The following is a 118,797-nucleotide window of genomic DNA, read 5'->3' on the forward strand; positions in this document are numbered from 1 at the left end:
TGAATACCTGGAAATTGTATTCACTTTCTTATTCTCACGTTTGTATTGTAAATATGGAGCTATGGCAGCAGCTGGTTAGCTTAGCTTTGCTTAGCTCAGCGCATGGTCTGATGATCTGCATCCATTTCAAACAACAAAAAAAAGTGAAACTCAAAAAAAGTATTGAAAAACGGTAAATAAATCACCAAACAACTTGTAACACATTTCTCATCTGGACTGAGTCTGTGTAAACCCATTGATTAACTGTGTAAATCAACTTAATTTTGATGCAAAACACTTCATAATAATGTCACCTGAGATGGAATGGACACACGTCTTCTTTAAAATGTCCCTCACCCTGTGTTTTCATGTTCACCATGTGTATTCTTTCCTTTGTCCACACACATGCATGTTTAAAAGCAGGCTGTTAAGTCATGCAAGGTCGTGCATGTTGCATAAACACATCGCTCATACCTCTAGGTTCTTCTCATGTTTTATAATGCCCTGAAGACATGAGCACTTTGGCACTGTGACTCTTTATTGTGCCAGCTCTTGTGTAACGCACAATCAAATGCCAACTCAAGGCCTCTGTTGCCTCAGTAAGAAGGATTTTACTGTTGTTATGTTTCCATCACCAACTTGGATCAGATTTACATACACACACACACACACACACACACACACACACACACACACACACACACACACACACACACACACACACACACACATGCACATTCCAACAAAACTTCTCCTCATGTTATCTTTCCAACAAAGGCCAAGGCAACAGGTAGATTCCTAAGCAAATAGTGAAGCATTCCAGTGACTGACTTGAGACACTGGGGTCTCAAACACATGTTTAAATCAGCAAAAGATTATGGACGAGTTCACTGTCCAGTTTGAATCAGCTTACGCAAGTGCCATCTTTTTCTATTGTATTCAAAACAAGACAGACATCTACAGTGGGGCAAAAAAATATTTAGTCAGACACCAATTGTGCAAGTTCTCCCATTTAAAAAGATGAGAGAGGCCTGTAATTTTCATCATAGATATACCTCAACTATGAGAGACAGAATGAGAAAAAAAAATCCAGGAAATCACATTGTAGGATTTTTAAAGAATTAATTGTAAATTCCTCGGTAAAATAAGTTTTTGGTCACCTACAAACAAGCAAGATTTCTGGCTCTCACAGACCTGTAACTTCTTCTTTAAGAGGCTCCTCTGTCCTCCACTCGTTACCTGTATTAATGGCACCTTTTTGAACTCATTATCAGTATAAAAGACACCTGTCCACAACCTCAAACAGTCATACTCCAAACTCCACTATGGCCAAGACCAAAGATCTGTCAAAGGAGACCAGAGACTAAATTGTAGACCTGCACCAGGCTGGGAAAACTGAATCTGCAATAGGTAAGCAGCTTGGTGTGAAGAAATCAACTGTGGGAGCAATTATTAGAAAATGGAAGACATACAAGACCACTGCTAATCTCCCTCGATCTGGGGCTCCACGCAAGATCTCACCCCGTGGGGTCAAAATGATCACAAGAACGGTGAGCAAAAATCCCAGACCCACACGGGGGGACCTAGTGAATGACCTGCAGAGAGCTGGGACCAAAGTAACAGAGGCTACCATCAGTAACACACTACGCCGCCAGGGACTTAAATCCTGCAGTTCCAGACGTGTCCCCCTGCTTAAGCCAGTACATGTCCAGGCCCGTCTGAAGTTTGCTAGAGGGCATTTGGATGATCCAGAAGAGGATTGGGAGAATGTCATATGGTCAGATGAAACCAAAATAGAACTTTTTGGTAAAAACTCAACTCGTCGTGTTTGGAGGAGAAAGAATGCAGAGTTGCATCCAAAGAACACCATACCTACTGTGAAGCATGGGGGTGGAAACATCATGCTTTGGGGCTGTTTTTCTGCAAAGGGACCAGGACGACTGATCCGTGTAAAGGAAAGAATGAATGGGGCCATGTATCGTGAGATTTTGAGTGAAAACCTCCTTCCATCAGCAAGGGCACTGAAGATGAAGCGTGGCTGGGTCTTTCAGCATGACAATGATCCCAAACACACCGCCAGGGCAACGAAGGAGTGGCTTCGTAAGAAGCATTTCAAGGTCCTGGAGTGGCCTAGCCAGTCTCCAGATCTCAACCCCATAGAAAATCTTTGGAGGGAGTTGAAAGTCCGTGTTGCCCAGCGACAGCCCCAAAACATCACTGCTTTAGAGGAGATCTGCATGGAGGAATGGGCCAAAATACCAGCAACAGTGTGGAAACCTTGTGAAGACTTACAGAAAACGTTTGACCTCTGTCATTGCCAACAAAGGGTATATAACAAAGTATTGAGATGAACTTTTGTTATTGACCAAATACTTATTTTCTCTCATAGTTGAGGTATACCTATAAAAATGACAGGCCTCTCTCATCTTTTTAAATGGGAGAACTTGCACAATTGGTGGCTGACTAAATACTTTTTTGCCCCACTGTATAATGGACAAGATCTCCAACAAGCAACAACTCACACCCAAAACAATCTCATTGAGTATCAGCACTGCTACATTTTGAGTTGAACTGTCCCTTTAAGCAAATGCTGACAGTGTGCTAACATGCAAAACTAAGATGGTGAATGTGGTAAACATATAGCTTACCTGATAAATATTAGTATGTTAATTCTCACCATGAACATGTTAGCCTGCTAACTTTAACTTTAAGTTCAAAGCACCACTTTGCCAAAGTAAATCCTCATTATAGCTGCTGGTTTGGCTGTTGACTGTAAATAATAGTAAGAATTGTGGTTTATTAGCTTTCCAGGAAAATTAGGAAAGTAAAAGCCGAGAGTAGAGAGCAGTATATGTGTCGTATCAATGTCTACATGCTACATTAGTTCAGCTGTTGCAAATATTTATTGCATCGTGGTGGGGACATTTGGCAACATGACAAAGGTGGGGTCACATAAGTTTGCAGGTAAACAGACAAATATCACCTTTGCATTCACTTTTGTTTGTGTGCTTATGTCTGGTTCAATGTGTGCCTGTTGACAGTCACACTGAGGACACTTTAGGAGCTTGTTTCCAGGAGTTGCCCCGCAAAATCCCAACCACATCTTTAAACAATATATGTGGTTGTGTTTCTCCTCTGTGCACTCCTGTATGATGTTTCCTATCAGGATTGAACCTGTTCAAACTGGCTGTGAGGTGGTTACCAGCTAGTTTTTACTGCAAAGCTGGAGGCAGTTACCCGACAGCAGGCCTGCTGTTTTGCTCAACAGGAATTTGAAGTTCACAGCCAATAAGAAAAACAAACGTGCAAGCTGACAGAAAAGTTTTAACTCATACGCATGGCTCATTATTCAGCTTGTAAATGTCAGTGCACTCAAAAGTCACCTGGTGTGGTTTTGATTTTGATCGAAGCAGAATATGACTTTCAATCTATACGATGTTGCACAGAGAAGCTACAAGACTGGCCACATCTCAGTGTGTATGGACCACTGGTTATTTGATCGGTTTGAGGATCATTGTCGAGTACAACAGCCTAATCAACACATGTGTCGGATGTTGTTTTGCCCTTTTTCCAATCAGTCTGACTGAAGGTAGCATGTAGCACCAAATATTTATACAATGGAACACATAGAACTACTTTTAATTCTTCCAAAGTCCTCAAGCTCTGATCTTAGATCAGTTAACAGATAGTTATTTAAACCAACGCAGAGACACTATGATAGACTTAAGAGATTGAAAATCCGAGTATTTGAGTCTCTTTCACAGCTGCATGGAAGTGCTGCTGTTGTTTAATTGTTTCCCTTCATTCTCCTCTCCTCTTGTGTCATTAAGTCTTAAAGACACAAGAGGAGGATTAAGATGGACATAGAGTTTCATCTATTGTTAACAGTTAACCCCAAGCCTTTACTCATCAGGGGTCAAGTATATCTAGTATCACTTTGTTGAGATGTCATATCTGCCTTGTGTTACATTCTTTGACCAGCAGGTGGTTTTGTGTCCGAATGAAGCCTCCAGAAATGAACCCTTTATTGTTGGAAGGATAAATTAAGCTTAATTTCCCCATCACGAGTGCCTTCCCCTGGTTGTCTCTGTGTGCATGTGTGAGTCCCGTTAACCTGCACCCAGCCTACCAACACACCTGTTTTCAATCAGCTAATCATCTCTCCTGTCTCACCACACCTGGCTGCAATCAGCTCATTAACCAACATTAGATCATTTGGCCTCAGTTGATAGAGTAGTAGATTCTACTTGTGCATTTGTAACCTTGCCTAATGTTTCTTGTATATTACCCTTTGTTTGTCAGATCATATGTTTGCCTGCCTGCTTGCAAACTCATTAACTCTGTTTCCTCTTGAAACACGGAACTCTCTATTTCTCTCTTTCCTTCCTGCCTTTATCCAAGCATTCACTAGCCTTGTCATCTCCTGCTTTTGTAACTCCTGCAATAAACCTGTAATCTTTATCTGCCTGGTCTATGTGTCTTGTCAACTTGTCAACAACACCCAACAGCCTATACTCACACCTGTCTTCAAAAGTTAACTCCTAAATTAAACTGCAGCCTGACCACTTAAAAAGTCAAAGGGTCTTCTGGCAGAGGAGGATTAAATGAATGGAATCAGGATGAAAGGAATGAGATGAATGGATTAGAAAGACAAAGCTGTCATTCAACCCTGCTGTCTCTTAGTAGAAATCATAGGTGTGAATTCTCCAGCAGCTACTGGTGTAAATGGAACTTGGGTGTCAGATGTGTTATAGATACTGCAGTGAAAAATCAACGGGGAAAGGGTTTATCCCATGCAGCAATCCCCAGCTTTTTTGAGCAATATTTGGCCAACTTATGATGTTTTGAAAAAAAGGGGGAAAAAACCCAAAATAAAATAGGATTTGGTTTTTCTCATTTTTGAAAAAACATCCATTTTTTAAACAATTGGATATTATCACTTGATAGCACAGACCACAATGTTACCTACCCCATGCAGCAATCCCCAGCTTTTTTGAGCAATATTTGGCCAAGTTATGATGTTTTGAAAAAAGGGGGAAAAAACCCCAAAATAAAATAGGATTTGGTTTTTCTCATTTTTGAAAAAACATCAATTTTTTTTAACAATTGGATATTATCACTTGATAGCACAGACCACAATGTTAGCTACCCAATGAAGCAATCCCCAGCTTTTTTGAGCAATATTTGGCCAAGTTATGATGTTTTGAAAAAAGGGGGAAAAAAACCCCCCCAAAAAATAGGATTTGGTTTTTCTCATTTTTGAAAAAACATCAATTTTTTTAACAATTGGATATTATCACTTAATAGCACAGACCACAATGTTACCTACCCCATGCAGCAATCCCCAGCTTTTTTGAGCAATATTTGGCCAAGTTATGATGTTTTGAAAAAAGGGGGAAAAAAACCCAAAATAAAATAGGATTTGGTTTTTCTCATTTTTGAAAAAACATCCATTTTTTTAACAATTGGATATTATCCCTTAATATTACAGACCACAATGTTACCTACCCCATGCAGCAATCCCTAGCACAGACCACAATGTTACCTACCCCATGCAGCAATCCCCAGCTTTTTTGAGCAATATTTGGCCAAGTTATGATGTTTTGAAAAATATGGGAAAAAAACCCAAAATAAAATAGGATTTGGTTTTTCTCATTTTTGAAAAAACATCCATTTTTTGAACAATTGGATTTTATCACTTAATAGCACAGACCACAATGTTAACAAGGCTTTCTTCAGAGCAGCAAACATTTCGGCAGACATCTTTAAAAAGAGCTATTTCAGAGTACTACACTGCTCTGGATAATAAGGTAAAAGGTGTCTTTATACTGTAGATGTTAAGCAGGACACCTGCACAGAAACTATGATATAAGTATAGGAGACTAACAAAAAACTCCCACATACATAGTTTTTCACTTAAATACTTTAAATGTGAACACTCTCAAAAAGACCAAGGTGTGGATATTAAAAACTAACATCTGTTAAAGCACTTTACATGTCACCATTATGTCTGTGGAGACCATTTCAGAACAATATCTTAATCTATTCTGGACAGAAAAAGCTCTCTGGGATCAACAAGGAAGAGCATATTCAGAGTTAAAAACGCAGCAATCAAGAGTTTATAATTTCCAAACCACCATCTATTCCCAGCTCTGTCTCCCAAAGCCGCTGGTATTTTTACAAACATTCCCCGACAACACAGACAGGAAATCAGCAGCTCACGGTCCCTGCTCCTCTCATGCAGTGGCTCAGCAAAAAATGTGCCAATGAAAACCATGTGGGGTGTTGAAACAACATTCTCAGGCTTTCATTAACAAAAAGGGTGGACTGGACTGACAAGTGACTTCAAAAAGGGGTACATTATTGTAGAAAATACTGAGCAGGTTTTGACTCATGTTGCAATACAGTGGGATAGTTTTTCCGCCACAAACGTTTATAGGAGGCTACTTTTTTTTAACCTGAAAAAGCTGAAGTTGTCACGTGAATGAATTCTTTATTTAAGCTGAATTACATTAGAAACTATTGAGACTGTCAAAACCAATCAAACTTTTGAAAGTAAAATAACAGACTACAATCAAGGCAGATGCAGTTGTTCAAATGTTATTCGAATTTGTAAATCTTTATCCTAAATTAAATGCTTTCCATATTTGATCCATTACTAGAAAGACAGAAGGATTATGTCCTACAGTGAAAATACTCAACTCAGCACCAGCTTTGTTGACTCATATTTTGTCATGCCTTTAAAGAGACAAGCTTGCGTGTCAGTGCCAAATGATTGTTCTCTACTTCCTTCTCCATTGATTTCCTTTTAAGTTTTGCAACATGATTTGCCAATGGTTCCCGCCATGTGTTTCCTGGTCGCATGATGAAAGAATAACTGGTATTTTTAGGTTGTGTGACAGACCATGATAGTTATGGTGTAAGATATAAAAAAAACAGATACAATAATACCCGGTTCTTTTGGGTTTGAACAACACTATTATTCTTCACAGCCATGCCTGTCAGGTGAAGCTAAATGCTAACGACAGAATACTCACAGCTGTAATGAATGCTTAACGTGTTTGTGCTATTATATTTGCCATCTTTCACCATCTTGTTTTTCTTGCTAACATATTTTTAAGCACTAAACAAAACTGAGGCTGAAAGGAAAGATTTAAGTGGCAAAGTGACCCACTGAAAAACATTGGTACAGCATGCCGCTAGCATGGCAAAAATACTGGAAAATGACTAAACCGGAGAAAAAAACTCCATAAAGTGCAATTTAAAACCATGCAATATGTAAAACAATGAATCAAAATATCTGAGCTGGAGTGCAATATGCCTACAGAGTTGCCTTTTTCCACATTATTCATTGAATAAGTAACACTACCTTGTTGTCACATGAAGCAGATTGTTAAAATGAGCAATATTTGGCGAAGTTATGATGTTTTGAAAAAAGGGGGAAAAAACCCCAAAATAAAATAGGATTTGGTTTTTCTCATTTTTGAAAAAACATCAATTTTTTTAACAATTGGATATTATCCCTTAATAGCACAGACCACAATGTTACCTACCCCATGCAGCAATCCCCAGCTTTTTTGAGCAATATTTGGCCAAGTTATGATGTTTTGAAAAAAGGGGGAAAAAACCCCCAAATAAACAATGAATCAAAATATCTGAGCTGGAGTGCAATATGCCTACAGTGTTGCCTTTTTCCACATTATTCATTGAATAAGTAACACTACCTTGTTGTCACATGAAGCAGATTGTTAAAATGCACAGTGTTTAATAATCTATTCAAGAGGTAAGTAGTCACAGTGTCAAATGTACATATTAAAAATCAGTTTTTAAACATTGGCTGATATCTATCACAAGTATTTCCTGTTTGTTCTGAATTATATGACAACGATTAGTGAGAGTCATAAGTGGTTATAAATGCAGTGGGGAAAAAAACCTTTGAGCCCATAAATAGAGAAACAAACAGCACTTTGAGGCCAGAGATAAGCCGCTTTTCAGTAAATTGTAATGAAAAGGAAGCCATAGGGAAATATAAAAAAAACAGAGTGAGATTACAAGACAGAACATGGCGTCCCACATCACTCACCCTGCGGTTTAAAGGGCGGAGATATAGGAGTGCTAACAGCTATAGCAAACCTATAAACCTATACAAGGCTTTAATTATACACTTAGCATTTCAAATTTGAAGGGGATAAAAGTGGATGCAGCAGTCAGCATATCCTCGATCTGACAGATATTGTGTTCTCTACAAGATATATTAAGATAAATATTTAAAGAAACAAGCTGCTAGTGAATACAATAATGTAGCTAGCTGTCATTAAATTGTCACATCTGTGGTTTAAACTAAAGTTGCGGGTCAGCTAGCATTAAACTACCAGATATTTATTCATTTTATGCATTAAGAAACATGTATTGAATACATATGATGAAGGTGACTTTTCAGCGGTATGCTTTTGACAACACAGTAGTTTATGAAAATACACAAGGCAAATATTAAATCTGAATATCTTTATTGAGCAAAAAGCAGCACATTAAATATGTTCACAGGTTTGCCTTGCAAGGCTCAAAACCTTCCTCTTCCACAACATCAGTACGATACTTTTTGAAACAAATAACAAATCTAAAGTGCTGAATTGCTTCTGATGAAATTGACAGTATTTCTTTATTTTACAGACTGTCTAGAATAAGGTCATGATTATTATACACAATTATACAGAAGCAACAAACTCTCCTACTGCTATACATATTCATCATGAACACATTGTCAACCTATTTCTTACAAAATCACTTCTTAAACATTGAGAATATTACATTTGACAGTCAACTGAGATTGAGCCTCACAGTCCTTGTTATGTTTCATACGTGTAGCTGCAAATTTCACCCATTTGTAAATAATATTTTAGCAAACAATGTCATTAAGGCCTTCACATTCATCCACCCATCTGCAGAACTCTGCTTGGTTTCAATTGGGGAGTCCACTTCTATCCCGAGTGTTCTCTTCCGCCACTTTGAGAGAATTCCCTAAATGTTAAAATGGATAAAACAAAGGAAATGGATCCCCCACTTCCATCCCTTCTAATGAACCTCATCCACATTCCCCCAGTCCCTTTGTCTCTGTGGCTCAGAACCAGGCCGATTTTGGTGACGCATCACCGGTTAAGCCAATGGGCGCCCAATGTTAAAGGTTGTGTCCTGAGCCTAGCATCACTGAAACAGCAAAGGGGGATATTTGCCCAGTGATGTGCGAGTGGGAGGGTGATGGGGAGGAGCTTGTGGCTTGTGGCGTGGGCAGAGGGGCACGTGGCGCCCAACGAGTTCTCAGCCTGTCACGCGACATCACATCAGACGGCGAACAGGCCTGCGCACTTTCTAAACTGCACGCCCTGCAAGAGAAAGCAGGACGTGCAAAAAAGCACAAACCAATCTGCCTCAAACATGTCCATGTTGCAGGGGGATGTCTTACATTACCGATATATACCCTATTCTATATTACTGAGGAAAGAGGTCTTTAAAGCCTCAAGAATATACTCTGTGGGAACGACTCCTCATGTGGAGGGCCAATTTCCCCAGACCTATTTGTTCTTTCATTTGCCATCTAGTGACATCACTTTAAGGCACATATACAAGTTAACCATACAAAAAGAATCCCTCATCTCTACAAACTTCCTATATCCTTCAGTTGGACCATCTTACTACTTGCTTTAACCCTCTTATCTTTATGCTCTTCTTAAAGTTTAGCATCTGTAATCCAAGCTCTAGTAAAGACGACAACATGCTCAAGTCAAAACTGAAAGACTTATGGAGTATTTTCTCCTAAGATTCCTTCCTCAAATACCTTAATTTCATCAATTCTCTGTTCTGACACTCAACCAAAACCATCTCTTAACCACATTTTTGCAAATTCTCTAAATTTGGGCTTGCATGTGAACATTTCAATTTCCTATTGGGTTTAGATGATAATAAAGATTCCCTGATACAGGAAATACTGCTGCAAGCCCCGTGCCAAACAAGGAACCATTCCAACTCAACTTCAGACTGACTTCATTTTGTACAGAAACTAGAGTTTGTTACTGATCAGAGTTAGCAATCAGTATTTTAAATAATCACTAAGTATCCACTGTACATCTGATTCAAAATATTCACAGCTTTATTAAATCATTACAAAATAAAGTAATACATTCATCATAAAACCAGGAAACATACATTTCGCATTGATTAAAATTCTGCACACCCATGCAATGTTCAGTGTAGTTAAATGTTTGCATTCACATGTAGCAGATTATATTGCAGGAAGGGTTCTTAACCAGGGTGCTTATTAAGGTAGTCACACATCATATAAACAGGACTTCATCGGTTTGTGTTAAAACCGTTTGAAATCACTGGAAACAAAAACTATTTAATAAAAGAAAAAAAAGGTAGTAAGTTTGAAAACCCAGTTCAGATCTATTGTTGCAGTTAGATTCTTTTCTGCACTGTTGCGCAAATATTCACTGAATTTCTGACACCTGGCAGATACATCTCACAAGTACATCATATTGACAGTTTGTGAAAACAGATACCCATCTGATATCAAGGCTCTGCAAGGTTCTCTCAAAGGAACATATAGAAAACCTAAAAACAGGGTTGGGCTAATTTTCATCCTGCTAAAACATGGGTCTGACATCACTTTGTTACAAGGTACATCTCAATTGCAGTCAGCCTTTTCTTTAGAAGAGGACATTACTGTTCATCATTTAACCTCATTTGTTGTTTCAGGCTTTGAGCAAAATTCACAGTTATTAGTGTACGTTTCCCTTTTTGTAGCTAAGAACAGTATTGCCAGCATCTTGCAAGCATGTACCTTTGAAGCAACTAACAGTCAGACCCAGTTGGCAGTCAGCTTGTTTTGATCACGCACCCAAACCAGTCCATAAAACCAGTCTTATCCAAGACCCCAAGTGATCCATTCCCAAACCCCCTCCCCAGGTCCCAACAGTAGAAACAATAGAAATCACTTCGCACGGGCCGGAAGTCTCTGCGCAGGTTGAGGGATCCCAGAAATTCAGTGTCTGTGTGCGACTATGACTGTGAGGTCGGAAAAGTGTGGTCCTGGAAGACACCGCTGTGTCTCTGCTGTGTCTTCCCTCCCCCCCCAAATCTCGCTCCAACTCCTTCACTTCTCATTGGCTCATCCATCATCTCTATCATCAGAGTAGCCGTGTCTCTTCAGGGCGCAGGCTGGACGTGGACCTTCTCAGTCATCTGTTTGGCACTGTAGTAGGACAAACTCAGGCCCATGATGGCCAGCATCATGGCTATCTGGTTGATGGCACGGTCTTGTGGCTGCGTCTGCACCTCACCGGCAACTTGCCTCTGTAGAAATGAAAACAAATAAGGCAAAGGTTAAAGGTCAGCCAACAGTGGAAACAATGAGCCATTCAAAACGGGTTTCTTGTCAACAAAGATGCTGAGGCCCAATTGGTCAAACCTGTAGAAAAGCAAACATTCAGCAAATATTTTGCCCTAAAAAGCTTCTGCCTGAGAATTAAAAAAACCTGCTACTTCACTGCTCTCTGCCACGTGACCCAGCTCTTTGGTTTGAAAAGTTATTAAATATTTAGGAGGACGCAGAGAGGAACCCTAGGGAACACAATGTTCTGTCCACAAAACATGCATCCAAAAAAACCTTGTGTTGTATAGAATGATTGCCTATATCAGATCAGGTCCTCCGTGTGTGTGGTCTCTAAGTGCACAGCTTTCTGGCCATTATAAACCCTGGGCCTTGAGCAGGGAGAAAGGGTCAGTATTTATAAAAAAAAACTAGGCTGCCCACACAATTTCATCTCAATATATTAAACACCCATTAGAAAAATGCTGTGGTAATGTTTCAAGATTAAATGGCATGCATGTAGGTCATTAAAAACAAAAGTATATTTTAACTATGAATTTTATTGATGGCATATTGTTAACATGGAAACATTTACTGCAAACTTTTAAATGGATTTCAAACACTTTTCACAGAAGTTGGCAAACTTATTTCGTCTAGAGATTTTACAGTAGAGCACAATGTGAAACTGGACATGATATAAATCCAAAGAAAAGCATAGTAGTACACTGGCCCAATAACTATACAGCATTAACAAAGAGAAATGTACAGTCGCACCAGGGTGTCAAATCTTATGTAAGAGCCAGTCACTTTTCTATGGTCTGTTGAGCTTTTGAGTCAATGCAAAGCCATATGAGCAGACACCCTTTGTTTCCAAATTAGTGTAAACGACCCAACAAAGACTTTACACAATGGAGGCGACATATGGCGTGTCACTACGGATGAGTAGATTAGGATGGCAGTAGAGGAACAAAAGAAACTTGGGGGAAATTATGTTACAATGATGAGTGTCACCCCTAATTATACTAGTGATGAAAGCAAATTGTGAGTCACAGAGACACCGGCCCCCTTGTCTGAACAGTGTGCATAATTATATCCAGTGTTGCCTCTAAGCAGAGGATACATTTAATGGGATTGTTAACAGAAACAATACAGTTTGCAAAAAGTGAACATGAGGCCTGTGGAGCTCCGAAGCAAGTATTTAAGCCCTACATTACTCATACATATGGCTTGGTGGAGACTAGTGATGGTGTGCCAATATGGAGCACCACAACAGAGAGTACTTCAAATACAGTTTGAACATCTCATCCATTATCAACACTGCGGTGAAGCTGCACATACCTGGAGGAGGCGGAAGTATCCAGGTGTCAGTCTGCCCAGTCTGATGATCATGTCTGTTGATGTGGTGCGAGTTGGGTCAAAACAGAGAGAAGAGCTGGGGGGGGGGGGCTCTTAAGACCTGCAAAGCAAAGGAAAAATGCGCTAAGTAATTGAGCAGCAATTCCACAGAAAACGTTGAGATACCAACGAAGAAATACAGCTAGAAAACAATTAGTCAGAGGTGACAGAGTGGTAAGACTGGTATCCAAGCATTGCGCACCTTCAACACATCTCCTTTCCTTGCCAAACGTTTAATTTAGTTTTTTTTGTTCTGCTGCCAAAAGAGGAAGAGAACATTGACTTGCAAATAAATGAAAGCCATCTGATCCATGCAATGGGGAGGAACATCTCTAGCCTCCAGCCATGGCACAAAGCGATCCAATGTGTACGGAAACACAACATATAGCGTGTGCTAATACATTTATTTTAGCACCGATCATGTTTCTCAGCCGGATTTCCCCTTAAGCCCCCTCTGTTATAAAATTAGTATTTTTTTTAAAAACAGATCAACAATGACTATTCATGCTACACCATGACATGAAGCAGCAATGCAAAGAACAATTTCATTTATTCACACATGGAAAGTCCCATGTTTAACAGATGAGAAAGGAATGTTCCGAAAATGTTGGACACTATCCGAGAACCAAAAAAAGCATATGGGACGGATGGATGTCCATCAAACTATGATGTTAGAGAACAAAGTAACCAACAGGCATGGGAAGCGATGCATTAACTTTTTCAAACTGGTGCAAGATTTGGGAAAGAGTCGCATCAAAAAATGCGTCTCCAAAAGATGAAGATGGGGGCCTTACAGAAGCAATCCCCCAGGTGTTCGTGGCATAAACGACTACCAGAGAAGTCCCTTTCAGGTATAGATAACTGCATTTGTGGTCAAGATTTGAGGGAAGGTGAGGACTGAGGATCAGGTTCAAACATCAGAGAAGCATTAAAATCCCAACCTGGTTGGAGTTACACCCCTAAAGAAATATGTAATCCAACCTTCAACATCCTGAAAAGTTGGGTTTGTTCGACAAAACCAAACAGGTTGGGATTCCTCACCTTCTAGAGGTCGTTTGATGGCAAAAGAAAACCCTGAAACAGACCAGCAGGATCTTCTACTTCCCAGTCACGCTAAGAATCCTGACAGATGCCAAACAGAGGGATGAACTTGAACTACTGTGAGTTTCTGCGCTGTGCTCCGCCTTTTTATACAGCTCCGCTCTCACCCAACCAGATCTACAGGCTAGGCTTCAGCACACACCCACCGTCAAACACACACATGCTGTCGAAACACATTACTCTCAGTGGGTCGCTTTCCCAAACACACCCCTTCCCTTCTCCTTCCAAAAAAAGAAAAACACTTTGTGAAATGTCGAGTGATTTGTTCAAGGTAAAGGGGATAATAAAAACAATACAGTTTGACTGTGTCTTCCTAAAGCAGCACGCATGTCAAAGTGTAGCATTACATAACCAGCATTTATTCTAAGATTGGAGCAGAAATGAATGCCACAGACCGCATGACCATCCAGCAAGAACACAACAAACCTCGAGTTTGGAAACACAGGACAACAGAGTTCCTCTTTTATGAGCATTGTTTTTTTTGGTGGGGGGGGTTTAATTGCTCCAATGGCTGACAGTGTTATATAACCCGTTTCCATTTTGCTGAACAAATAGATGCGGTAGCTTCATACATGCTTGAATGATTGAGACAAACCAATGTTTACATCACGCAATTTGAGTCCTCACTAACATCCACATGGCTTTTTTAGTGACGGGCTGCAATTTAAATACAGCGTCAAATTATCAGAATATTTGTGCTTTGGCAGACGAATTTGGTCACATCTTGAGCAAAAGACAACATGGATTTTACTCCAACTCAAAACATTGGCCCCAAGTTTGCATCTAGGATATATGTAAAACTTCTAATGTCATGTCAATGAAGAACCAATTAACCTAAAGCATATTATTTGCAAAGGCAAAATCATTTTCTGAAAGTCTTGAACACTACAATTATGAGATTGAGTCCATGTGAGTCTAAGCAAGTGTACTTTAATCCAATATTGCCTTAAGTTGGTGTCAAATACTTACCCTGCATTTTTGAGTTTGTAGAGACACATTGGAAGAAAAAGAACAGCTAGCAGCAGTTACTGGAGGTTCATTTAATTTCCATTCTGCAGATAACAATTAACCGTCTTAAGGTGATGCAGGCTTGTAGCAATGACACAGGGACAGCTCGGGGAAATGTGTTTTACCTCCTAACGAAACGCCCTCACATATTTTCTACAATGTTTGCATCAAATCATGATAAGATAACCCTAATCCTTACGTGTATAGGGGACAAGAACAAGACGTCTTAAATCTGAATACAGAAAATTCTTACTGGCAGCTGATTCAGCATCTGTGTCAGTGTTAAGGAGTGGATCATTACATGCGTCGGCAGAAGTCCAGGTGAATCACCTGTGAACTATTCAAGATTACCTGAGGCCTACCATAGAAGCAAGAGGGCGTTTCCCTATGTGCATATTGTTACCACATTTCAAAATACCAGCTGAAGACAGGCTCAATGAGTAAACACATGAACATCTTGGACTGGCGTTTGCCTTCTGGCAAAACTACTTCCTCTCAGAGGAAAAGCTTCTTGATTTTCAGTGACCAGATTTGGTCTGAATCTCATTTGCAGAAAGGAGAAACTGTAATGGCAGAACCATTTCCAGCAGTGGAAGCTGCAACATACAAGGAAGGTTGGGCCATGGATTCTGTTAATTAAATCTCTCCTGCTGATATTGTCAATGAAAACAAACCTTGAGGATGTCAATCAGTCTAAATCAGGCCTAAAACATTAACTGGGTACACCGTGTACTCAATTCTAAACAGCCAATGAAATGTCATCAGGACTCCTTTCCTCCTCGCTTGGTCCCGCCTTCCCATGTCACTCTCTCTGCAGCCGCCCCCCTCCCCCCCAGCAGGCATTTGTGACGGACGGAGGCATCAGAAGCTGCATCACAACCATCGACAAAATAAAAATCTCCTGCAGAGACACAGCAGCTAAGGATTACATCATCAACCTGACTAGTCATGCATTCGCTCTGCATCACAGTCTGCGCACACGCAACATTCCTGACTCTGGCGTGTACACGACTGTTACCATGGTTTTTCTGCTTCTGTGGTTTCTTCTGCCATGTGCACAAGCTTGTGATGTGATACTGTAACTGGAAACTACTGAGCTGAAGCCTATGTGTGGCTGAGTTCTCAAATGAGAGAATTAGTACTTCCAAAAAAGGTCCCTGATTGCAAATGAACACAGTGTTCCTACTGGAAGTGTAGTAACACTTCTGTATTTCCCTGAATGACTACTTTCTCTTCGAAGAAAAAAAAGGTCCCTGCTTCAAAGCACTGCATATACAATGTAATAAAAAAAAATTGACTTTCAGATCACTGAAACTTGCTCCATATTGGCTAAATGCCAATTGTTTCAGTAATCTTTTTATCCCTTTGATGGTTGCTTTAAGCGGTAGGGATAAAGAGTTGAGCGCCATGTCTTTCCCCTCATCCTGGTGATCTCCACATCTGGTTGATGACGTCGTACGTGTGGTGGCATGTTCGATACGTTTCCATTCACATCCCCTACAGCAGTGGAGCAACGCTAACCCAACGTCCTCTTCTTATACACAACTCTCTCTCTCTGTTGCTTATGCAGCTGACCGGGAACATAAGGCGGGTCTTCGCTCCAGCATTTCATTTGCTCTCACCATAATATGACAGTCTCGCACACCAATCAGCTTGCGAAACCAACTCCAGCACATGGTTATTGAAGTGTACAACTAAAAGTTTTCACTCTCTGCTCAACTTGCATCAACCTACATTCATTTCCATGACAAATTTCCAGCAAACGCCATACCTAAGTGCGAGCAGTTGAACATGTTGGTTTAGGACCTATCACTAAAAACACTTGTTTCTTGTCAAGAATGGAAAAAAAAAAAGTTACACCGAACTAAATAATTAGGTCTGTAAGCAACAACCACAATTAACAATCTCAATATGAATCAGCCATTAGTCCACTCAAACAAAATCTCAGAAAATAAAAAAAAGACCAGTGGAGAGTTCCTAAAGCTCAATGAAGGATCAGCTCATTGCTTTGATTTAAGATATTTGGTTGGGAAAAATGTCATTAACAATATGAGATTATCAAAAGGGTTGCAGTCGATCAAGTTGTCTTTATTTTTAGCCAGAATATCGACTACGCAAGACCAGATAAAAGCGGAGTTGGCATCCAAATTATTCTTTCACATTGCAGTCTTTGTACTCAAGGGGTGCTTGACAATGTCACCCAAGACATGACCTCCATTTTGGGCCCCAGCTGTGAAGAAGCAAACATGGCTGGCACAAAGAAAAAGTTGCATTTGGAAGGGTACAGGATTGAAGGAGGAAGCCTTTGTCACTTAAATTTGCCAGATCTCTTCTAAATTAGCATTGAGATAAACGGTTTGCCCTCCTGCTGTTAAAAGTCACCGCTTACACATAGTTGTCAATCAAAGTGAGAAAGTGACCTAAAGCACAGACTTTAATCCAATCAGTGATATGCAGATTGAGAAAATCAGTAGTAAAAACACAAAGTAAAAAGCAGTTTGGTCAATTTTGGTGGCTTTCTGTGCCAATTGGAATGCATACAAGTGCATTCAAAAGTATTGGATCATAAACATTGAAATGCAAAGCACATTTAACTATCTGATCACTCACAAGCTAAAACTGTCTGCACTATCAAAGAAACAGCCTTTAAAAGAAAGAGGAGGAGCAGTCTGTTCTGTGAACTGCTAGGGTACAAAATGTACAGATGACATGCCATGCACAGACCTCATAAAAAGGTCAGACAAGGTCTACCTGACTTTAAAAAGAGGCTAAATGACAATAAAACACTTTAACATGTGTCAATTTAAAATATTTGCAGGATTTTGGGCTGCAAAAAACAACAAAACCCAAGATTTCCTTTGTAGATATTTAGCTCAGACTTGCTCTCACCATGAAAAGCCTGATTAAAAAGATCAAAAATGACAATTAAAAATGTTCCCTTATGGACATTTAAAAAAACGTATGCATTTTTAAAATCAGGCAAAGTCACACTGCCAAAAAAAGAACAATTTGTTCAAGAAAGCAAAACGTCTCCAATCTGATCCCAGTCAGCTCCATAATACACCAAAAATAAACTCCTTTTGTTCACCTCACCTTTTTATTATTATTATTTTTTAATCTCTGCAAGACCAAAACAATGTTCAAGTTTTACTTAAGAAAATACAGCTTTAAACAGACAAGAGACAAAACGCTACTTTCCTCTAAAAAATAATAATCAAGAAACCGGTGAGGAACAAGCTGTGGACCCTTGTTCCTCTCTGGATACCGTTTTTCTTTTTTTAAATGTGCATTATTGTAAACTAATACGATAAATATACTGAAGTTAAAGAATCAAATTAAAAGCAAATTGCTTACCTACAGATGCACCTGGTTTCTGTGCGGATTTGGAGATGTTCAGTCGGCGTTAGGCTGGATAGTACAATGTGTCCACGATGTAAAGTTTTTATAGGAGGCCGGGACATGTTCTATATGCACGGGGGGGTGGAGCACTCTGAGTCCTGCAGCACACACAATGCATGCAGTTGTGCATGTGAAATACATAGACCCCCACGTCTGGGAGAAATGGTCTCGTCCACGTTTGGTGCTCACATGTTGGCGACTTGCTGGTACTATTTGTCACTTATTGTTTATCTGTGTCACGTAACGTAAATTACCAGCACTAGATAGTTTACCTGCAAATGTCATGTGTACATTTACGGAAATATGGCCTGCATAAAATGGCTAAAAGACGTGTTTATTAAGTTGAACGTTTAAATCTTTTTTTATTTAAAGCTTTATTTGAAGCTAAGTGGGTTGCTCTTTGGGGGAAAACAATTGGTTTGGGTTTACTAAAGTTGGTTAACTAAATGCTATTAGACTAAAGATACATTATGTTCCAGGAATGGGAGCATTGTTATTGCAAATACACAAGTGTTTGCAGTAAACCTACTGTCCAAAATGCATCTTAAAACAAAGGCTTCGTGTCCGTGTTGGCTTTAAAACAATTCCTCCGTTATCATATGAAATACAAATATGAAATCTAATTAATTGGATGTTTTGGGATCGCACAATCTTTCTCAGCAGATGGACTCTGTTTAAATGTATTTTATAATAACATGTGCATTTCCATTACAAGCTTTCAGCAAACTCCATGTAAGAAGGAAGGTCAAGAAAAGCTTCAGAGTGGATCTTATGGTGAGATGTTATATTAAATAACTAATGTTGGCACGTTTAGCAAGTGTATCTTTAAACCTACATAGAATTGTAAAAAGAAAAAAAGTGATGTGTGCAAAAATAATGCACTACAGGCAAATCAAAAAGTGGTGGTTAAATAACCTTTATATATTTTTTAATATAAATATATGTATAACAAGCTATGGTAAACACAAACAACGTGAATTGGGTTATATTTTGTTATTTTTGGGACAATCTTACATGTTTCAAATAGTCTTTACAAAAGTTTTTCTTGATACATCGTGTACAGTGTTTCCTGCATTGAAAATGCACCTGTACTTTCACATACCTCATAGTGCATTTATTTAAAAAGTAACATTTGATCCATATTTTGAACATAGTTGTTACTGTTACATTTGAGATGTTAAATACCAGAATAAACTCTGATAAACAATAACAAGAAGCAACCTCCATGATTTCAGCTGGGAAAAAGTTTCAAAACAAAACGCGTCATTTTTGACCTACTTTCACAGCTGTAGGAGTTAAAGGAGAGGGAGCCTCCTGCTGGAATGAGGATGATTATCTCGTGTGTGAGAAGCAGAGCAGTACTGACCTCTACTGCTGCTGCAGCGCAAAGACACCGAACTGGAAGTCGTCTCGGATTTGTAAACTAAATACAGATTATTATCGAGGTATTTACAGCTGAGTAACTACATTTTGAGGTGACATTGAGCTAACTGTCAGTAGTAATCTGTTGGCACATGCATGAACGGAGATAAACTATCCAAAAGACCACCTGAAAAACTTAAATGCAAAGATTTTATTCGGTGCAACAGTACTGAGTGAAACACAAAAACATGGGTTGTTTTGTCAAAGTAGTAGGTTCAATTGCACGAACTGGTGTGGTTATGACTTCATATTTTTGTTTTGCTTTTATTTGGTGAAAGAGCTTATCATACATCCAAGAATGTGATGGTTTTTCAATTCACATCAACCTGCCTAAGCAGCAAAGCACATTTATAGGATTGTTATGGATGTAACCTACTTAAGAGAATGAGGCTTTCAAAATATATAAATGAGTAGGTTGAAGATAAAGGTTGAGTAACAAAACTAATAAGAGTTAGTGTAGAATCATTTCAAAATGGACAACTAAATATCCCTGTGTAACGACATATTGGACTTAATACGGAAGGACACAGGAATGATCCTCAAACATCATTAATAAATAAAGCTATTTCCATTTTTTCCCTCCTTCTTCGTACAGATGTTCACGTCACAATGAAATAACGGCAAGAAGACATTTTGACAATTTTTATTGAACAACATTTAGATCAACCATTAAAGTCAGAAAAGCTTCAGTCAGAACAGAAACATAACTTAACAGGACTTTTCATCAGATGACTCGGTTCACATCATACATGTTTTTGGGATGTATCAATCTTTTGACCTAACAGTATTTTTGTGGTATTTGACTGACTGGAGCTTGTGTCAACATACAGTGCATCAAAACATTTGGTAAGCAATTTCTATTAGTTTTACATTAAAATACAAGGAGATAAAAGGTAAAATTCCTATTCTCCATCAAATTTTAACAAGATGCTTTAGCTGCCTTATAATGTTTAAAATTAAATTCGGATTCCAACTTGTTGGAATATATCTATTGTTCAGCAGTAACAAAAATAAAATAAGAACAGGATTAGACAAACTTTATCTGCCACCTCTACAAGATATGGACGGTAATCGTTTTTAAATGGATATAAAATGGATATGAATGTGACGACAAACGTTTTGTTACGTCAAGTGCAAGCCCAACACAAACCTATAAATGACATTTGTAATATAAAACTTGGTAAAAAATACTTATTTAAAACTGTACAATCACCAAGTACACAGAGTGAGCTCATAGTTCTTCATTTGGCTTCAGTGGCTTCAGCCTTTGGCTCCTGGGGACAGAAGAGAGCAGAATGTTCGCAGATCGATTGAATTACTTAGAAAACAGGAAAACATGTTTTGACAGAAAATATGTCCCCAGAGAAACTCCAACTTTGGAGCTTACAATACAAATTTGTTTGGGAACACCTTCTGTTGATATTCTTCTGACTTTCATTTTTTTTAGCAGTCTGTTTTTTTGTTTTAAATGATGTTTAGCTCAGCATAACACCAATGTGTAGATGCTTACATTTATCAGAACCAGAAATACTTGAGTCATCTCAAACTGGGACATTTTTTCGTTGCAGCAGCAAACTACATAACGAAGCATAACAAAACATTATATTATACATTTCTGCACTGGAATTAGGGAAACATTTATAATTGTAGGCATTGCTATATTAAATAATTGCTTAATATTACATTTATTGTCTGTTATCATTTTTAACAATTGCTCTCATCCCATGGAGACGGTTGATAGGTGTACAGACCCTGGATGAACATTATGTTAACTTTGTCATCCTATGATCCATTTAAACTTAAAAACTGTGCCTTTTGTTTATTTGCACATAGTACTTATTATTAGTCAAATATCACAACTAATCTACAAAATAGAAAAAGAAACAAACCTCGGCCTTGGCGCTCCCATTCTCGGCTACCTTGATCTTCTTCGCCTTGGCTGCCTTCTGCAAACAACACGACAATTGTTTACTCACAGATTCAACTTTCCAATTTAATGCAAAAGCATCACATGTTTAGAAAATGAAGGGTTACCGAAACATCCTAATTGTTTCTCAAACAGGTGTTCCGTTTTCATTAAAACTAGGCCACAGATCATTTCCCTTCAAGGGCCATGAAACAGTGTCACATGATATACAGAGCTTTGTTGTTGAGATTTACTTGTGTTATTATTTTTATACCTTCACAGCAGGTTTTTTCTTGGCCTCCACTGCCGGTTTAGCTGCAACTTTCTGCAAAACAAAAATACATTTTAAATAGTAAGTTACAATCGATTACACACAGGAACATGGTCTATAAAATAACAGGTGGTGACCTCAACCACATGATTAGCTTTGTGACCTTTCCTCAAAATAATCCCTGTTTAATATTGTAAATGAAAAAAGAACTAATTTTGATCCATTTATAGTGTAGCAAGTTTGTGTAAGGCCAATAGATGTATGCTAATTTAAATTAAAAGGTTAAATGTATGCCTGAAAGGAGGCTGCTGCTAGGAAACCAACTTCTTTATGCGGAACAAGAAAAATCAAAAAGCACTTCTGTATTATTAATGAAATGAGCTTACCACAGCCAACCGCGGGGAACATCTTCTCTGCAATTGAGAAAGGCGGAACAAAATATTTAGACACGATTTCAATTGAAAGTAATTCGCATAATTGTTAGCACATGTCCACAACTAAACATATATTTCACAGCAGAGTTCAACTACAACATGCAGGTATCAATGTATAGGAAATACTTCACTTCTCTTGCAATCACATAGCATTTATATATACAGCTCCGGAAAAAATAAAGAGAGGAATCCAACTGTTTCTTAAATCTTGATCTCTACATGTATGTCAGCCATTCCTGTGTTTGATGAATTTCAACACAGAGAAAGATTGTCGGTAGTTTATAGAAGATAATAATGCTGAATTGGTCTTTTTTCTGGGGCTGTATATTTTTATATATGATGAGAAAAATAAACAGTTTTTATTTTTAAACAAACCTCTGCGGAGACTGCCGGCTGGAAGAGAAGAACAGGAAAAAACAATATTAGCATTTTAATAATAGACAACTCAAACAGAACTATTCCTAAAATAACCAACCGGAAGGAAACTAAAAAAAACGCAACCTAAAGACACATTGTTTGGACGTCCCAAAATCTTCCCGCGCATATTTGAATTCAAATTTGTTCTGGTTGTCATTTGGCGCGCTGACAGCTTCCTTTGTTTTGCATCAACGCGCGCCGACAGACAGCTGTTGGGAGACTGACGAGATTACAACATTACTAATCTGTAGCCACGTAATAAACGACGGCAAACGAAACCCCCCAGAGTTTAGCAAATCAACAAAAAACATTTATGTAAAATTTTCATTAATTAAATATTTTTGTTTAATTAATTGTTTATATTAATGCTTAAAAGGTTGGGTATTTTTTTTTAACAATATACAACACGATGTCTCTGATGATGAATAATCGAGACACTATATCGAGATATTAATCAAGATTAATTAAAAATACGTTTAAAAATATACTTGGTTTTTTTAGGCTTACATTTGTACATGTCATAATGCGCACTGGCTATAGTAACAGTATAGTAAAGTCAGCTGACTTGGACTGGGTATTTTAAGGCCAATGTTAATTAAATTCAAACCGTCTGACGAGACGTTAAACCTGTTTTGAATCACTATGCATGGGCCAGCCGGACTTTTCCTATTCAAAACAGAGGGAAAAATAAATAAATCTGACCACCCCTCCCCCAACTGCTTCCTCATATTTGCAAGTTATGCTTTTCGTTATATGTTTATCGCTAGATTAATCACACACCAGTCGGTATAATTTTTCTCGATCACGAGTTATGCATTCATTTTGACCGGGTAGCTGCACATAAACAGCTTCGAGATTTCCCCCCAAAATCTGCAGCCAGAGACGGAAAAGAGAGGCAGCGCAATGTCAACGTCTGCACATGTCCTAGCTTTGGCGCAGGGTGTTAAAACACCAATGTGCACGTTTATAACTCGTGTGCAACTAATGCGAATATATTTTACGTTCCCATTTTGAATGCAAACTTTTTATTTTTCGAAAAATTGGGTGATGCCCGCCCAGATCTTTGCTCTGTGGCCGCCATGGCTGCAGCGTTTGTTAGTGACGATGACGTTCCTCTGATGCAGATAATGTCAAACGCAGACCAACGGTAACCTCCACTTAAGACGAGCTTAGTGCACCGAGTTAAAACAAAATGCATTAAAGATTCTTACCTTTGCCTTTCCCATGATGCTGATAGGGAATGAACAGAAAGCTCACAAAAATAGAACCTTAAAAACGGGTGTTTTTTTCGGAGAGATAACACAACAACCGACAAGTCGCTGCGTAAAATGGCGAATGTATAATGCAAACGAATGTTTTTGTAGTTTATACCCTGAAATATAAGAACGAAACCGGTTAGAACCAGTTTTGTGTTTCGCTGTCTGTCATTGGATGCAAATAGGTCACGTGTCCTCAGAAACCTCCCATTTGTTAAAGAGGCAGGACCGCAGCTGGGAAAATACCAGTCAGTGACGTGAGGGGGCGCTGTATAAAAAAAGGTTTCTTCTTGCTTTGCCGCTCAAATTGGCAAAATCGATAAAGGGAGAAAAGTTGCCGGGCAAATACTTCACCTTTTCTAGAATGTGAATTCAGAATATGTCTTTACATTTATAAGTTAAAAAAAAGACTAACATAAGTAGTAGAAAATTGAAGATTGAGAATTCATACTAAATCTTGTTTTTTCCCCCAGATTAACAAACAAAGGGTTGTTCATCTTTACCTGTGTTAGATTTCTGTCTGGAAGTCGTTGTTTACCCACATTTATATGTATTATCATTATTATCTAAACACTCACTTATATTTGCATTGAAAAAAAACTACTTTACAACCATATTGATATACCTAAGTGGAGCGCTCCAATATGTATTCAGACACGTTTCCATAGAAAGCATTTAAGGGGGTTACCTGAGATGCTTTATATGGACAGCATGGACAAGAGTGATATTTCAGCTGTTAAGTTAAAATATTACATGTCAATATATTAAAAAATAAAGCGCAAGAGAGGGCCAGAACTGGGGCCACTGTTCAAAGATACATCTAGTAGCATAAAAAGACCTGAGTCGTACATCAGTTATACATTTCTGATACAATTATCACTTTATTTATTCTGTTGAAGAAAGCTGGTCAAAATCTAGTTATTGTCTTTGACATCACACTCAACAAACAACAATTTCTTTGGGCCACAACATTAAATGCAGAGCTCTGCTGAATTATATTTATCTGGACGGCTTGAAAGGAACCCACATACAGGATCCCTGTTCTTCTCTCATATACTCACAATCAATAGCATGCATTTGGCAGAACATTTCCACAATAACGTAACTACATCTTGACCAGACATTTCCACACATTAGACTCTTTTTAAATATTATTTTTCTACAGCCCCATAGGGGTAAAATCGCCCTCTCTTGTACAAATCAGTAACACAAATTAAACCATTCCCATTTAGTGTTCGCTCTTCGGCTTTCCACACAAGCTCTTTCTGGTAGAGGACAGGACAGGTTTTATCCCTGCTTCAACATGGGGGTTGGTTTTTCACAGCCTCTACGCTACCACGGCATCGCTCAATAAGTCACTATAGTAAGAGTCTCTCTTGTGCTGCAGCACTCCTAGGAAGTCCTGAATCCGTTCTTCCCGGCAGGTGGCGTAGTGCTGTAGTGCCTCTTGTCTTCTTCGAGCGTCAGCAGGCTTTCCGTTCCCATGATGCTGCAAGTGCTCTGCCACACAGGCACGATCCGCCTCCAGCTGCAGCAAGGCCTGATGGTCTCGATGGAGGTCTCTGGCTTTCTAAAATACAACACACATTTAAAATACAATTAGCAAGGGATATGTAGGAATTGCTTTTTTGTTTGGTCACAGCAATGCTGATATCACAATTCTATACAATCATTTATCACATGCACAGAAAATGTTCATGTGACAGGCAACACAAACTTTATTACCAAGTAATGTTAGACCAAGTTATTTACTTTACGTTACAAAATAAAGCACCTAAGCTTCAGTCATAAAGACAAGGTTATAACGTTTATTTATTACATTTAAGTTGAATTTGATAATTCATTTCATGCCATTTGTGTTTTTCACCACAATAATGCATTGAGTGACATTCTGTAATTAAAAAAAACATACAGTCATCTTTTAACACAATAGTCTGCGGTAAATATAATACATTTGATAATCATCAGCAGTTCGTTGACATTTTTGATGTCTCTCCCTTGCCATCATTTTTTGAGTGTCTTAAGAGAGGATTCACGCAGTTACACAGTTTATACTTAAAAAAACATAGGATTAATTTCAGCAGCTACTATTGTGTTAAAACAAACTAGGTTAAATACCAATCCTAGATCCCAATATCTGATAGGGTCGTTTTATTGCAGAGATTTTTTAATCGCATGGGCCAGATTACTGAGGTCAGGTAGACTATGTGACTGTGAGCCTTAATACTGGCTGCCTTCATTTGACCAATTGTAAACACTGCAACATTGTTAAACGTTGCAAGGTCAAACATAGAAAAAGAAAAAACATGTGCTGTTTGCATTGCCAACTGGAGGCAGAAGTCACACACAGATGCGCACATACACTGATTGAAAAGACACCTTTCATAATACATAAAACTGTTGTCTCAAAAATGACAAGAATTAGGATTAGAGTTGATTCTTAAAAAACAGACATGACGCTCTCTAAAGCTTATTTGCTGCCAGATCCATGTATTCTGTGATGCTCTTAATATTCCACCCATCTCCTTGTAAACTGTGTCTCAAAATAAGCCTTACCTGAATAGATTTGTGATTTAATTGATATTGGAGTATGGCTTCACACAGGTTCCAGAACGAGTACTCTGGCCACAGAACTGACTGAAACACCAGACAGGAGTGGGAAGTCTGCAGAGCGGAAGAGAAAAGAAAATGTATTTAAGTTTGAGAGGAAAAGCAACAATACGATCAAATCATTCAGTCTATGTGGTTATTGATCATAGATTGCAACCAATTTGATAGATAATTTGTTGTTGTACGCATGAAAAGAGATACATCATGTATGCATTTTGTGTGACAAAACCTGTGTTCTTTCTTTGAAGATCATATATGATTGATATTAAAGAGAAATGCAAACATATTATTAATGATGTCTGATTGAGGTCAGGCCTCTGAGTGATATGGCTTTATAACACAACCCTTAAATCTAAAATGCATTACAAATTTAAGTTGTTTCGGTAAAATCAATTGGCCATTTCTTAATAACAGCTGCTACATTAAAGATAAAAGCAGTCACAGACCAGATGTAAATGCAGAAATCACCAAAAAGTCTTAATGGAAAAACTAAAAGTCTATTTGTATCATGTCTGCAAGCTGTAAAAGCACAACACATATTTCTAACTCTACAGATCATTTTGTTTGCATCGAAGACACAAATTGGTGTCTATATAAACCAGGAGCCTTTTAAAATCTTGATCTAACATCCTAAAGTACAAGTCTAACTGCCAGTGTTATAGTTATGGGGCCCTCAAAATGAGCCATTATTCCCTAAGGCAACAACTATGATCTTCATTTATTTTTCCACAGTCATTCTCCTCCTCACCTGCCAGAGGAGGAAGTCGCTGAGTCGCACTTCTCCAGAGGTGCGGATGAGCAGGTCAGGATTTGGAGAATTATTGCTGTACAAACACTCACTCAGCAACGCCTCTGACACATCACTGACAGAAGGACACAAAACATGTTGTTAGAGCATCTTTTTATATTCTGTGTCACATTATAGATGTTGGCAGAATATCAAGAAGATCTACTCAGTATTGACTTGGAGATTTTGTCTTTACCTTGCTTTGATCAGGCCTTGCTCAACCCCCCAAGCCATTTCTCTGACTGCATTAGTGATTTCATATCTGGACGTGTACGCAAAGCACACATTCAGGAAACATCTGCAAAACAAGCGTTTGTACATCAGTGGTTATTCATTATGTATAATATACAGTCTCTTTATGTCATATGCCTGGTGTGATGGTTAGATTGAGCCCCTAATTGTCAGGGCCATCGAAGCAAAGGTGCAAATGATTAAAACACATACTTGTTGTGCGACTTGGTTGAGACCACAGCTTTGGCAATAAGCTGCTGAAGGTCGAGAGGCAGCATATTCAAGTCGCCCAGCACCCGGATACACACACCATGCTTCTCAAGATTCTCCCTACAAGAGACAAGAGGTGTGTTGGGTAGCAGAAAAATCAAGGAAAGCATGAAGAACAGGGATAACAAGAAGACTACTTCATTAAGGCAAGGCTGATAAAACATGCCTGTCTGCATTTACCACCCTGAGATACACAAAGGTGTATATACACATTCAAATTTCCACTGAGACCACATAGGACAGTCTCTGTTGTCCTATACTCTGTGTGAAGATGGTTTGTCAAGTGTTGGTGTTCAACTCAACAACACCCGCCTTGCATCGATAGCCACCCTCATGACAATTTTATTTTCTGCTGCGTTACAGCCGTAAGGAATTTTTTAATTAAGCGCTGAGGTCCGCAAGCAAGTGGCAGCAACCAAAGCTGAGTATGCATGTCATACCAGATATACATACACAGTAGGTATGCGCCACTACAAACCAACCTTATGATAAAACTGAGATCTGAAAAGATTTAAATTTGATGATCTGAAATTTCTGGTGCCACAATGTCTTTTGGAAAGCATTTTACATTTTCAACCATAAGTGATCTACATAGATAAGTTTAAAAGCCAGATTGAAAAACAAAATGATTATGTCTCAAAAGGGCAAGAACTCTGCTAAATATTCCTCACTTTGGAAAAAACATAGGGAAAAACCTCGCATTCCAAGACAAAAGTATCACATGCCAGCATCTAGTGGTCATTTGTCAAACTGCAGATTGACACACCTAAACTTTCCCTGTGGTATTTAAATGGTTTAAATACATTTTTTAGCTTGCGAATTGGAGGCCAAATCTACAAGTGACAAGTTGATAATCTTGTGTATTGTAGGGAAGTCGGCTTCAGACAAAAAAACATTGGAAATAACTGATAACTGTGCACTCCTATTTATAAGTCAACCTTTCTTCCTCCATGTGATTCTGGCATTAGTCAACTGTATATACAGTGCTCATCGTAAATGAGTACACCCCCTTTCGAAAAGTAACATTTTAAACAATATCTCAATGAACACAAACACATTTTCCAAAATGTTGGCAAGACTAAGTTTTATATAACATCTGTTTAACTTATAACATGAAGTAAGGTTAATAATATAACTTAGATTACACATTTTTCAGTTTTACTCAAATAAGGGCGATGCAAAAATGAGTACACCCCACTGAAAGTCTCTGGAGCAAAAAGCTGCATTTTAAACTACAAATGACTAATTTAACAATAATCAAACACAGGTGAGTGTAATTATTCAGTACACAGGTGTCCAGCAGACAGCTGACTATAAAAGGGTGTTACTTAAAGAAAACCCCTTCCCATTTCATGTTGTTAGCAATGGCATCACATGGAAGAGAAATAAAATAATTTCTTTACACCGCAAAGGTGAAGGCTATAAGAAGATCAGCAAAGCTTTACGTTTCAGTCAGAATACTGTAGCAAAAGTGGTACAAAAACTTAAAAAGACGGAACTGCAACCATCTCACAGAGACGTACAGGTCGTCACCTGAAGTTAACACCTCGACAGGAGCGTCTTCTGATGAGAAGGGTGGAAGAAAATCGGCATGCAAGTTCACTGCAGTTATATAAGGAAGTACAAAGCCAAACTGGGGTGACTATTTCCCGTGACACAATATGGCGTACACTGCAGAGGAATGGCATGCATGGGTGCCGTCCACGAAGGAAGCCTCTCCTAAAGCCCAGGCACAAAAAAGCTGGCCTAGTTTGCCAGGGCCCATGCTGACAAAGATGAAGAGTACTGGGACTCTATACTCTGGAGTGATGAGACCAAGATAAATGTTCTTGGAACTGATGGCTTCAAAACTGTATGGCGTCGCAAAGGTGAGGAATACAAAGAAAAAGGCATGGTGCCTACAGTGAAACATGGTGGTGGCAGTGTCCTTATGTGGGGTTGCATGAGTGCTGCTGGTGTCGGGGAGCTGCGTTTCATTGATGGCATCATGAATTCACAGATGTATTGCTCTATACTGAAAGAGAAGATGCTACCATCACTCCATGCCCTTGGTCGTCGTGCACTTTTTCGACATGACAATGATCCTAAACACACATCTAAGGCCACTGTTGGATTTCTGAAGAAGAACAGGGTGAAAGTGATTCAGAGGCCAAGTATGTCTCCTGATCTGAACCCAATTGAACACCTATGGGGAATTCTGAAGAGACAAGTTGAGCATCACTCTCCATCCAGCATCCGGTCTCTAAAAGAGGTAATTCTTGAAGAATGGAAAAAGATTGATATAGCAAAATGTTTCCAACTTGTTCATTCCATGCTTAGAAGACTTGGTGCTGTCATTAAAAATCATGGAGGCCAAACAAAGTACAGATGTAGTACTTTTTGTTGCGGGGTGTACTCATTTTTGCATCGCCCTTATTTGATTAAACCTGAAAAATGTGTAATCTAAGTTATATTATTAACCTTACTTTCATGTTATAAGTTAAACAGATGTTATATAAAACTTGGTCTTGTCAACATTTGGAAATTTGTTTTTGTGTTCATTCAGATATCGTTTAAAATGTTACTTTTCAAAGGGGGTGTACTCATTTACGCTGAGCCCTGTATCTTACTCAATGGACAATGCAGTGGAAGGTGTTTGTCATTGTTTTCAACTGTTGCTCTATGCAAGTGCAGCAAAAATATTCAATAGCTCCTGGGTGTAGATGAGGTTAAATGCAACTATTATCCATGTTGATTCAAAAGGATTGTAATCAATATTGTTAAAAGTTGCTTCTGAACTGAAGCCCAGGTTATTTTGCAAAGACTTATACTGAGACAAGTACGTTCAATCTTTAAAAGACAAATACATTACTTTAAACAAACTGACGTAACTGCATTTGGTTTGCTCTAACTTCATTTTAAGGAAGTTGTGAATCATATGATGTAGAAAATGTGACATGTCCCACAAACAACAGCTGAGTAAAAATGCGTTTTTGAATCCTTAACTTGAAACTCACCGTTCCTCCAACAGCTTTTCAAATTTCTGCTTGGCCAGCACCATGAGCCCGTCCACCTCGTTTTTACTACGCTTGAAGTTCTCTATGCTGAAGGCATACACGGTAACCTCTTGGATGTTCAGATGCTTACACCAACGTAATGTCTGTGGTTTAGGAGACAAAGGGTCACACATTAGATTAGATTACTTTATTGTCATTACAAAATACAAGCACAGTGTAACGGAATTATGAAGTAAGCATCTTCTTTAATACCCAGGTTAAATGTGTTTGAGAAGACTAGCTTTAATCACCAATAAATCTCACCTCTGCCAGCTTGTTGAAGCCTTGCATGTGCCCTTCCTGGCGCTCCATGTGTTTCTTACGTGCAAAGCGGCGGTTACCATCCATGATGAAGGCAACATGTTTAGGCATGGGTCCAGCCTGGGAGACAACAGAGATTTGTGTTATACTGATGGATACAGTTGTATAGAGATGACATTAACAGACAAATACGTAGCAACAATGTGATTTTTTTTTGAATTTTGTCTGGTTTTAGCTTCTAAATGATGAAAATTTCTCTGACAAATGCTTCATCATTACCATTTAATTCAAGTCACAGAGCTAAACCTCCATATTATTGAAAAAGGCACTGGAGACTGACTTTGAAAAACCTTATCTAAACTAACACTGATCTAGATGCTTTTCAAGAATCCTTAAAGACTTGTGTTATCATCTTAATAAAAATAAAATCCTCGAGTCTGCAGAATGTTATCAATTCAGATAACACTATATTCTAATTTCCTTATTTGTTTTTATTTTAGAAAATCTTATTTAAAGGGGCATTACTAATACGAATCACGTCTTTGTTTATGTCGTACAGAGTGAGGAGGAGATCTGATTTGTAGCTACTACGTAGTTCAGATTTGGAGAACAGCGGCACAACATACAATTATAGTTTCGATGAGATTGACAGAGGCACAAAATATTATACATATTGAGGCTTACCTTCAAGATGTTGGCGGATATCTTTTCAAGCAGGTTTAATTCACCTTCCCTTATCCACGACATGTTCGGGCTTTAAACGGTCTAAAACACAGATACCATTTTTTAAGAGAGGTTTATGAATGCCAACCATAAAACCCAAGCTACAATTAACAGGAAAAAGCGTACAAGTTACTGTTAACACGGAATGTCTTATTATGTGACTTTAAAAAGAAATATTTTATTCCTACATGCAGTCAGTGATTCATTTATCCGTTAACTGCCTGCCCCGCACACGAGACGTGCAGTTAACTTAACTGCCGTAAGATTAAAAGCACGATCACAGATCTTGCAGAAAAAAAATACACTTTGGAAAGAAACAGCTTGGTTCATTGAAACTATGGAACCATACTCTCTGTTATTGGCAAAATAACAATCATTGTATCACATATCACAGACCTTCCAACTCACTGCTTTAGCGATGACGACCACTTCCGCATTGGAGTAAAGTGACGTTTGGGTGTTGTGACGATATCCGGCCAGACGTTGGTAGATTTTCAAATTATGTGGATAAAGTCAACGTCCTTTTTGTGCACTGACAGTAAAGTCTGTCTTTATAAATTAATAAAAAAATAAAACAATAGAAATATAAATGTGAATTATCTGTATACAAATGACAAGAAACGTAAAGCAGAAACTTCCTGTAAGTATCAAAATAAGTACTCACAATAAATAAAAATGGTCCTGTGAGTGTTTAATAATAATAATAATAATAATAATAATAATAATAATAATAATAATAATAATGCCTATAGAGCTCCTGCAGATGATGTCATATATGCTGGTCACGTGACGAGATACGACAGGGGCAGCCATTTTGGCAGTCATCGCGGCAGTAAATTGACAGGCACTGGCAGACTGTCAAGGATGGTGGATAACTGCTGTGCACCAGGTTGCACAAATAGGCGTGGGAAAAAGAAAGGTGTATCGTATTATCGCATTCCTAAAGACGCGGAGAGGAGGGAGAAGTGGATTGGAGCGATTAAAAGAGCCAGGAGCCTTCAGAAAAAGACTGAAAGATGGGACCCCCCCGGCCGTTGGCTTTCGCTTATGCAGTGATCACTTCATATCAGGTGGGTGAAGGAATACAGTACAATGCTACAAAAAGTTTCTGGTCAGTTTAATTAAATTTAATTAGTTTAATTTAAGAAGTAGCACCCAGTTATTATAGCTAACGGACACTGTGATGTCCCTTTTTAACTCAACAAGTGTGGCTCTGGCGCAGCCTAGCCAGTTAGCAAGTTAGCTTGTAGCAAGCTAGTGGTAAACAAACCCGTGTTGAAATATTCCTTCTTATTTTGTAGGGAGAAAGAGTGATAATCCGTTGAGTCCGGATTTTATCCCCTCAATTTTCGATTACCTTCCATCTCCAGAGAAGAGGAGACATAAAACGAGACTGGAGGTTTTTAACAGAAGGCAGAAGGCTAAACTGCACAAAGTAGAGCAGGCAAAGATATCTGCAGAAGCCATCCGTCAAAGGTGGGTAGATCAAACTCCTGTCTGATTACATGTTGGGTCTACTATCCAAGCTAAAAAACATGCTAACGTGACACTTCCGTAGCTAGCCAAGCTAATAAACAAACAATGCTAACGTGACACTGCCTATCAAACTGGAATAATTTAATACTTACCCTTGCAGTGATGATGCCGAAGTTTTTGGATGTAAGACTCCACAGTTGAATGTTGTTTACGAAGCCGGACTGACACCATTTGTAAGCCTCCAAGCTTTTGTACGCTCTGAGGGAGTCTCCTGAGTACACTGATGGAAAGCTTACAAGATAGCTGTGGATGTCTGCGTAGCGCAAGTCGGGTACATCGTCTTCAGAGCAGGAGGTTATGCTCTTGAAAAGCACACCGGGTGAATTATATGGGTCGCTTATATTTAATCTCTCTAATTTTGTACTATAAAGCCGAATTTCACTTGAATTAAAATGAGAAGTATACTCGCTCGGTAAGAAAACACTGGCACCGGTGGTCATGTTGACTGCCAAAATGGTGGCTCCCAACCAAAAGTCACGTGACCGCAGGAGCTCTATTCCCCCTAATTTCTTTATTAACAATATGTACACACAACACTGCCCATATCAGGGATAAAAAATGTTACAAATATTAATTAATATTAAGAAAAAATACCAAGAAAATTAAATACAAAAAAATAAATGAATGAATAAAATACTGCTTTTTGTAGTAATAGCGAAATATGTGAATTCTTAATCTCTCTAGTGTATTTTTTGCTGTATATATTTGATGCAAACTTTCAAAGGACATCTCTTGAAACAGTTGTCCAGACATTTGCATATCTGCAGTGTAGTTCCTCCTTCGACCTCTGGGGTGTGACAGCAAGTTCATCAACAGTTCCTTTAGCACTTTCTAATGGCAAAGAAGAAGTTTCAGATTTTTTGGGGGGGTGAGGGGCTGGCCTTTTTTTGTTCCGCTGGAGAATCTTGCTTGAACGGTGAGCAGGAGCACAACAGACGGACCAGAAATCACAGCGACGTGGACTGTCGGACACAGCGCAGCGCTGGGTGGGAGCACACTGGAAGAAGAAGAGTGGTCATCAGTCAGACGGTATCGCTCTCCGGTTCTACCGTATCTACCTGCAGGGTCAACGGGCAGACGAGCCAGCTATTCCCGTTAGCCCCAACTCCTCTGCGGGTCTGGGGGGTTCTGGTAGTGGCAGGGGGCGGGGTACACCGAGAGGGGAGAAGACTATACGCCGAGAGGAGGGGGCTGGAAGTCTGAGACGCTTCCAGCCTGAAGGGGCCGGCGGTTTGGCCAAAGCACCCCCGGACAAACTAGCTTGTACCCGCGCTGCTAAGTGAATGGGATGGAGCCGGGACCGTCTGGCGCTGGTAGGTTCATCTTTTCACTTTAACATGGTATCAATCCTGGTACCCGAATTATGTCTCTACACTGCATTTGGGAAAACCGTAGCCTGGCCTTTGCATCAGGGGGATGTAGAAGGAGACAACCCCGTCTGTTGAGAAAGTGGGAGATGGAGGTGGCTCTCCTGCAGCCTGCATGCACACCACTGTGCAGAGAAGGGTATTTTTATCCAGATTTTAAGCTACAGGCAAGCATTTTGGAGCGCTGACAGTATCCTCAGCAATGCATGGGGCCATGGAGGTCGTGGGAATCGGGGTGAGGAGGGATGAGGTGAAGCCCGCCTTCCAGCAGCAGCACATCAGCAGCAGCAGCTGGCTGCACCCCGCACAGCCTCCCCTTCACTGACAGCTTATCACACGGTTCAGGTTGTCTTAAGACTGTAACATATATGCATTACATTCGCACATTAGAGACACAGGCCTAAGATCTGCAGAGACAGATGCATTATTTATTTATATTGAAACAAAAATAATCCTAAATTGTGATATCTGTTGTTGGAGTTGACAGAACCTTTTTTTTAAGAAAGACTGAGAAGCATGTGCAGTGCATTGCAGTTGCATGTGAGGGTTTCGCACTGCTTGCTTTAGATTTACAGCTAGTGCTTATCAGTACCAGTGATGATCTTTATTTAGCAGGTTTCTTGGATGACACAGAGGTGTGGAGGAAGCCAATTAAAACATGAAGTAGGTAGTCTATATGCCAAGGTCCAAAGTCCTCCTATTTTGGAAAACCTTGAACCCTGGAGTTTATTAATTCATGGGTAGGTTTTATGTTGAAAGCTATATGAACACTGTGGATATATATTCCTCCTGTACATGTATCCTGCGATAGAAATTACATTGTCAAACCAAATGCTGACCCTTAAATTCACTTGAAAATACTTCTTTTTATATTTTAGGATGGGGGAAGGGTCCCCCGGGGCCCCTCATCTCAAAGTCTGCTTTTGTGTGTGAAGTTTGATTATTCAATTGCTATTTTCAGAGGGAGAGCTGATTGCCATGTTTAGCTCATGGTCAACAGCCAATTATTAAGAGAGCCAAATAGTTTGGCCAAAACAATTGATGCATAATTGGCTGTTCCCTTTTGTTTATGTACTTGGCCTGTTGGGATATTGTGACAAGGGAAGGGTTGTCCTAGTAAAAAAATCAGCTACTGTTTCCAGTTTTGAGATTTACATTTCATTGTAATATAACTTTTGAAAGTGTGTATTTCTATTCAAGCACACAATATATCGTAAGCTACCCTTTTAAACTAATAAAGCCACCAAAGTCTAAACTGAAATATTTAAATATTGATCCCTAAATTGCAAAATGTTACTGTTTAGTACTCATCTTTAAAATGTGCTTACAATTTGTTGTATTCCGATCACACCAAAGGATCCAAAATCAAGTATATTTGCCATTTATGAACCAAAATAAAGTGAAAAAAATAAATAAAATAAATACATGTTCCCTAAGTTATGATTGTGAATGTAGTCATTTCGCATGTGACGTGGGCTTATTGCTTTTTACGTCATTGTGAACACAGTTAGTGAGTGTTTTCTTGTTATGATGCTGCACCAAAGTCTGCTTTGAGTCTTAGCGCCCGGGAAAGAGTGCTATTGTCTTGGGATATGTGAAAGCGCTGGCTCCGCTTCTCACCATCTGCCTTCACTGGCACGAGGGGCAAAGTGTGTGTCATTGTGTGTGTGCGCGCAACAATCACAACTCACTCTAGACGCTCATATTCACACACCTAAATGCTCTCTTAAACAAAGAGTATGTGTGGTCAACACATGTCCAGTGTCTGTGTGTGGGTGTTTGTCAGATGTGTTGTCCATTTGATACTACACATGGACTCACACACTGAGCAGAACATCTTTCTGTGTTTTATGGCTAATGTTAACTCTTCCTGTCAGATTTTAGAGGCTTAGTCAGCATATCATTAAGGGGTATGTTTGATCCAAGGATTTCCCTCGTAGCTTTTTAAAATGGGGCTTCTCCAGTCTGGGATACACAGACCGATTTGGGAACAGTGCAGGACCAAAAAGGCCAAGGTCTCTTCAGCATGACCATAGCGGCACCCTGCCTCCTCCCATCTCCACACACACACCGGTCCCCTGATATCCATGACAATGCTGTGTTGCCGAGGTGTCTCCATGGTGAGGCTGGGAATGTAGAGGGGGCCCCCTGCGTTTGTGTGTGTGAGGGTGTGTGTTCACCGTAGGAAGGGCACTCCCTCTGTCGTACACACATGAAATTGTGTGTGTGTGTGTGTGTGATACGGAGGAGCAGGGCAGCTGGGGTCTTTGTTTTGGTGGAGAAGGGCTGGTCTCTGGGGATCCCGAGGTTAAGGCCCTGGGCCCCTTTCAAGCAGGAGTCACAGCTAGCCTCACACTCTGCACCCAGTCTAGGACCCCCTTGTTTTTAAGATTGAGAGTGTCCATGCTAGTACGGACACTAAAAAAACATTCAATGAGATTTAGGATGTTAGCTGTTAACTACTTGTTACAAGAACTGCAACGATCAATAAAAAAGAATCAACCATTTGATAATGGATTCATTTTTAAAGTCATTTTTAATGTAAAATCAGCAAGAAATACATTTTCTTTATTATGGAGATGACCTGCTTTTCCTCGCTTTATATCATATAACTGAATAACTTTGATTTTGAAATGACAATTTTTAAAGATTAAACGACACAGTGAAAAAAAAGATCGCAGTAGTAATTGTTACTTTTTCTTCTACTCAATTGTGTTTTGAACCCTAAATTAAAAAAAAAACACTGAACATTTAAAAAAAGTTTGTCAGGTATTTTGAAAAGTGTATGTTCCCTACAGCAGGGGTTTCTTCAGAAGCCCAACAAACCTGAAGTTCATGTCTAAAATCATCAAATCCTGCTTTGCTACTTTGCTACCTATTTAAAAAAAAAAGTCTAATCTATTTCCTTTTTTCTCCCGCCATCATTTCTTTTCCTTCCATCCTCCCCCCTCTCATCATTGTCCATCCTCATCTAATCTGATTATTCCTCCTCCTCTTCCTAATGCTTTTCTAATATTCTCCTCAATCACCTTTTATCTTACTTCTTATATAACACACCGTTCTCCTTTCCCCCTGTCCCAAATATACATGTTGCTGCTTAACTGTTCCATTCTCATTGTTTATCTCTATCATTGTCTTTCCCTGTCCTTCCTGTCTTCCTGTTCCTGCCACTCTCTCCTGTGTCCACCTCAACATCATGTCCTCTTTTTGTTGCCCCTGCCTACGCTTCCTGCCCTGCCACATTTATCTCCTCTGCTGCTCACAACCACTTCCTCTGCCACCTCTTCACTTAACCGCTCTTTTTGTTGTGAATGCCTGCTTTGGCCATTTGCCCTTCCTCTACATTCAACTCTTCTTTTCCTGCTGTGGCCTTTCACTCATTCCTACGCTCTTGATCTGAACCACCTGTTCTTGTAAATGGCTCCCTATCTCTTTCCTGTCCAGTGCCCATGGGGGCCTTCCCCCCACCCCTGCAGCAGGTGTTCCATGCCCCCCGCCGGCCAGGCATGGGCACCGTGGGCAAGCCCATCAAGCTGCTGGCCAACTACTTCGAGGTGGAGATCCCAAAGATGGACGTCTTTCACTATGAGGTGGACATTAAGCCCGACAAGTGCCCACGGAGAGTCAACAGGTAATAGGAGATGTGGAAACTGTGGCAACACCTTCAATATTTCTTCTTGTCTTTGATGTCCCACATTAATCTGACAGATCAGTACGTGTCAGCTGTCATGTTTCATTGGCATTTTTAAACTCTTGACAGCAAGGCATGCATTTAAAAAAGCCAACAAGAAGCTGAAACATCTGCTGTGTGGAACAGCTTGAAATTGGATAATGAAAGAGAATTGGATTTAATAATGAAAGAAAGCAGTCGCTTGTAATCACTGTGTTGACGTTCTTGCAGAAGGCAGCAACAACTACTACTTTCAACATGAACAATGCACCCCTGGATTTAAATGTCATTCTTTGTAACAACTCATTTATTTATTTATTCTTTAATAATGCCCACTAATGCAGAGCTCTAAAAAGTCTGCCTTACATAGATTGGCTTTCTTTACCACGAAGTTCCGTAATGTAGGAAAATAAATATTTGATTGAAATTAAAGTACATATTTAGGTTATTTAATTCACCCAAGTCAGGGGCCAAAGTATCCCTACTTTAAACTGACTGCAAAGACTGTAAAAATCCTGCCTTGTGTCAAAAACGAATTCATAAAAGTCAATAGACCTGTGCAGAATCAGGCAATAATGATGTTTCACAGCATATTGGGCAGTAGTAAGCTTCTCCTTTGGAAGTTGGGTCCCATTCACTGACAGATGGCAGAGTCAAAAGTGAATGTTAACTGACCCTTTCCCCTTGGCTGTGTTTATGCTGTGTGCTTGAAGGAGCCCCTGTATTAGTTAGCTTAATTGTTTGCTGTCTGATGCAGGTTAAATCAAAGGTTTCTCAAGATATCATTAGGTAGAGTAAAGATACTTTAAGTGGCAAATCAAGTTCGTCATAAAACGCAGGAGCAAAAGTATTAAAGTCTTATTTCAAAAGAAGGGCTAATTTGTTTTCTAGTCATTGCAAAGAGCCACGTTAGCTTGGATTGCTAAGTTTTACTGGCCCCCTCCATCTTTATTTCAGCTGCAAAAAATATATATATAAAAAATGCTGTTCTGGTTATGATTTGCCACATTTATTACTTTCATCCAAGCAACAAACAGCGCATCAACATAAATTAAACATTTATTCAGAGGGGGAATGCCCTGCGGACATTTGTCATAGCCCTCCAGAGTGCCTTTCGCTCTAAATAACACTTGTCTGGTCTGCCTTTGAAGAAAAAGGGCATCATGCAACACAATACATATGTTTTGTTTTGTTTAAATGTTCTCTTCTATGAAGATATCAATGCCATGTTCTCTTTAACTCAGTCTTCTCTGCTAAAGCCCAGACTTGTTGTATCATACTGAGGTGGCCAGTGTCTTGTCACTAGCCTTGTCCGGGAACTCTTGAGTTTATTGTCCTAGTGTGGCTGAGTAAGAGCCTGTGCCCCCTGGTGATTCATCAATAATCAGTTAGAGTGTAAAATCTGTCTTTCTATCTAGAAATACTAAATAATTAATGTAATTTTCTAGACAAAAAAGATATTTGGCTATTTGACGCCAGAAGTTATGATCAAAATATGGGTTAGCCTCTGACTTTTCCTCAAACCCAAATAATTCCTTTCTCAAAACCTGAAAGGCATAACTTGACTTCATGTATTTGTATCTAATAAAACATCCCAACTTATTGTGGCATATAAAGTTATTTATTTCTGATTGAACATGCAGATCATTGCATTTAAGGTCTCGGCAGGAGAAAGACAAGAGGGCACTCTAGGAGAACTTTGTTGTCTTTCAAGTTAACAAACGTGTCAACAAAAACAAATGAACAAATCGGTAGTCTTCCATTTCTTATGGAATAGTTGTTTGAAAAGTCAGACAACCTGAAATTACCTTCTCTCGCGTCTTTTTTGGATTTGGGGTTCAAGACAAAGGTTCCCAAAAGGCATGCAAGGCCATGCCCTTTGACCTCTTCTTTTTAGACCAATCCCACATCCCCCCACAATTTATATGAAGGCCAAGGCACCGTGCATTGAAAGGTGGCCCCACGCCCACAGCCTAACTCTTTTTGTCCTTGCCTCTCACCCTGTGACCATGAGATATTGCACCCAACAGCTGCATCCTGCATGATCGATATTCTATCATCTTGAGAGCTGCATCCCCCCCGCCACAATCACGATAGAGCATCCTGATCAGGCGATGGGTTTAGTAGGCGCAGCAGTTCTTGTTAATCTCATACCATTTTTGTGTGTTTTGTGTGTGTTCCTACAGAGAGGTGGTGGAATACATGGTGCAACACTTCAAACCGCAGCTCTTTGGCGACAGGAAGCCGGTGTATGACGGCAAGAAGAACATCTACACGGTGCTAGCGCTTCCTATAGGGAGTGAGAAGGTAGAGTACAGTTGTCTTGCTTTACATCGTTACAGTGTGCCATTCCCACACACTAATGCCCCCTTCAATCAATAAAGTCGATCTTAAGCCCTGTTCCAGCTGGAGTATAACTAAATCTCTAGGGGAGGCAGGGTTTAGTGAAAATGATTGAACAGAACGCGCTATTTATCTCCTGCAGAGCACATATGTCTATCCCAGTGTTCATAAGAAAAACAGACGCCCACTCTTTAATGAAAAAACTGTTACTGTCAGGTTGGAGAATTTTAGTTTCCATATGTTTTTCAGTACAAAGTGTTCTGCTTTCTGTTATTTTCTAGTCTTAGTTAGTCGTAGTGCTTATTATTTTTCACATTCTTGCTGGGCTGTTGACTTAGCATAAATAATAAATAGGGGAAGAAATGCTCCAGCACATTTCAAAACTCAAACTTGTGATGTTTATATTTTTGTATCAGATACAACAAACACAATGTAGGGTGTTAATAAGTGCTAGTAAGCAGATTTGGTTTCTTTCTGACTGAGTTTGGCTTGCAGTTTCCCTCAGTTTCCCATCTTTATGCTAGGCTAAGCTATTAGGAGGCCGGCTGTTTCGTATTCGCACACTTGAGAGTGGTATTGATTTTCTCCTCTAACACTTGGCAAGAAAGCACTTTAGTTTACATCAAACTGTTTATTTACGGCTTCAGACCGTAGACTAAATATAAAAGGATCAGACCCATGTGGTATCACATATAGTCACATATAAGAACTTATACAGCAATGAAACAAAAACATGAGGAAAGCATGACCGTGAATTGTTATAATGTCAACTATAGGTAACCAGGCTGTCCGCTGTAATCTTCTTGTCAGTGATCCTTAGAAGGGAAGGTATTTTTGAACCACATTCTTAAGTGTGAAATAGCATTTATGAGTAATGAATCCTGTACAACTGAAGTTCACATTATACTGCACAGCCTGATTGCTTCTCTCGCATAGTCCATCTTCAATCTGCAGCATCGTTCTTCACCTCTCCTATCTGTCCTTTCTTTCCTCTTTTTCTCCAGGTGGATTTTGAGGTAACTATACCAGGTGAGGGCAAAGACCGAATCTTCAAGGTGTCCATCCGTTGGCTGGCCAAAGTGTCATGGCGCCTGCTGCAGGAGACTCTGGTCAGTGGTCGGCTGCAAGTCCCCCTCGACTCGGTTCAAGCCCTGGACGTGGCCATGCGCCACCTGGCCTCTATGAGGTAGACCATGACAACACTGTCCCCTCTTTGTCTCAAAAGTAGACATACTGCAACACTCCTGGTCAAGTGAAATTGAGTTTAATTCAGATTGAAAAGGGTTTTTTCCAAGTTGACAAGATAACTGTGCAGCCTGGTAAGTTTTGCATTATACCTCCAGGGGTCAGGGTCACTTAACAAAAGTTGTTAGCTGAGAAAAGTGTCCACTGAACAATGCTGAGCAAGGCAATAACGATAACTTGATGACTCGCCCTGAACATTTTTAAAAAGGAAGTGTTAAAGCCACAGATGATTTCTGGAAAATGTCAGTGTTCACTTATAATGTTTAAGCCTGTTTCAGACAAAACCAGTACAGTTCTTCATTACTCTTATATCAGTGTTTTTCTATGCAGGTGTTCTTGTTTTCAAATCATTTTAGGTGCTGAATTATTCTGCAACATCCTACATGAGACTACAATCAGTGAACATGAAGTCATGCTGAGGTCATGCTTTTGAATGAAGTCATATATTTTTTTCCGGATCCTCCAATTAGGTACACTCCTGTGGGCCGTTCATTTTTCTCCCCACCTGAAGGATACTACCATCCACTGGGTGGGGGTAGGGAAGTCTGGTTTGGTTTCCACCAGTCTGTGCGCCCCGCCATGTGGAAGATGATGCTTAACATTGATGGTGAGTCACTGAAGTGGCTGAGTGTGTGAAGTCAGTCAGTGATCTCATGTTGTTTCCTGACATTGCATGACTGGTAAAATGCTATAATTTACCCTATGAACAAAGAAAGACATTTTAACAATCAATCTTTAATCATGCATCATAACTCTAAGCTTCTCTAACTGCTTATAACATCAATTTGTTTCTGATAAATGCCTTCAATGGGGATGTAAAGCCTTATTAAATGTGTGAACTTGCATGCACGTCTTTGTTAAGTTGTCCTTCTCTGACCTGTATGGACTCTTTGCTGTTCTCTGTCTCCCTCTAGTGTCTGCCACGGCTTTCTACAAGGCCCAGCCTGTTATTGAGTTCATGTGTGAAGTCTTGGATATCCGTAATATCGACGAGCAGCCTAAGACTCTCACTGACTCGCAAAGAGTTCGCTTCACCAAGGAGATTAAAGGTGGGCTACCGACCAGTGTGAAGTGCTTTCCAACAATCAATGAAAAACCCTTTACAAGAAAATGAATGTAACCTTAATGCTTCTCGTTTCAAGGTTCTTGTGATGCATTGCCTTTCTAAACTCATCTTATACTTTAAACATTAGATACTGGTTTTTTGAATGGCAACATTTCCCTTTAATGCTGATTGGGGTTTTTCTTATTTTTATGGGAAACTGTTGATCACTTGGCTTGTAATTATCTTTATTTTTTGTGTCTGTTTTGTGTAAATTGTTGTTTTCGTCACTTTTTGTTGCCATTATCAGGCCTGAAGGTGGAGGTGACCCACTGTGGACAAATGAAGAGAAAATATCGTGTATGCAATGTCACCCGACGACCTGCCAGTCATCAAACGTACGTACACGGACCATTTTGTACAAGTCTGACCTGTTGTGATTGTTATTACCTTAGCAGCAATTTAGGGACTAGCCAGTGATGCATTGTTGTATCCAAACATCCTTTTGAAACAACAGCAAAAGCAACTTCTTCATCTGTGAAGTGGATCATAGAGTTGTTCCCATTTCTTGTGTTTTTCAACCAGGTTTCCCCTCCAGCTCGAAAGTGGGCAGACAGTAGAATGTACAGTGGCCCAGTACTTCAAGCAGAAGTACAACCTGCAGCTAAAATACCCCCACCTACCCTGTCTACAGGTGGGGCAGGAGCAGAAGCACACCTACCTGCCACTGGAGGTGAGAAAGATCTGATAGTGATGTAATATATGTTTGTATTCTGACTTAAACATTATTTTAGGATGCATCCAGGTTGAGTGCATGTAAATAAACAATGTTTTCACCCTAATGATGCTGGTTTACTGGTTCCAGGTGTGTAACATTGTAGCAGGTCAACGATGCATCAAGAAGCTGACAGATAATCAGACCTCCACTATGATCAAAGCCACGGCTCGCTCTGCGCCCGACAGACAGGAGGAGATCAGCAGGCTGGTGAGTTGGAGAAATGGCTGGTGGGTGGAGGCCACCCTGCTGATGGAAAAACAACAACACAAGACAATGATTCTGATTTAAAGTTTAAGACGCAGATACTGTGAGATCTGATGGATGGTGTTTTACTCCTCACAGATGAAGAATGCTAACTTCAACCTGGACCCGTACATCCAGGAGTTTGGGATCAAAGTGAAAGACGACATGGCTGAGGTGACGGGCAGGGTGCTACCTGCCCCGATCCTGCAGTATGGAGGACGGGTAAGACCCAATGAAATTAGTATTGCAAAAACACATCCGTTTTTGAGCTACACCACAAGAGTCTTTAAGTAGTCAGAAACACAGAGTTGTATACATAACTTTGCGGTAGACCTAACTTTCTCTCCCCCTGTCCCCTCTCTTCCACAGAATCGTGCCATCGCAACTCCAAACCAGGGCGTGTGGGACATGAGGGGGAAACAGTTTTATAACGGCATTGAGATCAAAGTGTGGGCGATTGCCTGCTTTGCCCCCCAGAAACAGTGTCGAGAAGAGGTGCTTAAGTAAGTACTAATGAGGGCCAACAGTGGGAATACATGTTTTTTGAGGAATTATATCATTTTCCCCCCCACATCTTCTCAAGTCACAAGATCCAGTTTTATTTTAGCTGCTAGGAAAAGAGATATAAATCCACAATGCCCTATTTAACCTCAAATACGATGATTCATTCATTTATAATATAGTTAATAACATTCCTGTTTATGATTTCCTATAGGAAATGTTTTGTCTTGCCAAATAAGTTAGGGTATTACTTTACCTTACATTTTGTTAAGAAAACTATGTTTTTATTACACCGCAGACAGTACACTTAACTTATCTACCATGACCTCCAGCTGCACAGCTTTTTTAGATAACTTGTAAGGATATTCCCAATATAATGATGTGATATTTTAAAATCCTGTTTTAAGATATCCTCAGTGCAAGGCAACAGTAAAGTTGGAAAAATCCTCGATTGCTGAATTATATCTAAACTGATCTGGTTTCCTTTCAGGAACTTCACAGACCAGCTGCGTAAGATCTCTAAGGATGCTGGGATGCCGATTCAGGGTCAGCCATGTTTCTGTAAATACGCCCAGGGAGCGGACAGCGTGGAGCCCATGTTCAGACACCTGAAGAACACCTACTCTGGACTGCAGCTCATCATCGTCATTCTGCCCGGAAAGACTCCTGTCTATGGTAGGCTATTCTTTTCTGTCTGGCATCATTAGAAGACATCAAGAAACATAGTTTGAAAGCTGAACTTGAGAAAAATGCATCCTCAGTCTGTTCTCTTTCCCAAACTGTTCCCTTTAAGCGGAGGTAAAGCGTGTGGGGGACACCCTCCTGGGCATGGCCACGCAGTGCGTCCAGGTGAAGAATGTGGTGAAGACGTCACCTCAGACGCTCTCCAACCTCTGCCTCAAGATCAACGTGAAGCTGGGAGGCATCAACAACATCCTGGTGCCTCATCAGCGGTAAGCTGCTGTTTCGGCTGCTTTTGAATTAGGAGCGTACATTCAGGGCAGGGTGACAACAGAGAGAATTTCGATGTGTCTCCACATATGTCCCTGTTAAACCATAAACTGGACTTCCGGTAAACGAGAAGTGGCTAAGTATTGTATTGTGTATTTGGTCTCCAATTCTAGGTTTTAAGAAATTAAAGCACAGAAAGTTAGCTGGATGACATTGTTTTGACTTTATCTAAGTTTTTCAGCCTGTTTTGATAATAAGACTCTCTGCCTTTATGAGCAGGTGTAATTTGCATCTCCTCCTCTGTGTGCTGTCTCAGGTCAGCAGTGTTTCAGCAGCCAGTTATCTTCCTGGGAGCGGACGTCACCCACCCCCCTGCTGGAGATGGCAAGAAGCCCTCCATTACTGCTGTAAGTCTGAAATAACACCTTCATTAAACAACACGAGTTGATCCTGAACGAAACCATTTCTCATGAGGATGTTTATTTAGATACTAAAATAAATTTGTCCAAAATGATATGCATGAATGTGAGGCAGGCTCTGCCTCCTGCTGCTGTTTTTCTTGGTCAAAGCTTTGTTTCAGGCTCCAACAAACAGAGGTTTGAATCGAAGCTATATATCTGATGAATGAAAGCAAGAAAAGGGTTTGTCTAGTTTCAAGTATTTAGTAATAGAAAATAAAATGACATTGTTGGTGTGTAGCACAGCGTCATGTGGCTTCTCTTATGGCAGTCCAGATGCTCAGTAAAAACACCAAGGTCATGTAAATAATGCAAATTTCCGCAGGATGTCATAGAAAGGCTAACACACATGGTTGTGGTTGCCTGGTTACAGTGGCACTATGTGACAGTTATGCTAGTCAAATAAAAATCCCACAGCCATAAATAGTATGGCAGAAGAGCTAAAACACCCTTAGTATTTAGAACAGGTGAGAAGCTAATCAAAACACCCCAAAAAAAACACCATTATAAGTAGCTTTCAAACAGGGAAATACTAATGTTTATTGGCTGTCAGATACAATCGTAATCCATTTTGGCATATTCATTAAAACCGTCATTCATTACAGCCCTCATTTACTGATTTAATAAGTATTGTTTGATCTGAAGCAGTACATTACTCTCAACAAGCAATTTCAAATGAATAACTGTAGAAGGGTTCAATAAGGAACTGCAGTCCGCAGTCTGTCAGACTTTTTATTTAGACCAGTCTGCAAAACCAATGACGCTGAACAAAGAAAATAAAGTAGTAAGAGAGAAGTTAGTGAGGGATTAAGGGAACCAAATGGCTCATCACTGACTCACGTTCAGACAGGAAATGACATCATTCCTCGTTCCGCCCTTGACCTCAGCTAAACTCTGGTTGGCTGTGTTGTTGCCTAGCAGTTATGACAAATGCTGGAGTCACACACACACAGATGATGAGAGAGAAAAGTGGATCTGTCTGTTCCTCCTGACTGAAGAGAAAAGTATGATTTGTAGACAGTGCAAAGGAAGAGTGTGAAGTAAGACAAATAAAAGCTGGGTGTGGTTCTCCCACAATTCCTAAAGAAGCATACTGTATGTACATATATAAACATTTAGACAAATGACTGATAACGGGATTTAGAAGTAGTCGACTAACACGATTTTCTTTTGTTTTTCCATCCAACATATGATGGATGCCTGTTTGCAAAGCACCTTATACTGTGTTACCAGCAGCAATCCAACGACAGTGCCCTGCTCACCTCACCTGTCACTTCCTCCATCCCTCTCTTCCAGGTGGTAGGCAGTATGGATGCTCATCCCAGCAGATATTGTGCCACAGTGCGCGTCCAGAGGCCCAGGCAGGAGATCATTGAGGATTTGTCTTACATGGTGCGTGAACTGTTAATTCAGTTCTACAAGTCGACTCGGTTCAAGCCCACCAGGATCATTTTCTACAGAGACGGAGTTCCCGAGGGACAGTTGCCACAGGTAATAAGACGACATGGTTGTTGACATACTGATATAGTAGATGGCACTGCATTGTAAAAATGCCTTATTACTTAAGCTTATGCTGGCATACTTCTGCTGGAAAAGCACATTATAGCATGTTAGTGTATCAGCTTGACTGCTAATAAACAAAGTTCTGGTTCTGGTGTGCAGATTCTCCACTACGAGCTGCTGGCCATCAGAGATGCGTGCATCAAGTTGGAGAAAGACTATCAGCCAGGCATCACATACATCGTTGTGCAGAAACGCCACCACACACGCCTCTTCTGTGCTGACAAGTCTGAAAGGGTGAGCTTATTGTTATCACACAAGTTCAAAAAAAGCTAACAAAGACTTGCATACTTGTCTAAATATTTAAAATTGACCATAATTTGTTTTTTCTATTAATAGATTGGGAAGAGTGGGAATATTCCTGCCGGGACTACAGTGGACACCAGCATCACTCATCCCTTTGAGTTTGACTTCTACTTGTGCAGCCATGCAGGCATACAGGTAATGAGAACAGGAACACCATGTTAAAGTGGTCTTTGAATATTGTGAGGTAACTATTCATGTTGCTGTGGTTGTTTTTGTTGTTAAGCCTTTTCTTAAACAGATGTTTGATCTTATTTTATTCCCTTTCTCTGTTTCCAGGGTACCAGCCGGCCGTCTCATTACTACGTCTTATGGGACGACAATCGCTTCACGGCCGATGAGTTGCAGATTCTAACGTACCAGTTGTGCCACACGTACGTGCGCTGTACCCGCTCAGTCTCCATCCCTGCGCCAGCCTACTATGCTCGTCTTGTGGCCTTCCGTGCCCGCTACCATCTGGTGGACAAAGAACATGACAGGTTAGTGTGGTTATGCAATATGAATGCATGGTTTTGCACAAGCGTATTGTTTGCGAGGTAATATGTGCTTCCCAAAGAGAAATTAAGTATTAAGTTGGATAGTTTAAAAAATACAGCTTGCTGGTTTCTACTAAGGAAGTAACTCAACATGGGATTTGGACCCAGAGTTTGATACTTCATTTAGATAATTGCATATAGTATGGTGTATCTGATCTTTGTTCTGGAACTTTTTTCCCTGTCATCTCTGCAGTGGAGAGGGCAGCCATGTGTCCGGGCAGAGTAATGGTCGGGACCCCCAGGCGCTGGCTAAAGCTGTTCAGATTCACCACGACACCCTGAGGACCATGTACTTCGCCTGAGCTACACCAACTCTCACCACCATTGACCCCTCCCACCTCATTTCTACCTGAGTTGGCACAAGGCCAGACATCACCTCATCCCTATCCCTTTTTCCCAATGACTGCCCACCACACATACGCCACAGACCTGCCAGTCATTCACCCATATAGAAGAACATAAGGCACCTGTAAAACACAGGCAGACTCTACAGCCTCATGCACTCGAACCGTTATGAATATTATTATTATTGTCATTTCTTCGTTTTTTCTTTATCTTTTTATGTTGAATTTTAAAACATGGGTATTATTATTATGTAATTGTATTGTACGTTACCTTCATACTCCTGTGTATGTAAGTATGCAATACGGATAGGAGGAAAACAGGCAGGAAAAAAGAAGAAAAAAAAAATTCACAAATAACTTTTTTAACTGCCACGACGATGCTGCCTCTTCACCTATCCGGATGCCGGTGTTCCAAGCCCCTTATTTTGGGGATCCTCCAGGGGGTGGTACTGGGCACACACACTTACTTGTATGATTTTATGTCATGAACTACATTCATGTTTTTAATGTTTTTGAGTAATGTTATTTTTTGAAATGCCTTGGGAAGTCTGAGGTATGGTACACTAGCACTTAGCATTAGCATGTAGGTGCTACCAGTCCTGCACATAAGAGTTGTTAGTACATTTGAGGCTAGCCCTCTGGTCTTTATATTAGCAGAGACAGAAAGAGCAGGTGTAGCATATCGTAGATACAGAAAAGAATCCTGCCGCACACTACATGCTGATTGGTGAGTCCCTTAGAGATATAGCGTATAGAGGTGAGCTTAGCATTACAATAGAGGGACCATTTGCATAGAGTGTATCAAATATACTTGCACCCCATGCACCTAAACCAGCATTATTAACCAGCCAAATGTGATGCCAACTAATGGAGAAGGGGCACTTAAACAGGAAGATAATCCTTTGTTTCTGAATGCATTGCTCTTTTTGTTTATTCGAGGCACTTTTTTTATTTACTTATTGATTTTCTTTTTTACTTCAAAATGTTGGGAACCTTCTGTGCTGAAGCTTACCGCAGACTAGATTGAAGTTTTACACCCACATATGCATAGCTTTCAGAACAAATAGGTAACTACGGCAATAGGCAAGGTAAACACTCAGTAGATTTTAATGCAGGCAAATACAAGTCAGTGATCACTTAAGTGCTGCAAAGCTGAACTCCCTTTCAGCAATTGAACTTGCTCCGATCATTCTGCACATTCCAACATGTATCAGTAGAGATGATGGCCAATGGTACACTCTAATCTTCCACCTGCAGACTTCTTTGCGTTCCTTTACACTTATATCCCCAAAGCTCTTCCCTCTGTAGGCATTTACAACTCTAAGCCCGAAAAGCAGAAGCACACACACATATCGCCCTGTCTCCGTCTCTTTAGCATGTAGAGGCCAACCTCTTCAAATGCACTTGTCCCCTTATTCCCCTCTAAGCCAAACTATCACTCATCACCCTTCCCATCATCACCTTCTATCCTTGCTTTGTATCCTCACTTTTAAACATCACACACCCGCAGCATCCCCTTACTTGTGCTAGCCAATCCCCATTGGTGCTCTGTGTGCATGGGCGGCACAGATAAAGGATTGCTACATTGAACAGGGTGTGGCACTATTACTACTACTAAATATTCCCTGCCTTTACATGTAGTCACTTTCTGGGTTAATGAAACAAATGCATGTACTTATTTTTTATGACTGGATATTCTGAGCCACCTTATTTTGGTTGACTTAGAGGTAGGAGCCTTGCGCTCGTCACTGCCTGTCAGCTTTCTCCTCCATCGTGTATCGGTTTTAAAGACTGCTTTTTCCTTTGTCATTATTATGATGATGTGACTAGTGTGATATATTTCCTCAAGAGGGCACTGTGGAAACGGTCTCAAAATTCCACCTCAGTTGCCGTTTAAGCGCCTCAAATCTTGTCTGATGGTTAAAAAACCCCTTTTGAGGTGAAAGGGATCAAAAGATAAGAGATCAGAAGATTCTTGAATCATGTTTATTAACTTGCATAATCAAAATGCCTTTGTACACCGTTTTACTGATCTTTCGTTGTGTCCAAGGTGATTTGTATATATAAATATATAATATTAACCTGTTATGAATTTTGGCTCACCAGTTGCCAGGCCTTTCACAGTTGGGGCCAGTGTTTTACCCCTCATTCTGTGCTGAACAAAAAAAAGAAAAATCCGTCTTGGTGCATTTCCCCCTACCACTCAAACCAGATGCAGTTCTTTAGTCACTGAAGCCACAAAGCACCTTGCAAAGGGGGGAGACGAAGTGGCAGTCACCCTGGAAATGCATCATGTGGACACCGGAGAGTCCACTCCTCTCCACACAGCCTCATTGTTCGACTAAGCAATATTGAAGCCACTGATCAAGAACAGTCCTTGTCATAGCACTTCCCAATAGATTTGAATGAATGGACTTGAAAGCATATTGTTTTGGCTCTGTATGTGATAGTATGAACTCTGTTGGGGCGGGTTATTTTTTAAAGAAAATAAAATTGTTTTTTATTACTCCTTTTGTGTGTGTGTTTTTTTTTACTTAGACAGTATTGTTTGCTCTGATATTGGTTGAATCTAATCTTAAAAGTAAACTTCATCATTACACATCAGAAGCCCTAAACCTTCTGTTCAGAAAATATATTCTACAAAATATTTCAAGCACTGTTCAAAATTGAAAGTTTGAGCTATTTGGATGCCATGTCTTTTCTTTCCGACAAGTGCAAAGAAAACCTGCAATATACTGATTTAAGGTGTACTACTATTCTGTTCTTGAATTTGCCTAAATGTACTAAAACTTAGCATTAGATAATTCCTCTTTTGAATATTAAACATAACATAACATCTAATTCATCATTAGCATATTTGTATAGTACATTTCAGAACACTAACTTAAATGATTACCAAATTCAGCTGTTTTGTCTCCACCTAACACAAACATATTCATTAATTCTCGTATTCTGATCTATTAGGAAATGCAATAGTAACTAATTAATGCAATAGTAACTCATTAGATTTACTCAAGTACTGTATTAAGTACAATTATTAATTTCACCCCATTACAATTCAGAGGTAATTCATTTATTTTACTCCACTATGATTTAGTTCCTTTAGTTACTTTGCAGAATTGGATAAATGATGATGATGATGATGATGATGATGATGATGATGATGATGATGATGATGGTGATGATGATGATAAATACAATCAATACTTAAATAAGACTTTATGTGAACCTGGGACAAATTCAAGTTACCCTACAGCTTATAAAGTAAATAACAATTGCTGTACCTTTTACAGACTTTGATAACATTTTAATGAATCAATTATGATCAAAAGATACTATATATATTATTCTGAAATGGGTCAATCTGCAAAACGAGTACTCTCTCAAACCTTTGCTACTATTTCTGATGCTAATACTTTTCTACTTTTACTTAAGTAACATTTTGACTGCATGACTTTCACTTGTAACAGAGTATTCCTACACTCTGGTGTGTCTACTTTTACTCAAATACAAGATCTGAGTACTTCTTCTACCTCTGAAGAAATGCATATTTTATTCACAATTAATCCTTATTAATGTAAAATGGGGGTTATCTTTTGATGAAGGCGGAGTTGATTCTTCTGACGTGTGGTGACACAGATCCCACCTCTTCCTGTCGGTGTTAGAAAGGCAACTTCACCATATTTAGCTGCTTGCCGGAGCCCTGCAGAGTTGATCTGTCAAGCAGACCGAGGACCTTGACACTTATCGGCGGACACTGCCTGTTGTTGAGGGGTTTATTTCGGCATCGGGAAACAAGCTAAAGGGGATCGCGTCGTTGGGATATGGTTGTTAGGGAAACAGGGCTGTGTCAGTGGCGGTTTAAAAGTAACCGTCGTCTGTCAGAATTCCAACTATCCAACAGCCGAGCTAGCCATTTAGCTAATTATTGAACACCAGCAGAAGCTCGCCGTGCAGGAGACACGCATTCATGTCGCCGCTGGTGAGGATCATCCATCCGTAGGTGTTCATTTGGACTCAGTGACCCCGCTGTGATGACATCCTGACAGTTCACCTCGTCCGTTCCTGACACTTTCCTAAGCCTGGCTAGCGAGCTAATTTGGCTAACTAGCAGGTTTTTTAAACTGCCTCAGCGTTGCAACCAGCAACCAGCTTTCGCCGTGACAGTGAACCCCCGGTTTAATACGTTGACCGTGCGCGAACCACGGTGTGCGGACACGGGGGACGCCGAAGACCCCCGTCTTGCAGAAAGACCGTACCGAAGGGCCCCTGTTTTATGACAGTCTGCGGGGAGAGAGGAGCTAGCAGACAGGACACTCGGCCATTCAGCGCGGCAGAGGCGGTGCGCTGCAGAAGGAGACACCGGACTGAACGGAGGAATAGTCCCACACTTTTGGCTACTGTGATCCGGGAAGTTATCCGGACAGAGACCTCATGAATGGAAATCGGAACTACAGGTAAATATATCATGTACTTCAGAGGTGGTATTTAGATCGTGTACTTAAGTAAAAGTAGAAGTCATGCTTACAAAATGTTACTCAAGTAAAAGTACAATCGGCATGAAAATATACCAAAAGTAAAACTACTCGTTATGCAGAGTGGCCCTTTTCAGATCAGTATTTATCATCTGTTTTGATTACAATTATTGATGTATTAAGTGCTATCAAAGCTGGTAAAGGTGGAGCATGTTTTTATAACGTTATATGTTGCAGTGTAGATGGTGGATTAACTCCATGTGTAACCTCATGTAAAAGTGGAGTAATGAAGTGTAAAGTCATATTTAAAGGTTCACTATAGATCACGTCAAAAATAAAAATCTAACTAAAGTCAAAAGTAACTCAAATGTATTATTAAATAAATGTAGTGGAGTAGAAGTGCATGATTTCCCAGGATTAGATGAGACATCGGTAGGATGGAGGATGTGTTTGACCGACTGTCAGCCTCTGCTTTTAATTTGCCTCCAAATGAGTCACAGCTAGTGAACAACTCTTACCATCATGCAAGACATACAAGAGCTCGTTGAACTCGGAAGTAGAGTAATTGGCTGCTCTTATGAGACATTGTATAAGTAATTCCTGAATGGTACTGAGGAGCTTTCTGTCTCACTCACTGTAGCTCATTAGCATCATCATCAAACAGGTGCGTGGTTTCGCCTGGTATTTCCCTGCACTGTCAGGAAAACACCCACACTAATAAGTTGTTTCATAGTTTAAGTCATCTTAGTGAGTATGAGATGTTTTGTTCAGCCTAAAACTAGCATGAATAGTCATCTAAGAAGTTGTGCCACTGGGATATTTAATGCCCCCCAGCTTTCTTAGTCACTCACTAACCCCAGACTGACATGATGTACTGTATCTAGCAGCATCCTTCTCTCACAGCACCTGTTTTGCACACCCTTTTTTTATGAAAAAAACATTTGGCCGATCCTGTTATCTTTAAACTGGGTAGGTAGTAAGTGTTTCCTTAAGAACACTGACAGGCTGTCTTCGGTTGGTTTTGGAATTAATAAGACGTAAGCTTAACCTTTTAAAGTCTGCAAAACCTTGTCTGGTCCAAGTGGTAAAAAAATATCAATCCAGGCCATGGTCAATAAATTGTTTCTTTCTTGGTCATAGTGGCAGTTAAACAGTCCAAACGGACTGGCTTTGTCTCAGCTGTAACGGAAGCTTTCTACTTATGTGACCATAAACTGAATGCCAGGTAATCTCGATCAGCCGGTGACACATGATACAGCAGGTGGATCTTAAAGCACCCCCTCCTCCTGTAAGGGAGATCCCTCGCTGGTGTCTACTGTCTCATTAGTGTGTCTGCTCATCTGAGTTGGGACACTTCCAATGTCTGGAGCATAAGGGAACTGAAGGTGTTTTCCCAGAAACCATGCACCTACTGTTACTAAAACAGTTACGTGTAAGTGTGGGAGCAGGTGTGTGAGTTGTGCTTAATGCTTAAAGTACTCTCTAAAATAGATTGGCATTGCTGACATAATGAGTCTATGACCTAAATTAACCGTGTATTTGTCTTCCCAGAATAAAAAAAGAATGTATTGAAACATAATGTGGACATGGCTTTGTTGTTCTGACCTTCCATCACACTGTTGGCTGCAACTGTTTAACAATGTTATGGGAGAAGCTTCAACCAAATATGTATTTGAATCCTATAGCTACCTTACTCTTCTTTAAAATAAGTCATTGTTTACTCAAGTTGTGCCTTCTTCTTCTATGCCCCCTATGCTATAACTCATTATTGGTGTTTTGTGGTTTGCTTGCATCAAATTGTTACACAAGATTTCAGTATAATTTAAGTCAGTGTTATATTAAATGTGTAAGGAGTGTGTTTGATGCTTTACCTTTGGAGGACATTAGTGTATTGTTGGTCCCTGCAGGGCCTTGACAGTGTGTGTTGGTTCACAATCACATATCACTAACCACCGCAGGCCAACCAGTGAGTCCCATGTCAGAGTGAATGATTAAAAAGGGGGCCCTCCATTGAGTTGCGTGAGAAAATGCAAATTGATTGCACAGCCCGCCTAACAGTCACTCTTTTTTCTCCCTGTAGTAGCACATGTGGCATTGAAACCACGGCTTCTGAGAGCTTAGCAGTAGATATATAATGAGTGAAAGGCTTTCGAGCCTTAAGCAAATGGAATCCATTTTGATGTGCTAGCCCTGGGGTATGCCCACAAACGGCTAGTCATTTGATTTTGATGTCATGTTACATTATGGCTGAATAACAATGCTAGAAAGGTCAAATAATGGCCATAACCTTGTTAATCTTACATTTAAAGTGCGGTCATGTTGTGGGAAAAGGTTGTTGTGAAAATGTCAAACTATTCTTTCAATTAAATCGATCCCATTTGAGCAGTATGGATGCCTGTTTCAATGGACTGTACAACAGCCTAAGTTCTTATCATTAGAGCCTTTTTCTGATGAACTGGCTATGTTAGTAAGAGACGCTGCTTACTGGAAGACAATGAGATGGCAGATACAGCAGCCCCCCGCCTCCACCTGTCACTACACTTCGTAAGCAGGTGGGATTTGAGTTGTCAGGAGATGACTCAGTTTAGTATTATTATGGCTTTGCAGTCCATTAACACAACACTTAAGAGAATGGTACTTTTTCACTGAGGGTAACACGCTTAGTTTCGGTTTGTTTGTCCCATTGATGTGTTACTCGCGTTCTTCGGCTAGTCACCCTCCCGAATTCTTTCCCCCCTTTTTTCTCACACTCCCGTGTTTCCCGCTCTTTTTTTCTTTTTTTTTTCTAGTCACCACCTCCCCCTTTCCCGGGGCCTGGTTACTGCCGCTATTTCCCTCTGTGCCTCAGTGGGAAACTCTGTCCTCTCTGTCACTCTGCTTGTAGACTGGTTCTCTGTGGATTTTGTGCAGACAGTGGGGTCCGCTTTGAGGGAGGGCTAGGCACTTGATTTGCGGTCTCTCTCCATAATACTTAGTCCTTTCAAGCGGCCCGTTGACAATAGACAACCCCCATCCTCAACCCCAGCCAACAATAAGGTCTAACCATTGGCATATTGTTGTAGGTTTCTATGGAGGATTCAGTTTGCCGTTGCTCTTTAGGTTCATTGTGTTAAAGAGAAACATACCCTCGCCTTTATTGTACTCTTAAATACCCTTCATACTATTCACTCTTGGAGTATTTTAAGGTGTTATGCTGTTTTCCTTCAGATCACTTGTTGGTAGTATAGGATCTAGCAAATGATGGCAATACAATTCTATAAATCTGACATATTATCGGACAGCACCAGGTCTTTGTATGAACCGTTTTAGGATCTGGATGGATTAGGACAATTGTAGATGATGATGTCAATGCATCCCATGTTGATTAATAGGCAGGTCCGATATCATTGGTGAAGTTACAGGTTGCCTGCATTGGATTAGACGTGTTTTACTTTTTTAAAGTTTTGTATTCCAGTTTGCTGTCCCTTTGAACCGATTGGTTGTAAAAATTGTAATAAGTCCTGTGGCTCGGTGTGGAGTTTATCTGAAGAACTTCTGAAGTTCCTCAAAGTCTTTAATTATGAATTGGTGTAGTAGATTAAGAACAGGCAACTCTGGCTGACACATGCTGATGTCAGAATGTGTTGTTGACTCCTACAAGTGGGCTGGGTGGACACAGGGATAGTCAAGGGATGGAGTGAGTGTGTTGAAATAGCGGGGGATACAGAGGAGTGAGTAGCGGAGGAGGAGGATGAAGGCTGGAGGTTGTGATGTGTCACAGAGACTTTAAGCCTGAGCAGCCAGACCACACTTGCTTCCCACCTCCTCCACCTTCTGCTTCTCATCTTCCTGAAATCTGTCTTTGGGGGAACTGCAAGGTTCATTATGGACAGGAAGAGAGGGACTTGGAGGGGGATGTTTGTCGGGGAGCCCAGTCAGACAGGGGTCTTTCTTGTCATGGCTGGGAGAAAGATTTCAAATATCTGTTGATTTTTTTTTTTTGTGAACAGTCTTTAAATGAGGATTGTTAAAATATGGTCCAATAGCAACTGCATGTTCTCACTCTTAAAGGGCCAGTCATTTCAGCAGTTTTCACCACATAATTAAAGGTATATTATAATAATTAAAGAGTTTGACTTTGGCTTCTCAGCTGATTGTAATTAGAATTGGAACCATGTTTGTACTTCTGTGATTAGACGACAACATTTAAAAGAATCAACATTAAACCAGAAGGAAGTGTTGTGGTTGTTTTCCTTTCAACAATCTACCAAACATTAATCAGACATACTTTTTGCAGAAAACGGGTGCATTTTGCCTTGCAATTAGTACTTAATTTGACAACACCATCTTATTTTATGCTCTGTGTCCATCTTTGAGTTTGTTTTGTCTCTCCTCCAATCTGATTGTAAGGTCTCCTGTACATAAATAGTCTATAAAAGCTTTGAAACATCAGCCTAACAATGAAAATGAACTATTTTTGGTACAATAATTAAAAGGAAAATACTGTGGTCCAATTACACCTGGATTTATCCGGGACTCGGAAGAGAAACAGGGAAAAGGTGTCAGAAGGGCCGTGTTAATGCCTTACTTTTAGTCGTAAAAGCAACAAAAGTGAGTAGTAATAACCATTATGTTGTAGTTATTAATCTAGTGTAGGTAAACACCATGCTAACTTCCACTCTTTCTGATTTAACACAAGTTAGATATTCTTGACTCGACAGTTGCTATAATCCAAGTACTACCTTAAGGTAATACCTTGTTCTAGTTAATTTATAAGAGCGCATGTAAAGTCTCAGAGTAAAAGCAGTCATCCTCCCCAAGTCAACATAAAAAGTCAACAACCCTTGGCCCCCGTCCACTGTTCCACTCAGTTCAGCACTAGACTGGGAGGACAGAAGGCTCCATTTAACCTGCTTCAGTAAATCTCCTGCTCACTTTGACAGAACTTGTACTTTATCTGTATCCATCCATCCTCTACCTAAGTCATCATTCCACTGAGTCAGATCAGCTTCTCTTCACAGATCATTCTTAACCCCTTCTAAATCCCCCCACCTACAGAGAGGAAATGCATCTCGTTTGCTCGTTTCTTGACGGATATCAACATTCTTGCAAGTTGTTGTGACGGACCAGGCCTCCCTCAGCCTGTCGGTGTGTGGCTGGCTGCTTGTGTTTACCTCTGGCTGATGTTGACTCCCACGGGTGCCGGGAAAACTCTCTCTCTGTTTAATCAGTGTAACGGGAGGGAGGAGTCTGACCATGCGTGACTTGTATCAATCCTTCCTCGCCAGCTATCTGTGTACGTCTGTGTGTTTCCAAGTCCTGCCCGCTGTGACTGACGCCATTGTGCCTCGCCACTGAGCACTGCTCCTACAGCTCAGACCTTTCTGGATTAGAAACACAACAGCTGTATTGTGTGTGTTTGTGTGTGTGTGTGTGTGTGTGTGTGTGGGTCTGTATATGCTTGGACATGAGGACACGTAATGGGGGGGTGGGGGGTGCAGGCACTGGATGTCAGCCTGACTTTTCTCACTATCCAGTCTGGCTCTCGGCCCACGGTGTACAGTGTGACTGTGTTGTGTTGCAAAGCTGCAGAGTTGAGTGAGTTCACATTGCTCAGATGTTTCTGCATGCTAAGAAAGGCAACACAATTATTGGTGTGTTGTGAAGCCCAATGTTTATTTATTCCATGTGCACAATTGTGGTGTCTTGCATGAATGGAATAAGTCAGCATTGTTTAATTATAAAATTCAACCCTTGTGCTCGCCACACATTATCCATTGAAACCACTCATACAGCTAATTTGATGTTACTGGCTGATGGATTGGTCCTCAAAGATCTTTTAAATAGATAAGTGAATAGGAAGAGAATGAGACTGAATTAAACTCACTTCCTTTAAATGTTCAACATACAATTATATGAAGCTGCATCTGGATCGTTTTGAACAACTTCAGATCCATAATGACACTGATGCTGAACATTAATACACAGATGTAATGGCACAGAAAAACATCCATTAGTCTGCAGCAGCAACTCGTGTTAATCTGATCTGCAAACAAAAGTGGTGGAAAAAATCAGTAGGATTGCCAGCTTACCACACAAGGGACACAGCAAACTGAAGCTGTGCGTTCAGCGAATAAAACATCTCGAGTGTTATGAGCACATTGGGCATACTGTTGGACTGCAGGAAGGTGGATTATATTGCAGGACTCAAAGGAGAGATTTGAGAAGTTTCTATGGGTGTTTTGATACTGTAATACTGCAGATGAACCATGTTGCTATTGGAGTACAGTGCACGGGACATAAATTCAGACTGCGGCTGTTCTCTGAAAGAAGAAACTTGCAACATTTAAGAGCCACCTTTCACGCTCACAGGGTTGAAGCATAATGAAACCACAGTTTTTACGTGGTGTATCCCTTTAGCGTTTGTATAATGTTGGCAACTTTAAAAGATTTCATTTGATCACATGCTATATCATGAAATATATCATCATTAAGAAATATATCGACGACGCTTAAGCTGCTCTTTTAGCAGGTTGCATTAGCCCTGGACTTCAGGAGGGATTTCTGTTCACATTATGTTTTTTGGCATGTCACAAAATACATTAATGCAGTTAATTGTATTCACGATGATGCAGGGTTTTTCCTCCTTTGTCGTCTCTCGTTGAATTGTCAAGAAATGAGAAACATACAGACGGGGAGAGAGGATAATATCTCTCTCCTCAGTTGGTTGAAGCATGTCCTTCCTGTTATTATCTGGAAGTGTATGCCCACACTCAGCATTATTCAAATAAACAAGGGGGGAGGTTTCTTGGACCCTCACACTCACTGTGCAAAAAGTCAATAACACGTTTGGTTTGTCGGTGGAGATGTGTGCTTGAGTATTTGGCATAGCCAACAGCAACTCACCATTGTATCCCTGACTTGTTCTTGACTCTGTGTTTAGTTTCGCAGTATTTCAATGTTCGTGTCATTTTCTTCAAAGAATGTTTTGTGTCGGGGGTTTCACAGCTTCCCACACACCTGACATGCCCTGCAAGGGTCGATTTTGAGATGTTTCATTACAATTACTCTGCATATCTCAGACTTAGAAACGTAATAAGCGTACCTTTAATTCCCCTTCATTGCTGGGGGCACTATAGGACCGAATCTGTACAGCTTTGGACTCTCCCAGTGAATCCCTCCTCTCTGACCCCCTAGCTCTTGCCCGTGGAGAACACATTTGTTTGTGGAGGACTGAACAGAGCCGCATGATTTCCAAGAAGTTCAGATAAGAGGGAGGTATCTGATTTGTTGCTCAATGATCAGCACCTGATTGGCTATTCCGAAAAGGCTGCAGAAGCACATCTGTGTGACATGTTGCTTGTTTTTAATACCACAGCCTGTTTCCGGCCCATGTGTGCGATTCATCATAGGTTAGTCTGTACAAACCAGCACTGTTTAATGCAGCTTTAGCCTTGGAGATTGTGAAACGAGATTTTATTTGTCGGAAAGTGAACATTTAAAGCAGTTTGTATCTTTTAAGGTACAAAGTCATCGTGCATCTCAACATTTCTGTAGGTCTCTTTGTTGTGGTTCCATACAGAAACAGAACCAGCTGTGGAGGTGTTTATGTTTGCTTTAAATTAGTTTTTTTTCTTGCTATAAGACCCTGTTATTACTACTGTATTTCATCCACTACTGGGTCCAGAAGCATGGACTGGAGGACGCTCCGCTGTGTGTTCCTCAGTCCGCCGTGGCTCTGTGACTCATGCTGAATGCTAGCCAGTTGTGAGAGGCAGATGAAAGCCAACCCAGCCCACTCTCTAATCCTGCCACTCCCTGCTATCCTCCTCCTACTGTACATGCTGACTTCTCCAGGCCCTTCAGTACCAGAGAACCATCTTGGAAGTTTTTATCAACGGCTTTTTGAGTGAGCCTTGGGGGAAGGGAATTAGGAGATATCACAATCTGTGGCAGACACGTTTATTTCTGTAGCCTTAATAAAGATTTACCAGAATATCTGTCTTCCTTCTTTTTGTCACTCTGTGTGCGTGAAATTAGGCTTACCTCACTAGTCTCACTGAGGGCCCCTTTGGAATTACCATTACAAAAGTGTGTGTGCACTTAGTTCAGTGTGAGAGGGACAGCCGTGGCAGGAATTCCAGACTTCCCTCTCTTTTTCACCATTTTATCCCAGCGAGTTATTTCAAACACAAGGCCTGCACCCTCCAACAACCCTGTTAGCGTCCGCTCCACAGCCCACCATTGGAGAAACAGAAAAAAGAGAGCAGGGAAATGAGTAAACACTCCCAAAGGCCGGACTGTAAACAATAGTGTTGCTCATGTTGTCTGCTTTTACCTCACAGAAGGTTTCTGTTTGGGGTGTTTTTCTATGAGCCCCCCCCCCCCCCCCCCCCCCCTCAGCAGAGCCCTTAACCCCAAACATCACTCACACATGTGAGCCTATGAGTCAAATCGGTGATGAATCACTCAGCCATGACTCATTAATCAATGACACATTTGGTGTAGTTTCTTAGTAGAGAATAGAGAATGGCAGGCCCACGGCTGTAAAGAAAGGACACAAAAAAACTACCATGGTAGTAGGAACTTCCAAATTAGAAGTAGGCTTAAAAAAGTAACTTTTGCCAGGCTATAACAGGAATTTCCTCTAAATGTTTTGTGAAAAAAAAAAAACTACAGCGAAATGCTTTATATCATCCAAACAGAGTATCGGCATGTCCGAATAGTCATTTTCCTTTAAGTGTTAAGTGGAGGGCAAGCCACAGCAGACGTACATATAAATAGCTCTGACATGAGGGGCACATTACAGAACTCACGGTTTCTGGATAAAAGTGACTCACTGCTGAGACATCTTCTGTGTATGCATCTGCAGTAAATCAGGTTTTTTCTTTGAATTTGCAAACTGAGTAATCCAATAAGTAGACATATGTTCTGTTGTGAGTAGCACTACACGGTAGAGATAATGTTTTCTCATGTTTAGAGCCCATACTTTGCGTCTTTGTCGTTCTATCTTTTGAAGTTATACCCCTCACAGCTGCATTGTGTCGTGTTAACTTTATTCAGATGGTAGCGCCTACAATAGATGGACTTGTTGACAAAAATGAAGTGACAGTTGCGCTGCTCAGTTTTGTTGACAACAAGAATGGCCTCCACGCGGGAGGACTTGAAGTACTTACACAAAGGATTTCTGTAATGATGCGAGGCCTATACTATGTACTTATCAGCCCTTTGTTAGTTTTTTCCCGCTATTACATTTTTTGGAGAAAGGAAATAGTTTAGTTGTATATTCCAAACAATCCATTTTCCTTGTTTAAACCGTACCTACACAGTTAGGGGTCAAAAATGTCATCCTTTATTGATCTATTGTAGAACAATTCGCAAAGAAAGTGGTTTGTAGTTCATATTTCAAGATTGATTATTATGCAATGAGTTTGCTTGCTGGTCCTCAAATACAGAACATTGTTTAGAAACTTTGTAGAGGTTGCATCATCTGAAATGTGAGTCACAACTCTCATCTTAGATGGCCTCTTTTTTTTGTTCCACCACAGTGATATCAAATGTTTTTAGTTGTAATTATCTCTGAAAGTCATATGTTTGGCCTTTTAATGTGACTGATAATGGTAGGTATTTTGGATTGCAGGCACTGCTGTCATCACATTTGATTTGTCTTTAATCATTTTATACCTTTTTTTTGTCTACGAAGCCCAAGAAAAAGTGTTTTAGATGTGTACATGTTGCTTTGTTACATAAGCATCCTGTCTAATTTAGGGAAATCAAATAGTTAATATTAAACCTTGAATTTCAGAAGTAATGTACATTAAATAGATTGTTACAGTATCTGTTAATGTAGGCATCCCTGCTCAATGTACATCTAGCACATCCTCTGTTCTAAACCTCATCCAACCACAGTTCGCTTGTCACTTACCCTCCGCTCTTTGTTCTCCTACCAGGAGCCGTTGGGGCCCAGTCCCTGTTCGCCATGCCTCGGCGGCCTGGCTATGGCACCATGGGGAAGCCCATCAAGCTGCTGGCCAACTGCTTCCAGGTGGATATCCCCAAGATGGATGTCTACCTCTACGAGGTGGACATCAAACCTGACAAGTGCCCCCGGAGAGTCAACAGGTAGGCTGGGATAATATATGAAAGTTATTTTCTCTCATACAATACTTAATTAGAAACTGTTAAATGATATCCCGTTAGAGCTTGTTACAAACAGCGAGTACACAGGGTCATTCCAAAAGAAAAATGGCTGTTGATGGACACAAGAATATTGTTTAGGTTGAATCTGTGACCTAGTAATCTTAAATTTGACAGCTTGAACAGTTTTCTGTATGTCTTAAACGTGCTATCATTTGCCAACAGTATGACTAACGATCCCTTTGTGTGTGATGTGCAGGGAGGTGGTCGACTCAATGGTACAGCACTTTAAGGTGACAATCTTTGGGGATCGCAGGCCCGTCTATGATGGAAAGAGGAGCCTGTACACAGCCAACCCACTGCCTGTGGCACCTGCAGGGGTGAGCTGGAACAAAGTCACACAAACATGTCTTTTCAGTACAAGCTGAATGTAAACAATGTGTGTTGTCTAGTGTACGCACAAGGACACAATCTCGAGAGCTCGACCATCAACTGATCCGAAACAAACCTGAAGAATATCACACACGCCCATGCACACATACAACAGGAAACACACATCTGTCACCCGGAACTGCTTTAAACCTGTGTTGACCAAATGCACCGCCTGATATGAACTTCTCTGTCCTGTCTCACCGTCTCTCAGGTGGATCTGGATGTCACTCTACCAGGTGAGGGAGGGAAAGATCGCCCCTTCAAAGTCTCCATCAAGTTTGTGTCTCTGGTCAGCTGGCACATGCTCCACGAGGTGCTGACTGGCCGCAGCATGCCTGAGCCCCTGGAGCTGGACAAGCCCATCAGCACCAACCCGGTGCACGCAGTGGACGTGGTGCTGCGACACCTGCCCTCCATGAAGTGAGCTGAGCCCCTTTTACTTTATCCATGTTTTCATAAATGTTTACAGTATAGCTTTACTCTAGTTTTTTTGTAAAGTAATTTTGCGATCATGTTAAAGAATTTTTACAGAACCAGTCCAAGAAAACAGCCCCTTTATCCTTTCCTGATCTCTCCACCATCATAAAGTCAAAGATAGAGAGCACATTGTAAAACCTGATCCCTCTGATACTCATTGTACATACTATAAATTTGTTTTTGTCATAGTGGCACCAATATCAGCACTGTGATCCCAGCGGAAATCAAACCCAGCTTATATGGGTTCTCACGAAGCGCCATTTTTGACCGCATACCATCTTCCACTGGATGTCACTTTCCTAAGCCCCGGCACGAGCACGGTGGAACACGATATCATCAATACTTTAATGAAAATCTTTTTCAGAGAATTATTAAAAAGTGGTTATATCGACACCTTTCATTTAGCCCTGCTCTCGTGCGTCAGGGGCCCGATATTGCTTTGCAACGGCATCAGGACGCATTGTAAGAAAAATGTATCTTTATTAATGTCTCTCCGGGGCAGAGTAATAGGAGTTGGAAGTGTCACCACCTCTCATTTCACTCGTGTAGTTTCAGGCCATGTTGAAGTGTAGCTGAGTGTGACTGGTTAAACACATATTGACCTACATTCACAATTCAGAATGTTTGAACTAATCTTACATTTCCTCTCTCCTTTCATCCACCCTTCCCTCCTTGCCCCATATTCCCTTTTTTGTCCTTTTTTCCACCCAACCATTATCGTCCTAACCACCACATTAATTTCCATTTCTTCTTTCCCTTTTCTTATGATTGCTATTTTTCTCCATCCAGGTACACTCCGGTGGGTCGCTCCTTCTTCTCGGCTCCTGAGGGCTATGACCATCCCCTGGGGGGTGGGAGGGAGGTTTGGTTCGGTTTCCATCAATCTGTGCGCCCTGCCATGTGGAAGATGATGCTTAACATTGATGGTGAGATTCCAAATTCCACTTTGCGTTAATGTTGCTTTGATGGGCTACAATATCGCCTGATAGCTATTAACAAGACTTTAAAAACAAAAGCTTTATCGAGTACTGCCTCAAGCACAGTAACAATTTCACTTTGCTAATACAGCAAATAAATAAAACACATGCACTGTATTTTCTTTGCAATCCAATCTTTGTTTAAAATGATTTCTTCTCTTGTACAGCCACACAGGGAGTACTTTCTGCTCCCCTTTCAAAGCTATGGAAATGAAATTTTAATAATTTAACAGATGGATTAGGAGCCTCAATGATACAGGCTATTTTTTTACAGATGTATGCATACCCCATTAGCTTTCAGCAATGTTATGTTTGAAGAACTGTAACGTATTTCGAACGAAACCATATTACACTTCATAGTAAATAGAAAGCTATTTCTTTTTGAAATGAATGAGGTATTGGTGCTTTTTCTTCAACTGGCAGGGAGGTGCTATGCCAGGGAACTCAAAAACGTTTCTAAGAAGCAACACAGCTATGGGCTTTAGAGGGGAACTACCAAATATTCATATATATCTTTTGTGGTTGTTTTTTTTCAAATCTAACTCAAAACATTACCGACTGTTTGCATTACTTGTAAAGGCTGTTGAACCACACATGATAATGGCAATGCTCCATCCCGGACATCACATATTTTTTAGCCCACACATCTGTTGGACCAGAGCCAGTTTTTCTTGCTGAGAGACATGTTTTGGAAAACAAATGGAAAAGTAAAAGATTTCATTTGATAATTGGCTTTAGTGCTGGGACATTGTTAGTAGAAAAGTGCTATTTGATGACTTAGAATAGTGAGCTATAATTTCATCCGGTATTATGTTTGAAAATAAGTGGCAAAAAGGGCAATGCAGAATATGTTTTTGCCATAAGCACACTGCAGGAGGCTGTTGGAGACCAAGTCTGTGCTGACAAGAGAGATGGTGTGTGTGAGAGGAACTTGGAGGGAGGTGGGTTTTTGCTTGGATGGGAACTGAGTAGTCGGTTGCTTTGGAGACTGTGTGTGTGTGTGTGTGTGTGTGTGTGTGTGTGTGTGTGTGTGTGTGTGTGTGTGTGTGTGTGTGTGTGTGTGTGTGTGTGTGTGTGTGTGTGTGTGTGTGTGTGTGTGTGTGTGTGTGTGTGTGTGTGTGTGTGTGTGTGTGTGTGTGTGTGTGTGAATGAGTGAGACTGGTGGGTGTTGCCTGGGTCAGGAGGGCAGCTGTGTGTGAAGCATTTCCTTGAGACAGCTTTTGTTTTGCTCAAAGTCTTTGAAGCCTCTGTCTCCATTTGAATTTTTCCCTCTCTTATTTCCTCTTTGTCTCATTTTCCCGCCTTGTCATCCCTCGAAATCAGTTGGTCGGCTGCTGAAGTCTCTTGTCTGCTCTCCAGCAACAAATTACAACTCGGAGTGTTTAGAAAGCATTTGTTTTCCAACTCGTCTGTATGGTTTTCTGTACCTGCAATGCAATCCACGAAGCCTATTTAATGTGCACGAGCAAACACTGCTTCCCATGCTTAGCATCAGCGCATATAATTGTTATATACCTTTTCAATTTTTACACTTGCAAGAATGACTCATTCTCATTCGAACACTGAAATAAAATCACACTGCGTGGAGAGGACGATCAGGATTGATGTCACTTCCTGTGGGTGGTGAAAGGCTCAAGGATGCAAAGCAGACATGTAAGAGAGCGTGTGTACAGTACGATCATCTGCTTCAAGGATGTGCACTTTCAGTGCTTTCATCAAACACCACGTCGCAGAGATGTCTTGCATCACAACGACTCAACGCCACATGATTGGTCAACCACACTCCCTTCACCTCTCTCTGTCCATTTTTTGATTTCTTTTGATCAAGTTTTTTGTTATGTTGTACCTTTTCCCCCGTATTTTTGTTTCTCTCTGATGCCTTGCTTTCCCGTATCACATATCTTATCACATTTTTTTCAGTGCCTCAGTTTTTCCATTTATTCAGAGATAGTATTGTGTCAGAACAAAGGGAGCCTGTCGTCTACACAAAGATTTTCTGCTGCATGGACTGCACTTCCTGTTCTCCTGCTACATTTATTTAGCACGTTGGGCTGACTACACAAACACTCTGATGGGCCACTTAATGAGCTACAGAAGAATTGTAGATTCAAGAAGATATATCCATCCCTCTGACGATTTGCTTGGTTTTCAAGCTTTGGCTTGTGTGTCACGTTTGTTTTGATAAAATGTGTAGACTGTTTTGAGCATATGGGCTCTTTAAAGAGTTATAGACAGTTGGAAAGTGTTCCTGCAGTGGTGAGGTGAGCTTTAACTCTCCTATTCACCTACACTGTTGGACAGTTATGTTTTACTACATCAAATGATACAATCAAAATAAAAAACAAATGTTTTATCTGCAGTGTCTGCCACCGCCTTCTACAAGGCTCAGCCAGTCATCCAGTTCATGTGTGAAGTGCTGGACATCCACAACATAGATGAGCAGCCTCGCCCTCTCACGGACTCGCACCGGGTCAAATTCACCAAAGAAATTAAAGGTGAGTGTAAAATGCGTCTGGATGAGTTGAACAAAAGTGCGTTATTTGTGTGTGGGGGTAGAGATGGAGAGTTTGAGCGAAAACAGAGACAGCACATGTCCCGGCCAATCGCAACGAAACACATTCCTAATGCTACTCCAACTCTTTGTCATGTTCACTTAGGTCTGAAGGTGGAGGTGACGCACTGTGGAACCATGCGGAGGAAGTACCGCGTCTGCAACGTGACCCGTCGGCCTGCCAGCCATCAAACGTGAGTCAGCCTCCTGGTGGGCGAGGGAACTGGGAGACTCTGGGCGGAGTGTGTGTGTGTGTGTGGATAGGATGAGGCCGGGGAACACACACACACACACACACACACACACACCACAGAGGATGCGATCACAAATTCACCACCAAATAAACCATAAACCGCTGACTCATCTTACAACAATGCGGTTAATCTTAGTCATCCAACAGTGAAACAGCTGCTGTGTGTGGCTGCTGACCTTCAGTGAGTCTTACCAACCCAGAGTAGAGTATCTCGCTGGGTGTTATCCTTTAAATGCTTTTACGTGACCGTATTGCCATCAGAAAGGATGCATGTATAGCAAATATGTCTCATCACTGCTTACCTTACATGGTGTTGTTTGTTCAACAAGTGAACATAGAGGATTTGACTGATTTTAGCTTGATCTATTCTCCATTCAACTATTAACTATGAATGTGGGCATCCCAATTGGACTATAAAATATATATAAATCTGATTCAGTTGCCCTCATCTCTGGTATATTTTTTTGACATGAGTTGCCCTTTTACTCTGCAGGTTCCCTCTACAGTTGGAAAATGGTCAGACTGTAGAGCGCACTGTAGCCCAGTACTTCAGGGAGAAGTACAGCCTGCAGCTCAAGTACCCACATTTGCCCTGTCTACAAGTGGGCCAGGAGCAGAAGCACACATACCTGCCCCTGGAGGTGAGAAAAAAGATTTGCTGTTCCTCTTTTTTATGGGTTTCATTTCAAACAACTAAAAAAGGAACATGTCTACAGTGTATGGTCTAATTGGCAGCTCCCAGGTATGCCTGTGTATCAGCTGAATGAACCAGAAGCAGGGCACATGCATGTCTTTTACTGGCTAAATATTACCTAAAATGATATTTCCTTCTTTTTTGTAGGTGTGTAACATTGTAGCAGGTCAACGATGCATCAAGAAGCTGACAGATAATCAGACCTCCACTATGATCAAAGCCACGGCTCGCTCTGCGCCCGACAGACAGGAGGAGATCAGCAGGCTGGTGAGAATCACTCCACACACGCCCTCTTGGAAGACTGAAACGCTCGTGTTAGTAGCAGTGTAGAACTTTAGGAAACATTCAGCTGATACGTTTGATGGTTATTTCTGCATTTAGAGCCTTGTTTTGATCCTCAAGTCATAACTGGTAATTCTAGGGCCTCCAGAAAGGAGTCAATCTCATCGTCTTTATCCTCCAATGTTTTAGAGTACAGTCGCTCGTAAAATCATTTAGACCGTTTGGATTTTATCCTGTTTGCTTACAGTATTTGTTTTGGTGTCTCGTATTTTATATACATACCTGCAAACTAGTCACCTTTCGAGTTTTTTTTAGGGGGGGGGGGGGCTGACCGACGACTGACCGACCAACCATAGACTGTATAACCAACTGTATAATGAGCAAGAAACAAGTTTGCTATCAATAAATAAAATCTTTGTTCAAATGACTCGCATTCCACGACCACCGACCAATCATAAGCAAGATAAACCACAGCGTGCGTTTTTTTTACCCATCGGTCCCTCTTGGAGTGGAGTGCTCAGTCGTCAGCGGATGGTTCTTCTGGACAATTGTCGGGATATTTTACAGGTACAAGTTTTGAGGTAAATCTAGTAGCAGGTAATCTGGCAAAAACATTGTATGCTGTATCATTTTAACGTTGCTGAAGTAAAATTATTTTACATGCTTAAGCATATCAGCTTGTTAGGTTGCTAGCTAACCTCAGTGAATTGTGTTAAAGTTAGCCTAGCTAGACCAGTTCTACGTCACCTAGTTCAATGCGAAAAGAATACGTTTGTGAAGGCTAATCTCCACAGCATCCGTCCTGTTATCTGTTATTACTGGCGGCTATGTCATTGTGGTCAGATATGAGAGGGATGAAAACGAACACGTAATGAACAAATACACATCCGTGTGTGGTTTAGTGAGTAGCTAGTAGTGGTGCAACCGATCATCCGTGAGCCGTTCGGATCAATTATTTCGGTTTCGCATTCATCAACTTTTTAGTAGCTACGAAAAGTTTGGAGTTACGAACAAAATCTACAAACGCTGATTAGCAGATTAGGTTCATGGTTGTGAATTATCTATGTAAATCGACTCTATAGATTACACGTTCATTCTACATGTTGAATGATGATAGCGTAATACAAATATAGGCTATACATGCAATGACAAAACTGCCGTGGGCTATATGTTATCCGTATCCTTTGTTAAAATTAATGTTCAATAGCTCTATGCCAATGGGAACAACAGAACGTGCGCATTACATATGGACCAATGCGACACGTTCATTACGGCCGTGGACCGATAAACACTCAGTACCGTACGCACACCAACCGGCATTTGCGTGTTTAACACCGTGTTTAACACTGGCGTTACCGCCGCTTAACTTAAATAATGAAGAACTGCTTTTAATTACGACTTGGCCGAGATCTTAACGTCTACTACTATAACTCGGAGCGGAGCAGGATATAATGCGCATGCGCGGCGTTGCTAGGCAACGTGTACAAAGCGAGAGTACAGGTCGTTTTGGTCAGAGCTATGAAGAGAATATATTTGAGGAAGCTCATACATATGATGGGTCACCTGCTGCCACCAGATGCTGACACAGACCAAGAAATTCTGCATTTCAATGTTGACCAGGTGCTTCCCAGTTTTCAGCATGGAGAGGATGTTCTCCAGTACCCTGCACTGTGTCAGGCAGTCAAGGCTGCCCTCTCAATTTTCCATGGTGCCCTGGTTGAGTCTTCCTTCAGTGTCATGGGGACCATCATTGATCAACGATCAACGTCAATGAAGATCTCCACCCTCAGTGCTGTGCAGACTGTTAAATACACTTTGCAGACCAGGAACCAGACTGGGGTGGAAATGTTCAGAAGGGATGATTTGAAGTTTGGGGAGGTAGATAGGAGGTTGTGTTCTAACGTTCGTGCAGCTGGAACTAGGGACAAAGCCCAACGACAGGAAAATCAGCTTGTAATCAGAGAAAGGAGGGTTGAGTTTGGCTGCCAGCCATCTACCAGTGCTGCTAGTAATAGGGCAGAGTTGGTGGAGAACGATAGTGTGGCCCGAAAGAGGCACATTGCCAAGCAGCGAAAACGGGCCCTTGAAAGGCTTGTCCAGGCCAAAAGGATGAAAAAATTAAAATAATATTATGTTGATATGTTGCCAAATTTGGCCAATGGGATTTACTGTTTACCTGTCCTGAATGCTTTTCCCATTCAAAATGTTTTTAACTGACCAGTTTACGGGTCAATAAATGTGCCATTGTTACCATAAGAAAAGGTTGTCTTTTCCCTTTATTTTCTTATGGGAGTACACCAGAATGCTTAATTTACATGTTAAAATAGCTAAATTTGGCTGGGGGGGGGATGCCCCCAGACCCCCCTACAACAGTTTAGTTTGTCACCTTTTTCAGCCCTTCTGAGTTTGCAGGTATGTATATATTGCGGCTTGTTGTTTTTTCAGTTTCCTTGCCAATACTTTTGTAAATGTAGAGCCATTCTCATATTATCTTTGCCTAGTGAAAATCATCTTCTCAATTTATTGTGTACAGACTGTTCATTTCATGTCTTATTTCTCTTACTTGTTGTAATACCATCGGATTTTGGCCCTGCGCATGACATAGCTGTTTCAGTAGATCTTGGAGATCAAGTAGTTTTTTTTTACGTTGTCTTTTTTTGAGTGAAGATAGAGCTATAATTTTGCCTCTCAGGACAGCTTTCGTTGCATCCCATATCATAAGTGGTGAAATTTCGCTATTATTATTTTCATTTATATACAATCAAATTTCATTGCTCATCTGCTTTTTAAATGAGGGGTCATTGAGATGGCTCGCGTTAAATCTCCATGTTGTATTTCTTGGGTCATTTTCCAGATTAATAGTGATATAAATAGGAGCATGGTTACTTAGGTCTATTGTACCAATATCTGAGTCCCTGACTCTTGGTCTGTCCTTACCAAAGATAATGAAATAGTCAATTCTGGTGTAAACTGAATGGGGATTAGAGTAATGTGTGTACTGCCTTGCGCTAGGGTACATCTCCCTCCATATATCTATTAACCCAAGGTCTTTCATTAAATCATTAAACTTCTTACTTACTGTTTTAGTGTTGTAGGAGTGATTTGATACATCTAGCTTTGGCTGCAGATGTATGTTCAAATCCCCTCCACATATTAGGACTCCTTTAGCATGGCTAACTATAATGTCAAAAATCTTTTGGAAAAAATGAATGCTACTTCCTGGGGGGGCATATATGTTTAGCAAGGTGATTTCTGTCCCATCTACTTTCCCCCTAACCAGGATATATCTGCCCTCCTTATCCTTCTGTTCATATGTTTGTTCAAAAGCAATCTTACTATAAATTAAAATAGCAACTCCCCTCTTGTGATTAGATTTGTATGAAGAGAAAAATATTTGTGAAATCCATCCTTCTTAGTTTTTCGTGTTCTTTGTCATCTAAATGTGTTTCTTGTAAATATACTATGTGTGCTTTTTCCTTTTTCCTTTTGGAAAGTATCATGCTACGTTTAATTGGATTAAGTATGCCATTGACATTGATGGAAATTATCTTTAGCTCCTCATGTGTCATTTGTTTTTTAGCAAGAAATTAGGTGGCCAAGAAAAATCTGCTACAAACAGGCTCTCTGGTAGAACATAGTAAAAACACAGAACAAAAACATTACCAACATTCTGCAAAACCATCACTAGCCAAACAGTGACTTCCAAAGTAAAGGTATCTGCAAAATTACCCTTTAACTGGCCAGAGTGAACCCCTGGCTTTGGAGGGAAAGCCTCTCTACACGCTTGATAGAGTAGGGCCCTCCATAGCAACCTAGTCCATATTGTCATGTCCATCAAAACACTTTCAGCCTCCGACATATTATAACCATTGTTTAAAATGAATCGCCAAAATTAACGCGTTGACTTTGACAGCACTAGTATTTTAATGTGGAGATGTTCTTCTGTAAAACTGGAGCTTCTTTCTGATATTGTTTCCCCCGGACGCTGCTCTCTCTCGTCCTGCTCGCCGCTCTCCGGCCGTGTGCCATGCGCGTTGATTCATCTGCCGGGCTGGATCCTCTGGTGACCTTGACCGGGAAGCCTCGGCCCTTCATGTCCTTTGTAGCCTCGGTGATTGTGTGGTAAAGCCGTGTCCCATCTTCATAGAAGACCCGTAGTCTGGACGGATAGGGAGTCTGGAAACGGATTCTCTGGTTTGTCTTGTTAAGCTCGTCTTTAATATCGCCCAGCTGGCGGCTGTTCTCTTTTCGGAAAGCTAAAATCTCCAGAATCATCTCCATGTTCACTTTCTCGTTAACTTTCTGCCGTCTGCCATCTTTCCCGTCGGCGTTAACTTCTGCACCCCGTGATTCTTCCTCCATTTTCGTGTATTTCTGCTGAGTTTTTCTTAGTCTTTAACCTCGTTTCCATTGTTGTCCTGCTATCTCACTGTTTTAGTTTAAAACGGGTTTTATTCACTCATTAGCAGGACGTTTTAAAGTTTTGTCGGAGGAGATCGTGTTCTAGGCTGCCATCTCGGACGGTGGCGGAACCGGACAACACTTGTTTTTTAATGAGCTGAGACTTGCAAAGGTGTGTGTGATTAAGATAGTCAACATTATGTTTTGTACTTTCTCACAAAAATGGAACACAAAATCAAATAGTGTGCATGTAATCCGTTCCTACTAAGTGTTTCTAGTGGGCAGAAAACTTCTCCTGTACACTGCACTGAGCATACACCATCATTGATGCTGTTTAGGTTAAGGTTATAGAGCCCATGGCTGAAAGTATAATCCATTGTTGGGGCTCTATTTTAAAAAGAGGGTGGTTCAGACACAGCCAAAGACAAAACACTGCCTGGATGGCTGCTGCGTTGCTAGGCTTGTTATCACTCGGTTGCCATGCTGCTCATCTTGATGTCAAATGACTTGTTTTGTAATCACCTCTTCCAGACTCTCATTTTATATTGTTAACAGAGGCATGTCTGCCTGCTTGTCATTGCATTTGGCAATTACAAGACAGGCCCTACCCAGGGTGAACAGAATACCAGAGTGGTAATGGCTTAATGTGTGAGGCTGCTACAGCGTCTGCAGCACATCGTTTAGAGAAAGATTGACAGCCCGCACGCTGCCTCTGGCCACCATCAGATTAACAATACAAATGTAGTATGCAGTATGCAGTTTCCTTAATAAAGCACATCTTCCTATCGCTTCTCCAAAAAGTGTCTGGACTTGCTTACAGGAAATCATTGCAGACAGCACAGTGTTGGCGTGTTCATTAGATGCACACTGGCTTGAAACTGTCAGGGCAGTGTGGGTGGAACAGACAGTAAAAAACAAAAAAGGAGATAGTTGAATGAGGTTGAATATGTCAGAACTGCAAACTGGATTCAAGTAAATCCAAATATCATTGGACATCTTAAAAATCGCAGTCATTCAGGATTTTGGTGCTGACATCTTCTGATAAATCACCCATTTCCATTTAATTTGTCCTATGCACCTTAGAAGAAGCATGGAAGACAAATAATACACAAGCAACGCCTCATTAGGGTTACACGCATTATCATAAGGTTTATTTTAAACAATGACGGCAGACGCAAGCTGTAGTTGTTAAATATTTTGAATAAAAACAGTGCTGCACTGCCATCTCCCTCTCATTTTGTCCCACAGTAAACAATAGGAGGAAACATACCCTGGCTGATGCTGTTTTTAGACTTTTTTTGTGTACGATTTTTTGATAAATAATTGTATCTTTTTAACTCTCAGCAAGAAAGCAAAAACATTTATTTCCCACAGGGTCAAACTATTCGTACAACCAAAACTAGCCACAATGAGAGAGAATGTATAGAACGTGAATTGATAATGTGTATACCTCTCAGGACTGCAGTGTTCCTTGCTCGTGCCGTCTACCCCCGGCCTGAACCCTGTGTGATCTTTCCCTGCAGGTGCGCAGTGCCAACTACGAGGCAGACCCTTTTGTGCAGGAGTTCCAGTTCAAGGTTCGCGACGAGATGGCCCACGTGACGGGGCGAGTGCTACCCGCCCCCATGCTGCAATACGGCGGCAGGGTGAGCACAGAACACTTTATGGTACCCTTCCTTTAAATCACGCCCATTATCTCTGTTTGTCTGACACGCTCTCCCCTCACTTAGCTTTTACTCCACTGTCTCTGAGGGGAACTAACACACTGGCTTCTGTTTGTACTTCATGGTGTCAGTGTTTTTGTTTTATTTTTTGTGGCCGAGTCTCAGTAGAGCAAATTTTGAATCTGCAATTTCAAAAAAAATCTAAAAATGGAGGCACTAGATTTGAGAGAGAGAAACCTATTTGTTTCTGTGAGAATAACTATTTTTAATTTTGAAAATAGCATACCCAAATCATTATTGATAAAATAAACGGCCGTCATTTGCTATCTTAATTTTCCTGAATAATGTTGCATCAAGAAGCAGCTTACTGAGACTGAACCACAGTGTCGATTAACATCTGTCTTTGTGTGTTTTCTGAGGAGACACACCTTTACTGTACTATTACCTTAAATATTAAATTATACTAAATGTCATCTTGCACACTAGATTCCATCACAGTGCATCCCTTTACTCTCCAATGAAATTTAAATTGATGTTATTTCTAACTTGAATAGTGTTTGCATGTTTCTTTGACTGACATGTTTCCTTTCTGTTTATTAAAAAAAGAGTATTTATGGTTAAAAATGAGTGTTAATACATTTTGGTATGGATGAAGAGTGTGTATGGGTTCTGTGGGTTTCCAGAAGGTAATTTGCGTGTTTGTGTGTGTACAGTCCGGAAGCGAGTGCACCGTTGTCTGTCTGTTTAAGCGTGGTTCTGTATGAACAGCGTGGATGTGAGTGTTTGCCCACATAATCACGAGTACATGTGGTGAGACTGCAATGTTGTTTCAGAACCGCACTGTAGCCACGCCCAGCCACGGGGTGTGGGACATGAGAGGGAAGCAGTTCCACACCGGGGTGGAGATCAAGATGTGGGCCATCGCCTGCTTCGCCACACAGAGGCAGTGTCGAGAAGAAATACTGAAGTAGGATTATTTAGAAACATTTTCTTTTCCCTGTAACAATTTAAAACACTCCTCTCTGAGATCTCGTTCTATCTTTACGTGCAGTTTGGAAAGATGTTTGGGATTATACTATTCTAATCACTTATTTATTTCTCGTGAATCTAATAATGTTGGAGTTGGAATCTAGCTTGATTTTCTAGATACTGTTTCAAATGATAAATTAAAGAAGGGGAGCATCTCTTCAATCAGCAGTTTTCACAGCCTTACATTCCTTTATTGTTGTATCTTTACTAGGTAATAACAGTGCTCAGTCACGGAAAATAACAGTGACAATATCGGAAGTAGATAAAAGAGTAGTTTCCATCTGTAGTCCCTGGCCAGATTTAAAACATACGTACAACTGTCACTGCCTTTTGCTGCGTGGAAAAAGGCAATTATGCAAGTTTGTTATATATTTGGCAGTGTAGGGTAGAAAAAACCTGGTGAAACGCTTTTGAAAATGTTAAAGTTTACTTTAAAAAAGGTTATTATGTCAAACGCTATTGATATACAGTGTTCTATCAATCAAAGAACCATATTTAATTTTGTGCTGATATAATTTCTGCTTGTGCTTATTAATAATTTGTCACACAAACAGACACAAGCTATTGTTTTTACTCTTCACTCTTCCCCCTGACCTCCTGCTTCGTCGTCCTGCAGGGGTTTCACAGACCAGCTGCGTAAGATCTCTAAGGATGCTGGGATGCCCATCCAGGGTCAGCCATGTTTCTGTAAATACGCCCAGGGAGCGGACAGCGTGGAGCCCATGTTCAGACACCTGAAGAACACCTATGCCGGACTGCAGCTCATCATCGTCATTCTGCCCGGAAAGACTCCTGTCTATGGTCAGAAAACTGCTGAAAATAAATATTCTATCAGAGCCCAGAGACATGCTTGTGGTTAGGACTGTGTGGAAAAACGAGTGCAATTCTAGGACTGAGTGCTGGTGCAGGAACAGAGCGTGTACTTCATGCTCAATACAAAATATATTCCTTCTGTCATCTCTCTGACTGCCCGTACCCCATTTTATTCATAAATCCTGCAGTGTTCCCAGGTGACTGCGCTCTTATATCTTTAATATGTAGCTACAGGACTCCCTGACTCTCCTTTTTTCGCACTGATATCAACATTGTAACGTCTGTGCTACTTTAACAAAGAGGACATTTTTTTTTAGAACTGCTTTTGTTTCTGATGCCCACTCTTTGCACCCACCCACAGCGGAGGTAAAGCGTGTGGGGGACACCCTCCTGGGCATGGCCACGCAGTGCGTCCAGGTGAAGAACGTGGTGAAGACGTCACCTCAGACGCTCTCCAACCTCTGCCTCAAGATCAACGTGAAGCTGGGAGGCATCAACAACATCCTGGTGCCTCATCAACGGTCAGTCACGCTCTGCTTCTCCTCAAATATAGCACGCTGTACGGTAGTGATGCTTTCTTTAAATCATTTCATGTAGCTTGGTAAATGTCACACAAGTTTGCCGGACATTTATGGAGAACTTGAAAGAAAACCCCACACACGCACTATAGTAATAGGTGATGGTAGCATGCAAAGGAACACTCTAAATGTTGTCATACAAGTCATTTTAATGAATGTCTTTGTTATGTTTCTTTATCAACAGACCATCAGTATTTCAACAGCCAGTTATCTTCTTGGGAGCAGATGTCACACATCCGCCCGCTGGAGATGGGAAGAAGCCGTCAATTGCAGCAGTGAGTTTTTACCTCCTGTTTTAACCTGAGCTTGAATTTATCTATGATTTTTCTCTCAGCATGTGACACAGACTTTTGACTGACCCACCGCAATCCATCACCACCCGCCTCTCTCTTCCAGGTGGTAGGCAGCATGGATGCACACCCCAGCAGGTACTGTGCCACTGTGCGAGTCCAGAGGCCCAGACAGGAGGTCATCCAGGACCTGGCCTCCATGGTGCGGGAGCTGCTCATCCAGTTCTACAAGTCCACTCGCTACAAGCCCACCAGGATCATTTTCTACAGGGATGGAGTTTCAGAAGGCCAGTTCAGACAGGTCAGCTCACACTCTCTCCCACAGTTGTCTTTATAGAGTCAGGGTGTGAATTGAAGACCGGCCAAAATCCTGAGTTTGATGAGTGAAATGAAGACGTATGATTTTGTCGTTTTTGGCTCTTACTGGTTCACAGATGAATCACAGATGATTACATTCTTACTACGGCATTTTGTGGTATTTGAACTATATCTGATGATTGTTTGATATAAATATAATGTGTGATTGAAATAATTAATAACATGGTTGACGGGCTTCTCGTCGGGTTCATTTTTATTCACATTTCCCCCCTCTTTCCTCCTCAGGTGCTGTATTATGAGCTGCTGGCTATTCGTGAGGCCTGTATCAACCTGGAGAAGGAGTACCAGCCTGGCATCACCTACATTGTTGTGCAAAAACGCCACCACACGCGCCTCTTCTGCGCCGACCGCAATGAGAGAGTGAGTCCCCACAACCTACCCGAAGAACACAGGCACACACACACGCTCACTCTCTTTAAGTGTGACCCATTAAAGTCACTATAGTGTGTTATGTAGTAGTCCATATTCCCTTTCGTATGCTCTGTGCTCGCACGTTAAGTACTCAGAATGGGCCTCCTTAATTACCTTTTGTTGTCAATTGGCCCGTTCGCCCTCCTAACCCCTGTAATTGCATTCGATTAAAACATTAGGGCCCATTGCAAATGAGAGCTCTGGAGTGGCACTCAAGGCCCCTGGAGTAAGACTCTGCAACCTTATTTTCAGTGCAGGGCATTAGGCTCATTAGAGCATTAGGCTTTTAATTGGTTGATTGTGAGGCACTTGGTAATCCTTTGCCTGGGTTGGTCCATCAACTAGTTCTCTTTTCAATGATGACATTGTTTTTAATGCAGCCTTCAAAGCCTGGTTTTTCTGCTACTCGTTTTCTACATTTTCCCATTTTCAGTTGTTTGTGTTTTGATGGTGAAATGTCGAGAAACACACAGTCAAAGGGCATTAGAAGGGACTTACTGACCTTTCCTCTGCTTTTATCAGGTTGGACGTAGTGGCAATATTCCTGCTGGTACCACCGTGGATACGGACATCACCCATCCCTACGAGTTTGACTTTTACCTCTGCAGTCACGCTGGAATACAGGTCAGACCAACGTCCTGTCCTCTCTGCACAGCAGCAGTTCATCACGCTCCCCTTCACTTCAATCTGAAGGCTAAACATTTTCAGATAGAGGATTCTTGCAAAACGATTAGATAGAGGATTCAGAAATGAAACGGCCACAGGAGAAAATAGAGGAAGTACTTCTAATTTTTCCCTTTCCTGTTATTTTCTTGAAGTTAGATTCCCAGGAATGAAGATTAAAAGGACACTTATCCCGGCTGCATCTGTAACTAACTGTAATAAATCATTGTGCTGTTCATTCTAATCCATATTAAACTATAATGCTTTGTTTACATTGGTATACATTTTAGTTGTTTTTTGCTGATCTCATCTCTGTAGAAACACTTAATGTATGTATTTATTAGATTTTGCAAAGGTTTACTTTCTCGGTGTAGTTACACAGTAAAATGGTATCACATGGTATCTAAAATGTGAGTCTAATAATGTGTCCTTTAATCCTTCTCCCAGGGCACCAGTCGGCCCTCCCACTACCATGTCCTGTGGGACGACAATTGTTTCACCGCTGACGAGTTCCAGCTGCTCACATACCAGTTGTGCCACACCTACGTGCGCTGTACCCGCTCCGTCTCCATCCCTGCGCCAGCCTACTACGCCCACCTGGTGGCCTTCCGTGCCCGCTACCATCTGGTGGACAAAGAACATGACAGGTGAGGGGGAGGGGCGGGGAGAGAGGGGAGAGAGAAAGAGAACAGACTTTTTTCTTTTTCATCTCTGGATGGAAAGATGTTGGACTATACACTAATATCTTATTAACAAAAGCTGCGTCTAACAACTGTGTTTCTGTCGAATAATCCATAGACAATTTACCCAATTTAAACTTTTATTTGCAGTAATCATTCCCCCGTCTGGCTTTCCGAATTAAAACATGCATGTTCACTACCGGTACACTTGAAAAGGGGTAAAATATGTAAAAATAAATATATTCAAAACACAATTTTCTCCTTTTTTTTCAAGTAAAAGAAAAAACTATTATCTCTCGCTGTGATTACATCTTGATAGACGTGGAGGCCAATTTGCACGAGTGGTTCAATAGATATTTTTCATTCAATCCAGAGTGCCAAAGGCTTCAGTCAGTAGCACAACTGCTAAGGGAATCCAAGTTGTTAATTAAACAAAATAAGTAATACAAATAATTTCAGCCTACTAAAAGAGTGCAACATGTTAAGAGTGTAGAAGATGGGTATTCAGTCGTCTGGCTTTCCCTTTTACTCAAAGTAAAAGAGAAAGGAAGGGGAAACAATGACATAACACATATTTTTTTACTGGTTTTTTTACTTGTTCTCAAAGGGAAACTTGCTCCAAAAAAGCAGGAACGTGAGGGGGCAGATAAACGACCCACCATGCCGCAGCACAAATTTTGATTACTATTTATTTAATGCGTTTTGATACCAGCATTGTATAACTTTCAAAGTATTCTCGATTTTCCTTCATGCATGCTATTTTTGTTTGTTATCCGTAATAACTGTTCCTCTCTTCCGCTCCGCAGCGCTGAGGGCAGCCATGTGTCCGGGCAGAGTAATGGTCGGGACCCCCAGGCGCTGGCCAAAGCCGTTCAGATTCACCACGACACCCTGAGGACCATGTACTTCGCCTGAGCTACACCTACCATCACCACCATTGCCACCCTTTACACACACTCACACACACACACACTCAGAATCATGCACACCTGGCTTGCCATTCGAGGAGTCTTCATATGTGCAAGTCCCGCCCCCATCCCCCCCAAAACGCCTAGTCAATCCGGACCTGACACTGTGCAGAAGAGAGGAGGGAGGAGGCAGGGGAGGAGGCACCCCCACACTGGACTGAGGACGCTGCTTAAACACAAACAAGAGAAACTCAGCACTATTATGCAATATTGAACCAGCCAACCAGTTTATTTCTCCTCTATCAGACCCCATTCTCAACGCCCCTCCTTTTCCCTGTTTGTCTCATTTACTTGTGGCCTAGTGGGTCCTTTTTCTTTTTCTTTCCCCCTTCCTTTAGCACAGTCTTCTCTCCCTATCTATTTTCCTTTGCCATCTGCAATACCTCAAGTCAGTTCGAGCAGCAGCACTTTTACATTCTGTTGAAATATTACACAAGAGGAAGGGGAGAAAGGAAGGGTCAGCCACGTTGGTGGTAATGTTACTTTGGACCAGAAGTTCTCCCAGTTGCGCCTGTTATTTTTCCCTTCTCTTGTTTCCCTCTGATCTGTCACTTTTCACTACTGTGTGAAATCACCAGTTTCCTTTTTTCTTTTTTTGAGCACACTGCCACCTGTTGGCGACGAGGTATAAATGCCCCTTTAAAGTCACAACATTGAGTTGTTGAGTGACAAAGTTTCCGATTGGTTTGGATTGATCTTTAGCAGCTGTCACATTTAAACCGACACTTTCTATTGGTTGAAATTCAAATTGCAGTCATCTATGAATTTTATTTAAGTTTAACACTGTTATTTGATTCTGGTTTGTATTTTCTTCTACATTATGTGAACATTTTATGACTTCTTTTTAAAATCATTTTAAGCTTGTGTTTTTAATCTTAGTATTCGTCATGCATTCATTCTCTCAGTGCTTTATCTCACATTTCCCCCTCTTGAGTTTGAGATCACGTCGATGGTTTCCCTCTAGTGCAATAAATAGCTGAACTAAGGGACGTGGTTCTGAGGGGACGTAATGATATACGCATGCAGATAAGAGCAGTTAATTTGAAAGTGAGTGTCTTCAAAAGGAGAACGGTTTGCCACTCGTGAGGCCCGTATGTATTGCTCCTCATTGAGACGTTTATCAGCATGTCTCAAGAGTTCGCCCTCGACCTTGGGCAATAATGGTGCAACTGCAGTTTCGGTAGATTTTCATGTTTTTACTTGAATTGAAGGATTTTATGCCTCAGTGGTTTGAGATGAACTCATCACCTTGGGGCATGATTTCATAATTCCTGATCATCAGTTTGCTAATGAGGCTGATTTTCTAAGGCAGCAAAGAGGAGTGTAAAGGCCATAAGAGGTAGTATTCAAGTGCCTGGTGGAAGTTAAATATTCAAATGCATGACTTGTTATAGGGATCATATTCCATTTGGTTCAATAATCAAAAAGCATATTCCAACAAACGGACAGCATAAGAAGGTTTCACCCGATGCCTCTTATTCTCCTGACTTTTCTATATACATCTCATTGTAATCATCCTAAGATCAATGTATTTATTATGTTTGCAGCAGTGTTAGCTAGCTGTTGGCTTAGCTTCAAAGCAGTGTTTGAGCAAGCCGTGTTGTCTTTGTGCTTAGACTTCACCTGACATGGATCCAGCTGCCAGTGTGTCAAAAGGCCAGGGTTCATGGGCATGGAGTCATAAACTAAATCCTACAATACATTTAGCAGGACTTGATTTAATTCCTCTCCGTGCAACTGGCTCTACGTGGTGACTTGCTTCAGAAAAATGTAGAGGAGTTCCAATATTTGCAGCAAAAGTCCTGCTGTTTGTTGATCTGGGTCACAGCTTAGCTCCTCTGTGCCACTGAAAGCTCGTCTCGGGGGTGTTTTTAAAAGTTAACTGCACTAAAAAGAAGCTGTGTTTTGGGAGTGAACACAGGCGTGGTGCTACTCTGTCTGAATGAGCAGGTGGGAAGGGAAGTAGTAAAGAAATGGTAGACCTCACTCTCTTAAGGACAGGAGAAAAATCCCACTGCTATGGTTTGAGGATTTCAATCGGTAGTGTTGATCAGCGTTGAAACCCTGTAAACGGTACGATGGCGGACGTTCCCTCGGACAGTGAGGTGTGATGTTAGTCCTTCTGACTGCCTTTCATAGGCGCGCCTTCCAGTGAGGAAGCCAGTGGGTTTGAGCCTTCATAATTTCACTAGAATCATGTAGTGAAAGCCTTTTTAAAAGCCAGATCGAAAGTATATTTGTACATTTTAAATGATGTAATGCACACCACTTATTTTTGCTAACGGAAAAAAAATATGTAGTCTATTATTAATCTTAGTAATACACGTATTATTATAAGTAATGGTTAAAAACGTATAATAACAAAGTATTATTATTGCAATAGACTGTTGACTTGTTCCTGTGTCCCTGTATGACGTATAGTTATGTGAACAGTGACGTGTGTTTGGACTGTCATACTGTTATTGATAGGGATGTGGACTCTAAATCGCCACTTGCTTCGATGTTTGGAGAAAAAAAAAGATCTGAATGCCTATTTCTTTCCCTTTCTTTCGTAGATCTCGTACAGTCAGAGGTTTCTTGTAGAGGAAAGAAAATATTCCATACTGTACTCTTAAAGGCTTTGTATTGAGACGTTAAGTCCCTTTTGTGGTGACAAAGGGTGTAATAGAAAGAAGAGTCTGTAGTATAAAGCTTCTGCTCTTGAATGTTTTCTGAAGGTTTTTCTTCAACTGGTGCTGACGCCTGCTCCTTATCAGGAAATGGAGAGAAAAGAAAATGTGGTTCTGAAAGTGTTGTTGATCCATTTCAAGGACGTGTGTGATCAAAGGAAAAACGTAACGAGTGGTAGAAGTTCTCCCATTTCTTTTCAGTTAAAGCTTCGGGGGTTTTACGTGGGATTGCCACCTCTGTTGCTGTACCCGAGCCACTTCATGTGCTAACAAATACAAAGAGTTACCCTGCCGGTAAGTCTGTGGTGTGACAAAGCCTGTAATCTTATTGCTGCTCTCTTTCCCCTTTTTGCTCTCGAACATTTACTCCCCCTTTGCCAGAGGACTAGAAATCCATGGCCGTACAATCCCATCTTGTACCGCTGTGAGGCACGAGGAGGATTAGAGCTGAAGGACAACATGCTCAGTAAGATACAGCAGATTCTGTTTTAATTTAAGTATGTGTGATTCAGACGTAATTAAGGCTGATCAACGATACGTTTATGTGGCAGGTTTTGGAGGTAGATTGCCGGGAATTTGAGTCCATTTATTACTCACTATCTCTGCTGCTGGTAATCAATGTTCAGTTTGTGTATTATCTACTCTCTGGAGGGCAATTGAACACATGTTTACATAGCAGATGTGTTTGCCTCGCTTACAAACTGAAATGTCATCAGCTCTGCGTTGCAAATATCAGCTAGTAGAGGAGTGACCTAACACGAGCAAGACCAGTCGGGGCCTGTGGAAGTGAACGCTGGAAGAGATATGAAGACGTTTATTAATTTGGTCAATTTGTCCTCTGCAGACATCTGTGTTAAAGAGTGGGTTGTTTGTTTCTATTAAAATGACTTGTTGGACTTTATGGAAATGAGAAGCTAACTGTTGCCTTTTGCTCCCGATTAGGATTCCTAATAATACAATTCTGGAAGCTGAAAAGCAAACGTCTAAATTCACTCATAAAGGTCAATGTCTCCCTTTTTTTAAAATGGCAGTGAATGAAGTGCTACTCCATTTCTAGTAATCCTTCTATATCCCTGATTTTGGTTGCTCTCTATTTGCAGCGGAAGGTAGCAATGAAGTGTGAAAAAAAAAGTCCACAGGAAGTGCCTTTCCTCTTGATGGTGCTGTAAATGGAAAGATACAATGTAAAATCAAAGACATAGAATCTCCTTTAACAGAAGATGTGCAGGAACTGCTGCATTCACACACATACTGTACACTTTCCTTTAGAAATGGCAATGCAAACATGTGTTTCCTGTATTTAGACATTAAGCCTCAATAGAAGTAGACTATATGCCACGTATATGGTTGTGGTTGAGCTTTTCGCTTCCTATTGCATTCGGTGTCTTGGACCAATGGTGTCGTTGGTACAGTGGAATGTGTTTTTTTGGGGTGATAGCTGACTCTAGCGTGGTGTGACACAGCCTAACCCACGTATGACAAACATAGCACAGCACTTTAGAGACTGCCACTCTCACTCACATAGCCAAGAGGTTCCAATTTCTGTCCCCCCAGTCGCCCTTATCCCCCCCCCCCCCCACTGAGGAGGAGGAGGAAGAGAGGATCCAAACCTCAGTGTAAAGGAGTTGAAGGGACATGTGTTACCAAACACGGCAGTCGGTCATTTAAAGTGTGCCTCATGCTCTCGTGACTCCGGTGGTGGTTTTCCCTCTGGAGTTACCACTAGCTAGGGCTGGGTGTCAAAACACAATCTCACTTACCTCCGAGTGTTTGGCATCGACCGTTTTGAAGCATCTCAAACTTAAAAAAAATAGGTTTTTACAATAGAGTTTTGCACTGAAATATAACGGTTTTCGTCTCGAAGGGCATTTTTACTAAGAAACGTAACACAAGTGGGATAGAAAACGTCTTAAGAAGCATGAAAGAATGATAATAATTTGCATATCGAAGTATGCTTTTAATCAAGTGTCATTTTACAGCAGATTATAGAGAGGAAATCAACACAACCAGTGTCAGTATTGAAACCACGCCCAGCCCTAGCAGCAGTGGCATCTTAGTGCCCTGGCACGTGTCTGTTCCCTGATGGAGGGAGTGTGTGCCCAGCAGTATCCCTGTCTTGAGCCGGTGGGGTGTCGAATAAAAATAGAGGGTGGTCTGTAGTTCTGTGGTTACTTTTTCAGTCCAGGGGGGGGGGGTGAAATCTTTCTATTATAAGAGATCTAAAAAACAAACAAACACTGCACCTCACTTACCTTGGTATGCTGCATATGTTATACTACATGAAAGAAAAACTGCAAATTGCTTTTATTATGACATATAATGCTTGAGTAATGCCTGATTGCGATATTCTTATACGGTAACTATTTTAGAGTCACAATAAGTATAACTGTAAGAAATATTCTCTGTTTTGTCTTAACACTTATCCCATTTTGAGAAATTGTTCTTGAGCCGACTTTTATTTTGTTGTCCTATTTAAATGTGTTGTTCTTTAAATTTATATATGAAATATATATATGCGGAATATTTTATGGTGTATTTATTGAGAGTGCATTCAAGCGGCTAGAGTCTCCGCATCATGTTCCAGCGTGTTGGGGGCGGGGCCAGGAGGATGAGGCCCTTAGCCCCTCCCCCTCCATGTTGAGGTCTTATTCTCCGAGACATGCAAGCACAATAATATGGAAGGGGGGGGGACCTGATATGTATAAGTCAACTCTCTCCTCCTTTCCTAAATATTCTTTACCCTCTTCTTTTTTTCACCACATGCAATGCCAAGCCCCCACAGCTCATCTCTGACAAAGGGGAACCATTTCTGAACCGCGCTGAGTGTTTAATGGCTGCCTTTCTTCCATCTCAAGCTGCTAATTGGTACCTTAGCCATTTAAATTCCCTGAGCCTGTAAAAAGGGCCGGTGGAGAAGCGTGAAATTTAATAAAAGCAGCAGCAGGGAGAGGAAGGAAAGATGTTGGCAGGGCAGGATTCTTTGGTGAACATTTTAGCGCCACTCCTTTCCTCGTATATTGTCTCCTGTCATGTCGTTTTCCTTGTGCCAGAACATTGTTCAGCCAGAACAGGTCTCATTCCACACACAAAAAACATGACCTCAGCCTTAAGCTCGTTAGTTGTCAGATTTCCATGTGACTTTATGATGCCTGTGTTGGGTGGCCCACAGAGAAAACAAGCCTATGTAGTTGATCTGCGCTGATTCCACGACCAACATCCTCATTTCTTCTCATTTCTCATGTAAACCACTAACATTGCTGATGCACAAACGAGTGGAAGCTTTCACAGATTGCCCTGTCCCATTTGTACTGATGTCAGACCAGAAACAAAGTCCGGGTCAAACGGCATTTGAAAGCACTTATTGGCCACATGACGAGCAGCGCTTACTGCCTCAGGACTACCCTAATAACTCTGAATGAAATGAAACCATTTTGCTAGATTGACTTTTCTACACCCTGACCCTTAGCGTATTGGTTTTCATTGTATTGTCCTTGATGCGAATCCAAAGAACAACATTTTCAGATGCAGTTTGACCCGGGCCTGGATTTCAGAGACCTGTGCCTGTATAACGAACCAGGAATGAACCGCGTTGTGATGAATTGCTGTTCTATTTTTATTCCTTTTCCCCTCATCCCATTAAAGGGATCACAGTCATGGAGTGTCGTCAATCCTGTCCCAAAGTAAATAGGCCTTTAAACCAAATCATCTTGGTTTAATTTGTTTACTGTCATATTGACACCCATGGCTATCAGATATTTGACCTGTTTTCATTCCATTAGCATTCCAAAAATAACTTTGAACCAAATATTGCATAAGAGATTAGGCTTTTGGTGCGGTTTTTCCCTCATACACACTAAATGGTTTTGAAAACAGATATTTGACAGTGGCCAGGGGTGTGTGTGTACGCTGGTTGTTCAGTTTGTTTTTTCTTTTTTCAATGTAGCATCACTCTTGTGTCTGTCTTATTTCAAACCCAGTATCTTTGGACTCTGATACCTCTGAGTGATGCACCAGCGAACGGATGTATACGTTCACAGCCAGATGATCCATATCTCAGTGTCTCTGTATGTTGCAAAGGCTCTGTTGAACCAACAGCCCTATTCCTCTCAGTTTTAAATGTCTCTTTCTTTTGTAACTCTCTCTTATAGGTTGTTGGCCTTTTTAGTGTTGCTTTGCTTCAGTTTGAAGTGTATCTTTGACTAATACTTGCAATAAAGTGCTTTGCTTTACCTTGGTTGTCTTGGTGAAATAATATTAGAAATACAAAGAATTGTTTTGTACGTATCAAGTGGAATTGCTTGAGATTTTTTGGGTTATGAGAAATACCAAAAAGTAGACAAATATTAAGGAATGCACTCAATAGCAGCAGATTCATGTAGGCCTGTCACAATTTCAACCAAGTAAAATGAGTTTCTGTTCTGTGTTTTAGCACTTTAGTAAACTCTCAGAATCAGAAATCCTTTCTTAGTCCCACAGTGGGGAAATGTACATTGCTAAAGCGAAAGTGGCATAGCAGGTAAAAAAAAAAGGCATGCAATAATAAAGAATAAGCTAACATATTAATATATAAAAGAAAAGCACACATTAGTTATACTAATATAAAAATAAAGACAAATAAGTAGGTAAGTAGACTAAAAAACCTAAATATAGGAATAGAAAATTAACAAGATTTAAGTAGTCAGTTGGCAAACTTAACTAACTATAAGATGCAACAAAATAGATGTTGTTTTTCCTAAAGTGTAAATCTTAATATTTATTTTCTATTCTATTTTATTTCTCCATTACCTTTGTGCATTTCATTGTGGTAGTGCACTGCACACTCAAAAGTGGACCGTATTACATTTTGCATGCTGTCTGCTTTCAGTACAGTTTGAGTTTGTGTTGGTTACGACTATCCAACATTTTCCCAAGTAGAGGAACACATCATTTACCGTATCACCTCTCCAACACTAGATCTGAAACGATAAGAGAAACCAGCTGAGCAGTCATTGAACAACATGAATGAAGGAATCCTAACTGGGGGACAGCAAAGGTGTTGAAGGTGGCTCCTTCTTCGGTTATGTATAACTGATCCCTAGAAAACCCCTACTCCCTAAAATTACACATTGTGGTTTTAACTTAATTGAAGCTGCACAAACCAGTCTTAGAGTTTTGTTGTGAAACACTTAAGGAAATGTGCGAGAAACTAGGGACGCATTACACTTCATCACAGCATAATGAGAGAGAACAACCAAGAGTAAACAATATTTTTTTAGCAGCAACACTTCCTATCATTAAAATCATAAACCAGATGCTAAGCTGGGTGGGTCTCAACACTGATTATGTAAACTTCCTAACTGTCACAAACAGCTTGGTCCCCATGCACCCAGCTACAACACTGACACAATGATGGTGTTAATTTCAGCACATCACTTAAATAACGCAGAGCCACTGTCAAAGAGGCGTCTCTCTGTGGTCCTCAATGCAGCTGCCACCATTTTTTCACTCTAACTGTGATGTTGTAGGACTGTCACCAAACCAACTGTTCAAATATGTTAGATAATGAACACTTAGTGACATGAAACAGAAGATGCATTGCTTTGTAAATACAAACACACTGTGCCTTTTGCCCAATCATGGATGATAAATCAGGTTCTTTGACTCTGTCCAACAAACACTCAACAGTTTCCTACACAACAAGCAGGCATTTGGGATACGCTTGATTATAACTCTTACCCTGAATCTAGAGCAACAACTTAGAAAGTATTAGCTGATGTTTGGACACAAACAAAAATGTTGCCCATGTACACATCCTGCAGACACTATCAATAATAACATTCATTCATTGTCGGATTTATGGCTACATAGTGGATTTTAGTCAATATTCACTCTCCTTTGGCTTTGTTAGAACCTCATACTTTACTCTGGGATTGCATCTTCAGTGTTGTTTTTATTGTCTTACTGATCTGTAGTACGGCAGGACTGAAATAATGTTGCTCTGTGTGTGACACCAGCTGTTTAAATCCAATATATCCACTGACTCCTCCAGCCACCTGGACCTAACATATGTCGAGCTAAACAGAAGAGCAGAGCCGATGGTACACTGCACATCTGTGAGACCATTGAAACATCCCTGAAGGTGTTAAATAAAAAGTTAAAAAAAGAAGGTGTTGACTTTTCCCCTGAGGGTTGTTAGGAAGCAATGTGACAAACTGCATTAGTGGAGCACCTTGTGTAACTACACCGATTAAATAATGGCCATGCATCATACAGATGTCTTTTAAAGTTCTATTTCATCCCTTTTTCTTAAACAGTTTTGAAACAATAAAATAAAAGACATAAAGGTTTCAATATATATATATATATTCTCAAGTGGCGTTTAAAGAAAGGTCCAGACACGTTAGCACAACAGAAATGTGATGAAATCAAATCAAATGACTGAAACATTATCCATGTAAAGGCACGTTTATAAATATTATATTCAGATATGAAACCAAGACAGGCTGAAATGTATTAACCACTGCCATCAAAGGAGGAATAAAGACAAGGGACGGGTATTACTATTTTTGCTGGCTGTCAGAAATATACATTAAATCTTTCTGAGGTAATTGTAAGGCACATCTCTGCAAAGGTGAAGAGGTTTTACCTGTCATGTTTATTCTCCCTTGCTTCATTTTTCAATTTAGCAAAATAAAATACTGATGCACCAGCAAGTCAGACAGCCAACACCTTATCTTAATTACCAAAGCAGCTTCAGAAATGGTTTTAATTAAAAATAAATACCTACTGCAAATACGTGTCGGCTTTAATACAACTCTGAATCATCTTTTTTATAGATGAATTAACTAGCCGCACGCATAGGGCCGATAGCCACTGCCCGGACTGCACAGGTGTGTCTCATTCAGCCTATCGGGTGGAAGCGACATATTTTTTCCATTAATGGTTTTATTGACTGAAAGCTTTAATCTCCGAAATGAATACAGACACATTTACATATGGCATTTGTTAGTTTTCACCTGCTGTGTTTTTCTCGTGCTTCTGCTGTCCTCTCTGGAGCGGTCTTTGATCGGGCAACGATGATTAGCTACATCTGAAACACCTTGACCCTAAAAGCTATTTAAGGAACAATCTGTGGCAAAGGAGTGTGAGCTCCTTGCGTCAGTCTCTCTGAGCTGTTTTTGTGGCAGCTTTGTTGTGTTTGAGGTTTCTGGTTGTCCCATTTAAAAAATATGTACATCAAGGATGATCATGTGCCCTCTGAAAAAAAGACCTTTTCTTGCCAAAAGGTGTTGACAAATTTGGCATTTCACAAAAACAATATATATCTTTTCTGCTGGGTTTTGTGTAAAGGGACTGTTGCAGAATACTTATAGTCCAGCTGAACTACAGATGAGCTGTATTGACTTTTTTTTAAAATTAATCCACATTTTTGAGTGACAGACGGTGGCTTCAAAATCAAAACGGAACATGGGTTTAAAATTCAGTGAAGAGGCTTTATCATAAGGATGCCTCTGATGGGACCCAGTCAACACTTTGATGATTACACAAGGAAGTCTCATTAAGATCACTTTCAAAATGTATTTCCTATACATTAAGAGGAGCCAGATAACCAAAAAATATCACACAGAACTTTTAATTAACAATCACATATTTAAAGTAAAATAGCAGCAAAGTACAAAACCTCCTCCAGTTTTGTTATTCATTCTCATAGTAATGTGCAAATCTTCACAGTTGATATGAGTGACTCTCAAACTTAATCCGTCCTGACATCCAATTTCATCATCCTTGATTGCAAATTTTGGATAGTTTATTAATTTTAAGGTATGCTTCGTTGGTTTTACCAATCAAGGGCCTGGATTTGTATTACCCTGCAGTTCCACCTCTCACCAGGAGTGGGAGCACTTTACCAAGAGAAAGGCGGTCTGAAGATAAAGCTATGAAGTGCAGCATCCTGTGTCAGGACTCACAGATACATTGTGTGGAATAGGATCTATAGGGTGTTTCTGTGTTTTGGGAGGTGAAGCCATACAGAAGTCACTGAATGACTTGCTAAATTGTTAAGAGCCCAGAAGGAGAGACGGATGTTTGGACATGGATGGAGACTTATGGTAAATATTAGGCCTGATGGCACGATTCCCAAACATCACAGGATTCTGACGTTTTTATTTCAGTGCTGTATCTTGTGTATGTGGCGTTTTCCTTTCACCTCTAACCTCCAACAGTGCCTCCGTCTGAAGGTTGGGTGTTGAGATAAACTAACCGACTCACATGCTGCACACCTCTGACAAATGACTCTGTAGCACATAGAATTACCACAGATGTCTACCTGCAAAAGACACCCAGAAGGCCGTCCCAGCAGAGCAATAGGCACCGTCAGCAACAACCATTAAATCAATGGGACTACAATCGTTGTGTTTGCGGGCTCAGTTTATGATTGACTGTCAGCTGAGTAAATATTTGCCTCGTTTTTTCCTGAAGAGTGCTGAAGCTACCCAGATCTGGGTTCATGCACTTTAGACTTTTGAAAATTTAAGCCAAAATGACAATCACTTATGAAACATCTTGACATTTGGGGATATTCTGTATTCGACTTTTTGCTGAGAGTTAGATAAGAAGATTTAGACCACTCTCATATCAGGTATGCACAGCCAGCAGCTGTAAAGCATGACCATGAATGCTTTATTTAAATAAATCCAGCCCTCCTCTCCCTTTTATAAGTTTGTTTGAGATTGACAGGGCACAACATTTAGTTTGACATGCAACGACTGATAAATGATGACAGTCAAATCTGAATGTCATTTTGGGTTATTACAACAAGGTTAAAAGGTTTTCGCTGTAAAAATACTTTTCAGCCATGGCTCTGTGAAGTGAAGACTTTCGAAGGGACCCTTTAATGCGCATTTTCAGGTTGTATAATCGTATACAAATGCTTAGAGATGTCTCGCCCCTTAGTGTAGAATCCGGCACAATGTATTGGAGCGATAGCCGATAGAAGTGCTAGTCTTACATAATGATGTCACTAAGTTACGGAAGTAAACAAAGGAGTCCAATGGAGGCTTTTCATGCTGAATATGTACAAAAAACAAATTCTAAAAATAACATGAACATGTAAAAGTTGCAGTTATACAGGAGTAAATACACAGAGTCAGATTAGCTCCCCCCCCCCCCTATTTCCAGCTTTTACGCTAGGCTAACTCTCTTGTAGCTTCACGTTTACTTTTAAGAAAAAGAGTGGTATCAGTCTTATCTATCATATCGGCAAGAGTTAAGAGGCTCAACACACTTCAAGTCTCTGGCTTTTAATAGCTAGTCACATTTTTCTCTAATCACTCCAGACCACACATTCTCCCTTTGTTAGCCCCTCACTGCTCCCTATCTCCAAACACATGAATACGTATAGTTCCGGTGAGGAAATGCTGTGATAAGCATAACATGGCTGGAATGCACAGAGACATTGAATAATTGGGGTCAACAGAGGCAAGACTGGTGGCTGATGTTTCTCATGGATGTGTCACGCATCAGTGCGCTGCTCTTTACAGCTCCAGAGAACAATGCCCCCCACAAACAATAATCTGAATCTATGAATCAGTTATTGTGTGTGTGTGTGCGTGTGTGTGTGACTGTGGGCTGAGATGGTGATAAGATATTATTGAGCTGTCAGGGATCAGCAGACAGTCTTTTCCATTTTATGGACTGTGTGAATTATGACCAAACAGTGAGTCCTTCCCAGCCATTTTTCATTGTCAGTCCTTGGAGTCTTGCAATGTAATAACATAAAATACAATGCATTAGATTATTTACAGATCATTTTGATGGGGATATCATGTAAAACTGACAAAGTACCCACTGCAGTTATTGTGCCAACTGAAAGAGCAAGTTAATAACACTTTAAAGCAAGATTTTAGACTAGACTGAACTATTGTTTCACATTTTGTACACAGAATAATGATGACTAGCAGATAAGTCAAAAATATTCTGATGATTCCCTGCCTTTTTAGCTTGAGGCAACATCTCGGGTCAGAATCTCAATTAGTCTGCCACTTTGACGGCCGAGTACCTGCAGAACTAATGACATTCCCATCAGCCGTACTTTGAGTTTAGTGTTAATTTGCAAATGTTGGCAGGATTGTTTACATGGGGAACACAACCTTGTAAACACCAGCGTGTTAGTATTGTAGTTGTAAGCATGTCATGATTCTGCTTAAAGGAACGAGGCAGTAGAGAATTCATGCTTGATGTTTTTGACCTTGATCTTCCTGCAGACAGCTGGTCTAAGCTTCTATCCTTCAATCTGGCATGGAGTTAAGAAAACACAGCCAGTTTTTGTGAGATACAGCTTAATTGCAGACTTGAAATCTTTTGTTTTCGGCCATTATTGTCAACAACATCCACAAAAAGAGCAGAAACAAAAACCGCTCTTAATGCTACACTCTGTGTGGCACCAAGCCCGTTTGTTCTCAGTGAGGGTGGATATTCATGAATATGTAGTTTACACTGTGTTTGTTGGCTTTTTTCAGCCCTGAATTCAGTGCTCTGTTTTCCAACAGAAGGCTTGTGTGTGATGGAGGTATTTAAAACTATACTGGAACGGCCGGGCCATGTTCATCGTAAGGAAGGAGTATGCCACGCTGTGCAATGGTGTTGCTCTGTGATGCATTTATTGTTGTTTTTGGACAATGGAGCTCTTCTTCTGTACATCCAGCTTGAGCTCGCTTCAGACGAGGCCCGTGGCTTGCAGGTTCAACTCCACATGATGGATGTGCCCCTGCTGCACCTCCATCTCCTCTGTAGTCTGATGGGAGGCACGTGAGCGCAAGGGGGGCACAGGGTAGACTAACAATACAATGGGAGCAGTGCTAATGGGCTTGTGAGGGGGATTTCGGCTCAAATCAAGGCGAGGGTAATGCTCTGCCCTTCTTTTACTCTTCTTTGCTCTTTAGACGGATGTTCTGCACACTGAAGGTATTATATATTGTCTGCATTTGCAACTTTAAAGACCAGTATTAAGCTGGCTTTATTTCATTCAGAAGCTGCATATGAACTTACACGTCTGTCTTCTGTAGTGAGTGATCTGTATTCTCGACCTATCACTCTTCAATTTTCATTTCATTTTCATAATATTTCATCATCGTCTCTTCCACCTTGGGATATAACCCCAGGGAGCTATAAGCTGTATCTACTTTTCTTGTATCAGTTTTAAGGTCTCGCAATATTAAAGACTTTTGTAGCTGCAAGTGGAGCGTCTTTTCTTTGATATATTTCAAATTATCGTCATAGAAGGCAGAAACGATCTTCGGCTTAAACTCTCAGAGGCACACATAAACTCTCATGGCAGATGTTCAATTGCTTTTTCCTCCTGCCCCCGATATAACGTGTCCTGTGTTTCACCTCTTGCTCTTCTGGTTTCGGTTCCTCCATGCGGTCTAATGTAGATCAACACAGCACAGCAATAACACTGCTGGGGGTTAGAGGGTTCATTTGATATGTAGCAGGATAGGAGCATTCTGAAAGTTAACACGCCCTGTGTGGATTATTCTGTCTTCAGAGGGTTAGCTTTCAACCTCAATTTGCAGTTTCTGGATGAACACCAGGAATATTTTAAAAGAATAAAAAGTACAAATGATCCCAGAGGTTAAATACTAGACAAATCACTCATTTATACCCAAAGTGGGTTGGCAGCACAATTAACTGAAACCTACATAAATATTCGTATGCCAAGTTGACATCTGTAACATGCACAAAGGTATTTTTCATAGAGCTGGGAAGGAAATTACTCAAACATCTATACATGTTCTCCAATAAATAACACATTTTCAGTTTTATATTTCCATTCTTGCAGTTGTATACTTATACAGGCCTTGTGCCTTTTTTCTATCCATTACAATCAGAATCACAGTCCATTTATTGCCAAGTTTTCAAACACAGTACAAGGAATTTGTGTGTATTGGTACTGCAGATGCAATTTGAACACTGTTTATTAAATCAAATGTATGATTTTAGATTACAAAAACTGCTGATCCACTGAATTTTGTTTCACTCTGTGAAGGGATTTTATTATGAAGGCAGCATTTGAAGATACATTTCAAAACAATTCACATCTCATACATAAGATAATATAAAAATATCACTTTAACAAATACACAGTGTCAGGTACAGACCAGCAGGAGGCAGTGCCAAGACATCGATGGCACTACACATTTAATATCCATTTTTAGATGTTTTTTTTTTATTTGCCAGCAAGCAGTTCACTCGTCACATTGTTCCAAAGGTCATTCTGCTCACAGGACATGAAGTCGCAGCCTCGCGGTTTAGTCCATTTCCTGTTTTCTCCTCTCTGAGAAACAGAAGTGTATCTTTGGCCTTTTTTAGATGGTGTCATCCAAATGTTCGTGCAGCCTCTCTCCTCTGTTGCTGTGCCGGTGTCGCCTGAAAAGAAAAGCAAGTGTCCAATTTAGATCAAACAGCAGTGACAAAGCGAACACTGGCTCGAGTAAACATCACAATGGCTTTGTCAGCAGACGCAGCCTGGCCTGTCACGCCTCACGTGTCACTTAGGACTCTAGCTGTGTAGCATTTTTTTGTGTTTTCATCTTATACCCTTAGTTCTTTTGTCCTTTTAAAAGCAGCTTCTACTGGTTTCTTATTTTCTCTCAGTGTATGGCTTCATTATCAGAGCCTGAAATGAGATTTGTCGCTGCCAGTGTCTGTGTGCAATACTGTACCTCCACAGCACAAATGCCAGCACTCCTCCAACCAGCAGCAGGAGGATGGGACACACTACAGCTGCTGTTGTCCCTCTGCCCTCTGCCTCACAAGGTGCTGTCAGCCAGGAAAAAGATACCAGATGAGGGGGGGAGAAAAAACATAATCTGAAATGGCTGCCGGAAAAGGCCAAAAAGGTCCTTTGCTACAAGTCTGTAGAGCGAGTAAACTGAGTGCAACAGCAAGAGCTAACAGGACAAACCCTGAAATACCCTGACTGACTTTGGATCATCACACAGTTTGGCAGGTACAGAGATCTGCATTTGTCTCGCCTGTTTAGCAACAGTGGTAGCAGCAGCAGCAGTAGCAGTGCAGTAGTGATTTATTGATCGCACTGTGGAAAATCTTTTATCACTGAAACACCATCAGTGATACAACGTGCAATCAGGACACGGCTCAGGTAGACACGAGGTACAGATAAAGGTTTCTGACTTCTGAATATCCATGATACAAGACCATGAGCCAACTAAAAAAAAGTAAATATTACAATATTTCCAAAAGCACACCTGTCATTTAATAGAATAGCATGGAAACATAAGCATTTAACATGATCATGATCATAATCTTCTGTTGGTATATAAGTATTCAGATATTTGATGTAATAAAAGACAAGTCAAACTCTTAAAAATAAAATAATATGGAGGTACCACTGCAGAATGACCCCTTTCAAAGTGTAAGATTGTTATATCTGTTAAATACCTGTAATTATTACCAATGAACAAGGGGAGTCAGTTTTTTATATATATATCAATAGCAATGCATGATTTGCATCTACTTCGTGAGCTGTCACATGAAGTACAAAGTTCTTTATTCTGGAGTTTAGTGGGGCTGTTTGAACTATAAACACCTCACATTATGTGTCAAACTATTTCCTATGCATACATCCAACTGAGACAGGGATACATCCTACTTAATTTGGTGCTATAACTAGCTATTTAATAAAAAATCCTTATTAGCTCTGACTAATAAGGATGTATTAGGGTACCTGGGGGTAGTTATCTGACTCTCTAGCTGCCAAAACATCTAATTTGTTCTCAAAATGTGTGTTTCTGACGCTTGTTGTTGGGCAGGAAGCATACAGAGAGCCATTTATGACAGCAGTTTATCTTAAAAGCAGTAGCAGTACAATTTTGGGCTGTAAAACCAAAATAATGAGCTAAAACATGCGCCTTGATCTGAGGAGAAAATGCAAGTGAGCATTTTCTTATTATATGTATAAAGTAGTTCAGTCCAAAACAATGGAAAGTACATGTACACACCAGATAATCAATATGGTGTCCACTAGTACCTGCAGTGTAGGTGGCAGAACTATGGCCCAGCTTGTTGCTGACCATGCAGGTGAAATGGCCACAGATGGGAGTCTTTGTCACCAACAATGTTATTCCATCTTTGGAGACTCTTCCCACTGAGTTAGTGATGGCCGCTCTCTCATGGAGCCAACTGAAGTGGGGGTCAGTGCCCCAGGCCTCGCCACAAACCAGCGTGGAGTGAGACACGTTGATGCTGACGGAGACATGGTGTACTTCCTCTGCAAACACAGATGAGTGGAATAGAATGAAGAGAGATGATAAGGATTGGAGGTAAAAAACTCAGAGCCTGATAGAAAGAGGAGCCGGGGCATCTCTCGATTATAAAATAAAAGTAATGGCGAATGACTGTCCGAAAGGCTCTGAGACAAAGAATCATGAGAGATGTTAAATGCTGTCAGGAGAAACTGGTTTAGTTTCAGAGACAATAATGAGCCCGGCGGGTGAGGCATAATGTCGGAGAATGAGATGATGGATAGCCCTGGGAGCTGCAGAGCAGACGTAGAGAAGAGTGAAGCTGATGAATTGATACTGTTAGAGCAGACAGATGAGAGTAAAGGAAAAGCTTGGACAGAGAACTAGTAAGCTACGTCGAGACAGGAATTATCTAGAAGCAATCAAACAAAAAAGACCCAGCAAGCATAGCCTTTAGGCAAACAGTTTAATTATTAAATGAGACTTCCAAAATCAGAAAGAAACAATGCCTGCTGGCGTGAAATTAAAACACATTCATTAAGATGTTGGTAATTGTTGGAGTTGGCCGGGACATTGCAGCTGTTCTGGATTTAAAATATGCTTTCTTTTATATCACTACTCTGACACTGACTAAACTAACCCTGTAAGCTTTTCAAATCTCACCTTATGATTGTTATTTCTATATATTGTGGAACGCAAAATATTCTATAACAAGGGCTGTATCTTATTTGTATTTCCATTATCCATTCATCAGCTTATTATTGCAATTAACTATTAAGTCATTGTTGTTTGATTTAGAAGAAAATAAGAAAAAGGAAAATGCAAATCCAGGTTTCACAGTGCCCACGTTGTGGTCTTTAAATGACTTATTTTGTCTGACAAACATAGATGAAAAGAGCCCAGAAACAAACCTACAGCTGTTAATAAAGAAATGTAATACAATTCATTGAACGTTGGTTATGAGATTTGCAAAGGTTGATAAAATGAGAGATTTGGCCAGAAGAAAACCCCAGAAAAACTTCTAATTGGAGAAGCTGGACCTTTTAAATGTTGGTGTGTGGTTCCAGACATCATAGTGTTTTTTTCTATTTCTATCAGACATTCATTCTATTTTCTAGGGCCAAGAAAATATAATGAATGGCTGACACGTTTGGTCATTTGAATGATCAGTAAAGGACTAATTGTTTAAAAACATCTGTATTATAACTAAAGGCTTCACAGCAAATTCCCTCACATGCTGGGTATCATACGTTACCATATTCCCTGACGATGCATTGTGCACTGGTTTTGGCCCCTCTGTGATCCGTCACAGTAAGAGTGTACAGGCCGCCGTCTGCTGCGTTGTACCCATTAATCTCAAGTGTTGTCTCCTGCTCCCCGATATTCACATGGACATTTGGCCTGATGCCCGCACACTTGAGGCTCCTGCCCGGGCACGTGGCCAGTGTCACTCGCTCCTGGGTAATTCCAGTTTCGGCCTCCCACTCCCAGGTCACAGAGGAGACTTCTTCCAGGGGTCCATGCTCGATCCGAGCCTTCAGTAACAGTTGTTGTCCTGGTATCACATGCACAGGCTCCTGATTGACGATGTGCACTGACATACACTGCAGCCCACATGGCACTGAGGACAGAGATTTGTTATTGCATCACAAATCTGCTTACATGCAGTTTATATTTTTTGTATGAGCCAAAGTATTTCATTTTCACAAGTTCGACCTTTTAGCATTTGGAGAATTTGCATTGTTTGGGCAGAATGGAAGGCTAGTAAAACAAACAATGGCATAATACTTAATCTTCGTCCTCGGTATGTACTTGAATATGTATGGCTTCTTTCTGTCAAACAATGTCAAGCAATGATTTATAGCGCACGACAGCCCATGCCTAATGTGATATCCATCAAACCCCATCAATATCTTAAATCCTGTGTCAAAATGCAGTGGGCCTGGTAAGCCTCTTTGTGTTTAATACAACGAGTATTAATCACCCGTCTTAACTTGATAGGCCAAGGATGAAGGAGATGTAAATAATGTAAGCCTATTATTCATGCAAAAGGAATATTACAAGAGTAAGTATGCATTTGTGTCAGAGCGCATTGCAGAAAATATTGTTCTTTCTGTAGTTTCAAGCAGTTTTGAACAGATATCATTAGGATGCTGGCTACAAACAAATACTTTACCCAAGAGAAGCAGCAGGGAAACTTTCCAGCTCAGGAAATAATGTAGATCCATAACACCTGCTGATGTGGAGGGAGAGCAGAAAGAGGAATTTGTCCATGACCTCAGCAACATCCCACCCTTTCCTCTGTACTCATGAAGCAAGGGTGCCACTGCAGCAATAATAAAAACTCCCTCCAGAGAAAATGTAAAAATTAAAATGAGAGCAAAAAGCAATTAAAGCAGCATGTCCCTCTATTAGAAAAAATGCAAACCGAATGTTGAGGGGTATTCTTTTTTTGTTTCTTAATTTATTTGCTAAATATCCAACGAACAACACTCTTGGCATTGCATACCGCAATTGAATCACAACTTGGAACAAAATATGGACAGTTCTACTGCCAAAACTAAAATGAATCCCCTCAAGCACAGCTGCCACAACAAAACAGAGAGAGGAAGCAGTGATAGCATTGCAGGAACACAACCTGCATGCATTACATATAACCTGGAATTCCCTTCGCTGTATACCTTGAAGTCATCCACATGAGAAGGGTGGGAATGGGAATCACCTACCTCTCCAAAATTGAGACAAACAAAGCAGCCTCTTCACTCTCCCAGAGGTTAGGGTGCAGCGCAACTCACTCTGCCAGTAGATTTATAGCTCAACATAAAATAATATATTCAAAGTAGCTGCCATTTCATTGTGAGAAATAATGTAGTTAAAGACGACTGTTTCTACGACTGTCACTGCAAACACCATTAAACCGGAGTTGAAATTAATGTTTCAGGACTTTGTTCTCCTCTCTGCTCTGCTTTTTCCTCTGCCTGTCAGGTCAAGTCAGTGAGTCACGTAGGCGTCAACTTGTTTTCCAGCAATTTCCTGCCCCCCCCACCCCCTTTCCTGTACAGTAAAGGTTTCTTTCTGCTGGTGCACTGAATATGTGAACTCTCCATTGAAAAACATCCCCCCCACCACCTCCTCTGACCTGTGTCCAAATGCATGCTCAATCAACAATACAACATGTTGCATTTGGATTTTCACGCCACTGTTGTTGCACAGTTTGTAAACCTGATAAAATGCAGTGGTATTCTTTTGAAGGGAAACCAATGACAATGTTTGAGCTCATTAGGAAATAGGCTTTGTACTGCAGGCTTCTTACCCAGCATGAACACTATTCGCCCTGCAGACACAATACAATTCCTTGGCTTTGGATTGTTAAGAGTAAGTAGTGCATGTATTACTTGACATATTTTTGTTTGTTCATAATTGCCTCTTGCATGCAAACACACTTCATGCACGCAAATAGGGAATGCTAATGGTTTTATTATTTTTCTACTGGGACTATTCAGTCTCTGAGGCATTGGAGAATGCCTTAAATACAAAGTGTGCTTTATAGAAAATCAACTAGCTGATTTAGTGTAGTCACATTTAAATTAAGTTTTATTCTGCACTTTTCTTTCACATATAAATCAGAATTTTAACCTCAGCTGCTTGCAATAACCTTTAGAAAATCATCTGTCAAGAAAGACCATGTAATATTATTTAAAGCCACAGAACAGCTACTAAATAGTCTCTGATATGATTGTTTTTTTTCAGCTACCTGAAAAAAGCAGAGCCTTTTTCACTACAAAAGCACTGAAACGTAATGACATCACTTATTCAGGGGTTAGCTCTCCGTTTTCCGACTTCATGAAACGCATCCTGGGGCACAGATTTAACAAGTGATTTAAAACTGATTATAAATCCATTTGTATTTTCAGAGGGTTTATGAATAATCATGGGAGTCACAGCTGTGGATCCCACTGAGATCTTTGACTACAAAGATGTGCTGGTAGCTGGAATTAACCAGTGGGTGGCACTCACATAACAGTTGAAAAATAGCACAACACTTTTGTCCTCAGATTCTTTTTCTTCAGTGGACATCATCATGTTATGGTGTTATGCACAAACTAATTTACGCCTTTTTGCTTTACATTAATCCATATTATATCAGTGGGTTGATTAAGCAAATAGTTCATCTGTTTTATCAGATCATAATAGGGCGAATAAGATTGACCTTTAACCATGAAAGTCAAAAAGAAAACAACAATCAACTAAAATAATACATTTTCTAAAAAGGGATCTGCTATTTGCATTACTGCTATCAGTTTGGCACTGTATTCCACAGTATGAAGAAAAGAAAAGAGTATACATACTCTACATTTATTGTTTTTGATGCTCTTTTTAGTGTGTGGAACTTACACTACAACTATAAAGTAGTAGTATAATTAAAAGTGATAGAAAAAACATTCAGAGCCTTTTCTCAAGCAAATTTACCAACACAACAATGTACAAATACTAGTATTGTCAGCAAAATTTACTTTAAATACAAAACCATGCTTCATGTGTTATTATAATTACTAACTATGACATTCATAGACTAACACTAATGCATAAGCAGCATTATAGAGTGACAGGTGGTTGACGGGAATCTTATTTTCAAGATTTAATATCAATGAATTGTGTTTTGTAAAATATGTTGTGGTTTATTATTTTAAACCTTAATCTGAAACGTAAGCATACTCGTAACAGCTGTCAGTTAAAATATGGTGGAATAAAACTTTTCCTCTGAAATGTAGCTGGAGCTGCACTTTCCTCCATTGTTTATTCAGGCTGCTGTCCCTTTAAGAGAACAGGTGCGTCTTCAGCAGGTAATAGTGGAGAAACAGGAAGTAGAGTCATCTGAATCGAAAACAAAGCCACACGGAACTTTAATTTGGCAAAAACATGAACATGACAGCAGAGGGAAAGTACTTCGGTAAGTTTAATACAGCTACCTTCCTTTCGCTACGCATGAGAACATGTTTATTTTTTGTCAGGTGTGTTTTGAATTGAATAGAATATAGCACGGCAATAAACTGTAGCCTACAGCATTTACTGGGAGAAGTATGTGAAATGTATTTTTAAAGGTTTCATTTCTCTACAGACTGGCCTGACTGAAGACATGAGACAACCTTCGCTTCTTCTCAGGCTGTCGCTGGCAGGTAAAATAATTCCCACTGACGGTGTCCTCTCCCGCTGCTCCGAAAGCAACGTTAAAATGCTTCAAACAGTTCTCTAAAGCAGAGTATTGGTTGTCTCTTTTGTGAGGAAAAAATCAGTCCAGGGAGGGGAAAATGTGGCATTCCTAGCACGTTTGTAAATCAATTACATCTCTGAAGCACAAAGCTCGTCTTAACCAGTCTTAAACCTGCGTGGCTGCATTCCCGTTTGTGCACTGACTACTGAGTGACGTGAGGCGTTCAGGGACTCCTCCCAGGCTCTCACATTTGACTGATGATTCACAATGAATGTTAGGCCATTGCTTTTTTTATATCTGTATGGCATTTGGTGATATGTCCATAGGGGTGGGCAGTAGGCCTACTGCAGTTTTTAATACAGTAATGATACAAGGTTGTTGCTCATGCATGGACAATGGGATAATATTCAATACCGATACCTGGCTATTGTTAATGACAATATGACTTCCAATGTAGACATACTGTAATCCCTCCAATACAGCTTGCTTCTAATGACACACAACAGAAAGCTAAAAGGCACATAAGTAAATAAAATAATTGGCCAAATACTGTACATTGGCAGAGCATGCACAAGTTAAAGAACAAAGCTGGGGTAATACTATGTTTTCATTGGTAATAACAAATCACAAATGTCTGTGTATCTGAAGCCTGATTTATCTCTATTTGTTTCATAGATATATATTAATGTCCAAAAACAATTACATTAAAGTGGGTGTCATGGACAACAGAAAGATGGGAGCATGTAGGCTTGATAAAAAAAATCAATAAATATGTATTACAACACAGATCAAAACAGTCTTCCACAGATGCTGTAATTATACATTTCTGAATAAGATTTGTTCAAACCACAGTTCCCAGCTGCTAGAAAATTACCCCTGGAATAATTTTGTATCCGAGTGATTTTTAAAAGGTTTTCGACTTCAGGTACTAAATGCCAAATACAGTGTACTCAGAGTCAGAAAGGCGTTTCATATTAGGTACGATTGATTTTCATTGTCCCGTTCTCCACTCAGCATTCATATATTGTTTTGTTCAGACTAAACTTGCATCATAAACGTGGTGACTTTTTAAAAGAGTATAACACTCACAAAATCCCAAGCCCTTACAATTGAATTGACCTTCACATTATGTTAACATGTCTTTTTATTTTGGAGAAGATGTCTAGAACAAACCGCCTGCCTGGTTACTTTATCACCATTGGCTAATACCAGCTTTACCCTTTTTAAATTCAGTGCATTTTAACGTTGTTGTGATCTATTCTGATATCAATTTTCCCATCCAAAATGACAGATTGTTCCTCCATAACTGGGTGTATTACACAGTTTTAAGTGAATACAAATGATCTACTTTAGGCATTTGTGCTGCAAGAGGAGCAAAGAAAATGAGCACAAGGAATGTAAATTATATTTTAATTTGTTCTTTAACTAGGGCTTGTTGTTCATGCATGAAAGATAATAATTAAAGTAATGATCAGCAACATTTTGATATAATTTAATTAAAATGTTGCTGTCATCTATTTGTGATTCAAATAAAAAAAATGTGATCCAATCTGCAGGGTTCATCAAAGATGTTTTATTTATTTGAGTTGCCACCAGCAGCCCTTTACTTCTTCACTTTCGGTATTTCCTCCAAAAGCATTGTCCCACCTTTTGGCCGCCACAGTTTTCACCCTAGCTGAATGAAATGTGACTTAGAGGTTAAAGGTGTGAGAGTGTGTTTGTGTTTGTTTTTCTGCAAATTTGCAAATAAAATACTGTGGCAATGAGCGTGGCCTAAAACAAAGCCTGAACTTATAAACGGATTCACGTACCATGGCAACACTCATGAACAGTGTATTATTTATATCCGTGGCAGGATGCATTCATCAGAGTGTGTCTGTGGTTGTGTGAAAGCATGCACGTACGCTGTTGCAATTACTGCGAATTGACCCTTTTTTTCTATGCAAACGCCTGCATTGTGGTTGATTTGTGGTCTGACGAACATCCTTTGATGCTTAAGAGGTGATTCATTTCATATGTTCAGGTGCAGCGGTTACTTTGTAATTAAGTGCATTGTTACAAGTTAACAGTCAGACCTATTAGACCCACCCACCCGTTAATCTCTGGTTTATCAGTTCAAGGTTCCTACAGTTGTTGGCTAGACTTCAGGGCTCTCTGCCAAAAGTCATTTGAGGTACATAGCAAATGATTTTCCTATAGTTATATTTGTAGTTACACATTAATTGTAACTTATCAAATATGACTGTGTATTGCTCTTTGGTCCTTGGTAAAAACAGTGTAACACAGCGCATGAATGCAGCTTCTCTGTGCTGCGTTTCACATGACCATTTCTTTCATGTGTCTTTATCGTCCTGTCTATTCTGATAAAGTGACAAGGACGGTGATATTTTTAATCGGGGCAGAACTTTTGACGTCTTTAACAGCTATGCGAGTGATCCTGAACTCAATCTATCTGGCTGTTGGCCTTTTGTCATTTTATACACTGCTCCCCTGTGAAAATCATTTAAAGGCAGTCCAGCGAGACTGATCAGGACCATATTGATTTGATTCACTACAATTCACTGGCCAGAGCAGTCTTGCGTGGTTGCTTTATTTGCCAGTAAAAAGGCATTGAGAATTCTACCGAGTCTCGCAGCCTGAATCTATAAAAAACAACTCAACAAATAGGTCTGGCAGCCAAATACAAAAACAGATATCTGTTTCTATTTTCATTCACACACACACTACACATGGACACACAGCATATATCAGTTAAAAGCCTGTAGAATAGATGGTTCTTTCACAACATCATTTCTGAAAGATTGCCTATTCAATGCGGATTCTTGAGAGGAGAGACAACTATGATTTTAACACGGCTTACGTTAAGTCAGCCTAACAAAAACACAAAATAGATGTTTATCTTGGGATCACTTTCAATCCAAAAAAACATTGTGTGAAATCTACGAGGGAGAAAAGAGTGTGTACCTAACTAATAGGTTCTTACCCCCTGAGCCAGGCCTGTTTGTTTCTATAGATTCTGCTTTCTACAGGGGTGAAAGGAGCATTCAGATTGTTTACCCAAGTAAGGCCACCAGTAAAAATATTCTTTTACAAGTTAAAGTCCCACATAGTAATTGCCTGTGAAATTGGAGAAGCATTTCCAAAATAATTATCTTAAAAAATCAAGAGAAAAAGTAATCATTCTGCAGGAAATGGCCCTGTAACTGAATATATGACATGTTAGATTAGACACTGAGGCATTTTAGTGCATTTTACCATGAATAATTGGGTATTTTCTCTAATATTCTCATTAGATACTCATAAATTCTTTAAATGAAAACATTTGATAAATGAAGTTGTAATCACCGGTGGCACTCCTTAAAACATAGACTTGACACTACTCTTTTTAAAGTTGTATATTAGTAAGATTATTATTATTAATAATAATAATAATAATAATAATAAAAAAAATAATAATAATAAAAAAATAATAATAATAAAAATAATAATAATAATAATAATACAAATAATAATAAAAATAATAATAATAATAATAATAATAATAATAATAATAATAAAAATAATAATAATAATAATAATAATAATAATAATAATAATATTTTAAAAAGTTCATTTTTTAAAGCGCATTTCCCCTTTGGATGAATCCCTTTGGGGGTCTTTTGGTTTTGACTGCAGTACTTGCAAAATTAATCACAGTCCCATCATCCTCATCCCTACCTAGTTTTCATTTCTAATTATCAAACACCTAAACATAATGAACATAGTATTAAACATGTTAAGTATTAGCATGTTCAGTGCCTCTACATTGGCGTACAGTCTCACACAGGCTAAACTCTAAATACTTTTCTAATATGACTGATAACTTGATCTTTTGTGGACTTTTTTTTTCAAATTAAACTGAGAAGTTTTGAGGATAAATCACTCTCTGGTGAAGCTGCATTGACATAGATATTTGAAACATTTGGGGATAAGGGATCACAGTTAAAAACACTGGTATGATTTTATGACGATGGTATGATTCTTATAACTTTAAATACAAGTGTAAAGTAATATCGATCAAAAATACTCAAGTACCAGTATCTCATTATTGCAAAAAGTACCACACTTGAGTAAATGTGCCTAGTAAAACTGATCTTCTCTCCTTTTCTGTTCTGCTTAGTCCTCCTCTCTACCAATGTGCTGGCTCAGCAGCCGGTAGAGATCCAGTTCCAGACAGACCCGGTTCTGGTTCAAACTGGTTCTGAGATCGTGTTTACGGTGCTGACGGTGTCCCAGGTTTTCTCCATGAAATGGCAGTTCCAAGGAGGAGTCACTATTGGTCAGTGGAGCTCAGGATCCTCAGCGATTAACCCGGGAACCCAGTTCGTGGGTCGCGTCGCCATCTCTGCAAACCAGCTCCGAATCACAGGCGCACAGCTCCGAGATGCGGGGGATTACACGGTGGAGGTGACCCCCTCTGGTACCACAGACTTTGTTGTTAACTCCAGATCGGTACAACTGAGAGTCTTTGGTAAGAGAAAAAGAAATGTGCCTGATTTAAGACTTAAGAAGAAGAAAAGGAGGGAAGGGAAGGTAGGAGGGGTGGGGAAGTGTATGATAACGTAAAGTAGGAAGAGAAGTAAGTGAAGAGAGAAAAGGGAGGATTTTGGGAGTAAGAGAATTAGTCTGGGAGGTATAATAAAATTTGTGACCCATAGTAGGCGAGGTAAAATTAATGAAAAAGGAGGAGGGGATGAAACTAGTGGTTCAGGGCTTTATGCTAATAAAACACATTTGATATGCAGCGCTCATGCTCTTAGATGGTTGATATTGTAGCTGTCTAAATATGTAGCTTTAAATTTACATAGAGTATTTGCATTAATTTACATTCAGTTCTGTAACGAAGCCGGACCGGCTGAGTGTTTCTTTTTATTTTCAGACATCAGCCCACACTAGAGACATGACACTGTAGTCTTTGCCATCCCTCTTACCATCGGCGCTAATAGGGTGTCAGGGTGACCAAATTGTTAGAAGCACCAGTCTATTATTGCTGAAAGGTCACATCCTCCAAACTCACAGCAGCTAGTTCGGATCCGTGTCCTTGAGCACGTCCAACTCCCTGATAACTTACTTTAGAAATGAGTAAAAGCTACAATCCTATATATTTCCCAATGAGTCACAGCAGAGGCAAGCTTCAAGTTGGAACATTTGCAAGTGATCAGAGATATTTGCTGTCTGCTATGTTTTTGTTTGTTTGCTGTTGCCGCTGCAGTTTTGTCTTAGTCACGGCCTTCTCCGTCAGCACGCCCCCTCTTCTCCCTCTCCAATTATTTAACTTAGGCTGACTGCCAAGAGGCATCTCTGCTACCACTCACACCGTCTGCCCTCTTACTCACCATCTGTGCTTCTATCTGAATCCTGTCCCTTCTCAGCTCTCACTTGCTTTGATTACAACAAATTATCCTCAACAGAAACATAAAACTGCCCTGTTTTGTTCTGTCAGTCCAACTGCTGAAGTGAGCTCTCATATACTCTCATGCTCTCTACCTACAGCCATAGTGCCTTTTTAGAAACCTTTTCTGCTTTTGTAGCTCTCTTTGGTAACCCATATGTTTTATACTCTCCCTGTAGATGAAGTGGCGGGGTTGAATCTGATTGTCCCCCCAGTTGCGGTGGAGGGGAGGAATGTGTCTCTGCGGTGTACATGGACTGCTGGGACCGATATTACAGTCCAGTGGGGCAAAGGAGGTGTAGCCATCGTCACCGACGCCAGGATCACCATCTCAGGCGACTTTCTAGTCATCAACCCAGTGAGACGAAGTGATGCCGGGGATTACTCATGCACTGTCAGCAACCCTGTCAGCGCCCAAACCACCACACAGAGCGTCACTGTCTACTGTGAGTTTGATCAAGACAAGTGGCCACTAATCTGCTGTAGCCACTGCAAACAGCAGTAGCTTATCTGCTCTATCTACATAGCACTGCAAACAGGGTGCTGGATGCACTCAGATTGCAAAGGACATTCTTCCAAAGGCTCATTGTGCTGTCTTGGCTTTGTGTTGATCACATCCTTAATTCTGAGGTGACAGTCTGACCGTAATACCAAACACTACCAATCATCCCACTGGCATATTTAAGTGGCCCGTTATCGTTGTCCTCTAACATTAAACAGATGGTTCTTTACCCAAATGAAAAACACATGAATTTGTGGGTGTTGTTGAAATCTGTTGGTGCTATGCATGCCAAAAGTGGATTTTCTGGGAGAAATGTAAGTCACGCTTATTTTAAATCACCACTTCTGATGTCCACCCAGACAGTTATATAAACTAAAACTGCAACTATTATTGTTATCATCATTGTTATTGTCACTATAGATTCATCTCTTTATAGCTCAGTCGATGAATGGTAAGGAAAATGCTTCCCCAGTAAGTTACGTCACACTTTGACGTTTGATTGAGCTGTTATATAAAACAGAAAACATCTCACATTTTAGAATCTGAAAATATTTCGACTTTTTTGCAAGAAATGGCTTGAACTATCACATGAATATCAGAATTCTTATTAACAAACGTTTTAAGAAGATTTCTTCTATTGGAACCAGCAGCCAATCAGCTTAATTTAGCACAATGACTAAGTGGTTTTCTTAAACATAACTTAATCCATCCTCTTAGTAAGTTGCAAACACCCAAAAGTGTAGGACTCTGGATAGCTGCAGTGACTTTTCCTGGGAATGTTTACTCACTATGCAGTACTACTTCAGACTCTGTGCACAACTTCACAATGCTCCAATGTACACATGACTTTTTAATGTTCCTTCAAGAGGCAGCAGCCAATAGTATTTTAGATTTAACATCCAACAGAAAGTGCACAGCTCCTTCATGCGCTTTGTAAAAAGGCAACAAGAAAGAGGAGGGTTCATTGCCATAGCCAGACTAGTGACTTAAACCCAAAAATGACAGAGAGATAAAAACTTGAGTAGAAAATATTATCGGTGCATTAGAGGTAGCTTATTGGAATACAGATGCCCCTTGTTGTACTTGTGATCCAAATGTTTTTGATGCTGATAAATGTCCTCTGATCTTCCACAAACCAGATGGCCCTGACACCCCTGTGCTGACCAAGGAGAGCGCTAAAGAGTGTGTTGGGGGAGGGGATGTGTTGGTGGGACAGGAGGTGCGTCTCACCTGCTTGTCTGACTCGCTGCCCCCTGCCCTGTTCTCATGGCAACGTGACGGACAGACGGTCGCGACCGGACAGCCGGACAGCGGGGTGCTCAACCTTCAGACTTTATCAACAGATGAGAGCGGCCGGTATGTGTGCATGGCCAGAAACAGCGTCACCGGAGGCACGTCGGAGCATGGGACAGACTTGGCCATCGTGGGTGAGTTATAGCGGAGGCTGGCCTCTCTGTGACTGATAATGATGAGAGTTGGTTTTGGACAGTTTCCTGTATCTGTCATCACAACTGCAGAGAGTATCGACTGAGATGGATCTTAAGAGAACGTGTTCAAAGTCCTTCAGTGACTTTCACACGTTCTTCCCTCGTCTATATTTTCATTTCTGTCTCTCTTTGTAACTCTATCATCCTTTTTTAGAATCTTCCCCTTCTCTCCTCTCCTGTTCTCACTTCTATTTTTAGTCATTTTTTCAGACTCATTATCATTATTAATTCTGCCCCTTTGACACCATTTTTTAAAAATGTATTTCAGCCACGTGTCTAAATGTCGGGGAGGTAGTGGGGATTGTGATTGGCTGTTTGCTGCTGCTGATCCTCATTGTGCTTATTGTCTTTCTCCTGCGACGAAGGAGGGGTAAGTCTTTGTTTGTGACCGTGTACATTTTTATTTGTCCACTATTTTGCTTTAAATTGTGCTGAGTCAAACACTTTGTAAAAGGCTTTTTGATGATCTTTATTTCCTTTCATACATCGCATAATAGCTCAAACACATTTTCATGCACTGAAGGGATTTCTTTCTATTATTTCTATAATTGCAGCACAGAGACAAAGTGATGCTGCTGTGCTTGTGCAGAAGGACAACCCGAATCCCAGGCTGATAGTAAGCCTCAGTAAAGTTTACATGTGATTCTCCATTGATTTTGTCTTCATCCAGTCCATGTGCTGGTGCTTATGGGCTTATCCAAAAATGACCCTCTCATTCCATCTTTCTTTTGCTGTCTCTTCTCTCCCTCCTCTCATTTTTCATCTGCTCCCATTAAGCCTCCAGATCCACAACCTAATGGTGCAAGGGATTTGGGCCAAGGTCCCCAACCCCCCCTGTATAACACACGTCATCCTGAAGGCGTATACGCTGCCCCGCGTGAAAGCCGCAGCATCCCACAGACACTGCAGCTGAACGGGCTGCATAACTCCGGCCCACACCAACAGAATGGACTGACCCACGCAAATGGACTCCTACAAAATAATGCCAATTCATACCCACACACTGGCATTGACAACAGGGCTTTTACGCACACTGATGCTCAAAATACAAACACACTCCCCAACACACAGCAGCAAAATCCAAACATCCTCATTCAGACTGGCGGTGCCCAGGGCGGCAACCAGCAGCCGGGGGTCCACCTCAGCCTCAACACACTGCCACAGAGTGCTCAGCAGAACAACAATGCGCAAATGCCCACCATACATGTAAATCTTAACTCATACCCAACCAACAGCCATCAGACTCAGCAAGACAGCTCCTTTCCTCTTACCAATACTGCCAATAATAACACTTTGCAAAGCCAACAGAACGTAACACACGCAGAGCAATCAAATCCCAGAATGCAAAGCGGGCAGCCCTTTCCTAGTGACCCCAGGCTTAATGGTCACATAGAGGCAGATCACCTAGATCAGCCAAGGCTTGTCCCGACTGGATACACACACTACAACAGTAATAACACTGTCCAGCGAAACGCCGACACACAGACGTTCCAGCGGGACCCAGAGCCTCCTAGCAGGTCTGAAAGAAACTCGTGGGATCTCCTCAGAGGCACACCAGCGTATCCCAGCGGCACGCCTCATAGAAGACAGACATCACCTGAGTACACCTCTGACAATACAGACTACACCTACCATCCGCCCATACCAGAGGCAAGCGCACCCAGCAGATCTCAGCATCGACTCCAGAGCCAAAACACTTCACGGAGCAGAGCTTCACCAAGACGAGAAGCACCATCAGAGGAGCGACGGACAGGGAGCCGTTCTGCTGATCATCGAGGCCCAAACACTCGCAGTGTAACACAGCTTGAGGCTGAACACAACACACAGAGAGGCAGACACACACAAAGGCAGAGCGCTCAGCGAGACATCAGAGATCCGCCTGGTAGCCAGAACGCCCCCAGGCAGGAAGCCACACACAGGAATAACCCCCAGGCCCTGCCTCTCATGAGCCAGCAGGCCTCTGTAGTCCACTCTGCTCTGTCACAAGGACCCACGACACAACAGGGACCGGCTGCACCTCGGGGTGCAGATACAAGAGCTTTGGCTGATCCTAATCACCTTCCACAGACACACAGAGCAGCACAGATCCAAACCTCATCACAAGGCCTGGGCAAACAGACACAGCCTGTCATAAATGGTGCCAATCCTCCCCGCCAAGGAGGCACTGCTCCACTCCCAAACTCTTCTGCCCAGCATAATCCCAGTCACCTAACCCAGGCTGCTCTCACAGCCCACACTGAGAGGGCTCAAACATTTCAGAATAGGAAACATCAGACCATGGCTGCCCTGCTTCACCCCGGACCACAGACACGGGCTCCTGCTGACGGGGCTAAGCAACCACCAGCTCCTCCTCCTGTGATCCCCCTCACACAGTTCCAGACCCTCCCCAAGAAGCACATCCCGCACAGATCCCCAGTCAGAGGGCCTCAGCCACCTAGACCTCCTGTCAACATGCCGGTTGCTCAACGACACCAACAAGTACAACATCGGCCCACCAACCATCATCCCCAACGTGGACACATGCATGCCGACCCACACAGGCATGCCAATGGCCATGGGCATCCTGCACACTTCACCCAGCAGGTAAGTGAGACACGGCATGATGCTGCTGCCATATGTTTGTTGATATGACTTCTTTCCAGCAAAAACAATCTCTGTCTGATGTGCACTTACAGCTGTCATATGTCATATGTGCATATGTGCAGTGTTACAGGCTTGTTTCTACCTGCACCCCTCAGCAGTGTGTGCTTTTCTAGTGTGCATTTCTTGATGGATGCTTGACAGCACTTGTATACGGCTGTTGCACTTTTACGGTTGTCGTTCGAAAAAAATGACATTAAAATGTATTTAGTCTTGAGTGTTTGTGACACTGTGGTTCTGCCTCTTCTTCTGCGTGACATGTTGCCAATGAAGGGCTTATTGTGTCTTTCCAGCATCAGACTCACAGGGGGAGACCAAAATGATGACAGATGTCAGCAGAGTACTATCTACAACTGTCCCGCATCCACTGACAAACAAACAGCTGACACACTTGATCCAACGTACCATCGAGCAGGACTGACTGCACAAGGTTCTCCTCTCAACAAAGCTGACACATCCTGGTGTATCAGTCGCTCAGGTTAAAGGAAATAAAGATGTTTCCCATTGGGATTATAAAGTGTATATATTTTTTAAATAGAGTACTGCTTTTTCTAGAAATTAATGTCAAATTATCAAAAGCAGGATGCTAAATTTGCACTTTTTAAAAGAATGTATTAACGTGATATTGAATGGGTTTTTTTTTTTTTCTGAAATCCTTCCCCGTCAACAACATCGCTCTACACACAAATAAACACACACAGACGTTATGTAGTCCCACGTGTATTGTACTATTTTGCCTTCTGAAGCCATGCTCATGCATCAAACTTGGCTGCGGAGCCTCCTCCGAGTCGACAGGCTCAGTGATCCATAGCTCTTGACCAATTCACATCCCCTCATCCATTCATCATAAAAAGATCCAAACAACAGCACCTTGACAACATGCACTTGAGGTACTCACATGAATATATCTGTCTCTGATCTAATATTGACGGTCAGTAAATGAGAAATTAATTCACCCCTGTGACGGGTGACAATTATGAAAGAAGAAATTAGCCGTTGGGGCGGTTCTTAATATAAATGGAACTATTTATTTTGCGCCTTCTGTTTACGGATGCTTCGTATGACACTTCTCAATTAAGGGATTCGCCTCAGTGGTGCTCAGGCGTAATGCTCAGCTAACTATGAAGGGGATCCCCATATGGATGCGCGCTTATCAATTAAATGCTTTTTTATGTGACTTAAATGATTTGGAAAGTAATCACTACCCGGGCATGAACGAGGTCAGCACAAAGACTGGAGCTGCCACGCTTTCTGCTGAAAAAGCACAAAGTAACAATTTACTGTCTGCACCGGGTCACGGACAGCACATTAAAAACAATGGGATGTCATTACTTTTACAGATGATGTATTTATTGAATTATAATGTTGGTGCTTTATTTAAACTCGGGAATGCTTGTAAAAACGTATTATTCTGGTTGCACCAATTGAAAATAATGCTGTTATTTCTGTATAAATGTTAATTTCACGTGGAATTTCAAGGGTGAGGATGCAACGATTACGTTTGTTATTGTCAACAAATCCACAAACTGATCCTACTTGCAAGAGATTTTTTTTTCTGTGCATTACAGCACCATTGTTGTCTCATAAATACACATCAATGAGCCACACAGTTGCACTGCCTGACATAGTCAAGTATTACCATAAACATGGCCACTTCATCCGATACCATCAACACTATCCTGCTGCTGTAAATTCACACAGCAACATAAAATATAACCGCAATAAAGTCACTAACAGGCCATAGACTCACACTATCCTGCATAAGGGAACCGTTTGCTGTAAGTGAACACAAAAGCATCAAATGTGTAAATCCCCAGCTGAAGAATCCCCAATATATGCACAAGTTGCTGCTATGTGAGTATTTTATCAAATCTGCAGTGTCAAGATGTTGCAGGAAAGCCTTCTTTGTACAGAACGCCATATTTGCAACCTGTTATTAAAGATTTACGTCCTCAAGTGCAACAAATGGGCTGAGAACCTTCAACAAGGAAAGGAAGTAACACTTGAGAGAGAAAATGATGCACAGTTGTTTTTCATCTTTACGTGGGATTGGTTGACATTCATCCTCGCATCAAAATACATTAACTTAACATCCAAATACACAACACATCTGTCGGCTCCGACCAAACACCTGGAGCATGAGATTCACTTTAGTGCCTTGAATAATGGTGCTGTTTTAGGCAAATGAATGCTTGTGTATTTTTGTACGTTGTTTGGGCTTGAGGAATCCATACAGAATGTTCTCAATAATAAACACATGTTTTTCAATATAACCTGTGTGAAGTCTTCTGTTGAAAAGAACTAGCATAACTTTCAAATTCTGCACATTGTTATTTCCATCACAGCTGAAATCGTCTAAACTATTCAAAGCACAGTGCACAATCTTTACTTTATTTTGCCTCTCCTTTCGATATAAACGCATGCTACGAAACCTACGGATCTTTTGATTTTCAGTACAAAACACCTCATGCATGTTGACAGTAAGTCAGAGCCCACAAACATCTATTTATTCCTCTGAATCACAGCACTGTTTGCAGCCTAGGCATATTTCTGCTCACTGTGTCTATAGTGCTAATTATGCATGGCGCCTGTGTACACCGCACGCTGTTGTTGATTCTCCTCAGATGAATCTGTTCCTTCGGCTTGTTGAGGAGGTGCAGAGCGTGTGTTTGGATCACAGCTTCATCAGTTTCCCAATCCCCTGCTCCCACTTGTACGTCACCTCTGATGAACAGTCCTGCTGCTCACTATTGGAGACACTTCACGGTAGTCTAGCACTGTAACGAGTGGAGATGGAGTGCATTTGAGTACCGGGTACTAGAAAAGGTTGCGGCATTGCCTACCTGTTCCAGATAAAAGCTGTGATTTATGAAAAGTTTGAAGCAGTTTTACAAGTAGTGTTTTGTCCACGGTTCCTGCTGTCTGTGGAGTGAAGTGTGTTGTTTATAGCCTAAACAATTCAAATTACAAGACCCTCTGTTGTCTTGAAGCACAAAATATAGTAAACCTCGATTGTTGATGTGGCCTCCTTCCCTGGGCCAATTTACATGTAAATCTGCTGGTGTTGTTTTATTAAACTGATTTGCTGTGATTTATTGTGACTGCCGCAAGTAATTGTAATTGTTTACGCATCCCTTTGGAGGCATAAATTAAAGGCAAACATAACTCAAGTGCGGTGTGTGCAAATAGGACATTTTTTGTATTGATGAATGCTCGTTTTGGTGCGTGTCAAACTGCAGCAGAGAGCTTTCCCGCCTCGAGTGCGCAGAGAGCCAGAGTTGATTTTACTCAGGAGACTGCAGTGGATTTGCACAGGAAAACTTAACACTTCAAAATGGCCTATATATTTCTAATCCAATTTTAATTTAGATTCAGCTCAGCGGGCACACATCATTTTGTAGATTTGATAGCATTTTATAGTTTGAAATAGCATTGGAGGTGCCATAAGGCCCAGACAGAATTTATTCCAATTACCTAACAGCTCCAAGTGAATAAAAATTCATGATGCCGCATTTCTTTCGTTCACTGCAGTAACGGCGATTATCTTCCACCACACGGGAAACGAAAAAGGTCAGGCATGATAGTCCTCGTAAGTCGTCATCATCATTGAAACGAACTGGTAAGTCCTTCGAGATCACTGTGTCCATCCCTGTCAAAGTATCCTTGAGCAAGACACTGAAACAGCGTCTGAGCACTGACCCCCTTCTGTGAAATGCCACTTGAATATGAGACTCAGAGGAATATGAAATGAAACAAATGTATGATTAAACTTTAAACACTGAACTAAAAAAAACACCATGTGACACCATGACCCTGAATTTATAGCTTCGGTCTGTGCCACAGTGATCTATCCATTCAACGAGTCCTTGAGCGGGACAGTGAATCCCTAGCAGGACACTGACTGTAAATCCCTCCAGGTGGGAGTTTATAAAATGCCTAAACTGCTCGTTGGCATCCAGGGACTCCATGCCTCGCCATCCCACAAGGGGGAGCCATGTGAGAGGATTATTGAAGTTATCTATTGATCACTTTCCACCATGTTTTTCCTCAAGGCCTTCACCATCTGTGCTACTTTGATGGTGAGTGCTGAAATTAAAAACAAGCCACAGGCAAAGTCATTCTTGTCTTTAGTCCAGCTCAAACAAATAAATAAATAAAGTAAAGTTGTGTGCAGCAACAAGGAAACTCTCAGTTGTCATTAACTTGTTTATAGATGCTTAAAGTTGAACGCTGCCTTCAGGGATACATATCAAACACAGGAACTTCAAAGAGCTTTGTGGTTTATCGTAATCCTTTGTTGGTTTATTTGAGTGTGTTATGTTGTGTTTCATATTTGTCACCGTGCTCTCATTTTCAAATAAAGCCTACTGATATTTCTCAGTTAAATAAATGAGAGACACACCACAGGAATTCTTTCAAGCCTTTTCAACAGATCTTTAACATCATCTGTTGCCTTAAAATACAACATAATTTGTTTTGTAGATACAGTCATGTTATCACACATTCATGTTAACAACTGTTCCCCTTCTGAAGAAACAGATGATATAAATATGACTTAATAACAGTTGCATAAAACAGGGGACTTTAAACAGCTGCATACAACAGGGGAATACAGTGAAAGATGATGTCAAATAAAAATCAGACATATAGCTACAATAGAACTACTGTTCACATGCATATAAGGGTTATTAGGTAACAGCGGCTTACAGTTCACAGAATTATACCACAGGCGTTTAGCGGAAAGAAGATGCACATTGCACATGTTTTAGAAGTTTAAAAAAAGCAGTTAATCAAATTGCTGCACAGAAAGTTCCTCTCATAATTAAGCCATGTGTTGCAGCATTCATTCAAAGTCAGCAGAAAGAAAGAAGAAAGAAAGAAAGAAAGAAAGAAAGAAAGAAAGAAAGAAAGAAAGAAAGAAAGAAAGAAAGAAAGAAAGAAAGAAAGAAAGAAAGAAAGAAAGAAAGAAAGAAAGATGACCGCAGGAAACAGAGCAGATGCACAATTCACTAAATGTGAGGCAAGACAAGACAGAAAAGCAGAACAGTTACCAGGCTCAGTATTTCCAATAATTTTACCTTGCTGATTATTGTGAAATACACAAAGAAATGAAACCATCTTCGTCAGACTTTCCAACACTTACAGCCTTGGATTGGAGTAAAAACCACACAAATTGGTAATAGTTGGAGAAAAGGAAGTAGCCACCATTGTTGACCTGCTTTCAAGCATGTTTTTGAAGTTGAATGTGACACACAAAAAAACCCCAGTAAGAGTTGGATACACTCATACATTTTTGTGGAAGGAGGTATAACTTTTACAGGTCAGGACAGCCAAAGGTTAATACTGAAACATAGTTTAGCACCAGTAAAATATACAACAGTTGAGTAAAGAGAACTAAGTGACAAATGGGAACTCACATTAGCCACTTTAAGCTAGTGGTTACACCAGACCAAGAGTCAGTAGCAGGAAAACCACTGAGTGAGTTGACACTTATTTTAGTTAAAAGACGAAGAAAGAGTTATTTATTTCTTGCAAAAGTTTCAAAGTTATGCATGCTCAACACACTCCACTATGTTGCAACGCCTTGTTCGGATTCACAGCAAAAATTGCTACAGGCCACATTGCCAACCCACACACCTAAGAGCAGACGCAAGAATCAAATATACCAACTTAAGCTTAAGGTTACAAAGGGCAGAGTGGGAATACAGATGGACAACAGATCAATTGTTCACAA

The 118,797-nt window shown here is 40.6% G+C and overlaps 5 protein-coding genes and 2 long non-coding RNA genes across 12 annotated transcripts; 3 read left to right on the forward strand and 4 right to left on the reverse strand.

Annotated features, from left to right (window-relative positions):
• Window positions 1–10,100: 10,100 nt before the first annotated feature.
• Window positions 10,101–18,401, reverse strand: LOC134861928 (uncharacterized). The gene is made up of 3 exons (XR_010165447.1): window positions 18,203–18,401; window positions 12,683–12,800; window positions 10,101–11,328 (listed from the first exon to the last, which is right to left on the reverse strand). It is a non-coding gene; the product is annotated as an uncharacterized LOC134861928 (long non-coding RNA).
• A 1,895-nt stretch (window positions 18,402–20,296) lies between these two features.
• Window positions 20,297–24,145, reverse strand: LOC134861936 (uncharacterized). The gene is made up of 6 exons (XR_010165448.1): window positions 23,909–24,145; window positions 22,656–22,673; window positions 22,233–22,259; window positions 21,850–21,900; window positions 21,559–21,615; window positions 20,297–20,943 (listed from the first exon to the last, which is right to left on the reverse strand). It is a non-coding gene; the product is annotated as an uncharacterized LOC134861936 (long non-coding RNA).
• A 658-nt stretch (window positions 24,146–24,803) lies between these two features.
• On the reverse strand, window positions 24,804–32,404 carry dhdds (dehydrodolichyl diphosphate synthase). 3 transcript variants are annotated; one of them, XM_063880292.1, is made up of 9 exons: window positions 32,279–32,404; window positions 31,832–31,912; window positions 31,151–31,267; window positions 30,848–30,990; window positions 27,795–27,911; window positions 27,547–27,648; window positions 27,312–27,426; window positions 26,510–26,617; window positions 24,804–25,523 (listed from the first exon to the last, which is right to left on the reverse strand). In XM_063880292.1, exons 2-9 carry the CDS (start codon window positions 31,892–31,894, stop codon window positions 25,281–25,283), a joined length of 1,008 nt encoding a protein of 335 aa, XP_063736362.1. In that variant the 5' UTR covers window positions 31,895–31,912; window positions 32,279–32,404; the 3' UTR covers window positions 24,804–25,280. The 3 variants fall into 3 exon arrangements, with proteins under 3 accessions (XP_063736362.1, XP_063736363.1, XP_063736364.1); XM_063880293.1 differs by having other exon boundaries at window positions 32,267–32,338; XM_063880294.1 differs by lacking the exon at window positions 32,279–32,404 and adding an exon at window positions 32,059–32,276.
• Window positions 32,405–34,274: 1,870 nt separating this feature from the next.
• ago1 (argonaute RISC component 1) lies at window positions 34,275–51,253 on the forward strand. The gene is made up of 19 exons (XM_063879766.1): window positions 34,275–34,719; window positions 38,218–38,404; window positions 40,630–40,750; window positions 41,791–41,972; window positions 42,502–42,638; window positions 42,946–43,080; window positions 43,384–43,471; window positions 43,659–43,806; window positions 43,939–44,058; window positions 44,194–44,316; window positions 44,464–44,597; window positions 45,086–45,270; window positions 45,389–45,548; window positions 45,863–45,953; window positions 47,301–47,495; window positions 47,667–47,801; window positions 47,904–48,005; window positions 48,147–48,346; window positions 48,597–51,253. Exons 1-19 carry the CDS (start codon window positions 34,695–34,697, stop codon window positions 48,703–48,705), a joined length of 2,577 nt encoding a protein of 858 aa, XP_063735836.1. The 5' UTR covers window positions 34,275–34,694; the 3' UTR covers window positions 48,706–51,253.
• Window positions 51,254–52,449: 1,196 nt separating this feature from the next.
• ago3a (argonaute RISC catalytic component 3a) lies at window positions 52,450–87,778 on the forward strand. Of its 2 annotated transcripts, none has more exons than XM_063878926.1 (19): window positions 52,450–53,204; window positions 63,152–63,323; window positions 63,598–63,718; window positions 63,982–64,190; window positions 65,037–65,173; window positions 67,585–67,719; window positions 67,882–67,969; window positions 68,522–68,669; window positions 68,870–68,989; window positions 74,929–75,072; window positions 75,903–76,036; window positions 76,715–76,899; window positions 77,273–77,432; window positions 77,674–77,764; window positions 77,886–78,080; window positions 78,383–78,517; window positions 79,091–79,192; window positions 79,679–79,878; window positions 80,718–87,778. In XM_063878926.1, exons 1-19 carry the CDS (start codon window positions 53,186–53,188, stop codon window positions 80,824–80,826), a joined length of 2,604 nt encoding a protein of 867 aa, XP_063734996.1. In that variant the 5' UTR covers window positions 52,450–53,185; the 3' UTR covers window positions 80,827–87,778. The 2 variants fall into 2 exon arrangements, with proteins under 2 accessions (XP_063734996.1, XP_063734997.1); XM_063878927.1 differs by having other exon boundaries at window positions 74,929–75,051.
• A 7,775-nt stretch (window positions 87,779–95,553) lies between these two features.
• si:dkeyp-97a10.2 (uncharacterized) lies at window positions 95,554–103,195 on the reverse strand. Of its 3 annotated transcripts, none has more exons than XM_063879327.1 (6): window positions 102,939–103,195; window positions 99,968–100,027; window positions 99,047–99,412; window positions 97,578–97,817; window positions 96,250–96,346; window positions 95,554–95,953 (listed from the first exon to the last, which is right to left on the reverse strand). In XM_063879327.1, exons 2-6 carry the CDS (start codon window positions 100,017–100,019, stop codon window positions 95,893–95,895), a joined length of 816 nt encoding a protein of 271 aa, XP_063735397.1. In that variant the 5' UTR covers window positions 100,020–100,027; window positions 102,939–103,195; the 3' UTR covers window positions 95,554–95,892. The 3 variants fall into 3 exon arrangements, with proteins under 3 accessions (XP_063735397.1, XP_063735396.1, XP_063735395.1); XM_063879326.1 differs by lacking the exon at window positions 102,939–103,195 and adding an exon at window positions 100,518–100,826 and having other exon boundaries at window positions 99,968–100,024; XM_063879325.1 differs by lacking the exon at window positions 102,939–103,195 and adding an exon at window positions 100,518–100,826.
• On the forward strand, window positions 102,643–115,336 carry si:dkeyp-97a10.3 (uncharacterized). Its single transcript, XM_063879324.1, has 9 exons — window positions 102,643–102,742; window positions 102,911–102,968; window positions 107,163–107,513; window positions 108,614–108,880; window positions 110,076–110,363; window positions 110,692–110,793; window positions 110,978–111,039; window positions 111,201–113,006; window positions 113,357–115,336. The coding sequence occupies exons 2-9, from the start codon at window positions 102,929–102,931 to the stop codon at window positions 113,384–113,386; spliced, it is 2,946 nt and encodes a 981-aa protein (XP_063735394.1). The 5' UTR covers window positions 102,643–102,742; window positions 102,911–102,928; the 3' UTR covers window positions 113,387–115,336.
• Window positions 115,337–118,797: the final 3,461 nt, after the last annotated feature.

Source organism: Eleginops maclovinus, chromosome 3 (genome assembly GCF_036324505.1).
Source record: "Eleginops maclovinus isolate JMC-PN-2008 ecotype Puerto Natales chromosome 3, JC_Emac_rtc_rv5, whole genome shotgun sequence".
Classification (NCBI taxonomy): domain Eukaryota; kingdom Metazoa; phylum Chordata; class Actinopteri; order Perciformes; family Eleginopidae; genus Eleginops; species Eleginops maclovinus.

Excerpts from the sequence above, each read along its gene's own strand:
- dhdds (XM_063880292.1), bottom strand. The coding sequence starts at position 31,894 with ATGTCGTGGATAAGGGAAGGTGAATTAAACCTGCTTGAAAAGATATCC. Across the intron at positions 30,991-31,150 it reads GCTTCAACAAGCTGGCAGAG|ACATTACGTTGGTGTAAGCA; the intron begins GTGAGATTTATT and ends CCTAAACCACAG. Across the intron at positions 27,912-30,847 it reads GAAAAGCTGTTGGAGGAACG|GGAGAATCTTGAGAAGCATG; the intron begins GTGAGTTTCAAG and ends TGTCTCTTGTAG.
- ago1 (XM_063879766.1), top strand. The coding sequence starts at position 34,695 with ATGGAGCCGGGACCGTCTGGCGCTG. Across the intron at positions 41,973-42,501 it reads CGCCACCTGGCCTCTATGAG|GTACACTCCTGTGGGCCGTT; the intron begins GTAGACCATGAC and ends TCCTCCAATTAG. Across the intron at positions 45,549-45,862 it reads ATCCTGGTGCCTCATCAGCG|GTCAGCAGTGTTTCAGCAGC; the intron begins GTAAGCTGCTGT and ends GTGCTGTCTCAG.
- ago3a (XM_063878926.1), top strand. Across the intron at positions 67,720-67,881 it reads ATTCACCAAAGAAATTAAAG|GTCTGAAGGTGGAGGTGACG; the intron begins GTGAGTGTAAAA and ends ATGTTCACTTAG. Across the intron at positions 79,879-80,717 it reads GTGGACAAAGAACATGACAG|CGCTGAGGGCAGCCATGTGT; the intron begins GTGAGGGGGAGG and ends TCCGCTCCGCAG.
- si:dkeyp-97a10.2 (XM_063879327.1), bottom strand. The coding sequence starts at position 100,019 with ATGGATCTACATTATTTCCTGAGCTGGAAAGTTTCCCTGCTGCTTCTC. Across the intron at positions 96,347-97,577 it reads TTCTGCCACCTACACTGCAG|CACCTTGTGAGGCAGAGGGC; the intron begins GTACTAGTGGAC and ends CCTGGCTGACAG. Across the intron at positions 95,954-96,249 it reads CTGGCATTTGTGCTGTGGAG|GCGACACCGGCACAGCAACA; the intron begins GTACAGTATTGC and ends TTTTCTTTTCAG.
- si:dkeyp-97a10.3 (XM_063879324.1), top strand. The coding sequence starts at position 102,929 with ATGAGACAACCTTCGCTTCTTCTCAGGCTGTCGCTGGCAG. Across the intron at positions 108,881-110,075 it reads ACAGAGCGTCACTGTCTACT|ATGGCCCTGACACCCCTGTG; the intron begins GTGAGTTTGATC and ends TCCACAAACCAG. Across the intron at positions 113,007-113,356 it reads CTGCACACTTCACCCAGCAG|CATCAGACTCACAGGGGGAG; the intron begins GTAAGTGAGACA and ends GTGTCTTTCCAG.